Genomic DNA, 115,331 nt, shown 5'->3' on the forward strand with positions numbered 1-115,331 from the left:
TGTGCTCCAAGGGAGTTTATCCCTATGATTCGCCATAAGGAAAATATTAACCCAAATTAGCTGAAGTTGCCATCAACTTCAGCTAAATAGCAATTCCTTTAGACAATGTCCAGCAATTTACAAATCCCTTGCATGTGTTTCTCCCTATCACTCATTGATTTGTTGAGTTATTGGCTACACTTTGGTTAAAGAATTTAGTACCCAGTGAAGGGAAGGGAGGGGACATGAAGAGAGGAAAGACGGTGGAATGAGACAGACATCATCACCCCAAGTACATGTATGAAAACATGAATGGTGTGACTCTACTTTGTGTACAACCAGAGACGTGAAAAACTGTGCTCTACTTGTGTAATATGAATTGAGTTGCATTCTGCTGTCATATATAACAGATTAGAATAAATTTTTTAAAAAAGAGTTTAGTGCCTTCTCCATATTCTGCCAATTTCTTGGGACAAGACAATTTCCTCTGTTTTGAAACAGTCCTAAGAAACAGAATTAATGATAAGTAATAATTATCATTAATTAGGAAAGACACAAAAAGTTACAGCAGCCATGCTAAAGATTCAGTGAAAATTAGAAGAACAAAGTGCATTTATCAATACAAGAAATTAAAGAATACTAATAATTTTAAAGTATTTCTTTCAAATAGTATAAAATAAAAATTATTTTATTTAGGAATTATTTCAATGTCTGAAAATTTCACTTATGCATATCTTATCTTGCCATCAACTTCAGCTAAATAGCAATTCCTTTAGACAATGTCCAGCAATTTACAAATCCCTTTGCATGTTTTTTCTTTTATTGTCCTGAATATATTTTACCAACTAAAGAAAGGTCTCACCTATAAATTCTTAACCTTAATAATACCTTACTATACATTTTTATATATTTTAATCTGGGGATAAATTAATATTGTATATTCCATATTGCAATGTAAATTTTCACATAATATTATCAATGATATATTTTCCATGTTCATGAGTGATCTTCCATAGTTGAAATACTATAATAAACAGATGTCAAATTTTTTAGCTCAGTGCTTGGTGAGCTTCATAAGGCAGCTTCAATGACTTTTCTCAGTGTATCCCCCTATTATATATGCTTCTTCTTAAGTATAGTACTTTTCAAGAATCACGTTAACATGATGCTGTGGTTTTCTACTCAAGATTACTAATTATAATGTCATAGAAACAAAATTTTCTGCCAACAACATTATTGCAGTTCTTAAACTTTAAGCATTTACCAGAAATAGTAAATATCAATATTAAGGGTCCTTAAAATGTCTTCATTTCTCAAAAGTTTTAAAATTTCTGATTTTAGAATAAGTATTTAGTTTCCCCAATGGTGGAACTGAGTCCTTTGGTGAATAGTGAAGTACCAGGAACAAATATTTGACACATTAAAAAAATGTGTTCTTTCTCTTCTTTGATTAATCTTCATTACATGTTTAAATTACTCACACCAGGATGCTTTGCTTGCCTTTGATGTTAACTCTATTATTAAAATTGTTTTTATTTTATCAGTTGGCTCACCGTGAGTTTAATGATATAAACCCTCTACTTTCTATATCAAAATGTTGATGTATTTGAGTATAGCTATCATGCCTCCATGGCCTTCCCTTTTCTAAAGTTAAGCATCCATAGTTTCTTTGACCATTCAATTTGTGTCATGCTTGAAATTTGTGTCCCTTGAAATTCAGACTCTGTGAACACACTATGGTTTGAGGAATGAGGCTTAGCTTCCAGCAGCGTTCCTGCCCTTTGCCTTCTGACTCAAGCACAGCTCAGGGGGCAACACACTCACATTGTGACACCCTGTGAGATGGTTATGCTGATCAGAGTCATGGAGACTGGAGTCAGACAACTCACCCACTGGCCAGCTGTATTGACTTGCATATGATACTTAATCTCTTTAACCCTCAGTTTTTGCACTTGTAAAAGGGGAATAATTGTCCTTACAGTGCAGCTGTGCTGTGAGATTAAAAAATATATATATCTGTAAAGTACCCAAGGTATATTTTTGGTCATGCATCAGGTTTCAATAACTTCTTTTAAGGATATAAAAATGAAATACTGGTAGATTTACAGTTGGGCAACTTTTTTGATGAGAACTATAAATTTTTCACCACACATCAAGGGGTTTTCACCACAAATCTAAAATAAGACAGGAAGTACAGTAAATGACACCTTCTTAGTTCTGGACTATGTCATTTATATGCAAAATGTGCCCACTGATATTTTTCCTCCCTTCCTCTCCACAGGATACTTGACAATCATAATTGTTCACCTGGATCAAGGACTCTGACCACTGTAATATATTTTTCCTCATAGCATTGGACATCTGTGATAATGAACAGAGAGGATAGGATTGTGAGCCTTTTCCCTAAGTGTCAGGATATTTCTTCTGATTTACCTTTTCATATTCCCGACTATTCAAGCTCAGCAATGATTTTGGCTGTCACAGACCCTGCAGTCTCCAGGGGGTGGCTAGGTGGAACCAGAATGACTGTTACACAATGCTTGTCTTGCTTGAGGGAATGGTTTCCACAGAGGTCAAAAACTAAAATTGATGAAAATAGTTCTTTTGTTTTCAATTTCTTGTTGAACAAATGAAAATTCAGCTTAACAAAATCAGTGAATCTTGCACTTGCCTTTTAGAAGCAGAATTATGGATCCTGAATTCCAAAAATGACTTGAAAAAGTAGATGTTTTTTATTTGCTTTAGGTAAATGGGAACTGAATATTCCATATGAACCACTGAATGCACCCACTCCGCAAGGGAAATAGACACATTCAATGAAGATGAGGTGCATATTTGTATGCATGTTGGGAGAGAAAAGAAGGTTTCAGTAAAACATGACAAATACTCTAGGTCTTATTGTTGCTTGCCCCTTTGAGAGGAAAGTCCTAGACTTTGTTGTACAGAAATGACTTATGGAACCAGGTGACTCATTAAGGCCTGGCTGGCCCTCCCCAAAGGGACATCTTCATCCATGGTGTCCTTCAGAATTCTTTTTCCCTTTTTTAATGAAAGTGAAGGAAAACATATCCAGAATTCAGAAGAAATAATTTATCTGCTTAATTGGGGTTAGTATGATGATGTTGCAATACTTTCCAATTAAAATAACCTTTGAATCAAACTGAAGGAGCATTGGAGTTGAAGGACACATAGTAAAGAAGGAAATTATTACTGATTTAGTGACCATTCTAATGTTGAGAAAATTAGGGTAATTCTAGACTTCTATATACATCGGAATGTCCCTTATTCAAGTGTCTTAGAACTCTCTTTCCACTCAATAGAACAATTTAAGAAACTCTTATAAGAGGCACCTAAGTGCCCATATTCCGTTCAGGCAACAGGGAATAAGCCAAAAGCACTAAATACTTGACTCAACTCACCCGAACACCCCACCTTCTTTTACATGTATTAGAGTTAACATTGGGCCTTATTATTTTTGCAGCTGTTGTGACAAGTTCCAGGAAGCAGGGCATCTTAAAATGATTTATTTTGTTGTATATAACCATTATTGTCTACCCTCATAGTCGGCTCAGGGACAAACTCCTTTGCTTATTACCCTACATGTTTACCTCATGTTCCTTCTGGTTATGTCTGATTCCACAAGGCAATATGTCCTTCAACCTAAAGCTATCAAAAACGTATATATTTTTTTTCTTTAGCAGGCTGACTCACTGACATAGGTCTCACTGTGAAATCTTAAAGAGGCCCTACAAATCATTTCCAGCCTCTCTCAATTGCATTCTATAATTTTATAACAAACCTGGGATTTGGATAGAGTTTATACTAATGTTTTCATCCTTCTGCATATTTCCCCCACTTTCTAAAATGTCATCTCTAAATTTTCAAACAAATTACCAAGATTGGTTTCCATCCTCTGCTAACTGTAGATTTCAAGGCTCTTTATAAAAATTATACATATTATTGTAATACCATGTGATGTTTTGATGCATGTATATATTGAATGCCTATAGCTTACTGCTATCTATAGTTACCCTACCATGCAATAGCACAGGAGAAGGAGAAATTCTTGCTCTATAACTGTAACTTAGCACTCATTGATCAAACTTCCCCCAACTTTCCCACCTCCCCCACTCTCCCTGACTTCTGATTACCACTATTCTCAACTACTTCAAGGACGATAAGCTTTTTAGATTCCACATGAGTTAATTGGAACACTCTTATTCTAAGTTTATCTGGGGGGGGGGAGTCATTCTACTTGCAGCTCCCTTGCATTTAGGTACCCACCAAGTTTCCTGCAGCTCCTTTATTCTCAAGTTCCGTGCTCTGACCCTTAAACTCATCACGACTTTGTCTTGCTGCTTTGATAACTCTCCCTTGGTCTTCAACACTTGAGAGCTTGCTTATGTCTATGAGTAGACCTGGTTGAGTTGAATCTGACTAATTATCTTTGACATTCTTTTACATGGATTTTTGTATCTTTCTCTAGGTTTGGGAAGTTTTCTTTTATTATTGTTTTGAATAAGCTTTTGACCCCTTTGGACATTCTCGCTCTTGAACCTCAATGGATCAAATATTCTCTGTTTTGATGCTAATCCAAAGTTCCTGTGACCTTTCTTCGTTACTTTTCATTCTTTTTTCTTTTTTCTTCTCCAACTTTGTATGTTAAAATAGTCTATCTTTGATCTCATTGCTTCTTCCTTCACTTTGATCTATTCTGCTACTGATGACTTTTATCACCTTGTTCATTTTGCCTTCTGTACTTTTCAGTTGAAAGGTTTCTGTTTCTTTTTAATCACTCAATCTCTTTATTAAATTTCTAAGGTTAAATGTACATTTCCTTCCTAGAATAAATCCAACCACAAATTGATATATTATTCTCATAATTTGCTAATCAAGTTTGATAATATTCTGGAATTTATTTTCATCTAGTTTCAGTAAAAAAAAGAATGGACTATAATTGCTCTTACTATGGTCTTTGTTGAGTTTTAGTGTAAACACATCCTAAGTTGAAGTGGGCACTCTTTTGTGCTAATAATGACTTTATATAGAGCATTGGAATTACTACTTATTGAATGTCTTTATTACTTAGTAAAATAATTAGTAAGGTATATCTGCCTATGCTTTTTCTTTGTGGGTGGACTTTTATATACTAACTACATTTATTTAACGGTTAAATGATTCCTGGGTTTGAGTTAGTTTGGGCTAGACTTACCGATCTTGGAATTATTTATGTAAATTACCATAGAATTGTTTACAATTAATTTTTATTACTACTAATATCTGCAAAATCCTTTATGATATTCTTTTACTTTTTTATATTGATTATTTCTACTTTCCCTTTTATTTTTATATGATAGGCTGACAAAAATCAATATAAGAAAAGAAATATATTTGGCTTTGCTGTTTTTCTCCATGGTAAATTGATTTTCAATTAGATTAATTTTAGCTGTTAATTTTAGAATTATTTGCCTTTGACACCATGGCCTTTATAATCTTCTCTACCTTCTGAAATAAATGGAAGTCATTAATATTTAGAATTTTTCTAGTAAGTGAATTTAAGTTTATGAATTCTCTTTAAAAACTGTATATTTTAACCAAATTATTTTATATGTAGAATTTTTCTTATAGAATTGATCCCTAATATCATGTGATTCTCTTCTTTGACCCATGAACTATTTAATATATATTAATCTGTTTATCAGCAAATGTGTTTTCTCATTGTATTTTGTTGATATCTAACTTTACTGTACTACATTTAAAAGGATACTTTATAATTGGCAACTATGAAAACAAGTTTAGGCATGCTCTTTCTCAATTCTAGGTCAATTTTCAAAAATATGCTTTAATTTATGCTTTGCTGTGGGTTGTTGTGCTCTAAATATATTCTACGTGTGTCTAATGTTGTCTATTGTGGTTTATGTTTTTCATCTTAATGCTACTTAAAAATTGGTGTCCTGAAAAATCAGGTCATGACCTTTTACATTTGATTTTCCCAAGAGGTGAGTTTTAGTTTTTGTTTTAACTATTAATTTTTCCTACCAAGAGGATTAATATGTGCCAATAACATTGATGTAGTTAGGAGAAAAATTATTGTAAAATAAAAAAAAACCCATAATTTTGCAAACCAATGTTTTATGAATAGCCTCATTAATTAATAAGTGTATAGCTTTGGCAAAGGATTTGAAAACTCTAAAACTCTGCCAAAGAAAAACTATAGAACCGTGAAGATTAAAGTAGTACCTTTTATAAAATCTGAAGATGTTTCATAATTTCTCTGAGAATTGTGTACTTGGCCCACAGAGCTGGTGGGGCATTTCTCAAGTGATAACATTCAGGGTCTTATGTTACTCCTGTGACCTATAATGGAAACTTAACCAATGCATTTGTTAAGAATTGTATATCAAAATTGTACTGCATTTAGGATGCCTGATGATATGCACTGTACTCTTTAGGGTAAAGGGTTTACAAAATATTTTGATTTATCTGAGACCAAATTTGACCTTGGCTGAATTTCCTATTCCCCCTAAATCCTAAGAAGCTGAAATACCAGCTGGTTGCAGACAACATTACTTATAACAATACTGATTTGGGAGGACAATACATGAAATATGTTCTTTTTTATGCCATCTCTGAGTGTGATGGTTTTTATAACTATAAACAATCCTTGCAGAGATCCTAAAACTACATCTGACATTTTTATAAAATAGATTGGTTCCAGTTGGATCATGGCGCTTCTTCTAAGCTAGACTGCTTCTGTGCCTGTGCTTATCTAAACACCCGTTTGCCAGAGGGAAACACCTGGTATAAATTGCTGGCATGGTGAAGATTTCAGTTATGAAGTTCTATATGATTATTCTGCATACTATTTAGTCATTAATTTTGGTTTCCTGTGATTGTATGTATTTCAAGTAGCCTTTACCTTTGTAACCAAAGTAATATTATGGTCTACGTTGATTCATCCCATATCTTAAATCTTAGTGACTTTGTTTGTTTTGTCTGTTGTTTCACTGGCTCCGATTTGGCAACTTGTTTCCTTTTGTGCTGGCCATCAATTTTCTCTGTTTGGGTGTTATTTGCTATTTAGTTTATCTGAGACACTACCTGTTCCGGATCATCTTATATCCAAAGTTTGAGATTCCTTAGACCTTTGTGGGCTGCAAATGTATGCAAGGTTTAATTACTTTAATTATAAAGTTTAATTACTTTAATTATAAAGTTTCCCTGTATCCTGGAGATTTATGTAAGTGTACCAGTCAGATTTCTCAGAGGGACATATCAATCTCTTCACTTATGCCACTCTCATTCCAAAAAAACACGTACTCTAATGTTCTAGCTAGTTACATTTTCTTCTGACTTGTCAAAATCTCTCATTATGAAAAAAAAATTGTTTAAGAGATATTTAAACATTGCATCATTTGTTTTATTGGTGTTCACTACTATTGTCTAAAATGACCGACCCTGCTACCGCTGGAATAGAAGTCTTAAGGTAGATTGCTTGTGTGAGTGGGATATCTGGCGCTCACAACTGAGAGTAGGTGGTACTATATCCACCATAAGTTGTCCTTATCTGTGATTGTTTCTCAGGTGCTATGTTCCCAGTGGGACCTGGACTGACTACTCCTGATGCATCAGCCTACCCTGGTTGGCTTTTTTCTTTCTGCATAGTCTCATCCCCTTCTCATAATCTATATCACTTACTTTGTGGCTTCACTGTCTGAATCCTATACTAGAGGATAAATCCCAGGAAGCCGAAATCTTCCAAAGTTTGTCTCATATCCTCAATGGACAGGACAGTACCTGATAATCACTCAATATGATTTTTGAATGTATAAAAGAATAAGTAAAACAATGAAAATATTAATGTCCTTGCTTCTATTAAAAAGAAAGATGAACTTTCCATTGGGAACACTGAAGAGAAGAAAGGGAAAGAAATGTGGCAGTTCTTAGCATATGAAGATTAATGAGATCTCTTCAGATGATACTCATAATTCCAAGGAAAGGACAACCAAGACTGCTTGAGCATCTTGAGGAGAGTGTGGGTCTGACCATGACGCCACTCTAAAAGTTTGCTCTTCATAGCATCACTGACATCATAGAAGCTGAATTTTCTTCTTGGAAATTTATTGTTTGTTTTTGTTTTACTTAGTCCTTAGGAGCTTAGAACATATCTCACTCCAGCAGAGGAACTTACCTGCTTGAACATGTCAGAGAAATTCACAAATTAATCAGAGGTCGCTCATCCTGTTTTTAACTGGGGACTTCATAATCAGGTGAGAAAGGCCAGGGACACAGACCAGAATTTTATGGGCTCACAAAGTCCATCCCCCACAGATAGCCTTTCTCCAAAATCAATTCCAGCGATTTTACTGTGTGGCTGCACTTTGTCATTTCTCTTACAGTGTTCTCAGTCACAATATAGTTATCATCCCTATCCAGAATAAACTGATTTTTTAAATGGACACAGCCAAAAGGATTGAGGCAAGTTAGGTTTCTATTACTATAAATAATAGCTCAGATAATCAATGTGTAAAGAGAAAAAATATAGAAGAACACTAATAGGGACTAATACTTTACCACAAGGACCTTTAGGGGACACTTAATATTTAAACAATGTCAAAGTATAATGACCTTAACTTATGAAAGAGAACAACTTTTGAAAAAATGTAAATACACCTTTAAAGGGATTTTCAACAGATTTTATTTTATGTGAACCAACTTGTGTTCTTAATCATGGATTTGATTTAGTTTTATTCAATTAACTCAGTATGAGCCTCAGACTTACTATGTCATCTGAAAATTGAACTCCTATGTTTACTGTATAGAGCTGCAAAGAGACTCTGATAAGAATGATTGTGCTGAGATTGCCAGAGACGGTCACCAGGTAGATGCATAGGATGATCAAGAAGAGGAAAACACAGAGACTAGATCATGCACTAACTTTTGACATATGGACAGATACATTTCAATCACAGGCATTCTGCTTCCTCTTATTATTATATGTATGGGATATTATTATTATATCAAGTCTGACAAAATAGGAGATGTAACCAAGAAAATATTTTCCTGCCAAGCACTCTCTTTAGAGTCCCCTTTATCTCCTGGTTCCTGAGACTATAGATGAGGGGATTCAGCATGGGGATCACCACCGTGTAGAACACAGATACCACTTTGTTCTGATCCGTGGAGTAGCTGGACTTGGGCATCACATAAATGAAGGTAATTGTTCCATAGTAAAGAGTGACTGCAGTGAGGTGGGAGGTGCAGGTGGAGAAGGCCTTGTGGCGCCCCTCTGTAGAGCTCATCCTCAGGATGGTGATGAGGATGTAGATGTAGGAGACGGCAATGACAAATGCTGTGACCACGATGATGGAGCCAGCAGAAAATGAGGAAACAAATGCAATGACTCTGACATCAGAACAGGAGAGCTCAACTAAAGGAGCAAAATCACAGAAGAAATGATTGACACCATTTGGCCCACAGAAGAGTAAAGAAAAGAAGGAAAGGGAAAAGATGGAAGCATTGAGGAAACCCCCTGTATAAGCCACTACAAGTAACTGGAGACAGAATTGTGTGGACATTTTGGTGGAGTAAAGCAGGGGGTTGCAGATTGCCACAAATCGATCATAGGCCATGACAGCCAGAAGGAAGCACTCCACTGTCCCAAAGAAAACAACTGAACCAAGCTGGATGCCACACCCAAGGTAGGAGATGGCATTTCTGTCCACCAGGAAGTTTACAAGCATATTGGGTGTGACAGAAGATGAAAAGCCTATGTCAGCAAAAGCTAAGTGGCTCAGAAAAAAGTACATGGGATGATGGAGCTGAGAAGAGACTCTGATGAGAATGATTGTGCTGAGATTGCCACAGATGGTCACCTGGTAGATGCACAGGATGATCACAAAGAGGAAGACTTGGAGGACTGGATCCTCAGTTAAGCCCAATAGAATAAACTCTGTCACTTCAGTGTGGTTCCCAGTGACCAGGGAATCCATGGGACAGTGGCTGCTGAAAAATGGCCTGGGGGGAAACATGATATGAAAGCATTTTTAAATATCATGGTTCCATTTTCATTAAGGCAGATAGAATGTCACTATAAATAAGAATATTGAAGTACCATTATTTCTTTATATGCAATGATGAGTCTGTCTGTAATGTTAAAATTGTTTTTAGCAGAAACTCCAGAAAGGGACTGGGGTTGTGGCTGAGCAGTAGAGAGCTTGACTTAAATGTGTGAGGCACTGGGTTCTATCCTCAGCACCACATAAGCAAAAAAATAAAAATAAAGGTGTTATGTACAACTTAAAAATTTAAATAAAGAAACTCCAGGAAAATTCTTCCATTTAATGTTTTTACTTTGTATATAATATATTGTTCCCCAGTGTCTATCTAAAGTGGATTTAAAGCCAAATAATAAAATTATAAGATATGTGAATGATAAATGAAACAGAGTATAATGAGAAAGAAAGGATATGCATAGGGTTTTGCAAGAAGGAATGGAATAATAGTTAACATTTACCACATACTTTCTAAATGATAAGAATACAGCTAAGGATTACATATGTAAACACAAGGATGTATAATTTATTATATTTTACATAGAATAACATTAATCACTTTCACTATTGCAGATGCATTAACAAAATCTGAAAACAGATTGTAACTTGTACATAACAACTGGAATGTATAACATTAGTATAAATACTCTAAAACCTTGGAAGTCTGACTGCCCATTCATTTAGTAGTTCTGTAATAATGAAGTTAAATAATATCTCCCATGAAATCTAATGAACCTAGCAATGAATGAATCAGAACTTTAAAAGTTCTGACAGCAGATCTGTAAAAAAGTCACCTAGGTTTTTATGTACTTCACAATATCTATCAGTTAAATATTATCTTTTTTTATACAAGAAGAAACAAAATTTTTCTTCATAGTATAAACAGGAATTCTAAATTAGTGTGATGAGTAAGGTTATTTACTATAAATTTATTACTTATGTTCACATGTTATTTTTAACAAGAAAAATCAATGAAATATCAATGTAATTACTATGACAAAACATAATTGATACTCAGTAAATAATTAAAGTAGACCCACTTGAATAAATCAAATCACTTCTTACTACAATAATTATTTCTAATTGGTATTTTGTAGCATGAAATAATATTATTTTCAAAATATTATATAGCTGAATAATGTATAGATTAATAACTATAAACTAAAGAAGAACTAAAAATGTATAGATTAAAGAAGAAGAATCACTGTGCTATGGACCAGGTTGATCATCTCCAAATTTTCTGAGTGTATATACAAAGGTTTTTAAAACCTGCCTTTAATCTAAAGCACTCAGATGCCTAATAAAGTAAGTTTTACCACAAAGCTTTTTTTTTAATCTTTACATTTTAAAATCTTCAATTTAAGTCTCTAAATAGCAATAAATGCCCAAGGCATCTGAAAGCCAGCATTTTGGTGGAATACCAAGTTTGGATAGCACTGAAAGACCATATGAATGGGTGGATAACAAGGAATCCTGGTAGCTGGGATTATGAATGTTTATTCATGTGAAACTAATGGTGAAAGCAGCAAATCAGCCAATATTGCCTACTAGCTGATTGCTGGAAATGAAAACCAATAAGTCAGATTCATTAACAGAAGCCAAAGACTTACCTTCTGAAATGAGAATTCATTCATCTTTCATTAACAAATCAAAGTCACAGTGTTTATATTACTATTTTTTTTATTTTTATTCTCTTTGGAGGATAAATCTCTGAAGACAGTACAGATTCAAGTGTGAATTCAAAAGCATCATGGAGCATCATTATTTTCTATAGTGGATATTGAGAAGCTCAATTCACACACAAAAACAACTGTCTTTAAAGATTCTTTCAATTCTCAAGTGGTCAATTTATTCTTTTGTTTCTATCTAGGTGTTCATGCATAGTTCTATAACCTTTGTTATAGCAAAGTTTCTTATAGACAAATATTGTTTATTTTGGTATTTCTGATTAAGAAATAGTTTTAAACTTCAGTTATAAAATGCTAACCACAGCTTTAAATATTTAATGTGTGTTTTATTGATAAATATTTTATATTTATGCTACATGAATATAAGACATATAATATTAAGTAAGAACTTTGGAGGAATATGAGTAAAACTTTACACTGTAAATTTTTAAAATTTGTTCTTTTTAGTTATACATGACAGTAGAAGCTACTTTGATATATTTATACAAACGTGGAAAAAATCTTATTCCAATTAGAATCCCAGTCTTGTGGATGTATGTGATGTTGAGATTCACTGTGGTATATATTTATATATGTATATGGGAAAGTTAGGTCAGATTCATTCCACTGAATTTTAAAGAACAAAATTTCAGACTTGTATGTTAATTATTAAAGCAAAAGTAAGAAAACAAATGCCTTGAAATTAGTATAAAGAATTAGAAATTAAAAAAGAAGTTTGGATAAATTCAAGATGACAGTCTCATAGTGTTACCTCTTAAACTTTGCCTTATGGTGTAGGTGGTTCATGTTGGAACAAAGGAATATTCAACCAGAAGGCTATTTCTTACCCTGGTTCTCTTGTTAATCCTAAATTGAGAATCTCCAATTTAAAACCTCAAAAATCTTCATTTGAGGGAGTAGGTTTACCACCATTAAGATAATTAGAACTAATATTCATTTAGGGCTCACATTTTGTCAGTAACTATGCTGAAAATTTTACACATATTTAATCCTCACATCAACTTAATGAGGTAGGAGCTTTTATCATCTTCATTTTTCAAATGAAAGAACAAAGACTAAGAAACTCAAACAAATTTTGCTGAGAGATTCCAACTACACTCAATTTCCTACTTCCAATTCTATGGATAATAAGGGGTTCACTTTAATGTTTCACTCGTTCTCTGCAACCTAAGACTTTCAGGGAGACCACTAACACTTTGCTTTCTCAACATGCAAGACTTTCTAGTTGCAGAAGCAGTTAAAGTCCCTGAGTATAGTTCCAAATAATGGAGGCTGAAATGCAGTTCATATCATTCCCTTAACTTTAAGATAGGCAATTCTGGAGATCCATCTTTGGAATTCTCACTTGTCCCAGTAGAATCAAGTTGCAGTTGCTCCAGAATTGATCTATCATCATGTACATCCACAAGAATGGGGTTCCAATTAGAATAAGAGCTATTCCATGGTCATATAATTATATTAAAATGAATTCTGCTATCATGTATAACCAAAAAGAACCAATTAAAAAAAACTGTAAAGAACCTGGTACAGTGGTAAAGAACCCAAAGGTGCTTTACCATAATCCCAGTTGCTCAGGAGGCTGAGGCAGGAGTACCATGAGTTTAAAGCCAACTTCAGCAAAAGTGAGGCACTAAGCAATTCAGTGAGACCCTGTCTCTAAATAAAATACAAAATAGGGCTGGGAATGTGCTCAGTGGTTGAGTGCCCCTGAGTTCAATTCCCAATACAAAACAAACAAACAAACAAAAACCATAAAGATAGAATTGGGCACAGTGGCACAGATCTGTAATCCCAGCTATTCAGGAGGATGAGGCAGGAAGACTGCAAGCTCAAGACCAGCCAGCTTCAGCAACATAGCAAGACCAAGTTTCAAAAAAAGAAAGGAGGGCCTGTGAATGTACATCTGTGGGAGAATAATCCTGGATTCAATCCCAGCACCAAATACAAAGCAAAACAAACAAACAAACAAACAAACAAATGCTAAAATATAAAACAGGTAGAAGTAAAACTCCCCATTTCTATGTAACCATTCATTCATGCAGGAAATTTCAAGAACCCTAGAATTCAGTAAGATAGTAAGAAAACCTCATAATATATACACAAGCAATTTTATTTTTATATTTTAGTCACTTTTTAAACAAAAAAATAATATTTAAACTATGCCAAAACCTTAAATATTTAGGAATAAATTTTCAAACATATATGAAAAATCTCTTTACTAAAATTTGTATGGAGAAATTAAAGAAGACATATTAAATGAAAAGAGATATACCATGTCCATGGATTGGAAAGCCAAATATGATTATGAAATCAGTTCTCAAAAACATTGATCTATTCTTTCAATGTAATGTGGGACAATATTCTACAAGGTCTTTCTGTACAAATTAACAATGTTATTCCATATAGATAAGAAAATTAACCAGTATAATAAAAGCAAATATTTTTTGTACTGGGGATTGAACCCAAAGGTGCTTTGCCATTGAGTTACATATTCAGTTCTCTTCATTTTTAGGACCTAGGCTCTCATTAAGTTGCTTAGGCTTGACTTGAGTTTGTGATTGTCCTGTCCCAGCCTCCCAGGTCACTTTTACTATGTGCTTTTAGTAAAAGGCGAAAGATTTATACGATCTGAAGAGAAACCAGAGTATACTACTATGTGCTTATAAATGAAGAGAAGGAGAGAGAAAACTCAAATAATAAAATTCATGATGAAAAAGCAAATATTACAACAGACACTATTGAAATACAGAAGATAATTAGAAACTATTTTTAAAATTTATACTCCAATAAAATAGAAAAATTTCAAAGACATCAACAAATTTCTAGAGACATAAGTTCTACCCAAACCAAATAAGGAGGACATAAATAATTTAAACAGATCAATTTCAAACAAAGAAACAGAAGATGCTATCAAAATTCTACCAACCCAAGAAAAACCCTAGGACCAGACAAATTATCAGCCTAGTTCTACAACACCTTCAAAGAAGAACTAATACCAATACTCCTCAAATTATTTCATGAAGGACAAAAGGGGGGAACACTTCCAAACTCATTCTATGAGGCTAGTATCACCCTGATACCAAAACCAGACAAAAACACATCAAGGAAACTTCAGACCGATATCCCTGATGAACAGTTGCAAAAATTCTCAATAAATTTCTAGCAAATCACATACAAAAATTTATCAAAAAGATAGTGCACCACAATCAAGATGGGTTCATCCCAGAGATGCAAAGTTGGTTCAACATACAGAAATCAATAAATGTAATATGTCACATCAACAGACTTAAAGACAAGAATTATATAATTATCTCAATAGCTGCAGAGAAAGCATTTGACATAAGAGAGCACCACTTCACGTTCAAAACACTAGAAAAACTAGGGATAGTAGGAATATACCTCAACACTGTAAAAGCTATTTGTGCTAAGCCCAAGGCCAACATCATTCTAAATGGAGAAAAATTGAAAGTGTTCCCTCTAAAAACTAGAAAAAGACAGGGATGCCTTTTTCACCACTTCTATTCAATAGAGCTCTTGAAACTCTAGCTAGAGCAATCAGAGAGATGAAAGAAATTAAAGGAATATGAATAGGACAAGAAGAATTCAAATTATCACTGTTTGCCAATGCCATGATTCCATATTTAGAAGATCCAAAAAATTCCACCAGAAAACTTCTAGAACTAATAAATGAATTCAGCAAAGTAGCAGGATATAAAATCAATACCTATAAACCAAATGAATTTCTATACATAATCAATGAATTCACTGGAAGAGAAATTAGGAAAACCACCTCACTCACAATAGCTTCCAAAAAGCCTTGGGACTCAATCAAAAAAAGAGGTTAAAGACCTCTACAATGAAGACAAAGAATACATTTAAGGAATTTGCATTGCATGACTTCAAGACACACCACAAACAATAATAATCAATACAGTATAAAATGTGTATTAGTCAGTTTTTTGGAGTTTTTGTTGTTGTTGTGACAAAAATACCTGACAAGAACAACTTAGAAAAGAAAAAGTTTATTTTGGCTCATGGTTTCAGAGGTTCAGTCCATGGTGAGCTAATTTCATTGTTCTGGGACCAAGTGAGGAAAATCATCATGGTTCCAAGGTATGGCAGAAGATCCACTGGTCTGCTCATGGTGGCCAAAAAGCAGAGAGAGAGAGAGAGTGGCTGCAAGGAAGATGAACCTTTCCAGGGCCTGTCCCCTATAAACCACCTCCTCCATCCATGCCCTCCCCCACCATATTTACCTATGAACATTTCTGCATTAACACAGGAGCTTTTGGGGGAATACCTCATATCCAAACATTCTACCTCTAGACCCCCAAAAGCTGATGTCTATACCACAATGCAAATTTCATTTAGTCCATCTGCAAGAGTCTCCATAGTCTTAACAGTTTCATCATTGCCCAAAAGTCCAGGTCAAAAGTCTCCTCTGAAACTCAAGGCAAACTCTTGACTGTGAGTCCCAGTAAAAAGCAAAAGCAAATTACAGATATGTAATATATACAGGCATAGACTAAACATTCCCAATTCCTAAAGGGAAGAATAGGGGCAAAAATGGATTGGACAAACTGAAATCCAGCTGGACAAATATTTGGTACTGTAACTTTAAGCATAGCATCCAGGGAACATGAGATATGATATCCAAAGGGCTACAGGCTGCCCTGTCCCTGTGACTTTGTAGGTTGCAGCCCACATTGCCTCCCTTTTGGCCAGGCTCTCTCTGCAGTCAGCAACATTCCCTAGCAGATGTTTCATGTTATTGGCATCTCCTAATCTCGGGAATCTCAACTGCAACTTCAACTTCTTCTCACAGCTTCAAGAATCATCTTTCAGGGACTGCCCACAGGAATTCCAACTCTGCTATGCTCTGCCTGGACTCACAGGTATTCCCTTGAAATCTCAGTGGAAGCCTCTGTGATCCCCTAATTCCAGTATCCTGTATTCCTGCTGAACCAGCACCACATGGATAATGCCAAGGTCTGCTGCCAGCTTGGGCACTAGCTGGGCCCCCTGTAACCATGGTTGCAGCAGCCTCTGAGTGCTTGGATGGGCTAACCAATGTGAAATAAATCCTGGAGAAATAACTTTCTAGGCACTCATGCAAGAACAGTGCCCCCAAGTTCTCTTAAACAGGTTTTGAAAGTTTTAAACTCTTGAGCTTGCCATGGGTGTGCTCTTGTTAATTTATGAGAAGACTTTTAAGACATTTTTCCTATTGTCTGTGTGCAAAGTACTTAAATTTTCTTTAGTGGCAATAATCTCTTCAACAACCACATCTTCTTTGGTCCCACTTTTCTGGCTAAACTTCAAGTTTTAAAAATCCTGTTTCTCTGCTTTCTGTTCCCAAACCTCACAGTTAACTTGGCTAAAGGATTCTAGCAAATTTCATGCCATAGCCTAAATGTTTTGAAATTTTCTCTGGCAGATTACTTAGTCCATCATCTTTAAATTCAGCCTCATACAAAGTATCATGCAATGGGCAAAATGTAGACAAGATTTTTTTTTTTTTTTTTGCCAGAATGTAATCCAATGGCTTGCAGTCCAATTCCCCATCAAATACACATTCCACTCTGAAACCTCATGAGCAGTCTTTACTATATGCATTTCTATTAGCATTCAGGTCTTCTGAATATCCATCAGAATTGCCTATTATGCACTTCTTAAAACATTTTCAGCCTTCTCCATCCTGCAACTCCAAACTCCTTCCACAAGCCAGTTACAAAGGCTAATAAACCACATGGTCAAATGTCTTGGCAATGACCCTACTTCTCCATACAAATTACTTTGTTAGTCAACTTTTCATCATTGTGACAAAAATACCTGACAAGAAAACTTAGATGAAGAAAATTTTATTTTGGTTTATGATATCAGAGATCTTTGCCCATGATCTGCTGACTCCATTGCTCTGGGCCTAAGATGAGTCATGATGTCATGGTGGAAAGGTATGGTAGAGAAGCGCTGCTCCACTCACTCATGGCAGTTAGAAAGCAGAAAGGGAAAGGAGAAGAGGCTGCAGGGGAGATGAACCCTTTGAGAGCATGCTCCCAGTGACCCCACACCTCCAGCCACACCCCACCCACATTTTACCTCTGAACATTCTTGCATCAACACAGAATCTTTTGGGGGACACCTTATATCCAAACCATAACAAAATTATAGACATATAGATCAAAGGAAAAGATAGCCCAAAAATTTTCCACACACCCATTCCACATATACATATTGAACCATTGATTTTGGACAAACACTAAGGCAATTGAATAGGAAAAAAAAAAGTTTTCAGCCTATTACTTGAACAACTTAATATCCATATGGAAAAAAAATGAACAACTCTGAATTTATACCAAACAGAAAATTTAACCCCAAATATTTAACAGACATGAGTATGAGAGACAAAATTACAAAATTTCTAAACGTAAATACATGAGAAAATATTTGTAACTTTGGAGCATGCAAATGTTTTTGGAAGGAAAGAAATAAAATTGACATGTAATCTTCTTTAAAGGTTTGCTTTTTAGAAACAAAGACCAGGAAAATAAAAATAAAAAATATTTTCAATACATGACAATTAGCTTGTATATAGAATGTGTAAAGAACAGCTAGAACTGAGTGTTAAGATGACACAGAGTCTAATTTTTTTAAATTGGGGAAATAGGTACTTTCTAAGGATATATGTGAACAGAAACTTCACAAGGAGATACACACAAGACCGATGACACAGGAGAAGTTGCTTAAAATTACAAGTCCTCAGATTAATGTAAATTGATGTGACAAACAGACATCTATAGAGGTATCTATATATCAATGATTAAAATTAATACCAAAAGTGAGATTTTTAGCAACTGAATCTTTAACATGACACATAGAAATATAAAATTATGCAGCGACTTTGGAAAACTGTTCTGCTGTTTCTTAATTTTTTAATTGATTTTTTAAAAAAATAAATGACAGCGGAATGCATTACAATTCTTATTGCACATATAGAACAAATTTTCATATCTTTGTATATAAAGTATGTTGACACAAATTCGTGTCTTTATACATGTACTTTGATAATGATGTCTATCACATTCCACCATCCTTGCTAATCCCCCACCCCTCCTTTTCTCCTCCCATCCCTCTGTCCTATCTAGAATTCATCTATTCCTCCCATGCTCCCCCTCCTTATCCCACTATGAGTTAGCCTCTGCAATTTCTTAAAAAATGTAAACATATACCACCTGAAGAGCCAGCATGCTTTCTCCTTTGTATTTACCTATGACAAGGGAAGATATGCACACACTATTTGAAAGTTCATAGTACCAGATTTAGTAACAAAGGCCCCAAACCGGAAACAAGCCAGCAACAGGTAAATGTTAAAAACATGATATATCTATTTAATGAGACCCTACTGAGCAATAAAAAAGAATCAGATTAATGATGCACATGACATGAATGAATCTCAAAATAATTATGCTAGTAAAAGGAGTCAGATGCAATGAAGCATGTGATTTTAAGTTATAAAACTGTAGGAAAGGCAAATTAACCTATGTTGTGTAGAAGAATATCTGCAGGTACCTGGAGCCAGGGCAGAGGGAAGCAAAGACTGCAAATAGACAGGAGGAATATTCAGAAGGTAATGGAAATTCTTTTAAAAGTTATTGAAATGAATGACAAGGAGTATTACTGTCAGAGAAGATTTTATTTTTCTTTCTAGAACAGCTTCATCAATTACACTGAATTACTTTTGTACTTAAGAAGGGCCTTAAAACCAAACAATTTTTACTCCCACTTTTGACTCTCACTTTCTTCCCTCCACTTTTTCTATTCAAGAACTCCTTTCAAAAATCTTCTCTGTTCCTTGTTAGAAGCTAGTCAAAATATTTAAATTATTTGAAGTTACTGTTGATTAATCTTCTTAAGAGGGTAATTAAATTATTTTTTCTTCTTAATTTTTGGCATATTTAATTTAGGCCAAAACATAGTTCCCTCTTTTTCTGTTTTGGAGATGCTAGAAGATAAATTCCACCACAGCATACACCTCAGGCTATTTGACCCTCATATTTCCAACTGATGCACTCAGTGTAAATCTATGAATGAGATAATGGATTAGACAATTAATGTTTTAGATTATTATCTCCAGGAATATGGTTAAAAGGGTTATTTTAATTTTAAAATGTAACCTACTCATTTTTTGATATAATTGAGAAGAGGGTTGATAGTGTTCTTAGCTCCACTTTCTAGCAGGAAATGATACTGCTATTGCTATTGCTATTGCTCTTCCTGGAGCTGGCTGATATTGCATTTGGATGAGTAGAGGAGGAAGATAGAGCAAACAGATAGACTGACTATTCAGGGTAGGCACAGAACTGCAGAAACATGCAGCCCTTATCTGTCTTTGGCACATTATTTCACAGACTAAAGAAAATCAAGGGTGTGAACTCAGACTTTATGAAATGTCCTCCACATAGAGGTGGATTCCAGTACTTAGTAATGAGAGCCAGTTAGCAAGAAGCAGAATCCCAGCACCACAAGAAACAAACACATTTATCCACAGACAGAAATTCAGTCTGTATGACTATATGACTGGCCGTGATGGCTGTTACAGCTGTTTGCTCAGAGAGAATGAATAAGGTCCAGTAATTTGAATTTGATGTTTATACTCCATTGTTTTTAAAATTTTGAGTGTGCATAATTGAGTACATAAAGTTCTTATTCTAGTGTTCATTGGCATTCTGTCTTTGACAAGTTCTCCAAACCAGAGCATTAGTAATGGTCACACAAGTGATTTAGTAAAGGGGCTGTCTCAGGGGAAACCTGTAAGGATGAAAGAGAAGCAGAATAAGGCATGATGCCGAAGTCTGGCTAGGCACAAAATCACGAGCCACTCAAGCAGGAACAAACTTTATTTTTGAAACTGCCGCCAATGCCCCCTACACTCCCAGGCAGATTGCCGACCGACCCACACGGCATTCTCCCGGACCCCAACAGGAAGTCCCTCCTCCGGAATTCCCTCCTACCGCACTTCCCCAACCAATGAGAACTCTCCAGGAGTCCCACAGCAGGCCCAGGTATACAGCAAGAGTCCAATATCCATATGAATGCAGATCTTAACATAATCATATCATCTCAATGGCTTGCTGGCTTCACCTTTCAACCAGAAATGCCATGCATCACATTACTTGGCTGTGGCTCTTAGCAGCATGAGAAGACTCTAGATGAAGATGCAGGGTCGGCTGAAGTGCACCTTCAGTCCTAGCCCACAGGTAACAGTGAATCATGAGTGGCACCTCAGACTGGTCCAACTTTGCAGCAAAAGGGCAGTTTGTTATTATTGTTTTAAATATGTGTATCATTTAGTTATTGGCCATGGGTCACACTGGGTATACCAGCATGTTCTCCCAGATTTTGTCTATTAAGTTCCTTTCTATCAAGAGCAGTTCTCAAGGGTATGGCTCTGAATGGTAGCAGTTGGCTATCAAAGAAAATTGAGGATGTGCTCTCTGCATTTGTATGAAGGGTCCAAGAGAGGTAAAAACAGATCAATCTGGCTCTTAAAAGTTCTAATTCATTATGTATAGCAACCTAGTCTGCTATACTGCATCTATTAGCATTGAGGCTTTGGAACCTAGTGGAGGCCAACAAAAGTTCCCCTCCTCATAGACTTCCTTCTTAATGAATGTGCTTTTTACTTCTGCTGTTAAATACTGTGCAAGTAAGGGGCTTCTTGGGTGATATGGCAGTTGTGCTGAGCCTTGAAGAATGGGCAAGGTTTTCGATGGGTTAAGCCCAAAATAGAGCTTTGCAGACAGAAGGAATATAAGACAGAACAAGGAATTGAAGAATTTAATCAAGAGATAGTGTGTTCACTGGAATATTAATTGCTCTCAAAAAGATGAAATGCTTTCAATAACAATAACATGCATGGGACTGGAGATCATTAACTGAAATAAGCCAATCACAGAAAGATTAATACTGTGTGATCTTGCTCAATTATAAAATATCAAAATGTCATCCCATAAAAGTTGAGACCGGAGTGGTGGTCACCAGAGACTGGAAAGAGTAGGGGAGAGGAAAGGATGGGAGTAGCTGGTCAATGTTTATTAAGTTATAGTCAAATAGGGAAGTAATTTGGGTATTCTACTACATAGTATGGGGCTATAGATAATAATAATGTACTGAATATTTCAAAAAGCTAGAAAAAAGGATTTGAGTGTTTTCCCCATATAAAATGATGAATGTTTGAGAAGATGCATATGTTTAAAGTGATTTAAACAGCATATAATGTGTATATGTTTTGGACAGCTTTTTCACTGCTATGACTAAAAGACCTGACAAGAACAATCTTAGAGGAGGAAAAGTTTATTTGGGGGCTTATGGCTTCAGAGGTCTTAGTCCTAAGACAGCCAGGTCAATTTCTCAGGGCTCAAGGTAAGGCAGAATGTAATAGTGAAAAAGTGTGGCAGTGGAGAGCAGCTCAGGATGTCATCAGGAAGCAGAGGTAAAGATTCCACCGACTGGATTTAAAATACACGCCCACAGGCAGTCCCCCACACTCTACCTGCCTTCAGTTGCCTTCAGTTTAACCCCATCAGGATTGATTGGGTTAAGGCTCTACTAACCCAATCATTTCACCTCTAAGCCTTCTTGCATTGTCTCACACATGAGCTTTTCGGGGATACCTCACATCCAAACCATAACAATACATGTATCAAAAAAATCACATGATACCTCATTAGTATGTATACTGTTTTATATGTTAGTTTAAAAATAAATTTAATTTAAACATTTTTTTAAAAAGATAGTGTGTTGACTAGTTTGCCTCAAGATCTGAGCTTATGAGAACAAATATTGGCGATAATACTTGGCAGTCTATTGGGTGAAAGAACAGATGGTAAAGAATTTGAGGGACAAGATGATGAGAGAGGCAATTAGGAGCCATTTGCAGGTGTCACCGAAATAACTGGGGATTTGGATAAAGGTGTATATTCATTTTAAGCAATGTCTTCTATAACAGAGCTGCCCTCTGAGAGAGCAATAACAAGGATTATACTGTGTGTTCATTCTTCCTACCCACCTTCTTTTCTTCCCTAGGGAATAGACTCCTGACACCTCATTCCTTTTGACCTGTGAATAGAGTGGTAGAAATCTGAAAAACTTAGCAAATTTTCAGAATTATAAAATAAATGGTATTATAATAAGAAGTGAATATGCCTGATGAAATCACTAGCATTCCAATATTTTGTTTGTTTGTTTGTTTATAGTTACTGGGGATTGAAACTAGGGGTACTTTACCACTGAGCTATTTTATTTTATTTTATTTTTATTATTTTTTAAGACAAGCTTTCCCTAAGTTGTTGAGGACCTCACTAAGTTACTGAGACTGGCTTTGAACTTGTAATCCTTCTGCCTCAGTCTCTCTACTCACAGGTGTGCACCATACATCCAGTTCCAATATCTATTTTTAACAAATTGATTGGCAATCATTTCCACTTTCATTCAGAAAAATAAGAACAAACATATCAAAAATTCCCTATCATGGGGCTGGGGATGTAGCTTAAGTGGTAGCGCCCTCGCCAGGCACACTCGAGGCGCTGGGTTCGATCCTCAGCACCACATACAAATAAAGATGTTGGGTCCGCCAAAAACTAAAAAATATAAATATTAAAAAATTCTTTCTCTCTCTCTCTCTCTCTCTCTCTCTCTCTCTCTCTCTCTCTCTTAAAAAAAAATGTCCCTATCATGAACTTTAATGGACATGACATGGGATGATAGATCCACAGACACAAGACTTCTAATTCCTAATGGAGTCTCAAGAGAATCATCTCCAGTGCAGGACACTCATTAAAATCTTCACAGTCCAAAATTAGACCTTAACAAATAAAGAAGACACTACCTTTATAAGATTCTCAAATTTCAGAGAGGATTTATCACCGAACTTCAAAAGGGAAAAACCTTAAAATTTAGTATAAAATATATGAAATCAAAGGAAGAGCCACAGAAAGCAACCTCTAAGGTGTGAGACTAAATCTTCCTACAGCATAGTTACCTCATGATCTTAAATGACTGGAAAGTGATCCTCCTTCTTTACAAGGTAGAAATAAAGGGATTTTTTTTCCTCCTCCTTATGATAAACATTAGTCTGTCTTCTGATAATCAAGTGCTTATGAGTATTTATAACTTGGTAGAAGGCACTGAAAAAACTGTGGGCACAGCACAGATAAGCTGGAAATGAAGAATATTGCCAGTTCCTTATTATTGGTAGAGACAAAAACCAAGAAAATTGTATGGGGTGGGGGAAACAAATAGAAGGATTGACCCAATGTTATAGCCTTCTTGTTCTCTGGCGGCTGCTAGGGTCATTGGGGTGGAGGAAGTAGAGTCATACTGACAAACTGCCTATCACTGCTGCTTTTGAATAGCATGAGCAAAGCAGAAAATACCATCAACATATATGACAAGAAAAGTATCATAAAAAAATCAAAGGTTCTCCTCCAAAATTACTGATAAAGATTATGCAAAAAAGATACCCTGCTATCTTTGAGATTTCTCCTGGGAGAGACTTCTCAACAACTGTGGTGAGTGCTGAGTGGATATGGATTTTTTGACAAAGCTCTTCCAGCAATATTGATATATCCCCTAGTAGAAGAGCATTGAGGTTGGTCAAAATAATTAAAAATTCAGCTAAGATATAGAAGATTTGTGAAAAATTATAGTTTAAATTGATCCTATTTAAATATATATATAACACACAGCTTCACTATTTTCAAAGATTATGATATTCCTGTGTAAGAGAGGCCAAATCTTCCTTATAAGTGACTGGTCTATCAACACTACCATCAATTGCTTTGACATTGAGCACCTGATGCTCTCCAAGATGTTAATTTTTATGATCCCATTTAAAACATACATATTACTTAAGCAAAAGGTTGGGGAAAACTCTTTAGTCAAATTTTCCCTAAATAATAGGCAGAGGAGAGAAAAATTGAAACTATGTTTTCCAGATATCCTAACCCCAAAATATACACATTAAATATGAGCCCAGCAGATGTCTGTGAAAATGATATGCTTTATTTTGTTACTCTAGAAATTTATATATTAAAGTTGGAATTAATCAACATACTGGTACTTTAAGATATTTCTTCACATAAAACAAGGCCAATTGGCAACATAAATTCCAATTGCAGATGTTCTCAAAATGATTACTTTACAGCTTCTCAATTCACATTGAATTCCTTTCAAAATTAGGGATGTGTTTTTACCATCAATTTCTTCATGGCCTCTTTTACCTCCTTATTTAACCTCAGACTGTAGATCAGGGGGTTCAACATGGGGATCACAACTGTATAGAACACTGACACTACTTTAATATGGTCGGGTGAATGACTTGACTTGGGTATAACATAAACAAATGTGACTGTCCCATAAAACAAAGTGACTGCAGTGAGATGAGAGGTGCACGTAGAGAAGGCCTTGTGCCTTCCCTCAGTAGAGTGCATCCTCAGGATGGAGTGGAGAATATACAGGTATGAAACACTGATGGTGAACAGTGTGATTACAATGATTGACCCAGCTGAGATGGCGGGAGATATTTCAGCAATGTAAATATGGGTGCAAGAAAGCTTTACTAGTGGTGGGAGGTCACAGAAGAAATGGTTGATTGTATTTGGCCCACAGAAAGTCAGGCTCAATAAACAGCTGGTAAATGATGAAGCATTCATGATTCCACCCAGATAGGAAGCCACCAGTAAAATGATGCAGACAGTGGGAGACATGTGGGTGGAGTAGAGCAGGGGTGAGCAGATGGCCACATAGCGGTCGTAGGTCATGGCAGCCAACAGGAAGCACTCAGCTGTCCCAAAAATGACATCAGAGCCAAGCTGGGCTATGCAGCCAGCAACAGGAATGGTAGTTCTCTCCCTCAGGAAACTGACAATCATGACAGGTGTGACTGACGTGGAGTACCCAATGTCCACAAAGGCCAAATGGCTGAGGAAGAGGTACATTGGGGTGTGAAGCTGAGGGCTTCTTCGAATTAACACGATTATGCTTGTATTGCCCAATATAGTAATAACATAGATCCCTAGGAAGACCACAAAGAAGATGGAACAAAGTGTAGGATCTTCTGTTAACCCCAAAATGATAAACTCTGTCACCATTGTATAATTTCCAGTCTCCATCCTTTTTGGAATGGTATCTTCTAAAATAAAAACCAGTGGATATGAGAATAACTTAAATAATCTCAAAATTGATATATTTACTTCAATATTTAGCAGATTAAAATATAAAAATGTAGACTCACTTTTGTCTAATGCTTACACTTCACAAAATGGTTTCAAACATGTTACATTATATATGAGATGAAAATATTAATCTTTATTTATCTTAAGGCCACAGATACAAAGGGACCAATGATTTGGGGGGTCAGAACACAGTTCACACTCACTGCTACAACATTTAATCAATTCAGGCTGTTGAATGAATGCTTTGAAGTGTTGAATGTTGAATGATGGTTTGAAAACCTGAATGGTTAAAGTGATTGACCTTAATGTCAGTGTTTGGCAATATCCAGCTTGCTTCTATTTCTCAGTCATACTGGAGACCACTCTTCCCAGTCATCTTGCAGTTAAGTGGGAGTGAACTGTACATACCAAAGGGCTGCAAGAGGAAGTGTGTGTGTGTTCAGGATCAAATTAAGTTATTGGTAGGTAATTTCTCTTCTTTTTCCACAGTGACATATTTTACCTAATACAGCTACAGTATAGTGGTACTTTCCACCAGCCTGAGCTTTGAGTAAATCCAAGGGACAAAAAACATACTGAAATTATACTGGAAGTACAAAATAGATCTATCTGCATGAATCGAGTTTAAAACAGCACAACATCCTCTAATCTGTTTAATAAAATTACAGATTAGTTGTGAATAGAAGCTACACATAGAGTTTGATCCTGAGAGAAACATAAGAAAAAGCCCACTTTGGATAATTGTACTTTAGGAATTGTATCAAACTAATAAAATAATATATTTTATAATGTTATATAAATAAGGTATGCAGCAGAATAGGTTAACAAAACATTGTGCATGTGAGTGCAAACAGGGTAATACATAAACAAAAGGGATAGAAAGAACTAATTTAATTTAACAAAAAACTAGTGAATAGTTTTAACTAGGAGAAAGCAAAAAATGAATAAATCTAGTTTTAGTTAAGCAATATTGCTAACATAAACTATCTAAAAAACATTTCAACAAAATACTTATACAAACTGCTTACTTAGGTACTAAAAATATTAAAAATGCTCAACATCTCTAAATCATTAGGGAAATGCAAATTAAAACTAGAGTGAAATATTCCCTCACACCTATTGGAATGACTATTATCAAAAGATGAGAGATTACAAATGCTGGCAAGAATGTGGAGAAAACAGAATCCTGGTACACTTGGTTGGAAGTTCAATTAGTTCAGCTATTTTTTTTTTTTTTTAAAGAGAGAGTGAGAGAGGAGAGAGAGAGAGAGAGAGAGAGAGAGAGAATTTTTTTTAATATTTATTTTTTAGTTCTCGGCAGACACAACATCTTTGTTGGTATGTGGTGCTGAGGATCGAACCCGGGCCGCACGCATGCCAGGGGGAGCGCGCTACCGCTGAGCCACATCTCCAGCCCTAGTTCAGCTATTTAAATAGTATGGAGGTTTCTTGAAAATCTAAAAGTAGACTTACCATAAGATTTAGTAATTGCACTTCTGCATATATATCCAAAGGAACTGAATTGGTATGCCAGAATGATTACTGTACTTCCACGTTCATTTAAGCATTATGCACAATAGCCAAGATATGAAAGAAACCTAAGCATCCATCAATGGATGAATGGATAAAGAAAGTGTGATATATATACAGAATGAGATATTATGCTGCCTTAAGAAGTAGGTACAGATTGCCATTTGTAATAACATGGACAAACCTAGAGTATTTTATGCTAAGTGAAATAAGTCTGACACATAAAGACATACACTGTATCCCAGCTATAGATGGATCATTAAAAAAAAAGACCATCTCATAGAAACAGAGTTGAATGGTGTTTACCAGAGGCTGGGGACAGACAGGAAGATAGAAAAAGGTGAAATGTTGGTTAAAAAGACACAAATTTTAGACAGAAGAAATATATTTTAGTTATATTGTACTATATAATGTACATGATGACCATAATTAATAATAATGCATTATATATTTCAAAATTGCCCAAAAATGGATTTTAAATGTTCTTATTAAAAATGATAAACAAGATGATGAATACATTAAGTAGATTTAATATTTTATAATGTATACACTCTTTAAAACATCATGTTGTACCCATGAATATATACAATTATTATTTGTCAATCAATGAATTATTTTTAAAAGTTCAGAAGCAGAAGTGAACTTGCATGTAATAAAAGAAACCCTCACTGACCAAAAATAATACAAGAGCAACCTGCACTGAAACAGAACTGCCACTGTCCAAAGACATATGCTAAACTCTGTAACTAAGGATTTGTGCTCTAATAGTTGCAAAGGCATGGAAGATAAGGGCTTGGGACAGTGCAAAGAGAAGAGTTTAAAGTGAGACTCCTACATTCTCTCCTGACATATTTTCTCTAAATGCAAGAATCCACACTTTCAACCTTAGCAGACAGTTTTTTAAAACATTCTCATACTAGTTAAGAGAGATGAGAAGGAAATTTTTCTGTTTCATCCGAGTCCCTAGGAGAGAGGGGAAAAAAAAAAAAAAAAAAAAAAAACTAAGGATCTCCTAAGAATCTATTATATTGGTCTATCCTAATGGAGTCCTGGGGTTTGAATTTATACTCATTTAGTCATAAATCCCAAGTTTTGAAATTATAATAAGTAGTCATGCCCTGACAATAATATGCTAGATTACTATGATATATCACAAATGTGATATACTAAAGATGTATTTTGGATGATTAAAGGTGACTGCAAATTTTGTTCTACTTTTGCCATTGAGAGAAGAGTCTAATTCCCTATGAACTTGGGTTTAAGGGAAACTTCGTGACTTGCCTGAGATGCAGAGGTGATGTTCTGATATTTTTGAGACTAGTTCATAAGTAGTCACAGCTCTTGGAATGTTCATCCTTTTGACCATCTCTCTGGGAACCTAGCTGCCACACTTAAGCTCCAAGTGTTAGCCACATGAAGAGACAATGTATAGTTGTACCAGTTGACAGCTACAGCTGAGCTCCCAGCCCATGGCATCAACTACAAGCAGTCCAGGCCAGGCACATTCGTGAAGAACCCACTTGGGTAGTGGATCCTGTAGCCACAGTAGTGCCAGCATGCCACATGAAATCATAGCCAAACCATATAGAGGAGCCCTCCCCAACTTCCTGATCCATAAAATTATGAAGAAGAAAATAAAATGGTTCTTTTAAACCATGGTTTGTTATAGTTTATCAGTAATTGATAAGTAAGTATCTCCTAAAAGAGAAAACGCCAAGTCTATCTGGAATGACATACCATCACCACAAATCCCAAAGGATCTCTTGTGCACAGTCCCACAAGAAGACATGGGCTATCATGAGTGAGCACAAATAAGAAAGTAATAATTACAATCTAAGATTCCCTGTGGTGGAATTATCTAAAACAGGATACAAAATACTTACATTTAAAGTAATAAAACATGATATTAAAAATCAGAGAAAGGATCAAGATACTATATTTTTAAAAAGCAAATATTATAAAGAATGACAATGACAATTACTAGAAATGACTAGAAATGAAAAATATTGACATTTGATTAAAATTCAAGAAATAGTTTAAGCAGAACCGTAGATATTCTGACTGTGGAAATAGACAGGTGAGTATCCCCCCAGTGAGCAAACTCCTGGGGAGCAACTGTCACCCTTATTCTCACGATTGGAATGCCCAGCCTCCTCCCTCTGAGGTAACAACTCTGCAGGCACTATCTGGTTTCCTTAGAAATCTCCTTAGATAGAAGGGGCTCTGTTTTTGTGTCAACCTCAGTTAGCTAGCACTCAGGTTAAAGAAATACTAATCAGAATATGGTCATAGTAATGGGGATATGTGTTCTTTGAGTTAATAAACTCCCAGGCAGGGAGGAGTGGTCAGTTCACTTCTTCATTTCTTCTTCACCACTTCACTTCACTCTCTCCACTCCATCCTTATGTCTGCTTGTACTTTCGTGTCTGTCTGTTCTTTGTGCACCTCCTTACAGGTATCCCTCCACAGGTGCTCCTTTACACAGAACATTAGGCACAACTAATCTGAAAGAACTGTAACCTTGGAATAAAGTTTTTTTTAAGAAAACACTGTTGGGGCTGGAGTTGTAGCTCTTTCCTAGCATGTGTGAGGCACTGGGTTTGATCCTCAGCACTACATTAAAGAATAAATAGATAAAATAAGTGTATTGTCAACATACAACTAAAAAAATTTAAAAATCAGAAAACAGAGGGGCAAGATAATTGAATAAATGAAAGAGACATTAAGGTAGAAGATGAAATTAGAGTGCCTATTTTTCACACTCAAAGTAAGTTCCAGAAGCAAATATTAGAAAGAATAAGAGAGAAATAATTTTTTATATAGTCAATGGCTGAGAAATATTGAGATTGATGAAAAATATAAATATTTACATATAGCAAGCACAAATAAGAATCTTCTTACAGTAAAACTGAAAAATAATAAACATAAGGAAAAATTCTTAAGTTAGCCAGAAATATTAGAAAATTTCTTATGAAGTCATGGAAATTAAATTAACAGAAGACTCTCCACCAGTAATAACAGGAACCAGAAAACACTGAATAAGTTCAAAGACTTGAGAGAACATTATGACCTAATTATAACCAGCAAGATAAGCTGAAGCAGAACTACAGTAACCTAGAAACATTTTCCAATCTGGAATTCAATAGCTATAGGTAGTGTAAAGAGAAAAAGTACAAAGAAAAAACTTCAGTAATTATCACATTGTTTCAGATTTCATTGATTTATGCATTTTGTTTATTTATATTTATTCACACTTGCATATATATATTTGTATACTATTCCTTCCTATGTGTGAAGACCTTCTTTCTGGTTCATTTTCCTTTTACCCATATTGATTTAGGGATTCTTTCAATGATGTGCTGTTTTGTGTAGTTATTTTTATTAAGGAGTTTTTATTAAGGAATTTTTAACACTTAACAATAAGAAATGAACAAAGATCTGAAAGGTGGATCACCAAAGAAAGGCCTGAACTAAAGTCACTGACAACAGGAACTCTTCTTCTCACAGAAAAAGGCACAAATTGGTGCAGCCACTTCAGAAGATGGTTTGACAGTTCCTCATAAAATTAAAAATACCCTTATCATGAAACCCATTAATTGTACTCATTGGTATTTACCCAAATGAACTGAAAGCTTATGCTACACAAAAATGTACACCCAGAGGTTTATAGAAGCTTATTCCTGTCAAAACTTGGAAGGAATCAAGAAGTCTTTCAGTTGACTGAGTGGATGAATAAACTGTGTTTATCCAAATCTGGAGAAACCTGAAATTCAAACCCAAAAAGACCAAGAAAGATGCCCAACAAAATCCAGCTCTTTCTAGACAAAATACTGGAAGGGGGCAGCCTAGCAAGACAGTTCTACTGTTAATAACTGATTCTACTCCACAGGCAAATGTAGAAAAATGGAGCTCCTCTCCCACCCCAGCATCAAAAGATGAGTGGGGAAGAAATTGCTATCAGTGCCCTTCTTAGTCAACCTTACTAATCTTACCTATCTCAATGCAGAAAGAATTAATTAATGTGACTTAATCCATTTTTCATACGAACAAAGCTTAATATAATAACATATGAATGCTACATCTCTGGCTTCACTAACTATAGCTCCGGGATTGTGTCACAGGTTAAAAAACACAATCTGGAATAAATACTATTTTTATTAGAAAAATAAATACATGAAACACCCAAAGGAATTTGAAATGTGATGAGTGTTAGTATGAAGTGAGAGGCATAACATGCAACGCTGTAATTAAAATAAGATTTCAGAACCCAAATTTCTGGGGCTAAATTCCAGGTCTACTGCTTACCATCTAGGTAATTTTGGAAAAATTATATAACCCTTTTGAGCCTCAACTTTCTTTTTAAAATAATACCATTAGTCTTCTATGTTTGTGTTAAAGGAGATAATGTGTGCTAAAACACCTAGCAATTAGCAGCAATGAATTAGTAATTCAAAACCTCTTTTAAATATGCAATTATTAGCTTTCACTGTAAATGCAAAGGACATTTATATATTAATAACAAAGTGGATGTTACCTGCTGGTCAAATATTATGATGAGGACAGATTCTTGGAGTCATTTCTATATAGCAGGGCTTATTTATGTAAGACTTTGGACTATTTGGAACGCTAGATCATCAGTACCTTAGCATTAGACATGCACAGTTTTTTTTAAATATTCTATTGAAAATCCAGTGGGAGAAAATCCAATGAGACTAAGAAAATTAGGTGTGTTTATGTATTCATACACCATTATGCTGGCTAAGATATTCATTAAGATCTCAGGGGCTTCATTTATTCTCTTTATTATTAGCATACAGGTAATACAAGTGCAAAGATCTAATTAGTTTTGAAACTTGACTTGGATAAACATAATTAGCATGAGCTATGCTGTGATCATCAGTGCCATTTCCGAGAAGCAGCCATAACCAAGTGTCTGCTGTCAAGCGTTTTCATGAGGTTTATATTTAGTTTCACCTTATGGAGCTACAGGAAGAGCTGTGATGCTTTCCTCTGTGTGAAAGTGACCCACATTACAATTGGTTTGACATATATATATATATATATATATATATATATATATATATATATTTTATATATTATATATATAATATATATATGTAATATCTTCAAAATCGTGGGCTCTGAAGATAGTGATCTAGTTATTGAAGGTAATTCCTTTCCCTACTCCATAATCATCTCTATCCCAATACTTTTAGTAGTAAGCCAAAAATCTTTTCCTTTTTAAAATTTCCATGTGGTTTTTAATAAGGGATGCTAATGTCATAATTTTTTTCAAAAATATTTTAGACAATTCCATGTATGTATTAATCTTTTTCATTCTTTGTAATGATTCATATGATTTCAATGTATTTATTTTTCATTTAATTATAGCCCTTCTCATGTTTCATGGCAACACTATTTCTCTATGATGTACACGAAGAAGGGAGATAGTGGATCAAAAGATTTGCACAATTTAAATTCTAGTAGATACTGCCAACTGCCCCTTAAAGACAACTAGCACTGTTTAAGGAATGATGTTTTGTTAATAAGCTATCAGATCACACTTTTTGTTATTTATTTGACCTACCAGTTCCTCCAAGTCGTGCGTTATAATTATGGACTTTCCCCCCCATTTCACCGTATTCCTATTAGTTTTGTTTTAAATATTTCAACACTGCATTGTTAGATTTATAAATGATTGTGACTGCTATAAGTTCCTGTGAATTTCACTTTTTATTTTTATAAAACCTTTAAAATTGTTTTTTTGTCAATCTCATTCCCATCTGCAATATTCGAGAGCACATATTTCCTTATTGATCAAACTTGTTCAGTTTTGCAATGAATACCACCATTATTGTGACGGTATCTAATTTTGAGTTTTCTTTTTATTATTTTTCCTCTGTTATTGTTGCTTTGGTTGTTGTTTTCCTATCATTATTTATATCAGTTAGATTGAAATTCATTTTTCTTTGTATTGCTTTCAACCTAATAACACAGAATTTATGTACCTCATTTCTACTTTTCCTATAGTTATGACTGTATTGCACTTTAGGTAAACTTTCTACCACTGAGCTACATCCCTGACCCTACAAACTCCTAATGGTTTAATACATTGTTTACTTATTCTGTCAATGTCTGGAATTAACTTGCTCTTAAACCCTAACTTGGAACTTGACGAGAATCTGACCTGTCTGTCCCTCTCTCTCTTCCAGCTTTTACTACTCCCCATCTCACGTGTTAAATCATCGAGAAATTTAGCTATGAAGTGTTTGACCAACAATTATCTAAACTAATAAATGACTTTTATTTGTTCCTTTACTCACTCCTGTTCCTCAGGTTTCACATGTGCCCATCTACTCTCTCCTCATCCAGAAAGGTGAGTATTAAAATTTCTGAGTCTTTCCATGATATGAAAATGGATTTTTTTCTCCTGCTTGAATCATATATTATTTGGATATAGCATTCCATATGCATGATTATTTCCCACCACACAACTTTTTGAAGAGTTGCTTTTTTATCTTTTAGTATCTAGTGTGGCTAATGAAAAGTCTGGTGTTAGTATTTGCTTCCTCTATAGATAATTGTTGTTATTTGTGAAAATTTAGGATAGTCTCTATATTCCTTGTTTTTAAAATTTCATTACATGACTTTGGAAGTAGTTGTTTCTTGTCATTCTTCATGCTTGATATTTAAAGAGACGTTTCTTTCTGAGAATGCTTGACTCTCTTCAGCACTAAAGTTTTTTTCTAATTATATTATTAGCAAGTTAATTCCACTCCCACTTTACTGGTCCCTTTGTTTGGGATTTTTACTACATACATGTTGGACTTCTCAATCAATGATTCTCATCTCTCACCTTTAATTTTTTTTCCCCTTCTTAAAAAAAGGCACATTCATATATTGCTGATGGGACTGCAAATTGGTACAAACACTATGGAAAGCAGTATGGAGATTCCTCAGAAAACTTGGAATGGAACCACCATTTGACCCAGTTATCCCACTCCTCCGTTTATACCCAAATGACTTAAAATCAGCACACTACAGTGACACAGCCACATTAATGTTTATAGCAGCACAATTCACAATAGCTGAACTATGGAACCAACCTAGGTGCCCTTCAACAGATGAATGAATAAAGAAAATGTGTTATATATAGTCAATGGAATATTACTCAGCTTTAAAGAAGAATGAAATTATGACATTTGCAGGTAAATGGATGGAGTTGGAGAATATCATGCTAAGTGAAATAAGCCAATCCCCAAAACCCAAAGGGCAAATATTTTCTCTGATATGTGGATGCTAATTCACTAAGGCAGTGGGGGTGGGAGTGCTTAGGAAGAATAGAGTTATTTTAGATTCGGTAGAGGGGAGTGAATGGGGGAGAGCAGGTATGAGGATAGGAAGTATAGTAGAATGAAACATACATTATTACTTTGTATACATATATGACTGCATTACCAGTGTGATTCTACAACAGGTAAAATCAGAAAAATGAGAAATCATATCCCATTTATGTATGATATGTCAAAGTGTCTAAATGCATTCTACTGTCATATATAACTAATTAGAACAAATTAAAAAATATATAAAGTAAAAATTTTTTTCTCCTTCTCTTTGACCTTTTGTACTGTGTTAGGCACTTTCAGTGCTGCTTCCAGGCTCAATGATAGAGAATTCCCTGCATACATTTTGATGTTCAACCCATCAGTTGAGGGTTTTGCTTTTTTAGAAGAAATTCAGCAATAAAATTTTTATTTTTTAGTGCCTAAAATAAGCAGTTAGATGAGCCTAACACCCGGAACACAGCCACAGTCCCAGCTGCTGGTGTTCAGGGAACTTGTGCGCCCCTAGTGGTCAAGACAAAGCACAACCAGCCTTGCTGCTTCCTCAGCAAGCACCAGCTCACCCCTGAAGTGGCATGCTGGATGGAGGTGTGCCAGAGTGGAGTCACCAGGAGCAACATCTTCTCACCTGAAATGGATTTTTTTTGCTTGCAATATTTTCTCATATCCCTTTCAGTAAATTAACTATACTTTTTTAAAGATTTTATTCTAATTGCTTTTAGTAAACTCTGTTTCCATGGATATTGGATATTCTAATGATTACATTTGGTGTATCTCCTCCATCATATTGTTTACTCTCAGCAATCAAATGTTTCTTTTTTTCTTTCTTTTTTAGTTGTTTCTTGATCGTTGTTCAACCATTTTCTTCTGATTATCTATTTAAGCTTTGATGTGAATGCCATAAACGTTTGCCACAGCCATTTCCAGTGCTCCTGAGAAAGGGACAGGATGTATTATCCTGGAGTTCAGGAGCTGGATTTCTGAACCTGTCCTCGTTCTTTCTTGATGTGGCCATCCACCTGGAGATGTGCCTTGCCTCTTAGGTCCACATACTCCCTCACACATCCTTCCCAGGGAAAACACTGTGATTCTTATTTGGAGTGAGTTGGAGTGGGAAGAATTCATATGTCTAAAATCTACTGGGCCACCCAAACATTGACCTGGGTAATATTCTGAACCTTTTTCCTGCTCCTTTTGCTGCTACCTCTGAAGTTCTATTACTCTGAAACTTTGTCAGCATTTTTTTCTTAACAGACATGTAAGCCTGTGGTTCTTCCTTCTATTGGACTCCATCTGTTTTTTATCTTTCTAAAATAATTCATAATTTGGGAATACTAAAATTTTCCCTCCACTTTCTGATTTTCCAGCATTGCTATGAGTTCATTTACTTAACACATCTTTCTTATCATAGACCTGGAGCAGGAACCGGAGATCATAGTTCTCAAGAGGTCATTTAATCCAATCCCTAAGTGGAGTTGCTGAGTCCACCTGGTTTATTCCTTGCTGCAACAAAAGATGATACACTTGAAACTGAAGGCAAATGAAAGATAAAAATTACAAATTGAATTATAAAATAATTAAGGGCAATAAGAAAGTGCCTTATGGATAATCAAAAATAATGAGGTTGCTGATAAAAAAAATAGATTCTAAAAGGGCAGAAATTATTTGGAAATGAGAGACATAGTACAAAAAGTTTAGACAAGATATAGTGAATTTTGGAGTCCAAAGAGCCATATTCCTTTTGAAGTTACTCTGAAAAGTGATTGATGAAATCTAATAGAATCTTTAAAAGCATTTGTCAAAGAAAGATTGAATTTTGATTATGGCTTAGGCATTGATTGATTACATACCTCTTAGGATTGATATAACCCCCAAATTAACAGTCGCAAATTTTTGATTTCAGAATTAAGAAGCATAAGTTAAGGATGATGCCACAACGAGGGATTTGGTTTCCTTCTTTCTGTTTTTCCTAAATATGCAGCACTCATAAATTTTGGGTTTAAAATGTTTATTTTGCACTTACATTATTTTCTTTATTTAGATTTGTTTTTTTCAAGTTGGAAATGTTGCTACAAGAAAGTTATGGACTTTTAGTCTGACAATTGCTACTTTGAGAAGGCAATTTCTAAAAAGTTGACATAAAAATCTCATATCCTTATGTGGTTATTGTTGGCATTGATCAATTCTTATTCGTTTCTTACACAATAATGATGTGTCAAAGTCTTAGCCAGGAAAGAGGAAGACTTATAAGTAATCATAGCTACTTTCCTGTGCCTACACACCTACTAGTAGTAAATGTGAATATTTAGTGTTTATCTTCTAGAAATACAAAAAACATGGTGGGAGAATATAGATTCACAAATATCCTTATGGACAGTATCCAAAACAACTGTCTAGTAGCATGAATTCCTGAGTATACTACCCAAGTCTCTTTTCTCTCCTCTCCTTCTCTAACACATGGCAATCATAGCCACATTTGGGAAACAAAATTTAAATAAAATGTTTTAGTAAATTCTGATGCTTGTTTGCAAACAGGTACGGAAGTCTACTCTTGCAAACAAGGACAATTTTGGTATTCAATCCTCTTTTGGAAAACAGTAACCTATACAAAGGAGTAAGTATTGTTTGCAAATGAAGACCTTAGACGCCAGACACTTTGTTAGTCAGAAACATTTCTAGGGGAAGCAACTAACTGATGTAGGTGTAATGAACACATAAGTCTAGATGAAGACTCTGCTTTTGTGGTTGATTCTCTACATTTTGCAAGAAACCACATTGAGAAACATCATATGGGCATGGTTGAATGCCTCAAGCCTTAGTTAATGAATGAACCTGTTTTAAATTGGCTTATTTCTGGTCTCCCAAGAATTTCTACTTTTGTTCTCCTTAGTGTCTTTAAAATTTCAGGGGCATTTGAGTTTCAAAATGCCTGTAAGCTGGAACAAGATGATTTTGCTACTAGGAATGGTCTGTTTGGAACAAGGCACATCTGCAAATCTTCCTCTTCCCAAAGGTAAGTTCCAAATAAGCTCTATAACTACCTTTGTCTCAAGGAACCACCTTTACTGACAATGGGCATCACAACTGCACTCCATATTATTTTGGAAAAATTGAACAAGCAAATATGTTTTAGAGTTCTGATTATTTCTTCAATAAATTTTTGATTTTGCTCCTACAATCGGCATATGAAATAGGGCGAAATGCTTAAGGAATGCAACTAAGTTTGTTTCACTTAGGTGTACTAAGTGAACTGGGGTTATTTATTTATTTATTTGGACATGTTTCATAGTACCATCTTTCACGGAGCAAACTCTGCACATAAGCATAGGTCTAGAAGTATTTGTAATCTTTTGGAAAATTATATTGCTAGGAAATATGAAGCATGTTCACTGTGATAATTGGAAATAGTCTTTTCCTTGTGATTATCATAATCTGAAAATAGTTCTTGGCAGGCTTCTTTGTGGTCAGAGTTGTGCCAGCCCAAAGAACCACCATGTTTTCTGTCTTTGCCTCAGTGAGTTCAGGAAATAATAAATTTCTGTCTTTGCTTCAGCGAGTTCAGGGAAACAATAAATTTTGTATCTAAATTATTTATGACTCATTCAGCTGAAGCAGTTAGAAAATAAGCTGTTGATCCAACATTGTACTCCCACTGGCTTCAGAATAAAAAAAAAATTGAGCATTATATTCATGCACTGCTATCATTTAGGTGAGCATCTCTTTGATTCTTTTATTTTTTTCATCTGAAATGCGTAGATAACAATGCTTGATCCTTAGGCATGGAATGAAGATTAAACAGGGAGTTCTATGAAAGAGGTTTTTATATTTTAGCATATTTGTCTAAATATCTGTGTTATTAGAGATATGTTCTAAAGAAAAAAACATTTTGATGACTCACTTAATTTCCAGGGAAAATAATGCTGGGAATTGTGCTAAACCTAAGAAATACAGAGATGAATAAGATGTAGTTCTTTTCCTCAAATAGTTCATGGTCTGATGATGGAGCGAACTATACAAGTATAGCATGGTAAAAGCGATTAAGTAAGTGATGGGCTGGGGGAGAAGGATTGCTACAACAACCCAGGGGAGAGACCCTTAACCCAGTTTTAAGAAATCAAGGACGACTCCTCACTTGAGATGATTTCCAAGCTCAGAAGTAAATGAGAGGATTTATTTAGGCAAAGGAGTGGGTAGATTATGAGACAGGGTTTTATAAACCCTCCTAAAATCATGTGGAAAGACCTACAGGAAGAACATGTGCATACATGCCATCTCTAAATTACCTGGTAGAGATCAGTATCTTTAATCTAACCTATTTTTTATTTGAGAAGTCAAAAAAGCCCACGGAGTGAAAATGAATGCAAATTTTTAAGGGATAAAGTCTTTTCCACAAAGAGGAAAGATTTGTCTTATTACCTGGCAACCTTCTAATCTAAACTCTGGTATGTGAATCAGGACACTGTCTTCACTCCACAGTCCTTTCCATCCCAGCAGAGAAATCAATCCAGTAGTATTTGTTAATATATGACTGTGTGACTGGCACCACAGACTGCAGTCTCAGACTCAGTCTCATGAGTGGAACAGAGAAATATGCACACAACTGCAATGAAAGCAGAGGATGTTATCACTGACAATTAGTTGAGCAACTCTATTCTTCAGGAATTGTGGTAGATGTTGTGGATGTCAGTATTTCTAAGACTTATGTTCCTATATTTGAGGATCCCACCATACACTTGTGTTGAAAGACACAGAAATAGCCATAATGGTGCATGATAGATATCATAGAAGAGAATACAGAGTGCTGTGAGAAAGTTCTCAGGGGCTAGAGAGCTCAGAATCAAAAGAGGTCTGCATTCCTAATAACCCACTGGAGACCTCCTCCTGAGGCCTTAACCCATACTTCAGGAAAGTATATCCCTTTATGATATACTTATCCTACATTGACACAAACTGAGCAGTTTACTGAAAATTAAAGCAAATCCCAACAACTAACTTAGAATCACTTTGTAATCTTTCTACTCCCTGTCTTGCTGATTTTTCATGCTCAGAAGGCTTTCCTATGTTGCTCAGTATTAGAAACTATTTAGTCACTCAATGTTTGTCTTATTTTTTTCCCCAGGTACTGAATGTGGGAAGAATCTGGCTAAGATAGGGCCTCAGAATTATTTTAACATTTTCAGTCGCATTGTTGGGGGAAGCCAAGTGAAAAAGGGTTCTTACCCCTGGCAGGTGAGTCTCAAGAAATATTCTCTGGTATGTGAGTTGTGAGATGTCTCAGGGCTGGATCTCCTCAATAATTGAGTCTTCAGTGCTCCATCCTGTCTAGTCCTTCACTAACAATCTTATGAGTGCATACAAAAATCCAAGTTCCTCATGAAGTACAATTGAGTTCCAGAAAAAGTTTGTTCAGAACAATTATATGCGCTGTTGACTTGAGTCACAAACTATTAACAGTAATGCAATCCATAACTTTCAACCCTTAAGACAAAAATACCACTTCAAGAAGCTAAAAAAATGAATTTACTATTTAAAAAACAATTCTTGATTGAACGAGTATATTTTAAAATATATTTGACTTGTTATAGTTAAAGACCAGAGAATCCACTTTGTGTTTGGGGTGTAAGGTTCTCAGGTATATAATAGGACCTCTCACAGAGTAGTCAAGAATACTGCCTCCTTAGTATCTAATGTCCTAGGAATTCTACCTCAGTTTAATTTCCTGATCCTTCTATGACATGAAAATGGATTTGTGCTTCTGCACCAGCCCCAGGGTTTGCATCTATTGTCTTTGAAACTCTTGAGATTTTCCTTACCCTTGAGGGAACATTATCTTCTTGCTTCTTAAATTTCCATTAAAGCAATCCTTCTTTATTTTTATTTCTCATGGATAAGTCATAACTTTTAAGTCAATGAACAAATGTTAATGGTTGGTTGACTAAGTTTGTGTTCGGGAGGTTGACTGATTAGCTGAGTAATTGTCATTTGATTAGCTGGTTAAATACTTGATAGAATAGTTAGACTGATCAGTTAGTTACTTGATCAGGTATTTTTCTAGACAGTTTAGAAGTCCATGTTCAGTTCCTATTAACAGTAATTCATTGACTTTTACTTACTTGCTCTTTGTTCTATTCTTGGCCTCTTCACTCTGTTTCTCTCTTTCTCTTTCTCCCCCCTTTTCCTCTGTCCCTCTCTCTCCCTCCCTCCTTCCCTCCTTCTCTCCCTCTTCCTCTTCCTCTTTCCCTCTCTCTCATGCTGAGGATCAAACCCAAGGCCTCACAAATACTAAGCATGCCTGAGCTCTACCATTGCTCCCTCTGCATTACTTTTCCTTTGATTTCTCATTAAATAATTTTTGGTCAAAAGTGGACAATTCTAATAAATTGCTATGTTCTAATTCCAAAAATGTAAATATTGTCATTAAAAGTATTTAATTGTACATTAAAGTCATTTTAGAATCAAATAAAATATTATGAATAGGATAAACCAAAGATTAAAAAGTATGCTCGAGAGGTAGAATCAGAATGACTTTGAAAAAGATAAAAGGGTCAAAGAGTTTATTAAAAGTATGAGAAAATTATAGGTCCAAACTATTTCTCTAAGAGGCTTGGATAATTGGAGCATGTGTTGAAAGGCTCCCAAGTCTACAACTTGCCTTTTTCCCAAAACAGCTGTACTCAGCTATATTTTCTACTTCTTTTTCTTCATTCATAGGTAATGTTCATACTGTCAGAGCCACAGATCTGGGTCAACAGTGTTATCCAAATAAAGAAATAAATACTAATATTTCTAACTACCATCTCTACTAAAACTCTTACAGCCAATCATTTCAAATTAACCACATCTTATCTAGACCAAGGCTGGGGATGTTCTGGTTCCAGCACTACCCTTCTTTCTGAGCTGTAGTGTATGCATTTTACCCATTAAGAAATTATGAGTGAGGGCTGGGGATGTGGCTCAAGCGATAGTGCGCTCGTCTGGCATGCGAGCGGCCCGGGTTCGATCCTCAGCACCACATACAAACAAAGATGTTGTGTCCGCCAAGAACTAAAAAATAAATATTAAAAAATTCTCTCTCTCTCTCTCTCTCTCTCTCTCACACTCTCTCTCTCTCTCTCTCTCTCTCTCTCTCTCTCTTAAAAAAAAAGAAATTATGAGTGTCTGGGTCTATATTTTAGAATATGCTCAGTTGTCAGATTTATGTCAGATTTGGGGAATCCTTGAGCATGAACTTGTACCCATTTAAGGTCTTTACTATTCAGGTGTCTCTGAAACAAAGGCAGAAGCATATCTGTGGAGGAACCATCATCTCTCCACAGTGGGTGATCACAGCTGCTCACTGTGTGGCAAACAGGTAGGGATGGACTCACTCAAGGAAGAAAATCAGATCACCTTGTTCCTCTCCCTTGGAATCTTCAGTGATGACTCTTAAAATATGGGGGAAACTCTAATGCTATAACATAAATGGGGCTTGGTGACATTGTCAGATGCTACTCAACTAGGTTGAAAATACACATTCTTCACAGAGGTAAAATAATTCACTAAATTGTAATCAAGATCCTGTCTCCATTTTTGTCCTCTTTCATTTAAGTCTGCAAAATTTATTTGGATGCCCAGCTAGACACCAGGGAGTGCCAACATGCAAAAATTGAGACACAATCCCTACCACCAGAGAGCTAATAGACTGAAAGAATAGTCAACTGATAATTTCTCCACAATGTGGCAGACAGTAGGCTAGTGAGATGTGGTATGTTAGATTAGGTACGTAATATAGTCAAAATTCAGAGGCATATACCAAGAGAAAATGATGCCCTTTCTAATTTTGTATAGAAGTATCAATCTTAGAGATAAAGGATTCCAAAAATGGTAAGCCAAAGCTCTTCATCCATCTCAACAATCCTACCAAACTCCTTTCTGATTATCCAGGAAGATGGGGTCTTTTCCATGTCGTATAAGGTCTTTAAATCACAGATATAAGGAAGGTAAGGAGAAGATCCCAATTTTCCCTTGTTGTAATTAGTTCTAAATCCTTGAGTATGTGTGCTCTCTGTGACATTAGAGTTATTATGCTATTCTTCATAATATACACTCTGCATGAGATCTTTGACGTTGAAGCAGCATACTTAGTGGGAATCCCAAATCATTCTCAAAGTATTTCATTGGTATTAAGTTTGGAAAAATATCCCAGGATAGCTGACTATCGTCCTCTAGACTTCAGAAGCCTGAATTACAATGTATATGCATCTCTAGATAATCAGAACTGATTATCTAGAGATAATAAATGTTAAGTTTATCATATCATTGCTCCATATGAAGCCACTCTTTACTAATTCTGCACTGAAACTGGGGATCTCTGCATGTTCTTTCTAATAGCATTGGAATCATTCTCATTTTCTCAGCAACCCCACCACCCACATTATCTATATAATTTTAAAGAGACAAATTTGTCAGCAGCTGTACTGTGAGTTTCATTGAAATCTACCATTTTACTGCTCCCTCTTCATAGAAACTTTGCATCAACTTTGAACGTTACTGCTGGAGAACATGACTTGAGCCAGGAAGAGCCAGGAGAGCAAACCCTCACCATTGAAACCATCATTGTACACCCACGATTCACCATCAAGAAACCAATGGACTATGATATTGCCATTTTGAGGATGGCTGGGACCTTCCAATTTGGTAAACATTTGAGGTTCACCCTGATTTGCATGCCCCCTGTTCCAATGACCTTTGATTCATAATTCCCTGCAGTTCACATTATATAGCATGTACCCAGCTGTTCTAAATCATGTGTTTTGAGATAGAGATTTAGGCTGGAAGGTTCTCTACCTGAAACTCTCTCTGCTTGTAGTTCTGGATATAGAATTATGTGGAGTCAAGAGAGGAGAGGATCTCTATCTGATAAGTAACCCCAGTAGGTTCCAGGCAGATATTACAACTCTCACCAAGGTCTTTGCACCTAGATGCAAATTGGTGAATGGCTAATGGTATCCTGTCCTCTGTGAATGAGATGAGCACTGCTTTGATGTTTTTTTAGGCCAGTCGGTGGGACCTGTGTGTCTTCCAGAACCAGGGGAGAGATTTGAGGCTGGATTTATTTGTACAACTGCAGGATGGGGCCGCTTGACTGAAGGTAAGAATACCTGTGCCACCCTTCTTAATCAGAGGTTAGAACTTTCTGGTGGGCAATCAGAAAATAGAATTTTAATCTACTTTTTTAAAACAGTTATGTCAACATTTTGAAAGATAAAAAAATGTAACATTGTACTTAGAAATTTAGGTTTTTCCAAAGGACACAAACCTGAATCCAGTTGATGAGGTGAATAGGGCATCTTCAACTCAGAAAGGGTCAGTGTGCCTTGCTGAGGCTCCTGTCCTGTGTTACAGATGGCATCCTCTCACAAGTCCTGCAGGAGGTGAACCTGCCTATTTTATCCAAGAAGGAGTGTGTGGCAGCTCTGTTAACCCTAAAGAAGCCATTTAATGGGAAGACCTTTCTCTGCACAGGCTCCCCCGATGGAGGGAGGGATGCATGTAAGGTGAGTGGCAGTGGCGGGCTGACAGGCTCCGCCCAGGCAGGTCTCTCCTCAGCTTTTTTAGCAGGTGAGGGGCTTCAGGAAGGCTGGTTCCAGCTAAACCTGGAATCTGGAAAGAAGAGCCAGAAGTAAAAAGGAAAGATAAAGTCAAAATAAAGGGAAAGTTTAAACAATCTGTTTTGAGCAGGGGTGTTCAGAGGAGGTTATCTGATTTTTCCAAAAAGACGAAATAATAGAAATAGTGCCAAGAATAAGCTCAGGATTCATCCCTGCAGGATGGATGGAGCTTTCTTATTTGGAGTTTGTAGATGTTTGGAATTTTACTGGTCTTCTGTTCTCCCATTGATCAAGAGCTGAGGTCAATTATTAAGTATCCTGTGGATGAAGAGTGAGCGCTGTAGGGCATCAACACTGACAATGATGGTAAAAGAAGCTTCTTTCTTCTTCAGGGAGATTCAGGTGGGTCACTCATGTGCCAAAATAAGAAAGGAACCTGGACTCTGGCTGGCGTGACTTCCTGGGGTTTGGGCTGTGGTCGAAGCTGGAGAAACAATGGGCAGAAAGATGAGCAAGGGTCCCCTGGGATCTTCACAGATCTTAGTAAAGTGCTTCCCTGGATCCGTGAACACATCCAAACTGGTAATAAAGCCATTATTCGAGGTTAAGAAGTTGGTGTTTTCTGCTAGGGCAGATCATCAGCTGTCTAGCCAAGTCAGGACCAGAGTAAAGAGGTCTACTTCTGTTCTCAATTGGTGCATACAGATTATGAAATTTCTTGTAAAAAACAAGAGCTGAATGTGGTATGTGATACAGTAGAAAATGTTCAATGATATATGAATTCATACTTTTTTATTTTGTCAAGTTTGCCTTTAATTGAAACAGTTTCAACTTGAAGATATGTTTTCTCCACTTATTTCTCAGTTGTTCCAGCAAGATTCAGCTAGCTATAGCATAAAACAGTAGTAATTTTGCCACCCATGAAACTATTTAGGGGGATATTTGTGTTGTTACAACTAGAGAGGAGGCAGTGGCACCTACTGGGTAGGGGCCATGGATGCTGTTAAGTATACTATCAGTGCATAGTATGGCGTCCCACAAAGAATAATCTCATCCCAGATGTTAGTAGTGCAAAGGTTGAGAAGCCCTGGCACAGAACCAAGTTCAGTAAGTCAGAAAAGGCCAGCGAATGCATACCCCAGGGGCTGAATTGTAGCCTCATTTATATCTCCAAACTCAACTTAGCCGTTTTTTTTTTTTTTTTTAACCTGGTTTCTAACAGCCTTAAAGGGCCTTCCATCCTTTCCTGAAACAGTTCATTCAAATTAGTTCAGTAGAAAATGACTTGTTGTGGAGCGTATGGCACAGCATCAGGTACCTGAGCATTGAATTCAAGCTGTAGATATTCTAGAAACTTTTTTGTGCTTGTAGGAAAGTTATTTCCATCTCTAGCCTCCATTTTTATGTACAATCACCTCTTTGTGTTCTGTGTAAATGTCATGTTAATCACTGGTTAATTACTGTCTGTTTCTTAATTAGGCTACTCAATAAACCAAGTAAAATCATCTCCTTTTTTATATCAAGACCCCTTTCATACTTTGTCATTTATCCTTTCTGTTCTTTCCACAAGAGTAGATTTTCATAGTAGTATATTGACTAAAAATTCTCTGCACTTTTGAGCCAACTTTTTGAAATATTGTTTGTGATACCTTAGCTTTGAGTTGTGTTTTTCTTTTTCTTTCCCAGGACATCAAAGAAAGAGCTCCAGAGGTGGGTATTCCTGTAGCCTGCTCCACCAGGAGCATGAATTAACATTTAGCATTTCTGAATATCAGTTTCCTCTATAATCAAAAGTTACCCTCAGCAAGAGTTTTCATGTTTGCTAGGTATAAAACTACCAAGCACACCTGCAGCCCTGCCAGTTTGGACAATCACATGCCCACAGGAGCCCTGGATTCCCTCCTGTTTCTTTTCTTGTCTATTCAGTGCTCCATCTAATTCAGCAAACATTTGACAAACTCTAGCTTTGAATCAGAGACTCGGGAAAGAAAAGAGGTGGTACAGATGTGGTAAATAAGCTCCACACACCTCCCTGAAAGTGTCCTTCCTTATATAGGGGACTCATCCCTGTATCACATTGTAGCTCTGCAATTAATTCACCTTGTGATTTTGGGAAAGCTCTTTCCTATCTCTGGACCTCAGTTATTTCATCTATAAAGAAGAGAGGTTGGACTAGATGGTCTTTAAGGCCTCTTTAGCTCAGATCTTCAATTGTTCTTTGAGCCCCTAAAACTACCTGCAAAATGCCATATGGAAAATAGCATCCTCAGAGCTCAGAGGCTGCTTCTAGCTGAAAATCTAGTTGAAGGAATCATTCTTATCCAAGGATGGATATTGAGAGATGGAGATAAGAGAATGCAGGATGTAAGAGACCAGTAAGTCAGCCAAAACAGTTGAAATGAAGGATGTGTAATGGGGTTTCATGAGAGAAAAGAATAGAAAGAAAACTTGATAGCGAGTTATGAAAACTTGAGAAACATCAGCCAAAAATTTGGGACTTTATTGAGCAATAAGAATTTGATTAATTAGATACATAGATTAGAACTAGACTTTCCTGATAAAAGAATGGACTTTATAGTCATTTTGTTGAGCAGTAGCAAGGAAGAGGAAAGAAACAAACTTGATTCTTGGATAGTTTTGAGCATAAGAGACTAAGGATACAGAAAATCATAAAGTCAGAAGTGGATGCAGATTTGCTGACCCAGAGAGAGTCCATCAGCAGCACGCTGAGTTTCAGGGTGATAGCTAGGAGACCATTGCCAAATCTGTCTGAAGTTCAGAAAAGCAGAGCTAATCATCAAAACTGAGGGTATGACTGAGACTGGTCAGAGGTCTGAAATATAGAGAGAAGATGAATGCTGGGATAGAACCTGGGAAATATCTGTATCCACAGAATGGGGTCAGAGGAAAGAATTAAGGAGAAAAACAAATCCAGAATCCCAAGGCTAAGCAGGATCGAAAAGGAACAAAAATGAATATGGCATCTCAGAAGGCAGGACAGGAAAATATTTCATAAAGAGTGAAAGAGTACATAAAGAATAACCAGGAGGCTCCAGTGTCCTCCGCTTCTGGAAGGAGGGGCTATTATGGCCAGCCAACATCATTGACCCTGATTCCGTGACTTTCCCTCCCAGCATCATGCAGTGAAAAGGATGGTCTAGTCAGCGGGTCTGATGGGGAGCTGCACTTCCCAGAAAGTCTCCACGTGTATTATGACAGTGAGCAGTGAGTAGCCCCTTCTGTCACCCTTCCCCAGACTCCCACCTCCAGTCTGGCTATACCCATTAACTGGGCAGCAATTGTCACTTTCTATCTAGAAATAACATCCTCTCCATGTGTCTGTCTGCAGACAGTGTGTATGGACCCTGTTGGCACCAGAGGGAATGCATGTGTTGCTCAGTTTTTCTCGCATGGATGCAGAGGCTTGTCACCACAATCACCTGGCAATGTATTCTTTGGATGACAGACTCTTTGGTGAGTGGATTTTCATACTGACCAGTGGAAATCAGTAATAAGTGGCTTAAAGAGGCCTGGTTACAATAAGTTTGGCATGGAGTCATCTGTAAGTGCCACACTTCTGGTCTCCCAGTTTGAGACTCAGATCAGGAGGAGTACAGAGGAACTGAACCTGAGACTGCAGGGTCACAGGGCATTTCACTTCTGCATCATTTTCACTTGCTCTTACTAAACTGGGAGTAAAATCTAGGCATATTGCAGGGTCTCCCAAGCAGAAAGCTGCTTTCCCAGGCATGAAAAGGATCTTTACCTGCATCATCAAACTAAGAAGACAGATGATGACAGAAAACAATGAAAAGGAGACAACAGTTACATAAGAAACAGGAATGGAGTGGTGTCTCTGTGGTTCTGAACTGGACACGATTTAGCCCCTCAGGAAATATTTGGCTATGTCTTAGAGACTTTTTTGGATGTTACAACTGTAGAGAGTATTACTAGAAAGATGTTAGGTTGTCACAACTGGAGGGTGTTTTACTGGTGGAAGCCAGGGTGCTACATAAGACACAGAAAAAAAAAAAAAAAAAAAAAGACATAAGACACCCAATAGTGCTGAGATTGAGACACCCTGTTTTAGACAATCCTGAGATATCATGGAAAATTCAGTTCTCTTTAAGTCATTTAAAGGGTGATGTTTTCTAGATTCTAAGCCAAGAATCTTCTTCTCATCTTGCAGGAAAACTCTGTGGAGAAATCCTCCCTTCGTCTGTTCTTGTTGGTTCCAATTCTATAAAGCTGAAGTTCATTTCTGACGCCACAGATTACGCCACTGGGTTTAATCTCACCTATAAAGCTGTTACCCCACACTACTTTCCTGGTAAAACCATTTGTACTTATCACAAGCCCTCCAGACCCTTTGAAAAAGTTTGGGCATCATAGGCATTAGCCCCCTGGCAAGGCCCACTAGTTCCTAGTGGAGGGGACCAACTGGCCAGCTTGAGAGCAGGGTGCAGTCTCTCCTTCCACAGCCTTGATGATTTGTATTTATCACCTACCCAAGTAAGCTGAGAAGACCCGAAGAATTCTATAAGATCTATGCACATCCCTCTTCCTTCTTGTTGGCTCTGTCTAAAGATTGAGTTCACGCATCACCTGTGAGAGATGAGAGGGAGAACAATGAGAATTTCTCTTCCTTAGGTGCTTCCATTTGTTAAGAGATTCTTTATGTATTTCAGCTTCAGGTTGCAATTCCTTAACTATCCTTTTTAAAGAAGGCATCATACAGAGTCTTCACTATCCTGAAGACTACAATGACATGGCCAACTGTAACTGGATTTTTCAAGCCCCCAAACATCACATAATTAAGGTATTGACTTGGGTTACTCTTCCTTAGCCATGGCATATCCACAGAACAGCTATCAGAAGCACCATGCAGCAGAGGTTTTTATCTGAGTTATCCGCGGCTATATTCAAGTTTTAATTAAACACTTGAGTAATGAGCCAGCTTATTTTCCCCTGCAACTATCCACTTTTACCACTAGATAGCACTTGCACTCTTTAGTTTTTGTTAAAAACAAAACCAACCCCCCCCCCAAAGTGGTGTTGTCTTAACCTTTGTATCCTGGTGACTTTATCAGTCTCTAGTTCCTTCTAGAAACAAGCATTTCTTCCTTTCAATTCAACCTCTGACAAAACACTGTGTATGTAATGGCAAATAGATGTCAATAACAATTAGTCCAAAATCATTAAGCCTTCTAAGTAGAGGAGATAGAGCAAAGAAGAAACAATACAGAACAGGCACAGGGGATGACTAGCTTCAAAGAGTCACAAGTGTACTTGGGGTGGGGGCTAATAGGAGGAGGTAAGGTTGCGACCCTTCAATACCAGGATATGGTGTTTATTCCACATTTGCCTATGAGTGTTACTGGCCATTCTTTGGTTTGTTTTCCCATTAAACACTAATGGACCATCTTCAGAGAGATGTCACTAGGTAGCTGAAGGTCAGGCTGCAGTCAGGATGAGATTGGACTTAGGATTTATTTATAAGTATTTCTTTTAAAATAATAATTAAAAGCAAGGGGTATATGAAGGAGTAAGGGCAGACAAGACCTCAAAGTTCTCCAGTATGGGAGTATATTTCCTAACAGTAGTTCACATCTTGAGAATTGGATGGTCATTAGGTGTTTTATTATTGTGTGACTGTTACAGAGTGTCTTCACACAACCAAGACAGCTCCAAGGTCACAAGATATATAATCTTATGAGACCACTGTCCCATATGTGTGTGGTCCTTTGTTGACCAAAACATTGTTATGCTGTGCATGACCATATTTGAACAGGAAAGAGGTCTGAGATGCAGGAGTAAAACTGAATTGGTGAAGTCACTCCAGAGAATGGATCTTTTCACTTAAAACACAAAATAAAACAAATAAACAAAAAGATGTGGCAAATAGTTTTGGGCTGACCACATAGAGTTTAAAGAGAATGAGAATTAAGGATGAACTATTCAGACACCACCACACCCCTCAATAAGGCAGAATAATTGGATTGGACAATTAAAGAGTTGAAAAAAGTTGGGCGTGGCAGTGTCTGAAGTACTAAAATAAGTCAGAAATTAGGAGCAGAAACAAGATCACATAAGTTTTACAAATGAGTGAGATGAGTATAGATCTTCTTTTTCTAATGTTTTCTGAAAAGCAAAACAGAGTTAAGGCAAAAATTTCAGCAGAATTAAGGGAAAAAAATTTATTCACAATGAAAGATAAGAATGTAAATATAAGCATATTTCTAGGAGGAGTAAGAAGAGGGAATTTAGTTGAATACCGGAAAATTCTACTCTTCTCTTCTAAGGTCTTCCTCCAGAGCAAGTTGAGCAAATCCAGATTTCTTTGCTTAATCAAAATAAGGTCATTCATCTGCATTGTTTACTCTGAGAATAACCTTCAGTCTTCTCAGCTGTCATTTCAGAGTCTGGAAATAGAAGAAAGTGGAGACTGCACTTCTGACTATGTGACAGTGCACAGTGACGTTGAAAGGAAGAAGGAAATAGGTTTGTGTTCCTCAAAGGCTCAGCTTCCCTGGTTTGCATTTGGTCTTGAGATGAAGGATATGGCTCAGTTTTCCTTAATTCCCCTGTACCACCACTCCTTTTTCAGGGGCAGAAGGAGAGAGACAGGACCAAAGAACCACTTGGGTAGAAAATTCAAAAGGCCCACAATGAAGGAAGAGCCAGATGGGGAAAGTCCCATCAAAATAAGCCCTGTAGCTGGAACCAACTCTTGGCAGCGTTTTAGTGGGAGTGTGGCAGATGAAACAGAATTGAAACATCAATGGGGTTAAAAGAATTTTTTAAAAAGCAAGTTGCCTTTTTATTTTGAAAATGAAGTGTGATATTTACCTGAAAAGCTTACTTCTCAAACGTTAACTAGTGGACACATTTTTTTTTCTCCTATCCATGTCATGTTTATTTGCCTGGCACTGGTTGATGCTTTGGATGGGTCTTCAACCAGCTCGTCTGTGTGGCTATGATGTCCCTCCCCCCGTGCTGAGCTCCTCCAGTGTCATGCTCATCAACTTCCAAACAGATGAAAATGGGACCTTCAGAGGCTTCCAGGCTGCAGTCTCCTTCATACCTATAGCAGGTAAGAAGAGGGATCCTTCAGTGTCTAATTCTAATCCTCATAGAGTGGTAATAAAGGGAAGCCTTTAGAGTCCAACATGGATCCAATTGATTTTCATAATTTGTGGTAATTAGATCCTATAAAGTCACCGTGAACACTGAATAAGTGGATACTGAGCCATTGCTCCTAAGAAAATACAAAGTTATTTTCCTAGGGGCACTGTACATTTTTTATCAACCCATCAATACATAGCTTTGTTTTAAGTGTTTCTGCTTAAAGACACATTATTTCATATGCATTAATGATTCATTAGCATTAAATTCAGAGCAAATAGCACTATAACCCATATCTGAACAAAGCTTTTCTAACACATTCTGAGGTACATTGCAGTCTTCTTGCACTTAGCGACACTAGAGGGCACTTCAGCACTGTGCTTGGAGGACACACTAAACTGAAGTCACCAACAAAAAGCACACCCACTAATGTGGTACTCAATAGACCACGAAAAGGACATTTGTTTATAGGATGAGAGCTGAAACAAGAAGGCAGGGAATTGCCTTATTTTACGTCAGCCGAAAACCTGAAAGTTAGATGTTTGTGAAAGCACCATGAATATTGCTTTTGAGGTTATGAACACATTTTAGTGAGTAGGTGAATTCTCATATATGGAATCTATAAATAAGAAAGATATATGGTGTGTCTGAATCTTGGCCTATCCTTACTAGATGGGTGGTTTTTAAGAAAGAATCATCTCAATGTCATTTTTAATCTTACAATGGAAGAATAATCATGTCTAGGAAAGAATGGAGTGGAGATTAAATTAGATAAGATACACTTGGCTATAAGCAAGGGCTCATATAACAACAACAACAAAAAAAAAACAGAACATGAAATATAATCACCAATCCCAGGCCCTGGAGACTACATATCTTTTTTCCCAGTCTTCACCATGATCCCTCTTCCATATGGGAGATCCCACGAAGCAATTATCTGCTTCCCAAGTTGTTCCTTCTTGATAAGAAACTACTGTTGGAACAGAAAAGCCAGGTTATAGTTATAATATTCCACTTCTCAGTTAAAATACTCACAGAGTCCTTCTAACTGAGGTGTCCCAAAATTCTAACATTATCTCATAAGTCATTTTCTGATGACTTATAAGTCATTTTCTGATGACTTAATTCACACAAAGAAAACCAACCCTGGTTTTCTGTGTGAATTAAGTAATTATGTTATGTTTATATCCAGATTTAAACACCTCGGTATTGGAGGATGAACCAGTGTTTCTGGAGACATGGAATGTGCCATCTGAAGAAATTAATGCTTCTGGTAAGCTGTTTGGGGACTGCAACTACTTAATGTGTATGCGTGTGTATACACACAAACACACACACATTGTATATACACACATATACATATATATGGAACATATTATCCAGGGTTCAGTCAGAGAAGCAGGTGTGATGGGTTGAATATGTTTTCCTTCCAAATTGTGTTGGAATCCTCCAGTACCCTAGAATGTGACTTTACTTGGATATAGGGTCTTTACAGAGATTAACTGAGTTAACATGAGGTCATTAGAGTAGTCCCTAATTCTATATGAATGCTAGTCTTAATAGGGGAAATTTGGATGTAGAGAGACACACATAAAAAGGAATAACATGATATGAAGAAGAAGGCAGAAATCCAGTGACATATCATTTATAAGCCAAGTGTTTTAGTCAGCTTTGCAATGCTATGACCAAAATTCCTAACAAGAACCACTTAGAGGAGGGAAAGTCTATTTGGGGCTCTGTTTTCAGAATTTCTCAATCCATAGATGGCTGAGTCTATTGCTCTAGATCCAAAGTGAGGTGGGATATCATGGTGGAGGGACACAGTGGACAAAAATGGCTCACCTCATGGAGTCAGGAAGTAGAGAAAGGGGGAGAGATAGGGTCCAGAGTGAGGATGCACTCTTCCAGAGTATTCCTCCAGTGACCCACCTCCTCTAAAGTTACCACCCAGTCAGTCCATTCAAACTAGGGTGAACTGACCAGGTTACAGCTTCCAGTCTAATCATTTAACCTCTGAATATTCATGCATTAACACAGAAATTTTGGGGGGACACCTTATGCCCAAATCATAATACCAAGGAACACCGAGAGTTGCCAGTGAACCACCAGAAGCAAGAAAGCTCCATGGAACCTCCATCACAGATCTCCGAAAGAACAAACCTGCCAGCTCATTGATCCTGGACCTCTAGAACTGTGAGACAATAAATTCTTGTTGTTCCAAGCTACCTAGTTTGTGATACTTTGTTATAGCAGCTCTAGCAAATGAGTGCTTCAGAATTTGCTTGCATGTTTTGTAAGACTGGCCAAGCAAGAACATCCTTAAGGCAGGCAGACAGAAAGGGAAAATGTCGAGAGTATTGAATCCACAGCAGGAACTGAAGTTGTTCTCCGTAGGCAGTATCTCTTCTCTTTTTTCAAGAAGCCTCAGCCCTGCTTTTAAGACCTTCCAACTCATTACAAACGCCAACCCACACAGATTGTCCAGGATGATTTTCCTTACCTAAAGGCAATGGATTAGGGATGATAGCTGCAAATTTCCTTCACAGCAACACCTAGTGTTCAATTGAATAACTACAGGTGCAAATCCAACCAAGTTGACATATCAAAAGGGTCATTGTCCCTTCTGTTCAAAGCAACACTGAAATATTTCCAGTCCAAGAATAAAAACTCCCTTCTTAACTGACTCATTTGGTGGGGATGACTCAATTATGTGCCAACTCCTGTTCTGACTCACAAGATCTTTCACTGAATAACAGCAAGTGTCCCAGTATGTTTTAACACCAATGAGTTTTGAAATTTACTGGGATTTACCATTTCCTTGTGTTCTCCATGACATCCACTGACATAGAGATTGATATCCTGTTCCATATAGATGACACATTGGTGAGGGGACCAGGCAGAGGATGGAAGTGGGGAAACTTTCATACTTTGCCATTTTAATAGTTTGTTAAAAGTCAAGCATATTATTTTTTTATTTATTTATATTTTTTACAAATTTTCTGAAACATAAAACACATAATAATAGAGTGGAGTGGATAGTGAATATTACTTGTAATGAGAAGGGATGGGAGCAGTCTGAATCTTTTCATTCTGTCCTCCTTGACAATGACCTCCTGATGCACAGAGATCCTAGGTGAAGTGTGGCTGCAATATTTCCTTCTCTTGGCCACTAGGGAGTACATTCAGCACAGTCATTTTTCATCAGCCTAAACCAAACAGTATTTCCCAAGGAATCTAATTACAACCCTCAGTTACAGTTATCATTTTATTCCCAGGACCTGCTTCAATGCCCAGAACAAAGATGGTATCAAATAAATATTTGTTGAATAAAATTAAATAATTCACAGCATATCCTGAAGAACATTTTCCTAATTTTCTCTCACTGAACTCAAACCTTCTTTAAAACTTTCTTCCTTTATATGTGACCATACAAACTTTAGGACAAGAAAGTTCACACGTGTCTGATTTTAAATATCACACCTATCCAGAGGACTCAAACCCTAAGATAGAATATCTTCTAGTAGGTAGAAGATGAATGTAAGATATATTGTAGATATTGCAACTAAAATATTTGAAGACTGAATAGTTAGAGCAAAAAAAAGAGGGGGTCAAAGGCGAGCTTGATATTGTGCTCCTGGGTGAGAGACCCACTTCAGGTAATGTTTGTTTTTTATCTCTCTAGAATAGAATAAATACTTTTTATCATTATTTCCAGGTGTCTCTCCATTGGCAATAAATATGCATCTTCTTGGCCCCAACCCAGGTGGATTATGAGACGCAAGAAGGCCACAGCCAGCTCCTGGCCATGGCTGGCCTGCCTGCAGATTGCCACTGAGTATCTCCGTAGAGGCACTATTATCCAAAAAACCACTGCTCACTGCCTCACCAGTAAGAAAGTACACTGGGCAGTGGAAAGTTGTGAGGGATGATGGTTTAAATGGTTTGATTATTAACTCTCCAGCCACCATCTCTGATACTGATCAGAGTCTGCTGTGAGTTACCACTGGGTCCCCCCTTCATTACCATCCTGAGCAATCCCTAAGTGCACCAGAAAGCTCTGCCATGTCACATCGTGTTTTTAGTATATTCTAATTAAGCATGACGTGGACTATTAAATACATACTTTTTTATCATATCTTCTTTTCCTAGGAATTATCATATTTTCTTCCCTATTAATTTTTAAATCAAAAATTAATATTGAATTTTGTGAAATACTTTTTAGCAGATAGTGATATGATTGAATGATTGATTTACATTAAATCCATACTAAATAGATTTCTTAATGTTCATTTGCTCCTGAAATGAATTCCACTTGGACATGGCACCTCATCTTTCAGTGTTCTTCTGGGTTCTATTTACTAATATTTCTTTAAATTTTTGTAATCACATTTATAATTTAAATTTAGTTATATCAGAGATTCTCTAAGTATGGTCTGGAGACACTTGAGGATCTACAAAATCTTTTTACAGGGTCTTCAATGTCAAAACTACTTTCCTACTAAAACTAAGGTATTGTTCTCCCTTTTTATTCGAATTCTCTATGGAGTGTATGATAGAGTTTTACAGAGGCTACATAACATCTGCTATCTCAATAGATTGAATGTAAAAAGCAGATAATAAAACCTGCCTACATTTTATTAAACCAGAAACTAAAAGAGTTTTACAAAAATGTAAAACAAGGCCAGTCTTATTATTTTGTTGTTGTTGTTTGGGAATGTTATTTGCATGAACATATTACTTGAAGTAAATACCTAATGTTTTATTATGATTGTCCAAATAAATTAAGAAGTGAATTCTTTTTTTAAGAGAGAGAGAGAGAGAGAGAAAATTTTTTAATATATATTTTTTAGTTTTCAGTGGACACAACATCTTTATTTTATTTTTATGTGGTGCTGGGGATCAAACCCAGCGCCCCGCGCATGCCAGGCGAGCATGTTACCGCTTGAGCCACATCCCCAGCCCAAGAAGTGAATTCTTAAATGTTTGCCTTAATTTCTAAAGTGACAAATATTGACAAATAGAGCTCACATAAACAAAGCTCTTTAAGACACTCAGTGATTTTTTTTTAAAAGTGTAAAGGTGACCAAAATGTTTGAGAGTTGCTGACCTTCGATTTTCTAATTAGCTTCTGCATTTCTCTGAAATTCTTGTCAGAGTTTTTTTAAAAAATTGGGGATTGTTTTATATTTTGCATACAATTTACAGGACAAGAATAATAAACAATATGTTGTGTTTTTGGTATATATAAGAATAGTATACAATATATAAATAATAATAAATAATGATGTCATGTAAGTACACATGCTAAATAGCTTTTCCTTAGAGTCTTTAAGTTAATCCTTCTCAATTTCCTTCACAGTTATTGATTTTCAGATTTAATTTTTTTTCTTCAGACAATTTACATAACAGAATCTCCTAGTAATAGTTATACCATTCATATTTTCCTACTTGTTGCCTTGAGTTGTACAAAACATTCCCTGATGATTAATCCATTTTGTTTTAGAGATAACTTTCTACTTTGTTCTTGATTTTGTACTTTTTAAAAATCTTTCTAAAAAAATTACACTGGGTAGTGTTTTGTCCCTTCATAGACATTTTTTATCCTTAGAAAACAGCTACATTTTGGACAGGCATGGTGGCGCACACCTGTAACCCAGTGGTTTGGGAAGCTGAGGCAGGAGGATCCTAAGTTCAAAGCCAGCCTTAGCAACTTAGTGAAGCCCTAAGCAACTCAGCAAGACTCTGTCTCTACATAAAATATTTTTTAAAAGGGGTGGGGTTCAGTGGTTAAGTGCCCCTCACTTCAATCCCAGGTAACAAGAAGAAGAACAAAAAGAAAATAGCTACATTTCTTTTTAGTGAATGTATTTCCTCTGATTGTGTGGTATTGAGAAGTTTCCTGAGGAAGACTGATAGATAGGCACAGTTATAAGCTGTATTAATGTTAGATTAGCAAGAAACTTCAAGAATTGACTGTTTCCATTAGAGATCTTAACTATGCATATGATTTCAGACAGATTGCTTCATGTTTCTGAGTCTAGTATCTTCCATGTACATTGCTATGACTTGAATGTCCCCTCTAAAACTCATGTTGAAATTTAATTGCTACTGTAAGTTTTGAGAGGTGAGATCTTTAGGAGATGTTCAGGTCCTGAAGGCTCTGCTCTCATGAGTGGGAGTCGTTTAGTGAAGAGTTTTATGTGTTCTGGCCAGAATCATGAGCCAAATAAATTCTGCTTATACGTCACCAGAATACCAGCCTTAGATACTCTGTCAGAGCAGTAGAAAACAGACTAAAATGGCTTGGGATGTGGCTCAGTGATAGAGCACTTGCCTAGCACACGTGAAGCCCTGGGTTCAATCCCTAGTACTGCAAATAATAATAATAATAAATAAAGAAATAAAAAGAAAGAAAATTAAAACATGAACAGAAGACAGAGGACAAGACAGCAGAACATTAGAACCTGCAGAAATGCTAGATAGAATGGCTGCTGACATCATTATGAGGGTCAAGCTAGCAGCCTTGTTTCCCCCTGACTCCAGAGTTTGAGTCTGAGACAGTCACTTTCTGTCTCCACATATTTTAATGAGACGATAATTGAAATTTCTCATCCTCTCATTTTCTTGGGAACTGAATGTATTTTCCTGGGTGGTGAATCCAGGATCCATGATTTGGCTAAGGATGCTCTCAGGTCCGAAGCCTCAGAGCTCCCCTTCTCTCCAGCCAGTGCCGGCCATGCATTTCCCTGTGACTGCTGCAGCCCCACTAGTCTGTGCAGCTCCAGTGCTGACCAGGACTGGCCACAGATGTTTCAGGGGTGGGGTACAGAATTTAGATGGAATGTTCTTTCCCTTGATGTCAGCAGAGAAACAGGGAAATATTGAAGAGCCAAGTTTGTTGGTTGGTTCATGCTGCACAACAGGGACCCTCTACTTTCTGACACCACTGAAGATTTATCTGCAGACCGGATTTGTCTTGTTTCCAGTCCTTACAAGACTATAAAACTAGCAACAATCACTTAAGAAGCCCTCTCTGAGGCCCGCCCTCACCGGAGCCAGGTGGGGCACTTGCATCAGGTGGCACCAGGTACCCACACTGTGAATTACTTCCTGTCTTAGGGGAATGCAAATAGCCCAAGCTCCATGCTCCTCCCCTCTTCAGTGGGGATTTTTAACTGCTTCTTTGTCTTATTAAAAAGTCCACTGAGCACATAATTATACACTCTGCTTCTGAGAGCATCACTGAGTACTGTGACCTGGCACCATTGCTCTTGGCTGATCCACTTCGATCCATCAACACCCTCATTCGGCCTGTCAGCCAAGAGGCCAGGGGCTGCCTGCTTCCAGGTGGTGCAGGGTCACAGGATGGGGCTGTCTAACAGATCTGTGATCAACACTCCGGTGATGTCCTTACTACCTTACTCTGCAGCACTTCACAGGCTCCCACGTCTTACTCTCTTGGTTCCTCCTCACACTTCTTTCACAGGGGAAAAAGTGGGAAGGATACTTACTCCCATATTAAGAAAAAATAATAAAATGAAAGGGAAAAATAAAGAAATTGGGGTTTATAAATTTACTAAGGGACACAAAGTCACACAGCTGCTAAGTGAGACAGTTTGTCCTGGATTCAGCCTGAGCACAAAGACCTTTCCACAGCACCCCCTTGCCTGTCTTGGAGAATGAACTACTAATTACACAGTGCTGGTGCCCCCCTACTCTGACTGCATATCAACCATTAATCATTTGGTCCATTCATTCTTTCATACAATCATGAGCAAATCTTCACTGAGCACCTAGCACTGGAGAACTAAGTGCAGGTACCCCCAGGCCAATGTGATAAATACTGTAGTTGACATGAGCACTAAATTTAGCAATCACCTTAAGAAAGAGATAACTTGCCTGGAAACATCAGGAAATATTTCAGTAAAGATTAGGCTTATGCTGGGTCTTAAACACACACACACACACACACACACACACAAACACAAACACACACACACAAACACAAACACACACACACACACACACACACACACACATGTGCACGCGCCAAAAAAAACACAATAGGACCTAAGACCATTTTTGTGAGTACTCTGGCTACAGCTTTGAAATAAGACTGCAGGAGGGGACGAGGGAGGAAGCCAGGAGATCACTGAGAGACTATTGCAATAATCAAGGGGAGAAACTGAGATCCAATTGAGAGCAGGGGAAGTGGTGAGAAGTCAGACTCTGGGCCTATTTTAAAATAAGAGCAAACAGGATTTCGTATTGGAGTGGATATGATGTGTGAGAGAAATCAAAAGTGATTGCAAGGCCTTTGGCTTGAACAACTCTAAGAACAACTAAGATACCAGAATTGGGTAGGGGAGCAGCAGAGATCAGGAGTTTATATTTGGTCAAGTTTGAATTGCCTGAGGCCACTCAGGAGGTGTCTAGTGGGCAGGTAGATCTATGAATATGTAGTTCAGAAAAATGATCCAGTCTGGACATGTAAACTTCAAACTGTCACCCCATGACACCGGAAGAGTCCATCAAAGAAGAGGGAGATTTCACTCCTGGGATACTCTAAAATTTCCAGGTGGTAGAAATGAGGACAAATGACCAATAATTGATCATTATATTTAGCAATAGGAATGGGGTAAGGGTGGTTTTAATGATCTCAACAGGGGCAGTTTTATCATCAACAAATGGTGCGGAGAAAAATGGAAATCCATATATAGCAGAATGAAATAAAATCCATCTCTCTCACCCTGCACAAAACTCAACTCAAAGTGCATCAAGGACCTAGGCATTACACCAGAAACTCTGCCTACTAGAAGAAAATAGGCCCAACTTTTCATCATGTTGGCTTAGGAACCAACTTCCTCAACAAGGCCCCTAAAGTACAAGAAATAAAATAAAAAATGGGATGGTAAAAACTAAAAGGCTTCTTCACAGGAAACAATCAAGAATGTGAAGAGAGAGCCTACAGAATGGGAAAAAATATTTGCCACCTGCACTTCAGATAGAGCATTAATCTCCAGGATATACAAAGAACTCAAAAAACTTAACACCAAAATAATAATAATAATAATAATAATAATAAACAACTAATCCATAAGTAGGCTAAGGAAGTGAACAGACACTTCACAGAAGAAGAAATATGATCAGTCAACAAATACATTAAAAAATGTTCAACATCTTTAGCAATTAGATAAATACAAATTAAAACTATAATGAGATTCTCCAGTCATAATGGTAATTATTAAGAATACAAGTAACAATAAATGTTGATGAGGATGTGGGGATAAAGGTACACTCATTTGTTGCTGGTAGAATGAAAATTGGTGCAACCACTCTGGAAAGCAGTATGGAGATTCCTCAGAAAACTAAGAATGAAACCACCATTTGACCCAGTTATCCCACTCCTGGGTTTATACCCAAAGGACTTAAAATCAGCATACTACAGTGACACAGCCACTTCAATGTTTATAGTAGCTGAATTCACAATATCTAAGCTATGGGATCAACCTAGGTGCCCTTCAACAGATGAATGCATAAGGAAAATGTGAGATATATATGTGTGTGTGTGTGTGTGTGTGTGTGTACACACACACACACACACACACACAGAATGGACTATTACTCAGCCACAGAATAAAATAAAAAAAATGACTTTATGACTTTTGCTGGTATATGGATGGAACAGGAGACTATAGTGCTAAGTGAAATAAACCAACACCCAAAACCAGAGTTCTGATGTTCTCTCTGATATGCAGATGCTAACACACAACAAGTGGGAGGGGAATAGAAGTTCATTAGATTAGACAAAAGGGAATGAAGGGAAGGGAGGGAGATAGGAATAGGAAAGACAGTAGAATAAACCAGACCTAACTTTCCTCTGTTCTTGTATTGACAACCAGCCAAACTCCATATCATGTACAACCTCAAGAATTGAATCCTAATTAAATGTTATACTCCATGGATGTATAACATGTCAAAATACACTCTACTGTCATGCATATCTAAAAAGAACAAAACAAAACAACCCAGGGAAGTCTTAAAGGAGTGGTAAGGGCAAAAGTTTTGTTTTTGAATAGATTTAAAAGAGAATGTGTTGGAAAGAATTGAAGACAGCAAACACAGTCAGTTCTTTTAAGGGATCTTAACTGGGAACACGAAAATGAATTAGCACCTAGATGGGGATACGAAAGAAAAGAGAAGATATTTGCCTCTTTCAACATGGCAGAAATGATGGCATATATATAATGGCAGGAATCAAATAGAGAGAAGATACTGATAATAAAAGGAAAGGTTTTGGGGACAATGTTCTTAAGCAGATGAGAAGGGAAAAGAACTAGCACACCCAAGGGGAGCATTTGGTAACAGGGCAGGTGACACTGTAACAGGAGGAAAGGTGGAGGAACTGGGTGTGCTTTCTATAATTTCTGAATATTTTTCATCTCTTGATTCTCTTCCATCTCTTGTTTTTAATCAGTGAGCAATTTGCTCAGAGCTGACATCTCAATACAAACGACCCAATCTTGGTCCTCTTCCCAAAGAATCATTAACATCCATTTCTGGGCCTCAGTTCTGTCAGATGGAGAGCTTCTTTTAATTTGAAATCAAGAATCTAGTTTAAGTTTGCATGGTATCAAAAATAAAATGCCCTTTATGGGTTTACTCCCCAGAGTTTATAGTGGTGTCAGGGAAAACATTAAGCTGGATCCTGAAGCATGGGCTTGCACCAGTTTGCTATTTCCAAGCTTGGTCTTGGGGAAGTTTTGGAATCTCTCTGAGATGTTTCTTGTTTTTTTTTCCCAAACCAACAGGGTGGTAGAAAGATTATAATAATTTCAGAGAGATAGGTTTCACTGTGAGACGTACTTTGTAAATCTACAGCTTTATGAAAATGAAGGTTTTAGAATTGCTCTTAGATTGGAGACTTCAATACAGTTTGTTCTACCTTCACTTGTTCTTGCATTTAAAACATTTTAAAATCATAAATTGTTCTCACAAACAAAACTCTTTTCTGAAAATTTCTTGCTTTAATCCTGTTAAGAGATAAAAATTTCAAAAAGCTTAGCACCAAAAAATAGAATAAAATCAAAAACCAAATAACCCAATCAATAAACAGACAAAAAAAAACTAAATATACTTTTCTCAAAAGAAAAAATCCCCTGGGGAATGATATTGGCCAAAGTATAATGTTATATTGTGTGCATGTATGATGATGTAACAACAAATCCCAACATTGTGTACAACTATAATGCATCAATTAAAAACTATGGAAAAAAAAAGAAACACAATAGCCAACAAATACATGAAGAAAAATGTTCAATTTCTCTAGGAATCAGGAAGATGCACATGAAAACTACACTAAGATTTCATCTCACTCCAGCCAGAATGGTAGTTATCAAGATTATAAATAATAAATGCTGGCAAGAATGTGGGGGGCAAAGTACACTCATCCATTGTTGGTGGGACTAAAAATTAGTACAACCATTCTGTAAAGGAGTATGGAGAGTCCTTAAAAAACTAGGACTTGAAATATCATATGACTCACCCCTTGATATAGATCCAAAAGATTTAAAATCAGCATACTGCAGTGCTGCAGCCACATCAATGTTTATAGCAGCATAGTTCACTATAGCCAAGTTATGGAACCAACCCATATACCCAACAATAGATGAATGAATAAAGAAATTGTGGTATATACAACACAGTGGAGTTTTACTCAGCCATAAAGAATGAAATTATGGCATTTGGCAGTAAATGGATGGAACTAGAGAATATCATGCCAAGTGATATAAGCCAGAGTCAGAAAGTCAAGGGTCAAATGCTTTCTCTCATATGTGAAAGCTAGAGCAAAATAAGGGAAAAGGGTGAGGGAAGTCAGATATCATAAAGATATGGAGAAGATCAGTGGAGTAGAAGTAGGAGATGAAAAGAGATGGGAAAGGAGAGGAAATACAGAATGAATTTGACAAAATTGTGCTATGTGCATGTACCATAGTGAATTCTCCCTTTACACATATCAATAAAGCACCAATAAAGAGTAAATAAAGGAAGACCAGTAGAGGAAGGAGAATAGAAGGGAGGAAGGAAGGGAGAGGTGGGGGCTCCAGGGACTGAAATGGAGTAAATTACATTCCATGCATGTATGATTTGTTAAAATGAACCCAGCTATTACGAATAAGTAAAATGCCTTAATAAAAAAGAAAGAAATAAGGAAGTAGGGGTTGGAGCAAGGTTGTGAATAACCCAAGTGTGTGGTAGTCCAAATAGATTTCCTTGGTATATTTCAAGATGGTTATTCAAAGAAACTGCAGACAGAAATAGCTCTGAAATATGTTCTTTTAAAAAAGAAATTCATATCTATTTTAGTAAAGTGAGCAAAGGATGAAGGCCAAGGCTTTCATTCTGAGACCTCTATATTTGCCCAGGAAAGAGCTTTTTACAAAAAAAAGAGATTAGGGTTCTGATGCCTGGTCAGAGATTGACACAGGTGGTCTTTTGAGGATTTTGCTACCCATGAAGTTTTGTCTGTATAATAAGACAACCTTGGATCCTCAGGCCCTTTCTTTCCTGGAGCTCCCATGACCGCCTTGCTTCCTTCCCACCTCTGGAAACCCCAATCCCCGATTTCTTTGTGTAACATATTATATAAATGTCAATCATCTGTGCTTTCCTTGAGATGCATACTTTGTGTATGGTTCCTGTGTTCCTGCATATCAATAAATTCATGTGCTTTTTCTCCTGTTAATCTATCTAATGTCCACTCATTTCATAGACTAAAATTATCAAAACCAAAGGGAAAAGAGAAAATTTTAAAACTTTTCCACAAGATTCCTGGTTAAGTAGGCATTAGGAATGCTTCCCTGTCTCTCTTTTGGATGGGAGCCCCTCCTCTCTTCCTGGAGGCCTGCTTTTCTCCCATTGTTGGTGGGAGGGCTGGCAGCCACACTCTATGCAGGTGGAGCTCTCCCCTGAAGAAGGCATTTGCTTTGCATTTCTCCCTGTTGTCTCCAAGCTGTGAACTCACAATCACTACCTTCTGGAGGCTCTAACCCAGCCTCTGCCACAACAGATGCTGTTTAGGAAGAATTGAAGCAACTGCTGTAAATATTGGTGGAGAACTGACGGCGTCATTGGCGTAGCTCTACAGACATAGCTGCTAGGGAAGAATTCCCCCCGGGGTGTGGGAAGGACGACAGGAATAGGATTCTGCAAGCTGTTCTTTTGACTTTTCCCAATCACACAGTTTCTAGCAAACTCCATCATCATCCAGGTGTCTCAGGCATCTTGCCTATATACAGAATTGCTCCAGCAAGCCCCTGATGTGAAAACCTCTTTTAAAATTGTGGGATTTAAAAAGGCACCTGGTCATTGTCCTGAATGACTCTATTTTGTCCCTCTAACCTGTTGTCTTTAGGTTGTTTTTTTCATTTCCTAGTTTTATCTCGGGTTGGGAGCAGAAACTCTCCCAAGCAGAAACTCTTGGAAGGCGTTACTCCCCTGAAAGAAGTGTGCATCAGAGCCTTCAAATTCAGTCTAATTCCATTGTGGTGTGCGCCTGTAATAATGGCCAGAGACTGGTCATGGGAAGGGCATATTCCCCACAAGGAGACCCTAAGTCTTTTGCAGTCTGAAATTGGCTACATTCTGGGCAGGCTGGCAATGTCAGGTGTATAGGTGCCAGGCCATGGTTTCAATCCCCCAGGGACAATTGTGGGACACAGAAAAACATGTGATGTGGAGCCTTTCACAGTGTCTGTCCTCATTTGTAATTGGAAAGAAGAAACAAAGTGTAAACAGAGAGAGATATGTCTGTAAAATGTTATTAAGGAAAGCTTCACCCAACCAAGATACGCAGCACAATAATAAGACTTGTTAGGATACTATTGACTGAAAGAAGGTGACACACAACAGACATTCTCTAACATTTGAAGCAAAAATGCAGAAAGGAAGTTTGGAACCACAGCAATGTGCAAAGGTGAAACTTGTGGGAAGTGTGGACATAGCTCAGAATCTATGAAGTAATGTCTTAGAGAAATAGAAATAATACATGTCCATGCTTTCCAGGAAAACAAAGAAAAGCTTTTCCTCTGCCTTGGTAGATTCAATGGCTGTGGTTGGGTCTGTTAAATAACTTGGAAACAGCTGAACAGACCAAAGGCATAACAGATTTGTGAATTTTAAGTTTTATGTGTATGGAGGAGTCACGGAAAGAACTAATTACTCCAAAGGAGTGGTGAAATTGGAGAACTTACAATCACCTTAATAGGGAATTAAGATAGTTTGTAGAGAATGTCTGTTTGAGTGTGGTGGCAAATTCCCTTATCAGAGGGAGATGTAATTGTTCCTGGGGTGAGTACTAATGATGATCAAGTTATTTGGGAAAGCCCTACTTTTAGGTATAAAGAGAGATTTCAGAAACTCAAATGCCTTTAGTTCAAAATAATCCTTATGCCAAAGTGGCATATATTGAGGGTGGCATATCCTGACCTTCTTTCATAATCCCCTTCATTAGGAAAACTCCTAATTGTAACAAATGTTTTAATTTGGTTCCTGTCACTATAACAGAATCTTAGAAACCAGGGAATTTATTAAGAAAATAAACACATTTTCTATGGGTTCTGAAGTCAGGGAGGTCAAAGAACATGGTGCATGCAACTGACAAGGGCCTTTATGCTACCTTGTCCTATGATGGAAAGGCACAGGAACATGGGTGTGAGGGCCCAAGACTGAAAGCCCTTTTGTAAAGGGCACTGAAGCCACTCATGGAGGCAGAGCCCTGCTGGCCTAATCACGTTTTTAAGGCCCCACCTTCTGATACTGTTGCATGGGGGATTCAGATTCCTGTGAAAAAGCTTTCCGGGATACATTCAAACCATAGCAAGGATCTCCACCCGCTTCTTTCAAATGTCAATTTGAGGCTCAATATTGAGGTAACAGTGATCACCCCTGGGCCTGGTAGTTCAGGTGAAAACAAAGACCATGGCAACCAATGAGCAGTAAGTAAAAGAGAACATTCCCCACGGTAACACTAAGATAGAAAGTGCACAATCCTTCCTGTTGCCTCTTGTCTCAACAGAGAACTCCACTGTGTCACCTTATTCACCAGCCAAAAAGAGCATTTTCCATTGGTCTCCTGCATTGAAAATTCACCCTTCCCCCTGGCCATTTAGTGTCAGTTTTGCATCCTTGTTGCAGCTCAAAGGAGTTTGCTTTGAGATGCTCTCTAGAAGAGATGGATGAATTTTAAGTACCCTGATTCTCTGTAGTCTCTGCAGGGTGAAGAGGAGCTCCCTGAATAGCACTCCCAATACACTTATGGAAGACTTTTTCCTGATCCTTCCTCATAGTGTCTGATTCCTGGTGCTACTTTTATTTTGGGTACAGTTGTTTCTAATAATCTAGGTCTGTATTCAGTTACTGATTCCAGGAGCTCACCCAGCTCTGGGTTAAAACTGTGTGTCTCTCCTCTGAAAGGAAAGCAGCATTGCATGGGGACAGCCTGAACCTGGGCCTAGTTGAGTTCAGATTACACAAGGCATCCTGAGTCTGTGAATGTTATGGCATTAATGTGAACCACTAAGAACCTAGTGAGAATTTCTTCTTTTACCAAACTGCGGAGTGAGTCTTAGTGAACTTACCTGAGAAATATGTATTGAGGACAGTGAATGAAGACATCATTCCCCCTAGAATGTGTACATAGAGGGTGATATTAAACAAAACCCTTTTAAACCGAGGGTTCTCTGAAATCACTATCCATATTGGGCCGTGCCAGATGCTAGCCAGAAAAGGGGCAGTCCCAAGATAAGTTCCACAACTACCAGCAGCAAGGCTAGAGTGTGGCTGGAAATTTGTATACCAGGCCTAAGAGCTAAAAGTATTTATCATGAAAATGTGAGGAAGGAAAGCATAAATCATTTTACATTTAGTTTATATTGGCTATAGATAAGAGAGGCTTTACAATACAAAATGGGGAAATTTGGGGACTAGAGGGGAAAGTTCACTTGTTGCTTCTGGATTGGTCTATGTTCATAATCCAGAAAGTTCACACATAAGCTAGATGTGGTGGCTCTGGTAGGCTACCAGATGGGGTTATGAGTGAAAATTTCAACATATATTCAGGAATGTGAGACATATCTATTAGTCTGACCCTAAGCAGTAAACTCATTGAAAATCTCTCTCTCTCCCTCCCCGCCCCCTCTATGCTCTAGCCCTTGTCTTGAATTTTAGAAAATCTCAGTTTTTTTTAACAAGTGATAAGTAATATGGCATGAAGGGTTCAGTCCCTGGATAGAGTTAGAGTTAGGATTATGGTGAAGGAGGTAGGGAAGTTCAAAAGGAGAATAGGAAAAAGGATGCCAATAAAAAAGAATGAGAGAGGGAGGGAGGGAACATTCATCCTAGATCTCTGAGTTACTGTTAACATTTCTGGGTATCATTATTCAAGACAGGGAATCCACAAGGAGGGTAGGCTTAGTGTTGAGTTATCTGAGTACATCCAGTGCAAGTGTTCAGTACAGAAAAAGGAATCTACTTTTGGAGTATCAGAGCTTGAGTTGGGGGAATAGATTCATGTGAGGAATAGATTTATTCCCCGGTTTGGTATTTCAGGACAAGGGACTGGATGGGTCCTTCAAAAGTGAGTGTATGGCATGAGAAGGATGCATATACAGGTCCCCAGTGTTAAAAGCTGAATGTGTTACTGGATCCAAGTCCATGTACTCACCCCTGGTAAGTAAATACTTGGGAATCAAGAGTTCAGAAACAATCAGGTCTACTCAAGAGTTGGCACCCTGAGAAGTTGGGGTGCAGACATCTTTCCCAAATAGGCCACCTCAGGGAATTCAGGCGCATGAATAGGGTTGTAAAGGGAGGGAAATGACATGTAGCAAGCAATGGGCAGGAAAAAGGTGTGATGGGGATGATCTTTGTCCAGGGAATCTGTCTGCTTCACAGTTTTTCCTCCTCAGAACGTTCCAACCAATCTGAACTCCTAGGAATAGTTTCTGCATTTCTTTAGCCAGAATGATTACTTTTCTGCAAGTTAGATCTCAACGCAATTTACATGATTTGTATTAACTGATGCACAGAAGTGAAGACTTAGGAGGTGCATTCCACATTCTGATGTAATCCGAAGGTCACCAAATGATCCAAGTTCTGTCAATCAAAGAAAGGCCTACTTAGCAGTGAACACAGTGGTAAATTAGGTGTGTAATGCCAGATTCATGGGACCCCAATAGACCTCCAGGAGCCGAATCCGATGCAATCACACAAGAGTCTTTAATGTAAGCTCAAGCCTGGACTCACAACCATTTCTGATGCAGCGGTCCCAGGGAGTGAGTTTTGGTCCTTTGTTCAGTGAGATTTTATAGGTTTGGGGGGATACTTTATGTTTCACAACATCACACAGCAAATCATTTCACACTGTGGGAAAGTCAAACAACAACTCTTAACACTGATTAGGACATTCACTGGCAGGAACAAGTTGGGTAGGGGTGATTGGTTACTACAAGAGGGGGATTCCTTTGAACTGATGGTTTAAGCCATGAGGGGTGTATGAGCTAAACTACATGGTTTCCCAACATGTTATCAACCACCATAAACTACTGGGGTGTCATCTGGCATAACAGGTGTTTTCCCTGTCTCATGCTGATTGGTGGTTGCTAGGGGGCTGCTATGGGTCCTCTCCTAGCCTGAGTCAGGGACATCTGGCTCTGCAAATCTCTCCTGTTATTTGCAGACAAACACCTCAGCAGGGTGAGTATGTGCCTAGGAGTGTTCTCTGGGTTTTTCCAAGGACAAGGGTCATGCCCCCTTCCTTGGACAGGCTTTGAGGTAGAAGCTGTTTTCAAAAATGGAATCACATCAGTTTCTCAAGATGCAACCTTTCTTTAGAATTTAGAATGCTTGGCAAAGGGAAGGGAAGGAACCTTACCAAGGAACAACTCACGTGACAGAGGCTACATTTAAAAAATTGAAGAAAAATTGTACTTGTTTTACTTTCTCTATAACTAAGTAGGCCTTTCCTTGGACAGAATTTTACAGTTTGAAAGAGAATGATATACATGAAATCCATTTAAAAATATCAAACCAAAATAAGTTTTAGAATATATTCTAGTTTGTTTTAATGATTTATCCTCACTTAGTAGGGCAATCTACACTTTGACAACATAAGGAGGACAGCAGTGGTATAGTATTGTTACCTCTGTTTACCAGTGATGAGTCCTTGCTTCCCTGAATGCTGAAGTATTGTAAGGGTCCAGCGTAGCGTCGCAAGAAGAGACCACACAAGAGACTGGCTCCATGCAATTGGCAAAAGGGGATTTATTAATTCAGCATGCTGAGGTTCCAGGCTCACTCAGGAAGATAGAGCAGCCCAGAGCCCAGAGCAGAGGTCAAGCAGAGCTTAAGTACACTTTTTGGGGAGGGCGGGGGGGGGGGGGGGGCTTTGCATACATCAGAACAAATCATCATGAGGCACGGGAAAATTGAACAACAACTCTGAGACATGATTAGCACATTCATTTGCCGGAACAGGTCGGGCAGGGGTGATTGGTCACTCCTAAGCGGGGTACACATTCAAACTGATTGGTTCGGGCCCTGTGACAAACTGCACAGGGCCCTAGGCTAAATGGCCAGTAGGGCGTTGTCTTAACTATCTCAGGAATTTCAGGTTCTGCGTGTAGCAGAGGAACTTAACAATACCTAGCTTTTACATTTTAATTCAGGCTTTGCAGCTTAGAAACTTTACCCTTTCAGTATAACACCTGAGGAGCATACAGAGGCAAATGTACAGTAGAAAGTGGAAGGCTTTATTAAAGGACAGCAGAAAAGACTTCTCCCCAGAGGAAGAAGGGGACCCAAAAGGTGGAATCCATGGAAAGGTGAGGTCTTCCCTGTTTTAATAGCTAAGGTCTTCTTTTAGTCTTCCCAAATTTCTGCCCTTTGTTTCCCTTTATCTTACAGTGATAGAATGCAGGTGGGAAGGTGGGAGACCGGTGGACTGGAGGAGTAATCTGGGCCGGAAGGGCCTGGGGTGGTTTGATTAGCACCTCCCTGCTGGCTGGGAGCTCTTTCATTAACAGTTTCTTAGGATGGGTTCTGGGCCTTGGGGACATTAACATTTCAATTTCCCCAAGTGCTGCTCTGATTTCCAGGACTCCATTCTTGATAATGGACTCCATTTTCTTTTTCCTACTCAATATTAGACCTGATTTACCTAACTACACTAACTGCCTATCTTCAAATCCGGCTTCAGTATTTAAAGGGAAATGTAAGGAAGCAACCCAAATTTAGAATACATCTATACTTCAAACCCAAATGTTAACTTTTTGGTCAGTGTACATTTTTCTGTCTGTCTGGTGCATTCTCTCTCTCTCTCTCTCTCTCTCTCTCTCTCTCTCTCTCTCTCTCACACACACACACACACACACACACCTACAAGCTGAAATGATCACAATCCAAACATTTAAATAGGAAAATAGCTGGCAATAAGGCATTAGAAATAAAATATTATGAATACAAATCAGAACATATGAAATTGGTGAACAAAATCTCACGATATGGTTACAACTTATTAAGTGATAGAAAGGTGGTGAAACAATGGTATGTATGTATCTCATAGTTCCACTTGTTTTATATGCATGAATATTTTGAAAATATACAGCTCTTTAATAGCTTCTCAGAATGTGAGAAGCACTAATTCCCAGAAGCACTAGTTCACCCTCCAGCCCCACCAAGACAGATATGCAGGCACATTGAGGACCAGGCCACAAGCCTGCCTGCCCCAGTCACCTACCTTTGGCCTCTGGGATCCTCACCATACCAGGCCTCCCACCCCCCTAGACCCTCAGCTGGAGATAAGATGATCCAGTAATAACTTCTGTGGCCTGACCAATAAAAGAGTCCATCAAATGTGAACTCCTGCCACATGTGTTCCTCCTTATGCTGAAAGAGGCTCAAGATGAAGGCCTGCACTGGAGAGTCCTAGGGACTCAGAGTAAGGGCTTAAATCAAGAGCCAAAAGCTCCGAGTTTAAAGCAAAAAGAGTACAAACTTAACTGCTGGCAGTATGAAATCCTTGCCTCATTGGCTTCATGACAGAACTGTGCCGAAACTGCGGGGAGGAGAGCCCATTTCAGAGGCTTTAGAATTCACCTTGCTTCAGCCTGGAATGAATAGGCAACTCATTCACCGACAGAGCCTAGTTAAGGCCTCACATTACTTTTGAAGCCACACGCACATAAATATAATTTCTTTCAAAAGCCACAAAGGGGGGTAGGGGTAAAAATGAAGGGGGAAAAAACAAAAACTCCAAGTTCAAAGAAAATGTTTCCTGTAGTATAAAATTTTAACAGTGTTTTTGAACCAACGCAGCCATAAGATATGATCTTTCTCTTATGGAGGAAAGGACTGATGAAGGTAAAAATGCCGCTAGGGCCACGTAGAGACTGATGCGACCTTGCCAGTAGAGCGCGGGCGCCATCAAATCCTTCCTCCTAGGGCCACTGTCCCCCTGCGTCATGGGTGGGGCATGCAGGCACTTGTGTGTGGGAGTAGGCAGAGGGCGGGAGAAGTGGTCTGCGCCTGAGCCTTCGCCTCTCCGAGGTTAGCTTTCCAGAAGGACCCCTAGATAGTTTAATTCATCTCATGAAAAGAATCCAGAAAATCAACTTCAAATCATTGCGTTAAATATTGATTTGAGATTTTTTTTGGCCACAATCCCAAGAGAATGTTCCGAAATGTCTGTTTGTTTGGTTTTACAGATGCATGTGATTGAGTTTCTTTGTGGACTATCGCTATGGATGAGTAGGTTGGAGAGCGCCAGTGAGGGTCCTCCAGAAGATCGAACCGGGAAAACTCCTTTCTGGACCGGCGGCAGCCCTGCCAAGCAGCCATTTGAGGGGACAGGTAAGTGAGTGTAGGCTGGGAGCGAAAGGAACTCTTGGAGGACAGGTGGCCCTCTGAGCGGCTGCAGGGTAGGACTTCTGCAGAGGACTGGGGAGAAGGTACACAAGGAGTCCGTGAACTGGGCAGCTCTGTCTGTCCAGTGTCCTGGATTATGTACCTGCCAAGGGTGGTGATCAGCAGGATCAAGGGTCGAACTTACTAACCAACGCTGAGCCTCGGAGACATGCACCAGATGGCAGCCCTGTGAACCTGGCCAGGGAAAACACTGGAACTTGGTGCCTGCACCTCCTGAGTGGCGTTTCTGGCATCTACCAGTTCTGCAGCCTCTACCACTTTAGACTGAAGAATGACACATGGTCGGGACAGATAGCTGATTCTGATCTTTGCAAACTACCTACAGAAGGTCTCTTCTCCCTCTGGTGGTTCCGGAAACTAGTACAGAACTTAGCTCATGTGCCTAGTGTTTAAAATGCAAGTGCAATATAAAGTCAGCCTCAAATTCTGAGAAGCAGTGGAAGTGGGATTAGGGTGGAAGTAGGGTCTGGTTCAGATTGAGACCTTTCACTTGGAAAACTTCCTTTCTGGATTTAGCTGTGTAGCAGCTCTTTGGTCTTCTGCTTCAGGGTCCACACTCCTGTTCCTTCCCCACCCATCAAGCAACACCACTCTTAGGCCCTACCCACAGAGTAGACTCAGGAGCCCAACTCTACTCGTTTCCAGAAAAGATTGGCAAAAATCCTGGCTTGTCTCCTTGCATCCATGTTAATGAAGTAAACACATACAGAAGAGAACAAAGGATATTTATGTGAGCATTTTGGATGGAAGGGCACTTAAAAAAAGGAAAAACCACAAACTTCCAAGGTGAAATATGAGAGGAATTTTTTTTTACTTTGTCTTCATGTAGAAATAATGACCTGTATAAAACAAATATTTTGAAAATATCCTGAAAGTAAAGCAACCATGTTTTATGAAACAATTTATATTCACTTTCCAAAGATTATAAAATAGAAAAGAAGGGTGTAATATATTAGTTGAATGCGGTCTTGGTCTCATTTCCTTTTGTGGTCATGGGTGTGAATATGTGTTTGGATGTTGAGAACACATCAAGAGTTAAAGCTTAATGATATTTATTACTAATATAGATCTATCTTGACAGAATATTGAAGACACAGATTTTCTGAGCTTTGGGAATACATCCCAGAACCACTCTGTAAAATCTCTGTCTAGGAGAGAAAGTGTGAGAAATCAGAATACCCTGAATGGAAATTACTGCCAGAATTGCCCTCTTCAGAACCAAGCTGCCCACAGAAATGTATTAGAATATGGTGTCATTCCAAGTATGTGGGGAAGCTGTGCATAGAATAACCATGCACTCTTTTTTTTAAAAAAAAAAATATTTATTTATTAGTTATTGGCGGACACAACATCTTTGTATGTGGTGCTGGAGGATCGAACCCGGGCTGCACGCATGCCAGGTGAGCGCGCTACCGCTTGAGCCACATTCCCAGCCCATAACCATGCACTCTTGTTGGAATATAAATGTAGCAGCTATCCCAAAGAACTATCTGGCAATGCTCAGTAACCCTTGGGTTATGTGTTTTTCCATGTTATAGTTGTGTTCTTAGGTATCTGTCCTAGACAAATTCTCTCTGAGTTCTGTAATTGACTATTGTATTTGATGATGGCCACCAAGTGGTAATCTGACTGTCCATGGGTGGATGTACAGTGGAGTGAGGCAAACTGTCACAGTCCCATCAGAAAGTAATATGCTGGATCTGGAAGAGGCAGATGAAATGTGTATAAATGATCTTAGAAACATACAAATGAATAAAAAGTAATAAAGAATATATGTGAATCTTTTTAGTTAAATAGAATATACCCACACAAAAATTAAAATTTTATAAGATGGATAAAATACTATAATACACATTTTAAAATAAAAGAGTTTCTTAATGGAAGAATTCCAACAAGTAGAAGAGAATAGGAATTTGGGGAGGGGGACTCTTATGAAAATGTTGCAGTCACTCAGTTTGTTTGCCCTTGGGCCTGAAAATCACATACAGTGAGTCCCCTTCTTGATTAAGGTAATCTACTGGTAACAAAATTAGAAAAAAACTTGAAGCACTATCTGGGACACTCAGTACACAATCAAATTATGCATTCATTAATTTTCCTACCTGGCTTGTACCCTTGAGCACCTAGCTTTTCAGCTCCAGCATGAACTACGTTTGTGATTTTACCATCATCTGACCTTAATTGTAGTCTAACCTGGGTCTCATCTCAACCAGGCAATGTTCTCTGAGGTGACAAGAGAATGACAATGATTGGTGTACTTGTCAGGACATGCGTGACACACACAGGCTTTCTGTACTCAACGGAAATGGAACTTCCTATACTCAGGAACTGGATCCCTCCCTCCAAACACCTTTCCTCTCCCATGCGTCCATGGAAACACAAGCTGATCAGACCATGCCTTCCAGGAAGATATAAATTTCACATTGATCCTATCAGGTTTCAGGGAATTTTCAAAACAAATAAGCATCAATTCTTCAGATGAGTATTTGAGTTTTGTTTTCTGGCATCCTGTACCATGCAACGCAGTTTACATGTGCACTGTCTGTATCTGAGTGAATCATTTGCCTTTTTCCCACACCAGTGACATCGCTTAGCCTGATCAGAAATCTGAAGCTTTGGAACTCCACCCATCAAACTGGGAAGAGCTCCCTTAGTATCAGGCATGTCCAGAGCCCCCTATTCCGTGGTGGCTGAGCCAAGCACATACCTGGGCCCTAGCACTGGATGAGTTCACTGGATGAAGTCAGTAGTATTGCCAATTCCCTCAATTATCTTTTTGGCTTTTAGTTTTTCAGCATAATATTTACGAAATTAAATTTTAAATGTTGTCAACTGACACACAATAAACCTATAAATAAACATATTTATGAACTACAATGTGATATTTCTATAATACAGTTTTTGAGCCTGTGCCTGTCTCATCCTTAGGAGCTTATCTTGAGAAGTTTTGTTCCATGACCCAGGTGTGGAGAGTCCATTCTCTCCACTGAATTCTACAACCTGCCACTATTGGTGCCTGAACCACAGCTTACAATCACCTGCCTCTTCTGATGTCCATAGTTTGTTTCCTTCCTTCCTTTCTTCATCCCTCTCTCCTTCCTTTCTTTCACTTTTCATTTTTACTTTCTCCTCTTTCCCTCTTAATTTTTGTTATGACTCTCTTTCCTCTTTATTCCCTTATTTCTCATGATTATCCTTTTCATTGTCTCTTCCCCCCAACACAGCTCATATAAAATCCTGGTTCTGATAGAGTCATCATGAACATTAGGTTACTTTGCACTTAACCAGCCATGATGGGATATGAGAGTTGGCTGTGTCCTGCATTGTCTCTTGACTTTAACTTGATTTTCTCTCACAAACTAAGTCCTTCCAAGCAGGAAGCAGCTCTTCAAGTCTCTCTATATGCTGCATCCATCACAGAATTTCACTCATGGCAGATTACCACTCATGCTCCTTAAATATTTGGATTAAACTGATTTGGTTCCATTGAAGACAAACATGTGGTCAAGAAAAGCTCTGCTTTTGTGCACTCCTTTTTTTTTTAACAGTTGAAAAGCAGAATATATTTTTGCTCCCAGTTAGACAATTACATTAAAATATGGGCAAAAGATTCCCCCCATATCTAAGCCAATTGCTTGTTCTGCAACTTTTCTTTAAATGACACTCATGGATTCTTCAGTTGTTAAAAGTTCAACATATAACCAAAACAAGTTAACTATGTACCCACCAACTACTCCAGAATTGTAGAACTTCAATGCCCTCCCCTATCCCCACCCCACAAAAAAAAAAAAAGGAAAGAACAAAAAGATTTCCCCAATACCCCACAGAGGCTGCTTAAACTCCTGGCAAGACATGCAAATCATATTTGCTAAAAAAAAAAAAAAAAAAAATACACCCCTGCAAACTTCAAGGCATTTATCCAGCATTCTCGCAGGGCTTAAAGTAAAACCAAAAGATCAAGGGAGGAGTAGGGGAAAATGTTGACTCATTCTGGGTTCCCCATGATTAGTGTATCACTTTAGTCACAGAACAAGATACAGAGATCTTTTAAGTGGATTTGCCTTTCCAGTGGGTCATTTGTTGCCCAAGTTGATGACAGCAGGAACTTTAGAACCATGCTTGTAAGTCTATATTCATTAATCACTTGCATTCACACTTAAACAAAAACTTACAAATGAAAAGAAAAAAAAAGAGAGGAAACAAAACAAAACAAAACAACAACAAACTATTCAGTACCAGAGATTAAATAACCATGTGTAGTCTCTTGAAATAAATTTGATTCCTTAAGAAGTCTAATTACTAGACTGTGGAACCAACCCAGATGCCCTTCAATAGATGAATGGATAAAAAAAATATGGCATTTATACACCATGGAATATTACGCAGCACTAAAAAATGACAAAATCATGGAATTTGCAGGGAAATGGATGGCACTAGAGCAGATTATGCTTAGTGAAGCTAGCCAATCCCTAAAAAACAAATACCAAATGTCTTCTTTGATATAATGAGAGCAACTATGAACAGAGCAGGGAGGAAGAGCAGGAAGAAAAGATTAACATTAAACAGAGACATGAGATGGGAGGGAAAGGGAGAGAAAAGGGAAATTGCATGGAAATGAAGGGAGACCCTCATTGCTATACAAAATTACATAGAAGAGGTTGTGAGGGGAATGGGAAAATAAACAAGGAGAGAAATGAATTACAGTAGATGGGGTAGAGAGAGAAGATGTGAGGGAAGGGGAGGGGGGATAGTAGGGGATAGGAAAGGTAGCAGAATACAACAATTACTAATAGGGCATTATGTAAAATTGTGGATGTGTAACTGACGTGATTCTGCAATCTGCATTTGGGGTAAAATTGGGAGTTCATAATCCACGTCAATCTAATGTATGAAATATGTTATGTCAAGAGCTCTGTAATGTTGTGAACAACCAATAAAAAAAAAGAAAAAAAAGAAGTCTAATTACTTTCAGTTGCCTTTTTTTAAAATAACTATATATATGTGTGTGTGTGTGTGTGTGTGTGTGTGTGTGTGTGTGTGTGTGTGTATATATTATCCTGTGATTCTACTTATGGTTCCTCTGCTGTGTTGAAGATCTAGGAGCAAAAAAATCTTGTGTCCCCCATGAAGAGTGGCTCTAATGCTTCAGATAGGTTACAAACAGGCAGTCTGGTCCTTCATTAATCTGGACTATTCATGGCTTCACTGTAAGTGATTATCCTTTTGGGATCTTGCTTCTGCAAATTCCAAATAGATTTCATTTCTTTAGTGTGATATACAATAGCAGCCCTCAGGTCAAAAGAACCCCAGCTATCATTCCTTTCTAGGCCTCTCTGGTATCTCTCTGTTCTTTGGTGGAGCCTAACAAAGTGTTCCTAGGAGAGGCCAGAGGATTTACATTTTCTATCTCGTAGTCCTTTGAGAGAAACACTAAAGCACCTTGACTACTGGTGTCTGCTTTCTGCAGGTCACCTATATGACTGGGTTCCAAGGATAAGGCTCCACTCTCATAACAGTCCCAGGTTTTAGAATGCTACCCAGAACTTGAGAACTAGTCCGTTTTTCCAGCTCATAAGCCTTGGGAAACACAGGATGCTCCATTCCTGAGGGGATTATTTCAGCACCCTGTGAAACCAAAGTGGCAGGATATTCTCCTTGAAATGTCACCTCCATCACTTTATGATCTGATGACTTCCCAATAACAGTCTCAGGGCCAGCATTGGGCTCATTTATAAATGATAAACCCCACTGATTCTGGAAAATATCCCCCAGGTTTTGCTGATCTGTCTGAGAGGGCAGATCCACTTGTGCTGTGCTCAACAGCACAGTTTGCATATTTGAAGGATAGATAAAAAGGCTAGATTTAATTTGTTCAACAGCTGCTGAAGTTAAACTCATGTCTTGGAGTACTGAATCAGTTCCAGAAGAGACGGGTGTTAGAGTATTAGCAGCAGTAGTTAGCAGTGGCTGGCCCCCTGAAGGATACACACTTCCATCAGTCCCTGCTAAAACAGGCCCATTGGAAAAGTTGGCTGAAGTAACAGACTTCAGTGCTGACATAGGGACCTGGGATAACCGACTTGAAGACTGGGTCTGAGTTTCCCCAGTAGATGACGAAGACGATGAAGATGGAATTCTGTATAGTTTTGTTGAGGTTTTCCTTAACTTTGCTTGCATAACTTATTTTAGGAACTATTTTAGCACTGCTATTGTCCACTGGAAAAACTGGGGGTGGTTTAAATAGGGTCCATGAGTCCTCTTTGGAGGCAACAGCTAAGGCATGCTTTCCTTTGGGCTGATCATCAAACTTTTTGCTGCTCACACCAGGTTTAATATCTGAACTTTTATGAAGCATATCACCCATGGCAGGTTTTCCTCAAGTTGTTCCTCCAGGCCCAGTCTCATATTTCCAAATGGGCTTTGAACCATCTACTCTATTTCCCTTTTGTTCACTATAGTCAGGCTTTAAAGTTTCAAGTCCCTGTTTTAAAGTTGGGACGTTAGTCTCTTGTTGCATTATTTTGTCCTGCACTAAATTAAGGTTTTCACAACCCTTGGCACTATTGCGCCTAGCTTTATTTTTTTTAGGAGTGGTATATCCACTGTCAGATCCACTACCATCATTATCTGCTCCTTTGCCCATATAACCATTAGTAATGTAGCCTGAAATATTTGTTACGACACCATTTGGAATTGCTACAGTATCGGTCTTATCTACAGACTGGTTTTCTCCAGATTTATTTTCGTAAGACTTCCCATTCTTTTTGTCCATACTGTTTTTCTGAATGAAATTCTTGGTTTTAATTCCTGCTTTCCCAAAGGTGCTGGCCTTTACAGTCTGCTTCAGGCTAGAGTCTACAACTTGCTGGTTGCCATTGAGGACCCTGGAAATAGGGTTGGTAGCTTCATCAGAACCCAGGCTCTTTAAAGATATTTCTCTTTCTCCAGCATTACCATTTATTTCACCATAGCCTTCTTCGGTGTTTCCTGGTGCTGCTGGAGGGTGTGTTTCTGCTCATGTTTCAGAGCTTTGCCTGGGCCTTGGGGCTGCCCTCGGCTGGTGATGATGGTGGTGGTGATGGTTGTGGCTGTGATTGTAGAAATAATAATGGTGGTGGTGGTGCGGCTGCTGCTGCTGCTGCTACTGCTGAGGATGATGGTGCCGATGGTGGTCATGCACTCCTATAATCATAATTTAACAACTAATTTTCTGCTTTGAGCTGTCTACTTATCACTGATGGATGAACTGAATCATGATACTACCTATGAAAGGTTTTGTTTTCAGTTCACAGATGGAAACATGAAGACTACAGATGTTAGATCATCTGCTGAGTGTCACATCTATAAATTTATAGGAATGGAACTTAAACTTGTGAAATTCAGGACCCTTGGCATTGGTCCCTCCCTATCAGAGGTATTCACCACAATTTTTAAAAGTTCTCTAATGTAGTTATCCATTAAAAACAGAAAAATAAAAACAAAATAAAATTTGGAGTCAACAATTTGTAATTCAACAATTACACCTGAACCCACCACATCTGAACACTCCATTCCACTCTCTCTGTGGGCCTCTCTCTCCTTGGAGACCAGGACACTCACAAGCAGGGAGTAGGAATGTATTGCACAAATGGCCAAGTTCTCAGACTCAAGCAGAATTGCCCTGAGAATCAAGGGACAGAAACCTATAAAAGTTATGGAACCAGCGTTTTCTTCTCCTGATGGGTTGAGGCACTGTTGGTCACTCCCCATGATCTGGCCACTTTTAAGTAGCTGAAGACAGTAGCTCCGATCTTGAGAGTAGTAAAAATGCAACCATATGTGTCTTCATGCTTACGAGTGCCTTCCAGCAGCCCCATGGGTGGAGCTAGGCTCACCTCTTCCTTTGCGATATTAACCCCTTGCCCTGTTTGGGATAGAATGTTCCATGGAAACACCCTTTGTGTGTCCCCTTCTCTTACTCTGCCCTTGGATGTGGCCTTCCTATATGTCAGTCAACCTGCTGATAGCAGACATCATGAAGCTAGACTCAGCCCCTTGAAACCTGACCCCTTGTCTTATTTGAATGACTTCTCCTCAAAGAAAGGGGTCAGCATGTGCTTGTTGTCTTTCTGTAGACCCTTAAGGTCAGAGGAGCCATCACAGCAACCCCAAAGAAAAAGATATTTTTATCTCTTGTGTGGTTATTTCACGTAGCCCAGTTCTCCTGGAGTGACCCTGAGTGTTTTTGACATGTTCAATGCGACAGTTATGAAGCATTTATTAGTCACTTTGGGGTGGTAGTAGGGAGTTCTGGAAATTTGCTTACTCAGCAAAATATATCCCCAGCATTTTTAAATTCCCACAGATAAATACACAATACTAAATGCTTCTATAGTAGGAGAGATAATCATGGCCTCACTAATGTTAGACACAAACAAAAGAAATACATATTTAAATGGCATATTAGAAAGTGTTAAAAACCTTCAGTACATGGTCCAGGGATATAGGTCAGTGGTGGAGCACTTGCCTAGCATGCATGAGTCTCTGGATTTGCTTCCTGCTAAATAAAAAAAAAGAAGAAATTTTTATTATAACCCATGTTGTTGAAATGTTGACAAAGGTCTGGGGTTGTGGCTCAGTGTCAGAGGGCTTGCCTTGCACATGTGAAGCACAGGGTTCGATCCTCAGCATCACATAAAAACAAAGATATTGTGTCCATGTATAACTAAGAAAAAATTTTTACAAGTGTTGGCAGAAAGAATTTCCTCAATACTGTTGTTTGAATGAATTTGGTAGCACTCTTCAACATGCAATATAGCCTTGTGTTCTAACAGTTTTAAATATACTATTTTGATATAGAAATTCCACTTTTAGGAATATATTCCACAGATTCATTCACAGAAACAAGAAACTCTATTAAGGAAAAAATATTGTTCTTTCATAGTACAATATAAAAACGATCCACATGGTTAGAAAAAGACTGCCCTTAAAATCCTAAAGGGAATAGATTGTATAGAGATTCTAGGACATACTAAATGACTTATAATTCCAAGAGGTAGAAAGCATTAAGTATTTTTACATATATGTAAATGTTTATAGTAATGAAAACATGGCTCCCTGTTGACATGGAATCATGTAGATTTTAAATCACTAAACAAAGATAATGATGCTACACAATTTTGTGGATTTGTAGGACCTTTAATCAGAAAAATACTTGATGAAATCAATTCTCTATAAATCTCATATCTTCCACTTTCATTCCTTTTTCTGTCTTCCTGGAAATTATTCTAGTGAAATGAAATTTAAGTACTGACTTTTTAAAAAATATTTTATTTACATTTTAGTTTTCAGCAGACAAACTTTTGTATGTGGTGTTTGTATGTGGTGCTAAGGATCGAACCCAGGCTGCACCCATGCCAGGGGAGCACGCTACCACTTGAGCCACATCCCCAGCCCCAACTTTTTTAGCAAGATATTTGTAGAGTCACAAAACTACAAAAATATAGTGAGATTTCAGTTTGCAAAATGGATGCAAATGATATCAATAATAATTCAAAAAAGAAATTTATTAAATTATGAAATTGATACAAAAGATACTGAAGATTATTAAAAGATAAACTTTTAAATATAAAGATTAGTTAAGACAAGTAAAGATGTCAGAGTACAGTTAATTGGAGGTCAAGTTGAGAGATACCTCCTTCTCTTCCTGGTGCATTTCCTAGCTCACATCAAAGCCCAAGGCCTCTCCCTGTGCTACTTGTCAAAGGCTAAACCTTCCTGAGGCTGGGAAATTGCAACAGAACCTTTGGCCCTCTGCTCCTTGAAAGGACCCACCATGACTCTTGGCCCCAGGCACACTTGTAGCTTCACAGACTCATTCCTGCACTGAAAACCCAACTAATATATTAAATTAAAAATCATATTCTTTTCACAATAGTTTAAGATAATGTGTTAATATTATATATCACATGTTATATTAGGCATGAAAGTCAATTTTTTCCTCCTGTTTTAAAGAAATTAAAATAATTTTTAGGCCCCCAGTGTATTATAAGGCCCTAGGTGCTTTGCCTAGTGGGTGGGTGAGCCCTGAGTGGTATCCTACTAATTTCCATTAGCAGCAGCTGGGGCTCTATCTCTAGAGGGGCTAAATTATGAACCCCTCCAAAGCAGAATTCAGCCTGGGTAGTTAAAATGCAACTTTGTAAAGAAGTCTAAAAATTTGTGTACAGTCTTAGATTCCCAATGATAAAAACTACCCCTCCTTGGATCATTGTGATAGTAAAAACTACACTGTGGCTTCTTTGTGTCAAACATGTCCCAAAGAGATTTCTTCATGAATCAGTTTCAATTCAAGATCATGAGACTCTTGATTGTATTTCAGGAAAACAATACCATGTAGGAAATTAATGTGAACATAATCTCTGAGGAGAGTCATGCTCTAAAATTAAAAAAAAAAAAAAAGGGCAAAATTGTTCAGGCATGTTCACACATGCTTGTAATTCCAGCAGCTCCAAAAGCTGAGACAGGAGGATCATGAGTTCAAAGCCAGCCTCAGCAATGGTGAGGCACTAAGCAACTCAGTGAGACCCTGTCTCTAAATAAAATACAAAATAGAGCTGGAGACATAACTCAGTGGCCAAGTGCCCATAGTTTAATCTTCAGTACTGGGGGGAAAAAAGGCACAATTCATCTCAATGTAAGATTTAAAATAGAATTAGTCATTGTGAAAGTCAACCATCTTTATGTACCACCTCTGTGCATTTGCTCATAATTAATCCCTAAAATGTCTGTAGTCCCAGCTACTCAGGAAGCTGAGGTAAAAGGATCACAAGTTCCAGGATAGCCTCAGTAATTTAATGAAGCCACAAGCAACTTAGTGAAACTCTCTCTTAAAATATAAAACCAGCAATGAATGTAGCTCAGTGCTCATGAGCCCCAGGTTCAATCCCAAGTACCAAGAAAAAAAAAAAAAAAAGACAGTTTTAAATATCAGTTTTACTTTTCTTTCTTTTTTTAAATTTTTCTATCATTTTATTTTGCCAGCATTACTTTTTTCCATGTGCTATGCTATGTATTCCTTCCCATAATTTCAATAATGAAAGCATAAATTGTATAAAGACTTTTGGAGAATTCTACTTTTGTTTTATGCTAATTTAACCAAAGGAAAGTACATTATGACAATGCTAGTTATTTTGATAGGCATTGTACATATGTGTAAAAACAATGAAACTTCCTCAAAAAATGAAAAGATATCTTTTTATACAACTACTTTTGTAAAACATACAATTTCTCAAGGTCTAGAGTCTTCCAGCAGTGGCATATGTGGTGATGACTTGTGGGTTTTTTCCCTTTGGTGGTGCTGGTGATTGAACCAAGGGCCTCACACATGGTCAACAAGGCCTCTACCACTCAGCTACATCTCCATTTTTTTTGTTTGTTTGTTTTGAGAAAGGGAATCACTAATTTATCATGACTGTCCTTGAACTTGTTTTCCTCCTCTCTCAGATGCGAAGTCTCCAGGATTACAGGCCTGGGCCACTGCACCTAGCCTTCTGCCTTTCTTTATTGTGGAGACTTATCCTCTAGTTGTCCCCAAGATTCAAGAAAATCAATAAGGAGAGAGAGAGAGAGAGAAAGAAAAGCTGATTTAGACTTAATGTCTTTAGAGTTAAAGGTCATCATATAGGAATGTTCATCATATGTCCAGATTATGCCCCATATATGTATTTTTGGATAATGAGCATTAAAAATGAATATGTGAATTTCTAAAGTGCATTATTCCTGAAGTTTCCATTGAATTCCATATCCACTCACTTCCTTCTACTAAAACCCTTTTACTAGAAGCCCCATTTAGTGGCAGACGGGTAGTATGTGGTACTGGTGAAAAGGATTAGGAAGGAGGAGGGAGCATAGATGAAAGCATAGATGAAAGGGCTGGCTGGGTTTCTCTCAGAACTTCTGGAAACTGAGAGAGAGTAAAATTAAAAGTTGGCACTTTGTCTCTGATGAACATTCCTTTAACTTTAAATAATTTTTATATTTTATATATTAATTAAAATAAATTTAAAATATTTTAATTAAAAAAAGAAATGAGTTTTCCCTCTACAAATGCTATAAAATTTTGAATAAATTTTGAAAATCATATTGTCTTCTAGAACACAACTGGTTGTTAGCCTTTCTTCTTTGATTTTGCCGGCCGCTTAATGAGTCATTGTTATTATTTAATTGATTTTTCTTAGGTTGCTAGTATTTTTTTTTTTTTACTATAGATTACTTTTACTCCATTTGCTTCCTTGACCTCCTCAGGAACACTTAATTATTTGTTACTTTGCTTTATACTATTTTTCAATTTTTTCCCCATTTTCTATACCTTTCGAGAGAGCACCATAAGTCTGTTAATGTATTTTTCTCCTTTGGAAAAAAAAATGTCTATTCTTTTCTGCTTTCAATAATTCTTTTGTTTCTACTATTGCAATTTGTTTTCATTACAATATTTCCATAATTACATAAAGAAGTCTAATTTTTATGCCTATCTTAGCAAACTTCTTTTTCATCTCTGTTGCCTAGAAAACACTTATAGACTATATTAATGGCCTTGTTTGTTATATACTCCATGTTCGGGTATATTTCTTTCTTTCTTTCTTTGGTACCAGGGATTGAACCCAGGAGTGCATAACCACTGGGTCACATCCTCAACTCCTTTTTATATTTTATTTCGAGACAGGTGTTGCTGAGTTGCTCAGAGCCTAGCTAAGTTGCTGAGGTTGGATTTGAACTTGAAAACCTCCTGCCTCAGCCTCCCACGCCCCTGGGATTACAGGTGTACACCACTGCACCCGCTATATAATTTCAGCCTCTTTTTCACTTTTCTTTTTCTTTTTTTCAGGGTTAGCTGTTTACTCTCATCACTAACTCTTCCTCATCCCAGCGTCACCACGCAATGGGCAGCATCATCCCCACTGGGCGGCAGCAACTCCAACCCTTCCGCTGGTCCAAATTCTTCGCCGAGTTGTCTTCCAGGCTCCAGACCCGCCCCCTCCCGCAGGTTGCTAGGAGAGAGCTTGGCCAGGCCAGGGCAGCTCCCAAGGGCCATCTTGGGTTTGCACAGACCAGAGAGAAGCTGCAGACCCTGGGGCCAAGGTACCCTACCCCGGTGAGTTCCCTCAAAATTCAAAGGCGCCTGGAGCTCCACGCGCCTGGAGCACCCAGAGCCCAGAAACAAGCCTCAGCTGCCCAGCGACCGCCAAAGGGATGAGGAGAAAGGTGGTGGGGGTCTAGGCGTCACGGGGCCGCCAGCCCGGTTACCTGAGGCGACTAGCGGGGCCTGCATCGCTGGGGCGGGCACCGCCGGCCGCACTCAGCTTTCCGCCTCACGTGACTGGCGCCATTAGGCCTGCTCTTTCACCGCCCGGGGCAGTCCGTCCTCAGGCGGCCAGTCAGTACACCAGTCGGTGACTCTCCCAGGGCGCCTGTGTTCAGGCAACTTCCGACTGCCAGGGGCGGCGTCGTCAAATAACGCCTCAGCCAAATGGGTCACTGCGCTTGCGCGGTGCGCCTGATCAGCGACTTGGGAGGGGCTTTATTAATTCTTTTTAGCTATATAAAGCATTATAATTCATTTTGACATGATTATATAAGCATAAAATATAATTTACTCTATTTTAGTCTCCAAAACTTCTCTTTTCTCCTTCCTTTCCCTGTTCTCTTCTTTCTACTGATTTTTCTGCTTTTGATTTATAGTTTTTAAATTACCTCATAAATATACATAATGGTGAAAATCACTGTTGTATATTCATATATGCCCATAGGAATTAGGTTAGATTTATTCCACTGTTCTTTCTTTATTTCATCCCTCCTCCCTCCCTACAATCCCCTTAGTCTACTCCACTGATCTTTTTTTCTATTATGATGGAATCTTTCATGCTTTTTTTTCTTTTTTTTTTCTTTCCTCTTATTTTGGATTAGTTTTCACATTTCAGAGAAAACATTCAACCTTTGACTTTCTGTGTCTGGCTTATTTCACTTAGGATGATTGTATCTAGTTCCATCCATTTACCAGAAAATGCCATAATTTCATTCTTCTGTATGACTAATACCCCATTGCCGGTATGTACCACATATTCTTTATCCAGTCATCTATTGAAAGGCACTTAGGTTAGTTAATGGCTTAGCTATGTTGAATCCTGCTGCTTTAAATGTTAATGTGGCTGTATCTTTATATTATGCCAATTTTAGACCTTTGGGATATACACTGATAAGTGGGATATCTAGGTCATATCATGGTTTCATTCTTAATTTTTTGAGGAATCTCCATACTGCTTTCCAGAGTAGTTGCAGTAATTGGCAGTCCCACCAACAATGTATGAGTGTACCTTTTTGCCCCACATCGTTATCAACACTTATTATTATTTGTGGTCTTTATAACTGACATTCTGACTGGAGTGAGATGAAATCTCAATGTAGTTTTGATTTACATCTCCTAATTACTAAAAATGTAGAACATATTTTAAAATATTTGTTGGCCATTTGTATTACTTCTTTGGAGAAATGTCTGTTTAGTTCTTTTGTCCATTTATTGATTGGTTTATTTGTTTTAGAAGAAAACATCCTGCACAAAAGTCAATTCAAAGTGGTCAGAAGACCTAGGAATTAGACCAGAAACTCTGCAATTTCTAGAAGAAAAAATAGGATCAACACTCCGGTATATTGGCACAAGAAGCACAAGAAATAAAACCAAAAATCAATAAGTGGATTGGCATCAAATTAAAAAGCCTACAGAACATTACAGAATGAAGAGAGAGACTACAGAATGGGAGAAGATCTTTTTTCACCTACTCATATAGTATATTTGTATTCAGAATATCTAAAGAACTCACTTTTCATTTTTATGATGAAATCCTGCTATAAGATATACCATTTTAAAATTTCAAATTTTTTTGTGTTGTATTCTGTGAGTTGAAAATGTTGCACAAGTGCTTAGATGGTATCTATGTACATTGTATGCTTTCAGCATAGTTAGGTATCATTGCATGATAAACACAATGTTCTGACATCTAATTGGATTGCAAAATGATTTAAATTCCACTGCTTCTTCAAATGTGGCATTTGAAATCTATTTTTGGTAGGATGTGTATCCACTGAAAATAAAAATGAATCCATAATTCTATACTACAGAGATGTGCATTGAAACTAAAAACACTGACAATTTACAACTGTATTATTGTGGTTGTTAGTGTTCTAAGGAGTAGAAGAAAGTATTGCTAATGGACAAACTCTGTCACAGCTGCTCAACTTTGGCCACTGTAGCATAAAATCAGCCATAATATATAAATAAATGAGTATGGTTGTACTCCAATACAACTTTATTTCTGAGCACTGAAATTTGAATTTCAAATAATTTTTACATGTCAAGAAATAGTAATTTTCTTTTGGTTTTTCTAAAAAATAAAAATAAATTTTCTAAAAATGTAAAAATATTAAGATTAGAAAATAAATCTTTCTAAAAATGTAAAAATAAATTAACTCATGAACAAAATAAATACTTGTGGAGTGTTAGATAGGCTATAGTTTTCCAACACCTGCTCAATGCATGAGCTCTGACACTAAAATGCCTGGGTTTTAACCTTGATCCTGTTTGCTTAACAGCTCTATAACATTGGGCAAGTTACTTAAGATCTCCTGTCCTCAGTTTCTCCTTTTATGAAATGAGAACAATCATAGCATTTACCTCATAGCTTGATGTAGGATTAACTCAGTTAATACATGTAAATCACAAAAGAATTGTGCAGGGGACATCATAATTTCTATAGAAATGTTAACCATTATGATGATGCTGATGACAGTGGCATGGAACGTGTTAAGAATGATAGAAATTGTGACATGGGAGAGAAAACAGGAGGAAGACTAGAATGGAGAGGTGGGTAGGAACCATGTCTTGAAAGGCCATCTATGCTGAGATATTTGAACGCTATTTTTTGAACTATATAATAAGGGTTTTCAGGACAAGAAAAAAATATTAGGGTATTTAGAACATTACTGTGGCAGTCAGGTAGAGATTAGAAGATAAGAGAATCCAATCTGTAAGAGAGAAGTAAAAAGATTTGTACAAAGAAAAAAAAAATAAGTACAAGGAAAGCCACTTCTTAAATCTCAGAAATTGTAGCCCTCTGTCTAAGTAGAGTAGGCATTAAGCAGAGCTGACAGCTCAGAGGAAAATTGCTTCTGTTCTAGACAGCAGCTGCTCCTAGAAACCTGCAGGCCAGCAGAGACTTGAGCTTCATAGATGGCCCCTTGCCAAGATGAGGTCATCAGGAGGTGTGGCTGTGCCACCTGAGACATTAGCCCTTCTCCCCAGATCTGAGCCTGTCTAGTCACCTACCCTTCCCCTCCAGGACCCAGCATAGGCCACTGGGAGCCTCAGTCAACTGTGCTCCCTCAACAGCAGAGTATGTCATTATCAACTTTTTAATGAGGTCACAGACAGTGACTGTTCATTAAAGAATTGGTTAGTTTGCAAACCCAGGGGAGGAAGAGACTAAGGACCGAAGTCAGTGACAATAGAGCTAAGCCCAAGAGTAGTTGTACTGGAGGGAGGAAGAATGAGCTCTTCTTAGCAGAGACTCTTAGGCTTTTACTATTAGGCCTCTGGGGTCCCTTCCAGACACTATGATTCTGGAGAGAGAGAACTCAAGGGACCAGGCCCTGGTGGGAGGAAGTGACAACAGAGCCAAGTGATCCCAGGCTCATCCCAGCTCTTGGCAGAGAGTCTTGGGGAAAATCAAACATTCTTCAGATTTTCTTGTATGCTTATGTAGATGAAATATTTGGAACTCCTCCTTGTGTAGGATCCCTTAGACATTCCATCCACTCCCAGGTTCTCAAAAACAATCACTACTGTGAGATGAAGATGCCATTGATGTGTATCTCCCTTGAGGATTGCTGCCAGAGCTTCCTAATTGGCCTCCCTGCCTCTAGTCATGCTGCAGATTTATACATATACTCCTCATTCAAATCCATTCTCCTCAGAGTTGTTTCTAAATTAACACATGGCAATCTATTATTATGCTTAAAACCCTTATGACTCACCTTCATCCTAAGAATAAAACTAATGTTCCTAGTATGTCATACAAGCCTCCTTATAGTTCAGCTCTAGGCTCTCTTTATAACTTCAGATCTTACCATATCCCAGCCATATGGTTAAATGAATAGTCAATTATTATTGTATTATTTTCTTTCCCTGTATACCATGCATTTTTAGTCAGCATTCTTTATTCCCATCAAAATTTCGAATTGAAAAACTTCAGTTTAAATCCTGTGTTGGCTGTTTACCATCTATACAAGTTCACACAAATTACTTTAAATTTCTATCCTTCTATATCCTTATCTTTGGTGCAATAACACCTCATGAGGTTAACATAAAAATAAGATGAGAATAAAGAAACCTACAGTCCAAGAGCATTAAAAATCCTGTTTGTCCTATGGCATCAGAGGTACAATGTGAACGAATCACATAAGTTAGTTAGTGTTAGCAACTAGTACCACTTGTAGAACTTTCTGATTCTATTCTTTAGCATTTTTTCCAATTTAGAGTGGATCTTTTCTGCAGAATCCTCAACAGGTGTTTGCTACTATTTGTCATATAAGTAAATTATTAAGTCCCCTCCTTTTCCCAGGGAGCAGGGTGAAGAAAGGAACTAATGTAATTACTGCCAAATACGAGCTACCTATTTGTTAGTAAAGTACTCTTCATAGTTATTAGTAAGGGATAGAGAACAGGCAAAGTAACAACTAATAAGTGTCAGAACGTAGGTTTGAGTTTAGGTCTCTCTGGTTTCAGTATCATTACCTTTTCAATATAGCATATTACTTCTCTAGATTGTAATGATAGAAGCTAGAAAGAAACTAGGAGAAAACAAAAATAAATGTAATATGAAAGGTCAAGACTTCAGGAATGTTCTAAGAGGAAAAAAAAAACATTGACACCAATAGATAAAAAGGAATGACCTATTATTATATATGATTAACTATTTCTTTGGGATCATTGAAGGTACTAGAAATGTTACTTTTATTCTTTCTTTTTTTTTCCAGAACAATGGATTTACCATTCAGCCATGTCCCCAACCCTTTTTATTTTTATTTTTTTATTTTGAGACAGAGTCTTCTTAAGTAGCTTAGGGTCTCACTAAGTTACTGAGGCTGCCTTTGAACTTGTGATCCTCTTGCTTCAGCCTCTTTTTCTGTGGGATAATTGGTACGGTACGTGTCACCATGCCCAGCTAAAAAAATTACTTTTACTTTTACATAAAAACTACTTAGAACAGAATAAGTTTTCAACCAAAAGTAGACACTATTTAATCTTTGTTCAACTCCTCTGACTGTAATTTCTGCCTCACCTCATATCCCCCAGATGAAATTAATTCCTACGTATCACCTAAGATTCAACTCTAATATTTTTTCTTTCATGAAACTCTGGATTATCCCCCGAAGCAAATCAGAGTTGACCCTCCTTGATTGTTAAGAATTAAATGAATTGCATTTGTATTTTATATGCATAAAAGACACAGCAAGGAGAGTTTATCATTCATATTTGTATGTCTGAGAACCAGAGTCCAGGGCTTGACATACAGTAGTACATAATAAGTGATTAAATGAGTGCATCGTTCCCAAAATGTTTATCTAGCTCTGATCTTCCATTGAAATGTGAGTTGTTCCAACTTTCCAATTGTCAAATATGTTTTTTGGTTAGGTATCAAGGTATATGTCAAGCAACAGGAAGCTCTCAAACAAACTTTTATCATAATCTTCAAATCTTGAAAAAAAATGTTGTTGTGGTGGTACTTATTCCCTTTTTTGACCCCACTTTTCATTATCATATCCTGAATATTTAGACTAAGAATCCTGAGAATACAACAATAACAAGGTGCTGCTCTCTAGGAGTTCCTAGATCCCTGATTAAGTCAGACAAGAAGATTAGCAGCTATAGAACAAGAGAGCAGGGTGCAAAGTGTTTTACTGTGTTAGGTGTCTATATGGTGTTTTAGTGAGCCTTTTCACTGCTGTGACCCAAATACCTGAAAAAGAACAATTAGAGGAGGTTCATGGTTTCAGAGGTCTCAGTCCATAGATGGCTGGATCCATTGCTCTGGGCCAGAGGTTAGGGAGAACATCATAGCATAAGAGTGGCAGAGAAAAGCAGATCTCCACCAAGAAGCAAAGAGGAAGGGAGAGATAGCAAGAGCAAGAGAGAGACACTTCTCTCACCACAGACAAAATGTTACCCCCAAAGACACCCCCCCCAATGACCCAGCTCCTCCAGCCATACCCTACCTGCCAATGCTTACTATCCAGTTAATCCCTATCAGGTGATTAATGCACTGATCAGATTAAGGCTCTCATAATCCAATAATTTCATCTCTAAACTTTCTTGCTTTGTCTCATACATGAGCTTTTGGGGAACACCTAATATCTAAATCATAACAATTGACTGGGAAGTACTCTGTAGAAATATTCAACCACCCTTCTACTCCTGTTGATTCTTCCTTGGCAAAACTCTTCTTAACTCAAACTTGATTCAATTCCCATTTTCTTTTTTTAAAAAATTTGTTCTTTTTAGTTATACATGACAAGAGAGTATAAGTTGACATATTTATACAAACATGGAGCACATATTATTCTAACTAGGATCCCAGTCTTGTGGTTGTACATGATATAGAGAGTCACTGTGGTGTATTTATATATGTACATAGGAAAGATAAGTCAGACTCAACCCACTGCCTTTCCTAATTCCTGTCCTTCCCCTTCCCTTCATTACCCTTTTTCTAATATACTGAACTTCTATTCTTCCTATCCACCCCCTTGTAGTTTGTTAGCATTCACATATCAGAGAGAACATTCACCCTTTGGTTTTGGGGGATTGCCTCATAGTCTCCAGATCCATGTATTTTCTGGCAAATATCTCGAAGTCATTCTTTTATGTCTGAGTAACATTCTATTGTATATACCACATTTTCATTGCCACTACCATTATCCTAGGTAGGCTCTTACCTCCACAGTATTATTATAAGAGCCTTCTCACGGTTTTCATGTTTTTTTTGCTCATTTCCCAATCCTTTACATATACTGGTAGGTATTATTTTTACAGTGATGAACAAAACCAAGCCCCTGCCCTCAAGGAGCTACAATCTAATGAGAAGAGAGATGTCAACAATGAATTGCACAAACATATATACAATTACAAACACCTATAATTGTTATGAAGGAAAAGATGTAGTGTTCTGAGAAACAAAAGGAGGGGATCCTAATACACATTCAGAATCAGAGAAGACCTCATTGAAGAAGTGGAATTCAAAGTAGTATCAGAGGATTATATAGAAGGTAACCATGTTAAAAAAATAAAAATACTCAAAGTAAATGGATTCTACTGTCATTTATAACTAAAACTAACCAATTAAAAAGAATTTATACATACAAAAATTCTAAGGCAGTATTGCAGAAAAGGTGTTGGTGCAATAAGAGTAGTGGTGATGGTCATGAATGTACTGGAATGTCCCTTCCTCTCCTTGATGCACCTTCAGGTCCCAGTTCAAATAGCATTATAATGAAACCTGATTATATATAATTCATCAGGGCTCAGCATATTTTCTATATTGTGTTTCCTTCTCACAGTAGGTTTTGGGCATTTGACAGGGGAGGAAATGAGACAAGGAATAATTTCCCCTCAGATTACAAGTTTAGGAATCAGTGGAGAAGAACTAGAATCTAGTTTAGTTTTGTTTCTAATATCTGTCTTTTTTATAAAAAGATGAATACTTATACATGATAAAAATTCAATGACTCCTTCCTTCTGGAGGCAGAGGTTAATTCTTCTTTCTTGCATGTAGGTTGGGCCAAAAAAAAAAAAAAAACTCATTTCTAAAGTATAGAGTATGAAAAGGGGAAAAGGATTAACTTTACAATAGAGAAATCTGAGAGATATCATCTTAATCAGGGATTAAGGTTAATATGACTAGTGACATGTGGTGTTGGTACAATACACAACTTAGCATGACATGATGAGATGGGACCTCACACTCACAAAATTACTACCCCTTTAGCCCTTAACACCAAACAACAGCAAAACAAAACAAAACAACAATAACAACAACAACTACAATCTAATCACTAAAAACCTACAGACTGTTTTGAGAGACATTCTATGAAATACCCGATAGCACTCAGGTCAAAAAATTAACAAAATTCTAAGTAAATTTTACAGATTGGAGAAAAGTAAGAATATGTGATAACTGAATGCACTGTACTCTCCTGGATAGAATCTTGGAAAAGAAAAGCCCTTTGTGGGAAAATTGTTCCAATTCAAATAATTACCTATACTCCACTCCAGTTAATGCACCAAAGAGAAATTCTCTGTTATTTTATGATTCTCCTACAAACCTAAAATTACTTCAAAATTAAAAATTTTTGTTCAAGACTTTAATAATGTTCAAGACTTTAATACTGTTCAAGACTTTTATACTGATACAAGGATACACAATCAAAAGTAGATTGTCCTCTCAGAGGTAATAACTACTGCTCAGAGGTAATAACTATTATCAATTTCTTATAGAGCTTGCCAGAAATTTTCTAATAATAAATTTTATTTATATATTCATGATTTTCTTTTTATAAAATATATGTCATTTTGTTAACATTCTTCACCTTGAATTTTTAAAAATAAATTTTAAAAAATTTAGAGCACTATTTTTATAGAAAAGTTGCAATGATAGTACATATAGTACCCATATACCCCACATTCAGTCCTCCCTATTATTAACACTTTATTGAATATGGTACATTTGTCACAATTAATGAACAAACATTGATATATGATTATTAACTAAAACCCATTCTTTATTCAGGTTTCCTTAGTTTTACCAGATGTTGCATTTGTGCTCTGGGATGACATCCAGGCTACCACCGTACGCGCAAACTACATGTCTCTGCTGGGCTGCGCTTGGTCATGCCAGTTTCTCAGACTTTTCTTGTTTTTCATGACCTTGACAGTTTTGAGGAATACTGGCCAGATATTTTAAATAATATCTCATATTTGGGATTTATATAAGGTTTTGCTTATGATTGGACTGGGGTTGTGGTTTGGGGAAAATGATTATAGGAGTGAAATGTCATTTTCATCAAATCTTATCAAGGTCACATTATATCAACATGTTTTTAGCACTCACTGGCTATGCTCTAACTTTGATCACCTAGATGAAGTCATGATTGTCAAGTTCCTCTATGTTATGGTTTGGATGTGAAGTGTCCCTCAAAAGCTCACATGTGAGACAATGCAAGAAGATTCAGAGAAGAAAATTTGGGGTTTCAAGAGCCTTAACCCAATCAGTAAATTAATTACCTGATGGGATTAATTGAGTGGTAACTGAAGGCAGGTGGGATATGGCTGGAGGTGATAGGGCATTGAGGGTGTGGCTTGGGGACATATATTTGTATCTGGCAAGTGGAAATCTCTCTCTCTGCTTCCTGGTCACCATGTCAGCTGCTTCCCTCTGCCACACTCTTCCACCATGATGTTCATCCTCACCTTGTTCTGGTAGGGTCCTTTCAGTCACAGCAGCGAAAAAAGTTGACTAAAACACTCTAACATGAAATTATTCTCCCCTGCTCCTTCCCATATTTTACTCTTTGGAAAGAAATTATCATGCTGAGCCCACACTCAAAGGGTGGGGAGTTATCCTCCAACTGCCTGTGAGTAGAGCAATCTACATAAATTATTTGGAATTCACTTAGGAGATTTGTTGATTACATTTTTGTCTTTATTCAATCATATATGTTCATCAATATGCACTCAAATGGTATGCATTTTATATTTTGGATTACAATCCAATCCTACTTAATTTGTTGGCAAAATTTAGCTTTAGCTACTGAGAGCTTTTCCATTTGCTTTCAGTGTCTCTTTTACATAATCTAATAATGAACTTTTTTTCTGTTTTGTTGTTGTTGTTATTGTTTTTCTTTGTTTTTAGCATTTGCTTTCTGCACTATAAAAAGCTTATGCTCATTTCATATATTTCCTACTCCAGTCCTAGAATTAGTCATTTTCCAAAGAGTACTAATTCCATTTTGGAAATTAATATTAGAAAGACAAATCTTGATCCTAGATATTCATAATTTTTAGCATGAATATTAATATACATTAATAGTTATATAGCATTTCATTGTATATCATGAAAACTTCACAATTTTTAGTTGTCCCCTGTTGATGAAATTAAGGTATTTTCTACAATGTTTGGCAATTTAAATGGTGCTACAATTTAAAAACCAATTATAATTTTTAAAGCCTGAATTAAATAATTTAATACTATTTTATTTCTATCTTGTACTGTTCAATAGCTATTTAAAAGTCCAATAACCTCAAGTCACCTGAACAACTAAGAATCAAGAATTATTTCTTTTTTACATTTTCCTTGGCAATGCTCAGCAAAGGACCAAATAACTAAAAATAATAATTCCAATGGTAAAGTCTATGTATTTGAGAATGTTTTTATCTACAGTTATCTTTCTCCCCTACTGAAGCCAGAATTAGACAGTCAGTATAGTTACGTAAATTGAATCAGGTTGATCAAGGAGGCCAACTTTGAGTGAGCTGAGGAAGTTAAGAGACTGTCCCCTGAAGAATTGAAATGTTAATTCCTTCAGAGCCTTTCCTCCACCATTATCAAGAACTTGCCTAACCTGTTCCAGGAATTGCTCCTCCCTACAGGGAGCCATAATGTTGTTAGTTAATGTGTCCTTGGCTTCTCTATCCTGCTCTTCCCCCTTTAGCCCACTCATTTCCCACCTTTTGGCCATCTCACGGAGCATTCCTGGGCCTAGTCATGTTCACAGGAAGGAGGAAAATAAGAGGAAGAGGGCAGAAGAACAAAGGGGACCTAGGACATACAAAAAGGGCAGAACATCTCACTTCTTGGGATTCCAAGATACCTCCCCTTTTTAAATAAACTCACCCCTTTTTAAATAAACCCTGCTTTAATAATGCTTGCCTCTGAGAGCTTCTCTAATATTCAGACTTCAACATGTGAGAAAGCAGGACTTGTCACAGATAACCGGCTGTATCACAACTACACTTGGTCGTAGGCTCTTGACCTGACTACTCTGTTAAAATATAAGCTTTATGAAGGCAGGGACAATATCTATTTGCTTCTTTGTTAGTTTGTTTCCTTTACTTACACAATCTAATGCTTAGAATTGGGTGTGTGGAGACTCTCTGCTGAAGTTAAGTTTCCCTCTTGGGAGAACATCACAGAATTCCTTACCCCTCCCCCTCCTCTCTGAAGGGCACCAAATTAGAAGGTTTTTTCAACCAATCCCCACAGAATACAGTGTCCTCTCACTGTTCCTGAGTCACCCTGCCAATCAGAACCTGCCATGTCCCCTACTCAACCCTTCTTAAGCAGAAGCTTGTAAGTAGATGCCCTCTGCCCTCTGCTGTCTTCCTCTTCTTTCTCTCCTCTCTTTCTCTTTCTCTCTGCCCTCCTCCTCTCCTCTCTCTGCTCTCTGCCTCTCCTTCCCCTTTGGGCAGCCCACCAATAAATCTCTTGGTTGAATCTCCATCTTGGGTGAGTCACTTGCCTTTCACAGAAGAGCACTGATATCTAGAAGACACTCAATGAATGTTTATTGAGTGAATGAAAAATTAGTATCTGTGTGATAGGTTTTATAAATACAAGTTATTTAATTTCATCATAATATCAACCCTATAAAATAAGTATTTTTATCTTTAACTAGACAATATGGAAACTTGAAGTCCCAAGATTTAATCACCTTGCTGAGTACCAAAGCCAGAGTGTTCCAGAGTTGGGATTAAATTTAGGTTACTCTGACTTCAAACTGCTGCATTTTCTCTACACAAAACTACTTCCCTTTACCTAGAGTTTGGTTTCCCTTTCTTGAATTTTTCCTAGTTGGCTCTAAAATTCATCATGTTCTCAAAGGACAATAGATTAAAAAAAGGTCAGGTCCCTATGGGGAAGGGAAGGAAGAGGCACTCTGGTGAGCCTGATAACACCTAGGGAAAATACAAATTCCAGCCATTCCAATAGCCTCAAAGACAAAAGAGGCACAGCTGGGAATAGTTTTCCTAAAGTCAGGACTGGGAGCAAGGCCAGCCCACAGTGTGCTCACTCACATCTGACACAGAAGGCCGCAGTGGACTGGCTGTGGCTACAGCCTTTAATGTCTCAGTGAGGACAAGAAGTAAGATTTGCTTGTTTCCTCCTCTGGATTTTCTAGAAGAAACAGTTATAGAGCTCTTAGATGAATGTCAGGCAAAGCCCATGAAGGAAGATGTCCCTATTGGATACAGGTAAGTCTCTTTATAAAAGGCCAAAACAAGCAGTGACCCATCTAGAGGTTCATTTGTTTAACAGGGCAAGGTTTGGGCAGGTTTGGGTGGGACACCTAATTCTATTCCTATGTCCATACTGGAAAGATCTCATCAGTTCCTTTCTTTCTTGGACCTCAGTTTCCCCTTTCTACGTCATAAGATAGGACCTGAGGCCACAAGAAAATTGATATTACCCAGGGTATTTTTTCCAGTTCTCTCATATCTTTTTCTGGGTCAGGAAGTGTCCAGGCCCTGCAGCCTCAATAGGACATACACTTCCTCCACTGATTAACTTGGGGAAGATTTGCCTTGGTGGAACATTCATGAGGAAGAGGATGTTAAAGTCTTAGAAGAATGGGCTCCTATTCCTGGGACAGTCAGAGAAATGATTAGCAATGGATGCTCCCAGGGAAGTTCTGGACGGCCTGGCAAGGAGGCTGTGGGCCAGCTGTGGAATAGTAGCTTCTGTAATATCTCCCACAACACAGACAGGGTGCAGCTCTTTTCCCCCAGTAGTTTCCAGGAGTCCAAAGAGAAACCTAGCCATCCCTTTTATCTCTGTTCCTCTCTCCTTCCCAAATCCTCTTCACTAGCACCACACACAACATCTGTCATGAAATGGGGCTTCTTCTAGTGAAAGTAGAGTTCTGATAAAGGAAGGGCAGACACTGAGAAAATAAGAACTCTAGTGAGGAAAGAAAACTCCATTAAGAATGAACTTTGTCGACTTCATATATTTATTCATCTAATTAGTTGTCCCAAAACACATATAAATAGATTATTCTAGATGGACATTGGGCTACTTCACATAAAAGAGATAACAAAGACAATTAATATTCTAATGCGGTCTACAGATTGAAGCAAATATTATAATAACTGAATAATTAAAATATCTTAAAGGATATAGGAAAATAGAGAAGAAGACTAATCTTATCTGGAAGCATCACACGATAGAGCTAAGTTTTAAGTCAGGTAGGGTGTGGGAAGGCAGAAGTGATGTCACATGGAAAGGCATAGAAACAGAACTGAATTGTTCAATAAAGAGTAAGAAACTCAACATTATGGTAGAGAAAGGAGATATGATATGGACTCAAAGTGACACTTGAGACATAACTTATGATCATTTGAAACCCAATTTTCAAAACTATTGAAAATTTTCTTAACTGTGAAGTTCCATATTGACTCTAAATTTCAGTTTATTCATTTTTAATATGGGGAGGGTATTATGTATGTATGTATATATATATATACACAATGGCACTTAAATCATAGAATTGCAAGAAGGAAATGAGGCAATAAATGTAAAGCACAAAGCATAAATCTATTACATAGTAAATCCTGCCAGACTTATTTGATATGATCATCATTTTCATGTGAATGATTTTATTGCTAACATATAACAAATACAGCTTATTCTAGACAATGGAGAAATCCAGAAAAAAAAATAAGAAAATAAATCCCCTCTTTTTACCATTTGAATTAAATCACTTTTAATTTTTGCATATATCCTTTCAGTCTTTCTATACAGCATCTATTTTAAAAATTGAAAATGTATCACAGTGAGCAGTGTTATGTTTTGTTTTTCATTAAGTATTATATGGCAGTTACTATGCAACAACATTAAATATTTATCAAAGATTAATGATGTGGGAGCATTTTGTTGAATACTTGCTTCATAATTAAGCCATGCATTGATCTGTATTGATTATTATTTTCACTTTATCACTGTAATAGTCAGCATGGAAACTTACACAAAAAAATCATCCCTGTACCTCCTTTATTCGAAGGGGTTCTTTCAGAAAATGTAGGAATTTTAAATTATCTTCATATGTTGTGAGAAACTGATTTTCAAAGAAGTTATACCCATTTACACAGCCTTAAGCAAAATAAGATATTGTCTACTACACCATCCCTTATGTGCAGTGAATATTATCTTTTTAAATATTTCAAATTTGATAAAGATATTTAATCTCTATGTTTAATTAATTTTATTGTTATCAGTAGCAAAATAATTTTCACATGCTTACTAGCTATTAGATTTCTTTGGGAATTAAATTGTTATATCCTCTGGCTGTTTTTGTTTTGGGCAGATTATATCTATTTAAAAATGATATCAATGGCTTATATATGAAGTAGAAAAATCACATTTTATTATTTGTTTCCACAACTACAAATGTTTTCTGAAATTTGTCATCTATTTTTCCCTTTTGTTTGTAGGTTATTTGTGTTTTCATATTTTATTTTTAAAAATATACAAGTATTTTTCTCCTAAATAAAAACCAATGTATTTCCACTGTGCATAATGCAAATAATATAAAATACAAAGAAAAAAAATAAAACACTTGTAATTGCACCACTAAGATGTTAACAAAGGAATAAAACTATAGGCTGTGCGTCTGTGTGTGTATAAAACATGTATGTATGTATACATATACATATATATAAAATATATGTACACATATATGTGTATATAGATATATAAAAATTTTACAACAAATGTTTACATTAGCCATACTATTTTGTAGCATATTTTTATCAATTTAGCCAAACATACAAGATCTTTTCTCATAGCATTTAATATTATTCCACAGCATACTTTTACACTAATGTACAGTGCTAGATGTGGTGGTGCATGCCTGTAATCTCAGCAATTTGGGAGTCTGAGTCAGGATGATCATAAGTTCAAGGCCAGCCTGAGAACTTAGGGAGGCTCTAAGCAACTTAGAAAAACACTGTCTCAAAATTAAAAACAAACAAATAAAAGGTTTGGGGATGTGACTCATGGGTTAAGCACCCCTGGGTTCATTCCCGGGTACTGAAAAAAAAAAATTTGTATGTTATTTCATAGTACAGATATAACACAATTTATTTAACCAATCTGCTACATGTTTATGTTGTCCTTTATTATATATTCACTTCAATTACTTTCTTACGAATAAACAGAGAGGAGCATTCTGGTAGCTAAAATTTGCACATAATCTTAATTTAAAATTATAGATGTGAGGATTGCTAGTTCAAAGAATCTCTGGCAATATACCGTGAAATCCACATATTATTTGGAACTACAGTGTTTAAATAGTTATGTTCTTTCACTTTAACTCAAAATATGTATAATCATGTCTTTAAATATAGAGGGAAAAAACTCCTTTTTAAAAATTATGGTTGCTTTCTGACAATTTTAAAATTTTTAAAATACTTTTTAGCTATTTGATTTCGACTTATGAACTGAATGATTATAACTTTACTTAATTTTCTCTTGGGTAATTTAAAAGAATCTTTTGCTATTAACTTGCAGGTATTATCTCCATTTGTAGTTTACACTTTAATTTCTATTTTAAGATTTTTAATTCTCAAATTTATTTAACTTTTATATAATCAAATCAATTAATCTTTTTTTATGGATTCTGCTTTAGAGTAAAAGCTGAGAAAGAACTTTGCAATGCTGAAGCTAACATTAGAAAGTAATTTTAAATATTTAAATAAAATAAATTTTCTTCAAAATCAACTATATATTCACTTATATTAAAATCATTATTCATATTGAATACATTTTGGCATATTAAGATAATATTGGAATATTTATTTTCCTCTCATGTTGCCCTTTAGCTGCTTCTTGAATTCCTTTTATATATACCCTGCTTTGGGGCTTCACTGTATATAAATTGTCTCCCTAAAGCATAAGAAAAAAGCATAGACATAAAAATTTTTGATAATATGAGGAAGATAATTAAATACCATGAAGTTATATTATAAAATGGCTTAATATCTTTGTATGCATATACTTCTTCTATACTTTCCTTAGTGATTTTGGAAAAATACTAAAATACTTATCAATTTTTAGTAATATTTAATAAACACAAAATGAAACTCAATTGCATATTGTGTTCAATCCAAGACATTATTCTAACAGAATGCGTACTACATTCCATAAGAACATGTCAGTTTTGGACATGCTTATTCTATTTTGTGTGATGATACCAATACAGCAAAACTATTTTTCTAACTAGTTTTTTTTCATGAATATAGGAAAACTACTTGTTTAATACGCCTCTTCGGTAACTGGACAATGCATTGAACTTCTTAATATTACTAGCTTTTCATCTTCTTGAAATGATAAAATTATTTTTCCTTCCCAATATTTCTGCTTTATCTAGTTTCCTTGTCTTATTGTGTTTCCCCAATTTCCCAGAGTGTTTTGTAACTCTAAACTCCAATGTGGGTTTAACCAGGGGTTTCAAAAGATCTGAATTTCTACCCCAAAGTGAAGTATTTTTAGGTAGGGATTCAATATAGGTATGGATGTGTAGATAGATATAAAGATACATAAAACTTTCAAAGGAGAGAATTTCCATAGTTTTTGTCAGCTTCTTGAAAGATTACATAAGCCGCCCAAACATAGGAACTTCTGTTCTAATGTTTTACTTATAAGTATAATGTTGGCTATTATTTCTATATAGATATTCAGGTTGTCTTAAGGAAATTGTCTTAACTGGTTGACTGTAAATTTATTTGATATATTTTTTAAATCAGATAAATGTTGTGTTACATATTTTCCTATGTAACACAACATTTACCTACTGAGGATAACTTTTTTAATTGAATTTTTGGTGGGATAAATTTTGGTGGGATAAATTCCACTTGAGGATGACTGAATTTTGAATTACATTTTTATCCTTGAAACAAATTCTACCTTAGCATAATGTGTTATTAAAATATAGATTGGATTGAGATAAGTTAATGAATTTTTTTTCAAAATTTTACATCTATATTAATTAGGAAGATTGACCCAAGGAGATTTTTACATGTGTTTTTCAAATTTTAAATTAAAGTATTTGTTATTATCATAATTACAAAATAAACATTGGTCTCTTCATTTAGAAGAAGTTTAAATAACCCTAGGACTATCTGTTTATTGAAAATTGAATATAACTCTCTCAGCTCAGGACAGACTCAGGGTGCAGCTCTTTTCCCCCCAGGTTGGATCTTTTATTTTACCACAAAAATATTCCCTTTGTATTTTTATAATTTATTAATGTGAATATGATCCTTAAAGAACTGCAAAAGTTTTCTAGAGTGGTTGTAACCATATACACTTCTAACTGCAATGTATGAATGATCCAGTTGCTCAAATCTTCCCAGCACTTAATGCTGTTACTATTTTGTTTTACCCATTCTAATATATGCATAGTGATATACCATTGTGATATTGATGTGTATATATGCATTTCATTAAAGGGGAATGATGGTGAACCTTTTTCTTTTCTTTCTTTTTTTCTTTTTTTTTGGGGGGGTGGGGTTGGGGGCTCAGTTGTGAATTATAGGGACATTTTTTTATCTTCTTTGGGATATTTAAATCATTTTTCCAGTCTGGTTACTAAGCAAAATTTTTCACTATTTCCAAAATTAAAAGAAAATTCCACTAACATAAAGTCATGTGTTCTAGGAATATTTTATAATTTATTGTTTTTTACTTAGGGATTTTCTCAGTTCAACAAGTCAGGTCTTCCCTTAGCTCAGAGATGTTTTTTCTTCCCCTGTTACTTCTTCAAATGTTTTCTTGCCCTTTTCTTTGTTCTATTATTTAGGTTTGCCTATTAGGTAGATTTTTCATTTCCTTTATTTTACTTCATAATTTCTCATAATTTCAATCTTTCCATAATTTGCTATAATTTCTCAAACTTGCACCTTAATCTGCTAATTCAGTTTTTTTTAAGTCTTTATCACTGTGACGCACAGCCTTTTAATTCTGTAATCACGATTTTCCGCTTTGGTGCTCTTTTTTGAGCTTAAGATTAATTTTAGGGCTACTCATTCAGTATTTAACATTTTATGAGATTTATTAAAAGTAAGCAATAGAGACAATTTGATGCCTATCTAGTTTCTTCCAGACTCTTTCGGGAAGGATAACAACTGCTATGATGCCTTGGATTTATCTCATTAATGTGAAATGTTGTGCCTTCATATCCCACATGACTTCTGTTTACTAAATCTGAAAGAACTAGCTTGTCTTTCAGCATTATAAGAGAGTTTCTAGTTGAGAGTCTCTGCTGCATCAATGATCCTTTTATTATCTTTTAAATCATATTTAGTATTTCTAAAAAATATTTAGTGTTTCTGACAATGGGAACAAAACTGTAGACATTATGTTTTTCTAAGAAATATTAGATTCAAATGGTTTAGAATTTTGAATATAACCTTGAAATACAAATTAGTCATTGAATAATATTTAGCCTCTCTTTGTTAAGATTATGTGCTGCTTGAAAATAAATTATTATTGAAAACTAATAGCAATGATGCACATTTCACCTGCTGTCCTTGACCCCAGGCATACAACTTTTTATCCCTCCTTACTTCCATACTCTACCACATAATCTCATAACAATGCCAGAGTGGTCTTTCTTCATGGTATATTTGAAAATATGACTCCACTGTTTTGAATATCTGGGCTAATTTTGTTCTCTAGAGAATAAAGTCCAAATTCTTTAGCATGGAATAAAAGCATATTGATGGAAAATATCCAAAACACTGACCAGATCCTTATTTGTTTTTCACTGTGTGTCACTTCTGTTTTCTACTGTTTCTAATAATGTTTTTATTTATTAAATTTTGAGTGTTTCTTATGATAGTTCCCTCACCCTAATTCCTTTTTCATTTATCCCAGACTCTGAACCAATTTCATTTGCCAACTTTATCCCACTATTTCTCTATTAGACTTTTAAAATTTTAGATTACCAAGATAATAAGAGGAGATTCTTGATACTCAACTTAAAATTTGAATCTTAATGTTAATGATGTTGGTCCTCTTGATTTTCTTTCCCTCTGTCTTCACTGTGATTTTTCAGAAAATTCCATTTATTTCCCTAGATCTCAAGCATTTAGTCCTCAGATCAAGGTATAAGAATCCAACAAAGCAAAACAGAGTTTAGTAGAAATCAAAAGATATTTGGAATTCAAAATTTGGATGTGGGTTGGATTCAAGATCTGCCATCTAATTGTTGTTTCTTAACTTCTCTGAGATAATGTTTTCATGTAAAGAATAGAGTAATAACAAGAAAAAGATATACATGTAATCTGTTGTCAACACATGTTAGCCTTTCACTTACCTCTCAAATTCTACCAGGGCAAGAAAGATTTATTAAGACTAGAAAAATAATTACTTGCCTTACTTTCCATTGTAATTACATTTCTAGAGATTTTAAAATTTCACATTTATATGTTCTTCAGTGAGATCATGAACATTGGATAGGTTTCTCAAAAGTTTAGAAGTTTTAAGGAACACCATTGTCTCCTAAAATGTATTCCTTGGTGTCTCCTTCAGAGATTCATGAGTCTGACATTGCTTGACCTTTCTAAATATGTTAATGTACAAATAGGAACATATCAACTCTTTCAGAAACTGATATAGGTCCTTCTTAAGCTTAGTGTCTTTATTCTTAGCAATTACCCTTCCTCTTCCAACAGAACCTGATCTTCCTTTTCCTGAAACTAAGGGGGAATTTGAAAAACAAATGCAGAATCTCCCAATCAACAATTTCTCTTCGTGACCACACTGGGAATTTATGCCTACATCCATGACGGCAGAAAACTGGACAAGAGTAAGTGAGTTTATCCTCCTGAGCTTCTCTTCCTTACCTACTGAAATACAGTCATTGCTCTTCCTGACATTTCTAACCATCTACTTGGTCACTCTCATGGGAAACAGCCTCATCATTCTGGTGACCTTGGCTGACCCCATGCTGCACAGTCCCATGTACTTTTTCCTCAGAAACTTGTCCTTCTTGGAGATTGGCTTCAACCTAGTCATTGTGCCCAAAATGCTGGGGACCCTCATTGCCCAGGACACAACCATCTCCTTCACTGGCTGTGCCACTCAGATGTATTTCTTCTTCTTTTTTGGGGTGGCTGAATGCTTCCTTCTGGCCACCATGGCATATGATCGCTATGTAGCCATCTGCAGTCCCTTGCACTACCCAGTCCTCATGAACCAAAGGACATGTGCCAAATTGGCTGCTGCCTCCTGGTTTCCAGGCTTTCCTGTGGCTACCGTCCAGACCACGTGGCTCTTCAGCTTTCCATTCTGTGCCACCAACAAGGTGAACCACTTCTTCTGTGACAGCCCACCTGTGCTGAGGCTGGTCTGTGCAGACACAGCACGGTTTGAGATCTATGCCATTGTGGGGACCATTCTGGTCGTCATGATTCCCTGCTTGCTGATCTTATGTTCCTACACTCGCATTGCTGCTGCCATCCTCAAGATTCCATCAGCTAAAGGGAAGCACAAAGCCTTCTCTACCTGCTCCTCCCACCTCCTTGTTGTCTCCCTTTTCTATGTATCTTCAAGCCTCACCTACTTCCGGCCCAAATCAAATAATTCTCCTGAGAGCAAGAAATTGTTATCATTGTCCTACACTGTTGTGACTCCCATGTTGAACCCCATCATCTACAGCCTGAGAAATAATGAGGTGAAAAATGCCCTGACCAGGACCTTCCACAAGGCCCTAGCTCTCAGAAGCCACATCCTATAGACATTATGATATAAGAGTAAAGTTCATTAAATGGAGCACAATCAGTCTCACATTTGAGTTTCCTCTCTGCCAATTTTTACATGTCCATTGGAATGAAATTCAATTCCTGAAATGGCTTTTGGATAGCTCAGTAAAGAGGAAGGAATACAGAAGTATTTTAGATGTCTTATTGCCACCTGCAAAAGCTTCTCTGCCTACCCATCATCAACTGTTTTTTTTTTCTTATTGGTAGTGTTGGTCTTTCAACACTTGTGTGGCCAAGTATTTTCAGATATTCATATTCCTGTGTAACATACATTTTGGATAGTATGAAACTGCTAGTAACTTTAAAACATGGATACATACATAGAAAAAGAAGAAAAATCTTATCACAAATCATTTTGCCATTTTTTTTTCCTTTAGCCAAATCTGACCATCTATTTATCAAATGGAAAGTCCTGTGATCCCTCCCAGTACAAAATTTTTCTCACTATTTTACTTCAGTTCTCATGCCCTTGAAGTTGTTTTAGTTAGTTCTTTTCAGCTTATTGCTATACAAAATGGGTAGAAAAAGTGGATCCATAACCCTCATGTATATTTTATAACCTCAATAATCATTTCTTTCCTCACTACACTTTTCCCAGGAAGAATGAACTGAGCTCCATAAGTTGTCTATCCCATATTTAGGTTCTTATATTTTGTTAAAGTATTATCACTAATTTTAGTCATGGTGCTGCTTTCATTGAAGCTAAAATAGATCCTAATTCCAGCATAAGTATTCTTTAACCACAAAAATAGTTCTCACTCTTTTTCAACCTCCTAGTACTCTATTTTGTAGACATGCCATAATTTATTTAACCAATTATCTACTGTTAAAGACCATGCTACAAAGAATAGCTTTATCCTTATGTATTTTTATAGTTCTGTTTTACATGTGACAGATGTAAATCTAAAAATTAGAAATCTTGAGAAAAAGGTAAATACACTTATGATATTATATATTGGCAAGTTTTCTCCCAAAGTGATTGCACAATTTTAAATTTCCATTAGCAATTTATAAGTATGCTTGTTTTCTGGTAGTTTTGTTTTCATCAATAGCATTTGTCATAAAACACCTGGAATTTTCCTATTTAACATATAAAAAATTCAATGAAATTTTAATTTGAATGAAACAAATTTTGAAGAATAAGAAAAATATAGGTAAGTAAATCAGAGAAAAGTTATGACTTTCATTCAAATTTCTAAATTTATAGTTAAGATAATTACCATTGGTGATATTTTGGCATTCTATTTTTGCTTCTTGAAAGATTTTGTTTCACCTTTATTTTAGCCAAATTCATCCCATCTTTCAATGTTCCACTGTGATTCCTCTGACAGCACTCCCTCAACCTGCATAACAACAATAAAGGTCAACTGGGACACTGCCCTCTGATGGAGAAACAGTAACCCAGAACTAGCTCCACAAGTATATTTTATAGAATCTCATAATCAGAAATTTTAACTATAGAGGCTTTGTAAATTGTTCAAGGCTTGTGAGTTTTCAAGAGGCATTTTTTGTGTACTAAAAATTTACAGAGCTAGAAACATTTCTGTAACTATCCTGCTGTTACAGTGTCAGGAACATCCTGCAATTACCCTGCTGAACCCAGAAAACCCACTGGAATGGAACATCTGGTAACTATTAGCAGCAAAGCCAAGTATCAAGGCTGTTCACATCCTTACCTTTTGGCAAGGAATGTTTCCCAGGCTTAGCTTTTGCCTATACCACAGGATCAGCCAACAACCAGGGCTCATTTACTCTACACATCTACCCCTTTTTAATTTTTTTAACTTCAACTAATGCATGTCTATTTGGAGGTGTTGAACTGGGATCTGATGAGCTTGCAGCTCATTGCAAAAAAAAAAAAAATACAAAATTAAAGAAAACAAACCCTATGAGTACCATGTAGTATATTTTAGCATATTCCAAGGATTGAAACCAGTTAGGTCATCTAACAGGTTTTCTGCAAAACTGGCAGGAGATAACATGGAAATCTGACTTTCCTGCATGGCTGGGTGTAATGATGCAGTTGCAAGATATGTAAACTAACATTGTTATGATTCCAAATTTCTAATAGATGCATTTTAATCTTTTTCCAATTCCACTGGGAACTATCATATGGAACAGTTGTTACACAAATAAATTGATAAGCAACATGGCATCATAATTTTTGTCTGAACTTAAGACTTTATATCTGATCACCTAGGCTCATTACTGTATCTTTAAAGCATTTAACTTAGCTTTAGGTTTATTATCAATAACCTCCTGAATTTGAAAGGCCAGAGTATTGACGAAATAGGCTGTTTGGATGCCTCTCACAAGAGCAATGGCGTCAGTGATTGCAGAAGTAATTACAGTACTTAGGATAACAATACCAGAGACTACAAGTCCTCTGGCACAGCATGATCAAGTCAACTGATTATGAAGTTCCTGAAGAACTTGCAGCCCTTTATCTTGATACAAGTCATGTGTAATACTAGTGGGAAGCATAAAAAAGGAAGGCTATTATAAAACCAAATATCTTGATTTTTGTTATGTCTAGTCATGCAATTAGAGAGTACAATTAGTACCTGTACAAAATATCATTCATTGTCCATTTTTATGATATTAGTATTTTATATTAATAATACAGAAGGAGACTGAACACATGCTCACAGGCTAGTGGTACAACCACTGGTTACATCTGTTAGTGATGGACTAGTAAAGTTAACAAAATCCAAAGCAGCAGCTAGAAGCCATAAATCCTTCTGAATATTTTCTGAACCTGTGGTCAAGATTTTACTAACAAATCCCCCAGGAGTAATGAATTCATTATGAGGATGCACTGAATCAAATCTATGGGACCAATCCAGGACATATGACTCACACTGGGAAGTGTTATGTCTTACAGGAACTAAGTTAGCACAATCTAGCCATTGGGGGAAAAGTCCCTGATTCTAAGGAAGTGGAACTAGGGTGATAAGGAAGCAAAGGGTATTAGACAGAGTTCTTATCACTAGAATTAAGAAATCCTATTTTAATAATGGTTTGTATATATTTTTGCAAATCTCAAGAACCAGAAATTGTGGCAACATGAGTGCCACCATAGGATGTCTTATATTCCTGGGACACTTGTAAGTACTCAGTTTTTTGACAAATAGGGGCCTCAGCACTACACCCAGAATAAGTATAATTGAATTAATGAGAGAATAATATGATAAATTGGTCCACCACCATGGCAGAGAGATTTGTGAACACTGGAATTGATCCTCCTGCCCAGAAAGCAGAATAACTATAGGAGGGTCGGGAAAATATGTTCAGAAAATTTCTCCTATCATCATATGTACTGGAAACTTACAATGGCCAGCATTGCTATAAACATGTAGCCTGTGTCACAGAGGCCCCTTGACTCTCAACAACATTCATTCACTGGTTTCTTGATATCACCCCAAGTCAGAGGATTTGTACTTAGTGTGCCTTCCATTGGTTGTTTGTTCAAAAAATTTAAAGTAAAAAGAGCATAATGTAATTGATTCTGTGGAAATGGATAATACCTCTCTCCCCATTTTTGTTTTTGAAGTTGAATCTTTAACATTTTATTGGCACATTTTACTATTGCTTGTCCTTAGCATTGTTTGATTTTTTTGTCTTATGAATAATATAATAGGAAGCACAAAAGTATTGAAAAGAGGAGCTGGCATAAGACAGACCATTATCAGTTTTGAGTTCTTGGAATTTGCCCGTGACTGCAAAAGCAGCCAGGCAATGATTAATTACATGTTTAGAACTTTCTCTTGTTTGTACTGTAGCAAAAACAAAACAAAACAAAACAAAAAAACATGAGACTATGTGTCAATAGACACAGGTACCCACCGTTATCTTTCAAACTCCTGTCAATGTGTAACATCCATCTGGCAAATGTGATTTGGTTTAATGCCTCAATGATTTATGGCTGTTAATAAGATTGGGAAGTGAATAACACATTGGAAGAATTATTTGACTATGGTCTGGGCCTGTTCCCTAGTAAGATAAAATTCTTTGCATAAACTGGAAGCATGTTAATGATGTAGGACATGTGATACTTGGGCTAAGGAATAAGGTGATACACATTGTACTGATATAACATTGTTTCCTTATACAAAGATCCTGTAACACCTGAATGAGCATTGAATGTGCCCAATAAAACATGGATAATATCATTGTTGGGCAGTGCTTTATAAAGGTTTAAAAAGCTGAATTAATATCTCAGCATTAGTATATCCAGTTGATACCAATAATGAGAATCAGGACCAAGTCTCATTCCCTCGGTGTTGAAGATTGAACACTCCAGAAATGCCAAGGCAATCATACAAAACAAGTTTTATTTAAAGGATAGAACAGAGATAGACTTCTCCAAAAAGAAGGGGCCCCAGATATGGGTGTCCAAGGAAGTGGGGATGTCCTACCCCTTTTATACATTTTAAATTCTCTTTGTTCTCATACTCTCTCCTCCCATCCTGTCTTAATGACCCAAAAGGTGGAATAATCCAAGGATGGGAACAAAGCCACCCAGGAGTACAGGCAGGAAGAGAGCCACACAGGGACTACTCACTAGTTCCTTCTAAGGAGAGATAATTCTCTGGAAGCAGCTAACCTTAGCAACAGGTGGAGGAAGGAGAGGTATTCACATTCCATTCCCTTTGAATCAGCTTCAAACTTTCTAACTCAACATAATCATTCATTATTTACCCAAAATGTCATTTGTCCCCCAGCCTAAACCTCCCTCTGAGAAGGAAACCCTTACTGCCATAAGGGAAAATGGACGATGACCGCTCTGGCTGCTTCAAGCTGAGAGGGGGAGATGTGGGGCAAGCAGTTTGGGTTCCCATTTAAGAAGGTTTTGGGTCAGTCAAGGGGTTTTATGACAAAAGTCTGGTTTGGAAGCAACAAGTTGTAAAGTCATCATGGAGGTGGGTGCTTCTATGAGAGAAACAAGAAGATGTGAGTACAGGAATGAGATTAATGCAAAATAAATGTCATAGCAGCTGGAACTTGTCAATGATTATCGTGATAATAGAAACCAGTAATCTCTCACCAGGAAGTCTAAGAGATAAAATGTTGTTCCCCTAACAAAGCCAGTGAGGACATGGCTTCTATTTGGGAATGTACATTTTTAACATTGCCAGAATTATCAGGATTGTAAGCACAGCACTTAGTTTTAATAATGTCACAGATGTCCTCATAAGATGTATTTAAGGTATCTAATGTCATCTAATTTTTGTAAAATATTTATTTATTGGCATAACCTCTGTATTTAGTAGAGATCCCTTTATTTCTGTTACTTAGAGCTAGATAATCATACTAGCAAACACAGATCAAACCTACCTGTATAGGAGGTTGGGTAGACTTGTAAGCCTTAAAATGACTATTGATTAAGAAAACTTCTGACTCTGGTAGTCTCTTTTGATAGTTATCAGGCACTCCTCTCTAAGAATTCCTCTTTTTTAGCCTCCAGTCTTACTTGCTCTTGGTGCGGCTAATACAAGTGTACATCTTAAGTTACATTAAAAGAGCAATTGTCTTTTCTTTTAAAGGCATGGCTCTGTTTTGGTAATAACTGTTTTGCTGGATGTTTAAGACAAAGCTGGTCAAACTGACATTGTTCCTATCTATTGTTAAGAGTCAGCTGATTACCCACAGGGGCTCATTCTTAGGAACTTGGGAGCAGCCTCTTAGCTCATTTAGTGCCATCTGCCAGGATGGGTCAGGGTCTCCTTGACCAGGTGGCTTCTCTTGGAAGCATAAGGGACATCTCCCTCTCCAATGACCCTCCTCTTTGCAGCATGTGCACTGATTGGCTTTCTGTTCTCTAGGATCTCAGTGATCCCCCTGATCGGGAGGTCATGTGACCCAGAGTTGCAAAGCTTTTAGAGAAGTCTCCTTGTTCCCTGAGTTTAAGCTGACTCAGAGGGTAAGAGCCAAATATTGGCAATTTTTCCTTGTCCCTTTTACTTCCCTAACTTTAGTTTTTAAGCTTTGGTCTTAGACATCCAGCAAGCCAGTTTCACCAGTCTTAAATAAGCTTAATGGGTTTTACCTTTAATGTCTATAACTTTATAGTTATTTTGCTCCTTCTGTTTAATTGGGGTCATTATTAGTACTGGAAGTCAACCTTACCTCCTGTTTGTCTTATAGATTTTGGCCTATTATCTTAAATTAACTCAGTTTGTTATATTAGAATTTATACTTCTGTAAAGTACTAACAAACAATATTTATAAAGTTTATAAGAAAAATATAAAATGAAATTAACAAGAGTAAAAACAGAGTTATTTTGTATAATAACTATGGACCAAGAAACACAATTTTTATAATCCAAACTTTTACTTTAACTTTAGTTTGAAGAACACCAGCTTGATAAAATGTTCTTCTAAACCTTATACTTTAAAGACTTGTATATTTGGAAGATATGACTACATTTATTATACCAAGAAGCCAGTAATAGCATCACAATTATACTGATGTTCTTATATTAATAGGTTTAGCTTTTAAAGAAAATTTTAGACTCAGTAATGTAGTGTAATTCTCTAAAATAACAGTTGTTGTTTAACCAGACTTGTGCAAAACCTAATCACTTTAAGACAAGTTCCTCTAAATAATAAAACTTAACAGACACAAGAAATTGTCTTGATAGATAAGATCAGATTAATGTTTTAAGAAATCTTTGTTACTTCAACCCATAGAGGATTAAACTTTGGTTTATATCAATACATTAATATTTGACCTTAGGAAAAAGCCTTAAATAACTTTAACTGATTGTGCTACTTACATATAACCAACTTAGTTACACATTTTTGAAATTTTCCCTCCATAAACCTTCTGTAACTTAAACATTCTACAGTTTTTTATCTTACCATACAAAAGAATTTTTCATCCAGAAACATTTTTCCTTCTACTTTCCATACTAAAATATATTTTCATACCGAGAACCTTCTTATATTTCTTTTCTAGCTGTTGAACCCTGTTTTAATATTCACATCCAGAAACAACTGTTATAAAATATTTGGACTTAGAAAAAATTACTCCATTTTAATAAGGTGAAATGATTTTATGTTTTTATAGTACTTTAATTGAAACCTCTTTTGTTATTTGCATATAAATTACACCTGATAGAATATTCACTCTTAGTATTCTTGCTTTAGTGAAGACAGAGAAATAAAGCAATCTCAAACCTTTTTTATTTATCAATATATGAAAACACACATAATGTTTAAATATATTCCTTATGAAATTTAAAAAGTTAAGAGTACTTAAGTTTATATTTAGCAGTTGATGTTTTAGCATTTTAACTTTGTAAATTAAGCTGATATCTCCCCTAACAGACACATTTATGAAGATTAATCCCATTAATGTTAAATATAATTTACTCATTCTTAACTATAAAAACCAAGATATCACTCAAGTATAGTTAACAGTATGAGCCATCTCTTTCTTGTTGAAGAAAAATCATAGAAGCAATGGATATTACATTCTAGACATTTTATAGAAACCAATACACTTAACTACCTGACCATCTAGAAAAAGTTGTGAGTTAGTAATTTTAAAGACATTTTTTTTCTCATCCATTTACCTAATTTAAATCAAACTCTTAAAGTCATATTAACTAAAAGGTATTTGGATCCATTTCTCATTTAAATATTGTTTTATGGATACTCATTTTTCTATATGACTATTTTGATACCATGTACATGTTATGGACATAAGCACATATGTAGACACAACAATATAAAACACAGGTGGGCATACATACATAAAACAGACAGAAACACAGATCTTGTATCTGTTTGTAGGTGAATCTCCACAAGTAAGAGGCAATACTGTAGATGTTTATTATAAGCCTTTATTAGCCTTGACCTGTTAGAAATTAAAATAGGGCCTATCAGATTTTTACATTATGACTTAAATATAAGACAGGACTGTACAGTTGGAAATGCTAGGTAGTCTGACAGACATGATGGACACTGAAATCAAAGGTTCAAATGGCCACTTGTCCTCGATGGCTATCAGATTTATTCCCAATGTCACCATGTCTATGTCCTTCTTAGGATTTTGCAAAAGGAAATTTTTCCCACTGTATTTGAGAGCTAGCCCTTGAAAAATTGGCCTTTGAATAAAGATAGAGTGTAAAAACCTCTATAGTTAGATAAAATAATACTGATCAGAAAAAATACATTAAGTAAGGTACACTGGATCAAATGTGGATTCACCATAAAACCATGAGCTCAAAATAGAATTTAAAAAATAAAAATCAGGAGTTAAAAAAAAAAAAGAAGAAAAACGACTCTAGTAAAGGACCATGCAGAACATTTTTATTAGATCAGAGTGCACTTTGGGGCTCAGGTTAGAGTCAGTTTAGATATCTAAAGAATGTAAGAGTCCTGAAATCCTCAGGTAAAGATTCTCAAGGTAAAGAAGACTAGTATATATGATATCATTCTATTATCCTTCCTGTACTGTAGTGTTTAGGGGAGTAACTTGTTAAGAAAGCAGGATGGTAGGATAGCCAGTCTGGCTGCACAAGCAGCTGGAATTCAAAAGTAACATTGTTTTTTCTTCAATCCCAAATCAGTTCTCTGCAAGCCTTGCAAGCCCTGTAAGTCTCTGAAACTTACATTTCAAATGCAAGCCTTGGAGAGATAGAGATCTGGCAGAAGCTAAATAAGGGAAGGTACTTTTTGAGCTCTAGAGGCAAAGCCTCATGTATAAGGCATTTTAACCATTTTTTTCTTTTATAAAATCAGTCTTTTAAGGTGTGATCCTATAATTTATGTTTCCTTCGGGGACTAGTTTCTATTCCCCCAGTTGATAATCAGGTCAGGTTGGATGTAGAAAATTATGAAATAGTTCATTTTTTTCCAACTGTGATTAGGTAATTTCCTAGGCCTGGAAAC

General features: G+C 37.0%; 4 protein-coding genes and 1 pseudogene across 4 annotated transcripts; 2 read left to right on the forward strand and 3 right to left on the reverse strand.

The window, feature by feature from the left end:
* Window positions 1-8,999: 8,999 nt before the first annotated feature.
* LOC144254415 (olfactory receptor 5P76-like) lies at window positions 9,000-9,971 on the reverse strand. The gene has a single exon (XM_077797574.1). The coding sequence runs from the start codon at window positions 9,969-9,971 to the stop codon at window positions 9,000-9,002; it is 972 nt and encodes a 323-aa protein (XP_077653700.1).
* A 14,986-nt stretch (window positions 9,972-24,957) lies between these two features.
* Window positions 24,958-25,893, reverse strand: LOC144254416 (olfactory receptor 5P4-like). Its single transcript, XM_077797575.1, has one exon. It carries the CDS (start codon window positions 25,891-25,893, stop codon window positions 24,958-24,960), a length of 936 nt encoding a protein of 311 aa, XP_077653701.1.
* An 11,861-nt stretch (window positions 25,894-37,754) lies between these two features.
* Window positions 37,755-72,919, forward strand: LOC144254246 (ovochymase-2-like). The gene is made up of 18 exons (XM_077797262.1): window positions 37,755-37,842; window positions 39,949-40,058; window positions 42,089-42,180; window positions 43,333-43,505; window positions 43,864-43,959; window positions 44,214-44,365; window positions 44,812-45,001; window positions 46,106-46,129; window positions 47,554-47,644; window positions 47,769-47,893; window positions 48,609-48,749; window positions 49,108-49,238; window positions 50,827-50,920; window positions 51,381-51,512; window positions 52,737-52,817; window positions 64,980-65,101; window positions 72,307-72,455; window positions 72,592-72,919. The coding sequence occupies exons 1-18, from the start codon at window positions 37,755-37,757 to the stop codon at window positions 72,917-72,919; spliced, it is 2,319 nt and encodes a 772-aa protein (XP_077653388.1).
* Window positions 72,920-77,706: 4,787 nt separating this feature from the next.
* LOC144254247 (FMR1-interacting protein NUFIP2 pseudogene) lies at window positions 77,707-79,718 on the reverse strand (annotated as a pseudogene).
* An 18,008-nt stretch (window positions 79,719-97,726) lies between these two features.
* Window positions 97,727-106,405, forward strand: LOC113201331 (olfactory receptor 10A5). Its single transcript, XM_026415029.2, has 2 exons — window positions 97,727-97,859; window positions 105,342-106,405. The coding sequence occupies exon 2, from the start codon at window positions 105,440-105,442 to the stop codon at window positions 106,403-106,405; it is 966 nt and encodes a 321-aa protein (XP_026270814.1). The 5' UTR covers window positions 97,727-97,859; window positions 105,342-105,439.
* The last annotated feature ends 8,926 nt before the right edge of the window (window positions 106,406-115,331 follow it).

Source organism: Urocitellus parryii, chromosome 4 (genome assembly GCF_045843805.1).
Source record: "Urocitellus parryii isolate mUroPar1 chromosome 4, mUroPar1.hap1, whole genome shotgun sequence".
NCBI classification, from domain to species: domain Eukaryota; kingdom Metazoa; phylum Chordata; class Mammalia; order Rodentia; family Sciuridae; genus Urocitellus; species Urocitellus parryii.

Bases quoted from the DNA above. Each gene is read 5' to 3' on its own strand.
- LOC144254416 (XM_077797575.1), bottom strand. From the start codon at position 25,893: ATGGAGACTGGAAATTATACAATGGTGACAGAGTTTATCATTTTGGGG.
- LOC144254246 (XM_077797262.1), top strand. From the start codon at position 37,755: ATGCCTGTAAGCTGGAACAAGATGATTTTGCTACTAGGAATGGTCTGT. The intron at 48,750-49,107 runs GTAAAACCATTT...TATGTATTTCAG, and splicing joins TACCCCACACTACTTTCCTG to CTTCAGGTTGCAATTCCTTA. The intron at 65,102-72,306 runs GTAATAATGGCC...TTGGTTTTACAG, and splicing joins TTCCATTGTGGTGTGCGCCT to ATGCATGTGATTGAGTTTCT.
- LOC113201331 (XM_026415029.2), top strand. From the start codon at position 105,440: ATGCCTACATCCATGACGGCAGAAAACTGGACAAGAGTAAGTGAGTTT.
- LOC144254415 (XM_077797574.1), bottom strand. From the start codon at position 9,971: ATGGATTCCCTGGTCACTGGGAACCACACTGAAGTGACAGAGTTTATT.